The sequence below is a fragment of the Curcuma longa genome, chromosome 17, assembly GCF_044706935.1.
Source record: "Curcuma longa cultivar G26 ecotype Majalengka, Jawa Barat chromosome 17, ITB_CL_G26_1.1, whole genome shotgun sequence".
In the NCBI taxonomy this organism is placed as follows: Eukaryota; Viridiplantae; Streptophyta; class Magnoliopsida; order Zingiberales; family Zingiberaceae; genus Curcuma; species Curcuma longa.
In genome coordinates, this window is record NC_133877.1 from 2,181,179 (window position 1) to 2,320,609 (window position 139,431).

General features: G+C 38.3%; 17 protein-coding genes and 2 long non-coding RNA genes across 26 annotated transcripts; 9 read left to right on the forward strand and 10 right to left on the reverse strand.

Annotated features, from left to right (window-relative positions):
* Positions 1–19,103: 19,103 nt before the first annotated feature.
* LOC141811816 (E3 ubiquitin protein ligase DRIP2-like) lies at positions 19,104–24,756 on the reverse strand. The gene is made up of 7 exons (XM_074699872.1): positions 24,600–24,756; positions 23,660–23,759; positions 20,620–20,944; positions 20,086–20,507; positions 19,934–19,984; positions 19,641–19,713; positions 19,104–19,277 (listed from the first exon to the last, which is right to left on the reverse strand). The coding sequence occupies exons 1-7, from the start codon at positions 24,754–24,756 to the stop codon at positions 19,104–19,106; spliced, it is 1,302 nt and encodes a 433-aa protein (XP_074555973.1).
* Positions 24,757–26,903: 2,147 nt separating this feature from the next.
* LOC141848650 (glycine-rich RNA-binding protein RZ1C-like) lies at positions 26,904–31,576 on the reverse strand. Of its 2 annotated transcripts, none has more exons than XM_074736700.1 (2): positions 31,332–31,576; positions 26,904–27,934 (listed from the first exon to the last, which is right to left on the reverse strand). In XM_074736700.1, exons 1-2 carry the CDS (start codon positions 31,440–31,442, stop codon positions 27,140–27,142), a joined length of 906 nt encoding a protein of 301 aa, XP_074592801.1. In that variant the 5' UTR covers positions 31,443–31,576; the 3' UTR covers positions 26,904–27,139. The 2 variants fall into 2 exon arrangements, with proteins under 2 accessions (XP_074592801.1, XP_074592802.1); XM_074736701.1 differs by lacking the exon at positions 31,332–31,576 and adding an exon at positions 28,675–31,313.
* Positions 31,577–37,281: 5,705 nt separating this feature from the next.
* LOC141848442 (putative 1-deoxy-D-xylulose-5-phosphate synthase 2, chloroplastic) lies at positions 37,282–40,013 on the forward strand. Its single transcript, XM_074736473.1, has 7 exons — positions 37,282–37,414; positions 37,503–37,649; positions 37,736–37,900; positions 37,986–38,136; positions 38,217–38,488; positions 38,569–39,687; positions 39,756–40,013. The coding sequence occupies exons 1-7, from the start codon at positions 37,319–37,321 to the stop codon at positions 39,900–39,902; spliced, it is 2,097 nt and encodes a 698-aa protein (XP_074592574.1). The 5' UTR covers positions 37,282–37,318; the 3' UTR covers positions 39,903–40,013.
* A 786-nt stretch (positions 40,014–40,799) lies between these two features.
* Positions 40,800–47,080, reverse strand: LOC141848443 (phosphoribosylaminoimidazole carboxylase, chloroplastic). 2 transcript variants are annotated; one of them, XM_074736474.1, is made up of 17 exons: positions 46,996–47,080; positions 46,371–46,666; positions 46,014–46,229; positions 45,798–45,909; positions 44,808–44,870; positions 44,593–44,731; positions 44,444–44,499; positions 43,576–43,649; positions 43,314–43,461; positions 42,961–43,134; positions 42,715–42,802; positions 42,527–42,643; positions 41,842–41,939; positions 41,642–41,759; positions 41,453–41,547; positions 41,228–41,334; positions 40,800–41,132 (listed from the first exon to the last, which is right to left on the reverse strand). In XM_074736474.1, the coding sequence occupies exons 2-17, from the start codon at positions 46,568–46,570 to the stop codon at positions 41,039–41,041; spliced, it is 1,899 nt and encodes a 632-aa protein (XP_074592575.1). In that variant the 5' UTR covers positions 46,571–46,666; positions 46,996–47,080; the 3' UTR covers positions 40,800–41,038. The 2 variants fall into 2 exon arrangements, 1 of the variants encoding a protein (XP_074592575.1); XR_012603523.1 differs by lacking the exon at positions 40,800–41,132 and having other exon boundaries at positions 41,296–41,334; positions 41,642–41,743.
* A 1,460-nt stretch (positions 47,081–48,540) lies between these two features.
* Positions 48,541–57,561, reverse strand: LOC141811618 (uncharacterized). Of its 2 annotated transcripts, XM_074699636.1 has the most exons (13): positions 57,289–57,561; positions 57,114–57,212; positions 56,261–56,362; positions 55,972–56,115; positions 52,692–52,786; positions 52,478–52,607; positions 52,296–52,400; positions 51,519–51,625; positions 51,387–51,438; positions 49,870–49,959; positions 49,701–49,785; positions 49,572–49,636; positions 48,541–48,814 (listed from the first exon to the last, which is right to left on the reverse strand). In XM_074699636.1, exons 1-13 carry the CDS (start codon positions 57,544–57,546, stop codon positions 48,728–48,730), a joined length of 1,419 nt encoding a protein of 472 aa, XP_074555737.1. In that variant the 5' UTR covers positions 57,547–57,561; the 3' UTR covers positions 48,541–48,727. The 2 variants fall into 2 exon arrangements, with proteins under 2 accessions (XP_074555737.1, XP_074555736.1); XM_074699635.1 differs by having other exon boundaries at positions 52,478–52,786.
* On the forward strand, positions 53,368–55,936 carry LOC141848233 (uncharacterized). 2 transcript variants are annotated; one of them, XR_012603508.1, is made up of 3 exons: positions 53,368–53,680; positions 53,769–53,860; positions 55,564–55,936. It is a non-coding gene; the product is annotated as an uncharacterized LOC141848233 (long non-coding RNA). The 2 variants fall into 2 exon arrangements; XR_012603507.1 differs by lacking the exon at positions 55,564–55,936 and adding an exon at positions 54,482–54,644.
* Positions 57,562–58,778: 1,217 nt separating the features above from the next.
* Positions 58,779–62,348, forward strand: LOC141811776 (protein SPIRAL1-like 3). The gene is made up of 3 exons (XM_074699828.1): positions 58,779–58,875; positions 59,376–59,653; positions 62,078–62,348. The coding sequence occupies exons 2-3, from the start codon at positions 59,390–59,392 to the stop codon at positions 62,159–62,161; spliced, it is 348 nt and encodes a 115-aa protein (XP_074555929.1). The 5' UTR covers positions 58,779–58,875; positions 59,376–59,389; the 3' UTR covers positions 62,162–62,348.
* Positions 62,349–63,138: 790 nt separating this feature from the next.
* Positions 63,139–67,587, forward strand: LOC141848515 (small ribosomal subunit protein mL104 (rPPR9)). Of its 2 annotated transcripts, none has more exons than XM_074736549.1 (2): positions 63,139–64,694; positions 67,231–67,587. In XM_074736549.1, the coding sequence occupies exon 1, from the start codon at positions 63,166–63,168 to the stop codon at positions 64,681–64,683; it is 1,518 nt and encodes a 505-aa protein (XP_074592650.1). In that variant the 5' UTR covers positions 63,139–63,165; the 3' UTR covers positions 64,684–64,694; positions 67,231–67,587. The 2 variants fall into 2 exon arrangements, with proteins under 2 accessions (XP_074592650.1, XP_074592649.1); XM_074736548.1 differs by having other exon boundaries at positions 67,234–67,587.
* Positions 67,588–67,815: 228 nt separating this feature from the next.
* On the forward strand, positions 67,816–72,225 carry LOC141848516 (COBRA-like protein 1). Of its 2 annotated transcripts, none has more exons than XM_074736551.1 (6): positions 67,816–68,017; positions 69,571–69,650; positions 69,880–70,336; positions 70,897–71,056; positions 71,141–71,418; positions 71,659–72,225. In XM_074736551.1, exons 2-6 carry the CDS (start codon positions 69,624–69,626, stop codon positions 71,949–71,951), a joined length of 1,215 nt encoding a protein of 404 aa, XP_074592652.1. In that variant the 5' UTR covers positions 67,816–68,017; positions 69,571–69,623; the 3' UTR covers positions 71,952–72,225. The 2 variants fall into 2 exon arrangements, with proteins under 2 accessions (XP_074592652.1, XP_074592651.1); XM_074736550.1 differs by lacking the exon at positions 67,816–68,017 and adding an exon at positions 68,033–68,889.
* A 184-nt stretch (positions 72,226–72,409) lies between these two features.
* On the forward strand, positions 72,410–75,437 carry LOC141811668 (protein PLASTID TRANSCRIPTIONALLY ACTIVE 7). The gene is made up of 4 exons (XM_074699696.1): positions 72,410–72,466; positions 72,575–72,631; positions 72,702–72,752; positions 74,855–75,437. The coding sequence occupies exons 1-4, from the start codon at positions 72,410–72,412 to the stop codon at positions 75,185–75,187; spliced, it is 498 nt and encodes a 165-aa protein (XP_074555797.1). The 3' UTR covers positions 75,188–75,437.
* Positions 75,438–77,444: 2,007 nt separating this feature from the next.
* Positions 77,445–80,751, reverse strand: LOC141848381 (uncharacterized). Of its 2 annotated transcripts, none has more exons than XR_012603517.1 (3): positions 79,991–80,751; positions 77,669–78,852; positions 77,445–77,570 (listed from the first exon to the last, which is right to left on the reverse strand). It is a non-coding gene; the product is annotated as an uncharacterized LOC141848381 (long non-coding RNA). The 2 variants fall into 2 exon arrangements; XR_012603518.1 differs by having other exon boundaries at positions 77,669–78,862.
* Positions 80,752–81,021: 270 nt separating this feature from the next.
* On the reverse strand, positions 81,022–102,625 carry LOC141848379 (transcription initiation factor TFIID subunit 1). Its single transcript, XM_074736401.1, has 21 exons — positions 102,052–102,625; positions 100,105–100,217; positions 99,778–99,840; positions 99,599–99,641; positions 98,239–98,496; positions 96,136–96,215; positions 95,624–95,789; positions 93,345–94,380; positions 92,075–92,277; positions 91,302–91,539; positions 90,780–91,116; positions 88,310–88,519; positions 88,107–88,199; positions 87,735–87,941; positions 86,860–87,066; positions 86,080–86,560; positions 84,625–84,773; positions 84,361–84,489; positions 83,129–83,197; positions 82,073–83,053; positions 81,022–81,651 (listed from the first exon to the last, which is right to left on the reverse strand). The coding sequence occupies exons 1-21, from the start codon at positions 102,359–102,361 to the stop codon at positions 81,304–81,306; spliced, it is 5,721 nt and encodes a 1,906-aa protein (XP_074592502.1). The 5' UTR covers positions 102,362–102,625; the 3' UTR covers positions 81,022–81,303.
* A 1,936-nt stretch (positions 102,626–104,561) lies between these two features.
* LOC141848380 (UDP-glycosyltransferase 88F3-like) lies at positions 104,562–106,130 on the reverse strand. Its single transcript, XM_074736402.1, has one exon. The coding sequence runs from the start codon at positions 106,124–106,126 to the stop codon at positions 104,666–104,668; it is 1,461 nt and encodes a 486-aa protein (XP_074592503.1). The 5' UTR covers positions 106,127–106,130; the 3' UTR covers positions 104,562–104,665.
* A 7,915-nt stretch (positions 106,131–114,045) lies between these two features.
* LOC141848673 (UDP-glycosyltransferase 88F3-like) lies at positions 114,046–115,616 on the reverse strand. Its single transcript, XM_074736720.1, has one exon. The coding sequence runs from the start codon at positions 115,601–115,603 to the stop codon at positions 114,143–114,145; it is 1,461 nt and encodes a 486-aa protein (XP_074592821.1). The 5' UTR covers positions 115,604–115,616; the 3' UTR covers positions 114,046–114,142.
* A 5,539-nt stretch (positions 115,617–121,155) lies between these two features.
* Positions 121,156–122,497, forward strand: LOC141812011 (uncharacterized). Its single transcript, XM_074700102.1, has 2 exons — positions 121,156–121,511; positions 122,243–122,497. The coding sequence occupies exons 1-2, from the start codon at positions 121,174–121,176 to the stop codon at positions 122,466–122,468; spliced, it is 564 nt and encodes a 187-aa protein (XP_074556203.1). The 5' UTR covers positions 121,156–121,173; the 3' UTR covers positions 122,469–122,497.
* A 356-nt stretch (positions 122,498–122,853) lies between these two features.
* Positions 122,854–123,210, forward strand: LOC141811500 (uncharacterized). The gene has a single exon (XM_074699527.1). The coding sequence runs from the start codon at positions 122,854–122,856 to the stop codon at positions 123,208–123,210; it is 357 nt and encodes a 118-aa protein (XP_074555628.1).
* A 4,631-nt stretch (positions 123,211–127,841) lies between these two features.
* Positions 127,842–129,420, reverse strand: LOC141848620 (UDP-glycosyltransferase 88F3-like). Its single transcript, XM_074736667.1, is given in 2 exon segments — positions 127,842–129,188; positions 129,190–129,420. Coding segments are annotated over 2 exon segments (1,458 nt in total). The 5' UTR covers positions 129,408–129,420; the 3' UTR covers positions 127,842–127,948.
* A 3,279-nt stretch (positions 129,421–132,699) lies between these two features.
* LOC141848619 (calcium-transporting ATPase 7, plasma membrane-type-like) lies at positions 132,700–135,958 on the forward strand. The gene is given in 2 exon segments (XM_074736666.1): positions 132,700–133,345; positions 133,347–135,958. Coding segments are annotated over 2 exon segments (3,054 nt in total). The 5' UTR covers positions 132,700–132,754; the 3' UTR covers positions 135,810–135,958.
* Positions 135,959–137,463: 1,505 nt separating this feature from the next.
* Positions 137,464–139,080, reverse strand: LOC141848623 (calcineurin B-like protein 4). Its single transcript, XM_074736670.1, has 8 exons — positions 138,999–139,080; positions 138,497–138,579; positions 138,363–138,422; positions 138,185–138,293; positions 138,023–138,075; positions 137,859–137,939; positions 137,636–137,748; positions 137,464–137,530 (listed from the first exon to the last, which is right to left on the reverse strand). Exons 1-8 carry the CDS (start codon positions 139,078–139,080, stop codon positions 137,464–137,466), a joined length of 648 nt encoding a protein of 215 aa, XP_074592771.1.
* Positions 139,081–139,431: the final 351 nt, after the last annotated feature.

Genomic DNA, 139,431 nt, shown 5'->3' on the forward strand with positions numbered 1-139,431 from the left:
AAAGAGATAAATCGAGAAATTATAGTTGGTCACGACGCAGGAGGGTGTTGCCTGACTTCACCAGGATTCAAATTTTTATCCTCTTCTGCAACTTTGTTACGTCGGTTATATTTCGGAGGCTACCAATTCGATTACGCCGTCGGGCGCTTGACAGCTGTCATTAACGTCAATCAATACTCATGTTATAATTACGAAAGGCCAGTGGGGGCCCACCAATAATTAAGCCCGTGGCGACATGACGTTACGTGAATTGGACGGCTGAAATCGAGCATGTTTTGGCGCTCAATGTTGATAAATTCCCACTCGTACGTGTACAAGTTTGACCCGTGTCTCACGCCATTCATTTCCCCACGTGTGCGATGTCGTCGCCGCTCTGCCAGCGCACGCTTGGCTAGCGAGAGCTGGACCCACCGCTGTCGGTAGGAGTGGGGCCCAGCGGGACCGGTGAAATTTAAAATCGTCCAAGATTGTTTAGAAATCACCAAAATTGTTATTATTATAGATGCTTTATTTTTTTTTCTAGTTGAAAATTGAAATTTTGTTTATAAAGTAACTATTATAATATTATAACAATTATAATTCATAATTATTATAATATATTATTGGTTAACTTAAATCGAAAAAGGATTTCATCTGTTGCATTAGTTATAATTAATTATTTCTACAATATATTGTTGATCGAATCGACTTGAGCTAATTAGATACTTTGATCTGTTTAGTCTATTTGTTTGTTTGTTTATGTTTTGTCTGTTTTTTGTTTAATCTGGCGGATGGTCTATTCTAAATTTAATTTTTTATTTTGCGTTGAGTTCTGATTTCTATTTTTATGGTTTTTTATTTTTGGATTTTGGTTTTTGAATTTTTTTTTTCTCTTCTAGTTCTAAGTTCTCGTTTCATGATTCTGATTTTTTATTTTTTGTTTTTTGTTTTGATTTCTTGATTTTAGTTTCTATGTCTTAGATTCTGGGTTCTGATTTCTGTTTTGGGTTTTATTTTTGTCTCTAGGTTCTAGCTCTGTTCTAGGTTTTGAATTTTGTATTATAGTTTTTGTTTCTTTGAGTTTCTTCTTTTTTGATCTTTCGGTTCTGATTCTGAGTCATTATGTTTTACTTATCATTGGAGTTCCTGTAAATGCAAAATGATCTTTTATATATAGGAATCGAACAATAATCGTAGTTTTCATCGCAATGAAGAAGATAAGCGAGGAAGAAGACGTTCTTATCAAGATCACAAAATGTGATGCTCAAATGGATCAAGACTTTTCCCTTGTATAAAAAAAAAAGATTTTGTAATTCAAAGATTTAATATACTCATTAAATTGAAATCCTCTTCTGTTTTCCTTGTATAAGAGAATTTTCGCCCATTATTATTCTTTGTGCTAGAAAAGATTTAATATGCTCATTAAAAAAATTAAATGAAAGTTTTTAAGTCATGGAAAGACAACAATACGTCGTTTCCCAATTTGGCGTATTGAGTTTTGTTGATTGCTCGATTATTTCTGCCAAACTACGAGATTATTGATCGACTTATATATGCCCATCTAACTGTTAGAGCTGTTAATTTGAATTAGATCCGTATCTCGTCGAATAATTTAAATGAATTAGGTTGAAATTTTATTAATTCATTTTAAGGTGAGTTCAGGTGGATCGACCTGTCTAGACCCATGATCCGCATGGGTTAACCCATGGATTGAAAAAATTTATTTATTTTTCTAAAATTTAAAATTAAAAGAGAAAATTCAATAAATTAGTGAGTTAACCCATTTAAATCACAATATAAATTTAAAATTTTCAACTTGACCTATTTAAACTATAATCTAAATTTAAAATTTTTTATATTTTGACAGGCCGTCTTAAGTTGGATTGGGTTAGAAATTTTTCAACCTGTCAAATTGGTGGACCGGTCGTCCAACCTCACCATATGATGGATTTCTAGTGGGTTAGTTCATTCCGTCATGTATTGACCCGTTTAACAACTCTAATAACTGTACAAATATAAAGCGAAAGTGAAAGAAAAAAAACAAAAACCACAATTCAAATATTATTTTTTGCAGATCGATCGGTGGCTGACAATTTCAACATATATTTACGGATCCAAAGTGACGTTCGATGTAGTTGATATCAGGGATAGAAGAGAAAGCAAATTCTGAAGATCAGATACAAATCTGCTAATTCTCCAACTTAATTAAGTGAAACATATTAAGGGCATGCAATTAACTGAAACATATTGATTATCTAGGATCAGAGTCGATAATTATTTTATATCAGGGACGAAAGATGTGTGTTTACGTTGAAGAAGAACAGAAAGCGTCGTTGCCTAGCTAGCTCCCCGTTCGCCTTCTATTGTTATGCCCCTTTTCTAATTATATAAAAAAAAATTAAGGAGGGTCCGTCGTCCCTGTCTACGGGTGCGTGCATGAATATGGACGTCCATTAGAGGTGCTGCAGAAAGGTTGATCTGCAGGCTTGATGAGACCCTCCTTATAATAGTTCGCTGCGGATGGTGCTTTTGGAGAAGACACTCGAGGCGTGGGATGGCACTTCAAAGGTGGGATGCCGCAGCCTCCAGGAGTCGCGCTCCCCGTCGGCTTGACTGGCGGCGGCGGCGCTTGCGACTCAGCTGGCGAGAAGAATAAGAGCAGCAAGCAAAAGAGAAAGGAGGCGATCTGAAACAAGGAATTACAACGGCACAAGTAGTAGTACTGTAGTCTCACCATAGAAGAGCTTAATTTGCTTCTTCGTGATATATCTGAGTTGCCGGTTGAGGAGGAGGAGGATGCAGACGTATATATATAGCGGCCGCCGAGGCTTAATTATTGCACGCCGTGCCCCGTGGGGCAGGGAAAGAAATCTAATACCTGTTGACCTGTATGTTGACTTGGAGTCACCGCCTAAGGTTGTTATTTCTATTACGTTGACTTGGAGTCAATATTATTAGGGCAAGCTAGGTCGCGGTAAGACATCCAGGTTGTCACCCAGCACCTGCGCTTTGATCCCTAGCTACGGCGTATTTATAGAAATTTTTCTCCAAATGGGGATCGCAATCAAAGGATGCTGGACAATTGGGTTGGCTGCTACGTGCGCTTCCCGATTTACCCTGGTGGCCGGTGGAAAATTTCCGTGAAACCGGGTCGGTCATCCTCAGGGATTGAGTCAATGCAACTAACTGGGATTTATTATTTGTCTCCGGGGCCATGGTGCCGCGGTAAAACATCCAGGTTGTCACTCAGGTACCCATGGTTCGATCTCCAGCTACGGCGTATTTGTAGAAATTTTCCTCCAAATGGGGATTACAATCAAAGGATGTTGGACATCTGGGTTGACCGCTGTGTGCGCTTCCCGATTTACCCTGGTGGCCGGTGGAAAACTTCCGTGGGATCGGATCGATCACCTCAGGGATTGAGTCAATGCGATTGACTGAGATTTATTTATTTTTTTTTTTTTATTAGGGCAAGGCCTGTCGACTTTTCCTGTGGATCTGGATTGCTAGGTGGAAATTAAACTAGTGGACTTACAAGTCACTTAATTTCTGGTTTAGGAGTTAAATTTCTCCTAATATTATGGATTTAAACCTTTTAGTTCGTGGTCGAAACTCTTTAGAACCTAATTTTAAAATTAAAAATGCCCTTAATTATTTTAATATATTTAAAATGTTGAAAATATTTTCGATACTTATCCTTCTCGATTGGTTCAGACTAATTGAGTTGAGTATTGCACGATCGACTTGGCATAAACCAAGTTATATATACTTAGCCAGCTCAAACCCCTTAACATTTCATGTTAATATATATTAATATTATTTGTGAATACTATTTTTTTTAAATTTAGATTTAAAATTTTATTGCACTAAAAAATAGTTAATTTCTTTTAGTTGTATTTACTAAAAGCATTAATTAAAATTAGATTCGAAAGGGAAAAAAAGGAATTTTGAATTCCATCGTATACATTTTTTAAATAAAAATAATGTTGAAAAAATAGAAATATTTGACCAAACTAATTAATTTTTTAGTTGACATCAAATATATAACTTTTCGGATCGATTAATCATAAAGATGATTGATCCAATTTCATGAAAATTTTGTATAAATCATGTAAATCAAAAAACGAAGATCAATGATGATTCATGTAACAGTTAACAGTCATTTTTAAGTTTGTTGTCCATTTAAGAGAAAATTTATATAAATTCATCGTAGTTGAATTTCGAATTTCAAATGTTTAGTTTATTGTTAACAGATCATGATCATTTCATTATTGTCTTAGGGCAACTAATCGCCTAATTAATGACCAATACGGTCACACTCTATTATATACATTAAAATTTAAAATCTTAAAATCTTAATTATCAACATTAAATTGAGTTTAATCGAATATTACCGATCAAATCTAATTTTATTAATACAAAATTAAATATTATCTATCAAATTAAATTTGACTAATGAAAAATTAAAATTACTCGATAAAATAAATTCATCAAGGCTTATAGAGTGGCCGCCGAGGCTTAAATGGACGCCGTGGTCCGTCCACTACGGAAAGGAATACATTAATACCTGTCGACCTCTGGTTGACTTTACTAAAAAAAAAATCCACAAATAATGATAGATACCTGTCGATTAAAATTTAATCTCTGCTTGACTTTGGAGTCAGCGCTTGATGTTGTTATTTGATAAATGGTTGACTTGAAGTCAACGTTACTACTGCTCTATTGCACGCCGTGCCCGTCCGCTACGTGCCTGTTGACCTGGGCTGCTCGATGGAAGTACCCAAGCTCTTGGATTTATGGATCCAAAGTGATGCTTGATGTAGTTGATGTTGGAGATGGGAGAAAAGAGAAAGGAAATTCGACAATATTCAAATCTGTTTCATTAACTTTTGATCCTTTTTATTATACCCAATACAGATATATAGTATGTTTCTATTTGAGATCGCGGTCAGATGAATCGATTAGAGATGACAGCTGAAGTGACGATGCAAAAAGTTCGAGAGAGGTCAAAGGCATCAAATTAAAAAAAATTGCAATACTTCAATGAAAGTTAGGATGGCACCGAGGAGATTCGATATAACTACTCCTACACTCAAGTTAGTATAAAGGCTAAAGGAGATGAAAGTAGTATAAATATAGAAGAAGAAAATGATGAATACTGTTGGAAATTTGAATGGAAAAATAAAAAATGGTGGAAGGAGGAAGCTCCTTTGTGAATGGGAATTTAGTCCCACATTGGAAGTTTCAAGGCATAGTTGTTGGTTTATATTGTGTCACAAGAATTGATGTTGTGAACAAATGCTTAGGGTGCAAATCCAGGGCCCGGATTGCACTACCTGCAAGGCAACTTGTGTGCGAGCGCGACCTGCGCACGTCGAATGTCGGACCGGTCAGGACAAAATTTGTCCAAGCGAATAAACCAACATTTTGCCACTTGAAAATATTTTTATGCAATTTAATATTGCATGAACGTTGATGCAATTTTATGCATAAACGTATAAAATGCATTAATGGCATAAAAGTAACGTCTAGCATGAATGTAACGTCTAGATGAGAGAACCTATATAAGACTCCTAGTCTTAAGCAAAGAAACTCAACTTGAAGTGAATCCACCTCTAGTCCCCTCTTTCTTTCTCTCTGGTGATAGCATTCGGGTACTATCTCAGTTCGCCGCGATCTGCCTGTGCTTGGTGGTTAGCGCGGTTCTGTCGTTGTATCCTGGGAAACAGACGTCCGTCGTGACCTCTAAGCACCGCCGGAGGGGACGAATCTGTTTTAAGGAAACTGCGTTGAACGCAGGCCTCGACTCGACTCTCGGCACTCGGCCTCTTGTCTCGGCTCTCGGCGACTTAGTCGACTCGGCTCTCGGCGACTTGGTCGACTCGACGTCTCGACCGACTCGACACTCGGTGACTTGGCCGTCTCGGCTCTCGGCACTCGGCATCTCGCCCGATTCGGCACTCGGCGACTCAACCATTCGGTTGATTTAGCACCGGTGATCGGGACACACCAACCCCTGTTGGCAGCTTGAAATTATCAGTTCAAGTCATCTCTACAGATAAGTTGAATTGTATTGTAATTCAATAAAATATAAATCTCTCCGGCAAAGATTGTCCAACAATCTTAAAACAGATTCGGTTCTATTGAGATGGCCACAGACAACGTTGAGGTGCAACAGACTCAACCTGTGACGGCCCCCTCCGCCCCGATTGGTAATGTTCCAATCGCTCATGGGGAAAGACCAGAGAAGTTCACTGGGTTGAACTTCAAGCGTTGGCAGCAGAAGATGCTCTTCTATCTGACCACGCTAAATCTGGCTCGATTCTTGACTGAGGAACCTCCCAAGCATGTTGAGGATGCAACTGTAGTGGAAGCTTGGAATCATTCTGAGTTTCTATGCAGAAACTACATCCTCAATGGCCTTGCCGACTCGCTATACGCTGTGTATAGCATGAAGAGAACGGCTAAGGAGCTGTGGGAGTCCCTAGACAAGAAGTATAAGACGGAGGATGCAGGGGCTAAGAAATTCATTGTGGGCCGATTCCTGGACTACAAGATGGTTGACTCTAAGACTGTAATCAGCCAAGTCCAGGAGCTTCAGGTGATCCTGCATGAGATCCACTCGGAAGACATGGTGCTAAGTGAGACCTTCCAAGTGGCAGCGATCATAGAGAAACTCCCTCCCAGCTGGAAGGACTTCAAGAATTACCTGAAGCATAAGCGAAAGGAGATGAATGTGGAGGACCTTATTGTCCGACTCCGAATCGAGGAAGACAATAAAAGTTCTGAGAGAAAGATGTTCTCTCAGGCTACTGAAAAAGCCAACGTGGTCGAGCACGGTCAAAGCTCGAAACGGAAGAATTCTAAGTCTTCCAAAATTGGACCCAGAGGAGGCGTATCCAAGAAGAAGTTCTCTGGGAAATGCTTCAACTGTGACCGAGTCGGTCACAAATCTTCGGAATGCAGAAAGCCGAAGAAGAAGCAGGAGGCCAACTTGAACGAGGGACTAGAGGTGGACGACCTCTGTGCGGTGATCACTGAGCTGAACTTGGTATGTTCAAACCCTCGACAATGGTGGATGGACACTGGTGCTACCAGACATGTCTGCTGCAACAAGGAGCTGCTCCACAACTTTGAAGAAGTCAAAGGGGAGAAGCTGTACATGGGGAACTCAGCAACCTCGGACGTAATGGGCCAAGGAAAGGTGGTGCTGAAGATGACCTCGGGCAAGGAGCTCACTCTGAACAATGTGTTGTATGTTCCGGAGGTTCGGAAGAATCTGGTCTCCGGATCACTTTTAAGCAAGCATGGTTTTCGCATTGTATGTGAGTCGGATAGAGTTGTTCTATCCAAGAATGGAGTGTTTGTAGGAAAGGGCTATGTAACTGATGGGCTGTTTAAGCTCAGTGTAATGGCTATTCGGCCAAAAATTAATAAGAATGAAAGCTCTTCCACCTATATGCTTGAGTCTTCATGTTTGTGGCATGGTAGACTAGGACATGTTAACTACGATGTACTGCGTAGATTAATTAACATGCAAAGCATACCTACATTCCACCTTGACCCGAAACACAAATGTGAGATTTGTGTTGAAGCAAAAATGATAAGGTCATCCTTTCAACATGTTGAAAGAAGCAGTGAACCACTCGGCCTAATCCACACCGATGTATGCGACCTTAAAGGTACGCCAACACGTGGTGGCAATAAATACTTCATCACTTTTGTAGACGATAACACAAAGTATTGCTATGTGTATCTTCTCAAAAGTAAAGATGAAGCTATAGAGAAATTTGTTCTCTATAAGAATGAGGTTGAAAACCAACTTAATAAGAAGATTAAGGTGGTTCGAAGTGATCGAGGTGGTGAATATGTATCACCATTCGCTGAGTTGTGTGCTGAACATGGAATCAGACACGAAACAACAGCTCCTTATACTCCTCAGCAAAATGGTGTTGCTGAGAGAAAGAATCGTACTCTGAAAGAGATGATGAATGCTCTTCTATTGAGCTCTGGATTACCAGAGTACATGTGGGGGGAAGCTGTGTTAACGGCTAACTACCTTTTAAATAAGGTTCCCCGAAAGAAAATTGAGAAGAGCCCTTATGAGTTATGGAAAGGAAGACAACCATCCTATAAATATTTACGAGTGTGGGGGTGTCTTGCCAAAGTAATGGTGCCTGATCCGAAGAGGATCAAGATAGGACCAAAAACTGTGGATTGCATATTTATAGGATATGCACATAACAGTTGTGCCTATCGATTCCTTGTGTATGAATCTCAAGTACCGGAGATACACAAGAACTCGATTATTGAATCAAGAAATGCTTCATTCTTCGAGCATGTGTTTCCTTATAAGACCCGAGAGGAAGAAAGTTCCTCAAAACGGATATATGAATCACAAGAGGAAGAAGAAGTAGATGAACCAATTGAGGTTGAGCCTAGACGGAGTAAACGAGCTCGGGTAGAAAAATCCTTCGGAACGGATTTTATCACTTTCATGTTGGAAAGTGATCCCCAAACTTACTCAGAAGCAGTGAACTCTTCTGAGGGTCCTCAATGGAAAGAGGCAATTGCATCTGAGATTGATTCTATCTTGCAAAATCATACTTGGGAACTTGTGGATCTTCCCCCGGGGAGTAAACCACTAGGTTGCAAGTGGATTTTCAAGAAGAAAATAAAATCAGATGGCACGATTGATAAGTATAAGGCTCGATTGGTAATTAAAGGTTACCGACAACGTGAAGGCCTTGATTACTTTGATACATATTCTCCGGTGTCGAGAATAACTTCCATCAGAGTATTGTTGGCTATTGCCGCTCTATGGAATCTGGAAATACATCAAATGGATGTAAAGACCGCCTTTCTAAACGGTGATTTAGAAGAGGAAATCTACATGGAACAACCTGAAGGATTTTCTGCACCAGGACAGAAAAATAAGGTTTGTAGATTGGTAAAGTCGTTATACGGCTTGAAACAGGCACCAAAGCAGTGGCATGAAAAATTTGATAATGTCATGAAGGAATGTGGATTCACAATCAATGAATGTGATAAATGTGTTTACATGAAAGACACAGGAAATGAATATATCATTTTATGTCTTTATGTAGATGATATACTTATTATTGGGAGTAATGATAAGATAATCAAATCCACTAAAGATATGTTGAATTCAAGATTTGACATGAAAGACATGGGCCTAGCTGATGTGATTCTAGGAATTAAAATTCTTAGAACAGCTGAAGGACTTGTTCTTAGTCAGTCCCACTATGTGGATAAAATACTTGAAAAATTCAACAAGAATGATACTGCGTTAGCACGGACTCCGATAGATATGAGTCAACATCTATCGAAAAATCGAGGAAAGAGTAGCTCTCAGATAGAGTACTCTAGAGTGATTGGAAGTCTGATGTACCTAATGAGTTGTACACGACCAGACTTAGCATACGCAGTAAGTAAACTGAGTAGATACACGAGTAATCCCGGTGTTGAGCACTGGAAAGGGATAACAAGAGTACTGAGGTACTTGAGATATACTCGTGATTATGGACTGCAATATACTAGATATCCGGCCGTAATCGAAGGATATAGCGATGCAAATTGGATATCGGACATGAAAGACTCTAAGTCTACAAGTGGATATATATTCACTTTGGGAAGTGCAGCCATATCTTGGAAATCTTCAAAGCAAACCATAATAACCAGATCCACGATGGAATCTGAGTTTGTAGCTCTTGACAAATGTGGTGAAGAGGCTGAATGGTTACGACAATTTCTAGAAGATGTTCCTAGATGGCCGAAACCTGTGCCGGCAATCTGCATACATTGCGATAGCCAATCAGCAATTGGTCGAGCACAGAGCCATCTGTATAATGGTAAGTCTAGACATATACGTCGTAGACATAATACTATTAGACAACTACTCTCAACGGGAGTTATCACTGTTGACTATGTAAAGTCAAAGGATAACCTAGCGGATCCGCTAACCAAAGGGTTAAACAGAGAGTTAGTTGCTAGCTCATCGCGAGGGATGGGTTTGATGCCGATAAGAAATGTTGGTGCAAAGGAAACCCAACCTATGCAGACTGGAGATCCCAAGAACTAGGTTCAAAGGGACAACCTAACTGCACCGACTAAGGAACATCACTGTGGGGGGAAATGCCCCAGTGAAACAGTGATAAGATGGAGGGTAAGCACACGACTTTTAATGATCCAGTAGAGTAGTGTGGAATACTCTTGAGTGATCACCTATGTGAGAAAGAAGTGGGGCCGCTTCGAAGAGAATTGAAGGCACAATTCTTAGATCTTCTCACAGAACCAGGCGTGTTCATGGCCAAGAACGAACACACTCATGAGAATTGAGGTGTATCAGGGAGAGTCCTGGGTGAGATGTGTCAATGTTTACACAAACGGCAGAACAGTTCAAGGACATCGTGTCTACTGTCAGCTAGTAAACAAACAGATCTTCACAAGGGAAGGTTCAAAGGGTAAAACCTACCTATCCTATACTGGACTCAACTGCTGAATGTTATCACATACCCTGTTTCCATTCATGTGGGGGATTGTTGGAAATTTGAATGGAAAAATAAAAAATGGTGGAAGGAGGAAGCTCCTTTGTGAATGGGAATATAGTCCCACATTGGAAGTTTCAAGGCATAGTTGTTGGTTTATATTGTGTCACAAACATTGATGTTGTGAACAAATGCTTAGGGGGGGTGCAAATCCAGGGCCCGGATTGCACTACCCGCAAGGCAACTTGTGTGCGAGCGCGACCTGCGCACGTCGAATGTCGGACCGGTCAGGACAAAATTTGTCCAAGCGAATAAACCAACATTTTGCCACTTGAAAATATTTTTATGCAATTTAATATTGCATGAACGTTGATGCAATTTTATGCATAAACGTATAAAATGCATTAATGGCATAAAAGTAACGTCTAGCATGAATGTAACGTCTAGATGAGAGAACCTATATAAGACTCCTAGTCTTAAGCAAAGGAACTCAACTTCAAAGTGAAATCCACCTCTAGTCCCCTCTTTCTTTCTCTCTCGTGATAGCATTCGGGTACTATCTCAGTTCGCCGCGATCTGCCTGTGCTTGGTGGTTAGCGCGGTTCTGTCGTTGTATCCTGGGAAACAGACGTCCGTCGTGACCTCTAAGCACCGCCGGAGGGGACGAATCTGTTTTAAGGAAACTGCGTTGAACGCAGGCCTCGACTCGACTCTCGGCTTAGCCTCTTGTCTCGGCTCTCTGGTCGACTCGGCTCTCGGCTCTCGGCGTCTCGACCGACTCGACACTCGGTGACTTGGCCGTCTCGGCTCTCGGCACTCGGCATCTCGCCCGATTCGACACTCGGCGACTCAACCATTCGGTTGATTTAGCACCGGTGATCGGGACACACCAACCCCTGTTGGCAGCTTGAAATTATCAGTTCAAGTCATCTCTACAGATAAGTTGAATTGTATTGTAATTCAATAAAATATTAATCTCTCCGGCAAAGATTGTCCAACAGATGGGACAGGACGGGCCGACCTACCAACTTGGCAAGTTGAAAAATCTTCAACCCAACTTAAGGTGGATTGTAGATTAGACGGGCCAACCCACGGGCCTATCAAAAAATAAAAAAATATTAAAAATATTAAGTTTGAATTACAATTTAAATTAATTAAGTTGAAAATTTTAAACTTGAATTATAATTTAGACGGATCAAACCAACTAATTTATTGAAATTTAAAATAAATAAATAATTTCTTAACCCGTGGACCAACCCTTGCAGATCACAGGCCAACCCATGCGGGTCGCGGGCCTAGGCAGGTCAACTCATCTTAAAATTTCAACCGAACCCATCTTAAAATGGGTTGATAAAATTTCGATCGAACTCGTCTAAATTACTTAACGAGACGGGCCAACTCGACAGACCCAACCCAACTTGACGCCTATACTACTCGACCTTCCTTTAGTTTCTTGGAGTTCAGATAAAATTCTGAGTTCCCATAAGGGATGTAAGACCTGTTATATCTTTATCGAGTCTCCCATATTGTATCTGTGTCCCCTATAATGAACACCAGAGTTACCACACCCTCTGAGTCTAAGGCAGTATAAACTGGAGTCGGATTATATCACTGTTGTGGAGGCTTTATCTGGCTTGTAGTTCGATGTGAAGCATCTGCTCAAGGAGGGTCTGTTCAACCTCTTCGGACTGAGTCCGATTGATGTCGAACTTCACTCTTCATTTGGTAAAAATTATGTTATCTTAATCTCATATAAGAACTAATTGAACTTTTTCTTCCATTTTACAGCATAAACCATGTTGAGGGTCACTATTAACAAGGGTGTTAAGATGTCTATGGTCGCATTAGAGGAACAAGGCACCCAACTCGCTATTTAACGGGTTGAAGAGCGCAATGCTCCTTTTACCGATTGGTCGGGGAACCAATTGCATCTGCCGATGGGTTACCAGCTTTGCCTATGGCGATGGTTGTGCTCGACTCCTTTGAGGAGTTAGAGGGACCTTTAAGAATAAGGAGAAAGAGACCTCATCTCAAGGACATGTTGCAGAGGCGAGTTTATCCTCGACAACCCAATTCTTCCTACAGCCATGACAAGGTGCTAGGATTCGATTCTAGTTCTAGGTCCTCTAGTATTGAATTTATGTTACTCCCGGGACATAATTGAGTTGATTACGACGCGGAGTAGAATTACTGAAGTGGGCAAGTGGCAATACTTCGTCATGGTAAACTGCAGTTTCCTGATTTACCTCCTTATAAATGATCATAGGCCGACCGTGTTGGACCACTAGAATGGTGGATTCCACTTTTTATTGAAGTAGGATTGGATTTATGTTTGGGTTTTGTTTTTTTTACAAGGTAGTTGAATTTAGTGGCGAGCATTGCAAAACTTTGGAGATGACATTGGATACGTAGAGAATATTGTAGAGTTAAGATATATAAGAGAATTACTTTGTTGTTTCCGCATCAATCATTCAAAAAGTTACTCCTGTTTCCGCATCAATCAGCTAGTTTATCTTTTCAGATAAGAGAATTAAAGTTAAGGCAAAGACAAACTTTTTTTTTTCTCGAAACAATATTGCCTCACTTAGATAATTACGATTTATTAATAATCACTTCTTAAAGTAAAACAACAACTTAAAGATTCTATTATTGCTTAAGCATGTCGATAACAATATTTTTTAACTAATAGAATTCTACAATTAATTTATTCTGGTAATAATGTGTTAGAAAATTATTCTAACGTCTACAATGTCCATAATTGTTAAAATTAATGTGTTGACCATCATTATAAGGAAATTATTGGACCATCACTCTTCCATCATGCATGCAATTGTTGTACGAGTCAACCAAAGAGTCATCTTGATAAGTAAAACGATTACTTAACATTTAAGCTTACTTACCCTCTAAGTTTCTTTTAGGCCTATATAATGGCTTTGTAATCGTAAATTTAGATATATGAGAAAAAGTATTTCTTTCTCTCAAGAATTATACCAAAATACTTCAACAATTATATTTGGCATTGCAGCCACGATAGCTGACTAGATTAGGATTGAGGGTCCCATACGATTTTGCTAATGGTGGTTTTGGAGAAGACACTGGAGACGTGGGATCGCACTTCGAAGGTGGGATGCCGCAGCGTGAAGGATTCCCCGTCGGCTTGTCTGGCGGCGGCGGCGGCGGCGGCGGCGGCAGCGCTTGCGACGACTCAGCTGGCGAGAAGAGTAAGAGCAGCAAGCAAAAGAGAAAGAAGGCGATCTGAAACAAGGAATTACAACGGCACAAGTAGTAGTACTGTAATCTCACCATAGAAGAGCTTGCGTGTTCGTGATCTGAGTTGCCGGTCGAGGAGGAGGAGGATGCATGCAGATATATATATAAATTGCACGGCGTGCCCCGTGGACTACGGAAAGGAATCTAATACCCGTTGACCTGTGGTTGACTCAAAGTCAGCGCCTAATGTTGTTATTTCTATTGTGTTGTTGACTTGGAATCGATAGTCCTGTGGATCTGGACTGCTAGGTGGAAACTAGTGGACTTACAAGTCACTTTCTTGTTTAGGAGTTAAATTTCTTTTAGAGCCGATTAATTAATTTTTTTAGTTGCATCAAATATCCAACTTTTTAAACGGATTGATCTAATCACCTAACAATTAACATTTTCGAATCTGTATTCATTTGAGAGAAAATCTTTATAAATTCATCACAATTGAATTTTGAATTTTAGATGTCTAATCTACTATTAGTGGATTTGATCATCTCTTTATTATCCCGGGAGCAACTAATCGCTTAATTAATGACCAGTACACGTAAAGGAATATTATACCCTGTTAGATATATTAAAATTTAAATACATAAAATCTTAAGTAATCAATATTAATTGAGTTTGATTGAATATTACCGATAAATCTAATTTTATTAATAAAAAATTAAATATTATCTACCAAATTAAATTTGATTAATGAAAATTTTAAATTACTCGATAAAATAAATTCATCAAGGCTCATAGAGTCATGGAGTGGCCACCGAGTCCCCGGGGCCATGGTGCCGCGGTAGGACATCCAGGTTGTCATTCAAGCACCCGCGGTTCGATCCCTAACTACGGCGTATTTGTAGGAATTTTTCTTCAAATGGGGATCACAATCAAAGGATGCTGAGCATCTGGAGTTGGCCGTTGCGTGCGCTTCTCGATTTATCCTGGTGGTCGGTGGAAAACTTCCGTAGGATCAAATCGATCACCCTCAGAGATTGAGTCAATGCGACTAATGTAATTATCATATAGCTACTGAGGCTTAAAAGGACGCTGTGGCCCGTCCACGACGGCAAGGAATACATTAATACTTGTCGATGACTAATGCTCTTATTTGATATATGGTTGAATTTAAGTCAACGTCTAATGCTGTTATTTGATATACGGTCGACTTGAGCTTCTGATTTCAAATTTTAATTTAATTTTTTTATTTTGTATTGAGTTCTGATTTCTATTTTTTTATTATTGTGGTTTTTTATTTTTGGATTTTGGTTTTTGAATTTATTTCTCTCTTCTAGTTCTAAGTTCTCGTTTCATGATTCTGATTTTTTATTTTTATTTTTTGTTTTGATTTCTTGGTTTTAGTTTCTATGTCTTAGATTCTGGGTTCTGATTTCTGATTTTTGATTTATGTTTTGGGTTTTATTTTTGTCTCTGGGTTCTTTTGAATTTTGTGCTCTAGTTTTTGTTTCTTTTTTTTTCTATCTTTCGGTTCTGATTCCGAGTCCAAATAGCCATAGTCATTACGTTTTACTTGTCATCGGAGTTCCTGTAAGTGCAGAATGATCTTTTTTATATAGGAATCGAACAACAATCGAAGTTTTCGTCTCAATGGAGAAGATAAGCGAGGAAGAAGAAGTTCTTATCAAGATCGCAAGATGTATGCTCAAATGGATCAAGACTTTTCCCTTGTATAAAAAAAAAGATTTTGTAATTCAAAGATTTAACATACTCATTAAATTGAGATCCTCTTCTGTTTTCCTTGTATAAGAGAATTATATTTTCGCCCATTATTATTCTTTGTGCTAGAAAATATTTAATATACTCATCAAAAAAATTAAATGAAAGTTTTTAAGTCATGGAAAGACAGCTAGCAATACGATCGTTTCCCAATTTGGCGTATTGATTTTTGTTGATTTCTCGATTATTTCTGCCAAACTAAGAGATTATGGATCGACTTATATGTGCCCATTTAACTCTACAAAGATAAAGAGAAAGGAATTAAATTCTGAAGATGAATACAAATCTGCTAATTCTCTAACTTAGTTTATAGCTAGAGAAATGCAATTCAGAAATAAAAAAAAACACAATTAATATATATTCCATGTTAATGATCAATTACAAATTACTATAAAGCAGTCGAAAAGTCTAGTGATAAAAGATATAGCAAAAGTAAGGTAGAAATCATTTTCATCGCCTGCCTGTCCTCTCTGGAATCTACTCCTTGCAGTAACCAGCAGGAAATATATATACAGATGGGAAATTATATTGTTAAGGAGAAATTAAAGAGATCTAAATATTTAGATTATATATTTATGGTAGTTAAGGCTATGTTTGGTAGGGCATAATGTAATCACGCTTGTAATGTAATCAAGTTTATAATGTAATATAATGTAATCAAGATTACATTACTATGTTTTGGTGTCCATTATTTTCAGTAAAGAATATAATTTTTATTATTATAAAATATCAATAATATCTTTCCTCCCTAACACATATCGTCTACCAAATTAGTCAATGAATACCTCCACAGGTGTAGTAATACAGTATTTAAAAGAATAAATTAAAAAATTAATTTTAATTTTAATAGAAACTAATATTTTAAAGATAAATCAGAGAAAAAAATCATTAATAAGGCTGAACTAGAGGACGAATTCTTTAGGATTTGCATAATTGGAGAAAAACAAGGGACCAACTCGCCTTCAATTCAAGCCAAAGGTAGAGCTTGAGTTACAGGACTGCAACATACACAATCACACTAGGAAAAAGCAACATCTTTCTTTGTCTAATCGATGATGCTGTAGTTTTCCTAAAGTAAAGATTTTCTTTCATTCAGATTTAAACTATATTTTTTGATCGAGAATCGAGGGAATGGTAGCAAAAATACCGATCGGTGAAGACTAAATGATCGGAGATGAAGGTGTCTCCCAAACGTCGAACACATTCTCCTCGTTGTGCAGGGCGAAGAGTCGGTCGTCGCCGATTGAAAAGTCACAGATTGAGCCGCCGAAGCTCCGCCTGAGCGTGGACGTCAGCACCCATTTGGGCCCGTAGAAAACCGAGATGCCATCATTCATAGAGGAGAAGAGCTGGCCGTCGTGCATCGCGAGTTTGGGGTAGCAGCTCTCTTCGTTAGGAGCTTTTTGGCTGTGAGGAGCGAAAGAGTATATTTGGTATATGATAAAAACAGATTCTACACTATTTCCTTTGTAATCAAAATTACAGATCTTGACTCTTTTTTTATAATGCAATTACATTACATTACATATCTAAAATGTTACCAAACAAAGTAAATCATCTTGTAATGTAATCTTGATTACATTACAAGCCTGATTATCCTTTACTAAATATGCCCTAAGTGAAACATATTGATTATCTAAGATAAGAGGAAAGATGTATGTTTAAGTTGAAAAAAGTAACTACTGTATCCATGCCTCTCCATTCATTTATTTTTAATTTTTATACTCTTATTCTTTTTACACTAAATAATTAAGGAGGGACGGTCCTCCTCGTCGGACTGCATGGACGTCCCGCAGAGCTGCTGCAGACGGGTCGATCAGAATAGAGGGCCCTATAGGTCACTGCGGATGGTGCTTTTGGAGAAGACACTGGAGACTGAGGATCGCAATGAGCACCTGGGCGGCAGCCTGCAGGAGTCCCCGTCGGCTTGTCGCCTGGCGGCGCTTGCGACTCAGCTGGCGAGAAGATTAATAAGAGCAGCAAGCAAAAGAGAAAGGAGGCGATCTGAAACGAGGAATTACAACGGCAGAAGAAGTAGTACTGTAATCTCGCCATAGAAGAGCTTGCGTGTTCGTGATCTGAGTTGCCGGTTGAGGAGGAGCGAGGAGGATGCAGACGACCTATATATCGCGCGCGGCCGCCGAGGCTTAATTGCACGCCGTGCCCCGTGGGCTAGGGAAAGGAATCTAATACTTGTTGACCTATCGTTGACTTGGAGTCAGTCAGCGCCTGATTTGTTATTTCTATTACGTTGACTCGGAGTCAACAAGTTATTAAGACAAGTTAGGCCTGTCTGTAGACTATTCCTGTGGGTCTGGACTGCTTGGTGGAAACAAGTGGACTTACAAATCTTGTTTAGTTGGCATTAAAAATTTAATTTTTCACACCGACTAATTTTAAGATATCCAACCTCACAAAATTTTTATAAATCACATAAATCGAAAAGTTAAAGATGAGACTCAGCTTAACAGTTAGCGTTCTCAAATCCATTATCCATTTGAAAAAAAAATCTCTTTAAATTCATCATAATTGAATTTCAAACTCCAGATGCTTAATCTATTTTTAACGGACTTGATCATCTCATTATTGCTCTGGGATAATTAAAAGATCGTACCCTATTAGATACATTAAAATTTAAATATTTAAAATTTTAATTGATCAGCATTAATACCAAATTTAATTAATTTGGATCGATAAAAATTAAATATTATCAGTAAATTAAATTTGATCAATAAAAAATTAAAAGTATTCGCTAAAATAAATTCATCAAGGCTTATCGAGTGGCCGCCGAGGCTTAATCGGACGCCGTGGCCCTTCCACTACGGAAAGGAATACAAATACAACTATATCTGTCGACCTCTAGTTGACTTCGAAGTCAACGCCTAATGCTGTTATTTGATATATGGTTGACTTGAAGTCAATGTTCATACTGCTGGATTGCACGCCGTGCCCGTCGGCTACGTGTCTGGGCTGACTGGGAAACTAGTGGATTTGAAGTCAGTCATCGATCCACTGTAGTCCTTTAATAGGAATAATATATATATTAATATTAATTGTGAATACTATTTTTTTAAAAAAATAAATTTAAATTTCTTTTCCACTCTAAAATAATTTATTTTAGTTCTATTTACTAAAAGTATTAGTTAAAATTCGAGTTGAAAGGAAAAAAGATTATTTTTGAATACAATTCCATTGTATACATTTTTAAAATAAAAAATGAAAAAAATGGAAAAATAATGAATTTTTCTATCATGTTATGTATACGATGTGTTTCTATATTGGATCAAATTAACTAATTCACCTAATTAATGACCAATACACAGATAGAAAATGATCAACATTTTCTCATAAATCACAAGATAAAAATCTAATCAATAAACCAAGTGATTCATAAAAACTATGATTGCATCATTTTTCTACTCTATTTAGAAACACAACACCACTTTTATGCTACTTTATGAATAAGAATGCCTCATGAACAGCTGAATTTTGCTTGCAACACAAACTATGAACTGAAGAGGATGAAACAAGAAACAATCAGATGCAAGAACAAGCCTCATTTTTCTTTTACCATCTCTGAATGCTGAAAGGTTCAGCTCAGTGTGGATGGCTCGATCAGTCTTACATTCATCAGGCTACAACTTGGCGCCGTCTGTAGCCTAGCATCACCACAAACTCTTTGGCTGAGCCGCCGATAACTGCAGGTAGCCTCTGCGAGGGTGGTGTCCCTTGCAGCCACTGTTCGACTACATTGTGCAGGGACATTGTGGGCAGCACTGATTCCTTGTGACATGTTATTTCTACCTGGAGACAGAAATTAATCACAAAGAAGTGATTTGTTAAGAGGAGCAACTGATGGTTTTATGTAGTGAGCACATGGAAACAAAGTTTCAAACAAAACCTCAAAATTGCATTAAAGGAAGTTCATATGCATTTGAAGGATGATTTTCAAGGAACCATTTAAAGACTGCATGACACACATGCAAGCTTCAGATTCATAGTCATTTGATACATAATTTGTTTGCAATTCTACATAAATAAGTTTAAAGACTATCTATGTTTTGCGAGTGCATAAATAAGTTTCTAGATTAACACATCCTTAAATCATGAATACATAAATTTGGAATGTAGAAAGCAATATCTATACAATTCGGAGAGAAGACTCACCTCATCTTCGCTGACAAGATTGAGCTTCTTGACAAGGTACTTTTGAATGTAAGAAACCGGTATATTACCATCTCTATGATCAAGAATAAAAAGAACAATCAGTAATTAGTAATGCAGCTAAACAATGTTTTTGCAACTAACATTCACCGCAAACCTTGTTAGACATTTTACATCAATTAGTAATACAGCTAAACCACAACGCATAATTTAGGAAACTTGAAAGAAAAGAAACAGAAACAATAACATATTTCAATTTTACAGTCGCTCGAGCATGATAAGAAAATTCAACTCACTTTATCCTCAAATAATTAGTTGATATTTGGGGCAACGAGAAATCTCCAGTCCTGAAACCATTGCACATGAGATAAGTAAAAGGACTACAGAAAAACAAAATGTGTCCTAAAGATTCTGAAACAAAAGTCATCCAGTTCTCAAGCTCCTTAACTGGTCAGGAGAGGCAACCAAGGAAAACCACAGTGGAGCTATCTTTTTATCACTTCGAGCATCAGATAATGTTTGGGTGGAGTTGACAAGAGTACCCTCTTTCTCATTCACTGCCTTCAAACTTCTGGCTTTTACTTTCATACGAGCTGTTTGAAAATTGTCATTTTTCTCATCCTGAGCTTTGGACTCGTGAAGATGCTCAATTATGGTTTTGTTACTATTTATATCACCATCAGGAAGCTTTTTTTTCTCAGCCTTCATGATAGGATTCTGTGAGCTTGATCTAGAAGATTTGGTTCTACTTGCAGCTTCAACTAAGCAATTCAAAGGTTTCCAGAGCTCTCTCCTATCCTCGATAGTCGTTTCACCATTCTCTGTATTTTTATTAGCATTACTGTAGGAACTGTTGGAATTTGAACAAGCCTGAAATTGTTTTAACAATTAAACATATGTTAACTTTCAAAACTATAAGAATTCAATAAAAATTATTTGTAACCAGAGTAGCAAACTTAAGCCCCAACAGACCAGAGTTTACCTGTCTGCTGCTTAGAGACTGCTTGATTGAGTTCTCATTTGAGCTTGATTTTTTCACAAACTTATCGGTTGTATCATCCTCATTTTTACAGACTGCTGATTCACAACCATGAAATGCAGCAGACTTATTGCCAACTGCTTTTTTTCGCCTTCCTGTTGGACCTGTCTGTGCAGTTACTCTTGGAGTGTTCACCACCAATGAAGAAAGAGAAATTTCTTTTCTTCTAACAGGCATAGTAATGGAAGGGACACTATCACATGCTCCATTTTTCGGTTTCTTTAGAGGAAATATCTTTGCTCTCAAATCTTGCAGATTATGATCAGCTCTGCAAATGATAGTGGTGCATTCAAACACACATTAATCCACCTATACACTTGTAATTTTGAGTTTGAGCAATTAACTTTAGCATATTGTCCATGTATTATAAATGAAAAGGAATCAATCATGCCTCTTGCTTAATATGTCTGGACGCAGTATGCGTGTAAATCTAAAGCGAATAAACTTTTATTTTTCTACATTAGCACGAGATAAAGTCATCAATGCTACTTAGGACAAACGTCCCTGATGCATGTTATTAACCAATGATTTTTCTAATTAATCAAAGTTCAAAAGGAATAAATTAAAAGCCTGAATTGGGGAAAGAAACCTTAGAAATTCAAAATTCTAAGTTGAGCAGAAATATATGAAATGTAATTTCATTATTAAAAGCATAAGCGAGACAATAATTACTGTGTAAGAAGAAAATCCTGCAATATTTCAAATATGTTAGATATATTATTCAATGAGAAAAAGTGTTGATAAAGAATTGTTAATAGAATAAAAAGTGGCAGCTGAAATATATTATTGCATTGTGCTCCTTAGCCTAAAAGGAAAGTTTTATAATACAGGCAAAAAGATTTGGCGATTTCAAAATAAATTGTAGAAAAGTTACCTGAATTAGAGATGAAAAATGCTAAAATGAATGGGTGAGATATAAGAAAAATAATAAAATGTTACTACTCTGGAGCAATTAGGTATGGTTCTAAAGATGATAGCATGAGAGAAATATGTTAAGATGGTGAGTACTTGCTCCAAAATAGCCACTAATTCTATAATTTGACAAGAATTGATTAGTGTTCAAAATGTAGGTGGCAGGTGACAAGGGTTTAAGTATCGGTGCCATCTCACCTCTATTGGGAAAGACATCCCTTTCTTCTTGCACCAAGTCACAACAGAACATGGCACCGGGTTCTCAAGTCACAGTAACTCTTTGATGTCTTCTCCAATTTACAAACCATAACTACGTTTGCAACAAATATGGTGCATCCTCCTTCCCACCTTTTCTTACGGGGCACTGAAAAGCCAAACCTAAAACCAAACCAAACTGAAGAAAACCAAACAGAAAATTTTTTATTTATCCATTTAGTTTGATTAATAAACATGTTCCATATGATGCAAGGTTTTGCAATTTCTGAGAGTAAATAATGCCTGATTAAGATAGGAATTTCTGGATATCCCATAGGCAGGATTCAAATGTAATATATGAGCAAACAACACCAATATCAAATCAGGTATGGTATTATACTTCCAGTCTTTGCATTGAAGAGGGCTGAGTTTTTTGGATGAATTATACTCAAAATTGACTCCATACAAGGTGTTGCTCCTGTAGACATTGGTGCCTGCACGCATTCGTTTGAATCCAAATTCACATTTCTCAGCTGAGCCATGATTAATAACTGATCGTGCAGCTTGCCTAGTTCCATTTAACAGGTTCTCAACAACTCATCTTCCCACGCTAGAGCTAAAGACAACCAACGGCAAGTGTGAAGTCTGGCCTCTTTCTTAATTCTTCAAAACAAAACTGAACATCTGTTGTTGAGTATCAAGAGAATAGATATCTCATAAGATCTATTGTGCTGTTGATGAAAAAAAATATCAAACTTTCAATTGTTAATATGTGCCTATAGCATTCACACTTGATGATGTTCACTTTATTTTCACAAATCCAAGAGTCATAGATAAACCATCTAACTCCTAACCTATATTCCTCAAATCAAACTGTTTATATGGATGCCCTGAATTGCTCGCGCTAATTAGTTACCTTGCTTTGCATATCAGGAACTTATAGTTATCTGCATAGCTTTTCCCAATTATCAGCGTAGCTTTTCCTTAGAAAGATATTTCTTTGCATCTGATGTGGCATTTACTGTGAGGTCACAAAAATTTACAACTCCATACTGTAAACATCCTATGATAAGCATCACTCGACAGCATTATGCATTAGCTTTCTTCCAACTCTCCATAGTTCAAAGACTCCAAACTTGCAGAGTTTGGATGACTTACTTGAGCATAACTTCAAAAACCCTCATCTTCACTTTCTCAATCTTACAAGATAAAATTTTACGCATTTGTTTCCTTTGTTTGTGAAAAAAATCCTAAATATAATTAAAATAAATTGAAACCGGAGAAGAAAGGGGAAAGGGGAGAAAAAGGACCGATCTTAAGATTTTTTAAAATCTACATTAAAAATTCATTGAACTCAATCTTTTCTTCATATATTAAGGTTCAAACCGCAAATCCCATATGCCAATGTCATTTCTAAAAGGAATTTGCCTCCTCATTATCTCATTCATCACTAAGGAAGCATAATAATTTTTCTTGCTAAACTTCTTTTATTCAGGCCAGAAATTCAAACTACATGTTGATTAATTTTCACCCCACTGCGACAACTATGAAATCAGCTATGAAACAAATAGCACATGAATCCATGATATTGTTGATGAATATTAGCTAATAATCTATATCACTCCTTTTCCTCATATCTAGAATTAGTCTTGCATTCACCTAGTCTATTTTACAGAGGTAGTAGTGGTATGCTAGAAAATTGAAATTACAGCTTAAACTACAAGAATATCCACCATGTTTCAAAACTTAAATAGTGAGTTATAGAGGTTCTTGGCTCAAACAATTGTATTAAATGGAGCAAATGTGATTGGGATCGATGATGCGTGAGAAATCCATACAAAATACAGTATGTAATCTAGAAGAACATCAAATTTACCTGAGCTTTTCTACAGGAAGGCAACCTAGATGAATATTGCAGACAGGACAGCAATCTGTCTCTTCTTCGTCAAGCTTCTCATATATGCACTTTCTGCAAACTGGACGAGGTGGTAATAGATCAACCCATGATACAAGAGACGAAGATTTAGGAGATAAATGCATTAACCTATGTAACTGAAGTGTGAAGAAATGATTCGCCAAGAAATATAATTTTCAGTTAGTTGCAAAACTCAAAATCATAATCTTTCCGGAAGAAATACAACCATTTTTTATATAAACTAATGATATTCGACCAAAAAATCAGAACACTGTAGTAGTTTTTCGAAGTTGAATAATAAATATAAAGGCGAGTGCAACATATATGCAATTAAACCAAATAAGTACATATACAAACGACTCGTGAGGATATATCAACACTCAGTATGTACTTCCCTAAATAAAATTTCGGAAATATTAATGAATCATATATGCAGCTACGTAAAGGCGAAGATGAACTCTATCATTTCCCTGCATGCATTGATGTCCTTCCTCGGTTCATAAAGTGCCACATCAATCTGATAAAGATACAGATCTGGATAACAAGGAATCGAAGCAGAGACGATACCGAGCCAACATAAACGCGGGAATATTAAAAACCAATGCATGCGACCATGACGCATCATGGCGTAAGGGCAGGAATTCGAAAGCTAAAGTCATACCAAAAATCCAACCTTTAAGGACGTCCATCGGTTTCTAATCTCAGAAACTAAATGGCAGGTAATTTGTTACCACAAAGAGTATCGTGACGCCGAGATATTACATAAAACGAAGACCGGAGCAACCAGACACACGATGAATCCTCGTAAACACGGTAAAAAGCCATAGGTCACGACCACGAAACTTCTGAAAGACGAGAACCAAATAGGAGGAAGGAGCGAAAGGGAGACGGGTGTGCTCACAGGTATGAAGGCACTCGGAGATGGTTGTAGCATCCCGCAGGAGCTTATTGCAGATAGGGCACGTCAAGCACGAGGCCACGAGCTTCCGCTTCACCTTGACCACCTGCGTAGGTCCCGCCGCCGACGCCTCCTCCTCCTCCATCCCCGAGGCCTCCATCTCCGCGTCCATCGCCAGCCAGAGGGGCTTCGTCACTCCGACGCGCTCCTAAAGTGCATGCTTGCTCTCCTCTCCCAGGCGCAGCGTCAAGGGCCGCTTCTACAGCTCAAGGCGTGGCATTGATGGATCAATCACGTGCGGCGAGGCGGGATCCGACGAGAAAAGACGAACAAGATCGGATCTTTCTAAGGAACAAGGACACCAAGTAGCAAAGCAGCGGCCGCGGGGTCGAGAGGGGCGCAGAGAGATCGAGCGAAGAGGAGGAGAACGCGAAGGGAAGGGGGAGAATGAGACAGTGTGCATATAAAAGGTCGTATGTAAGAGAGGAGGTCTCCTGGCCTGGGGCGTCGTTTTTTGGGAACCCGCAAAAACACCCTGATACACAGAGAGTGGGACCCGCGAAGTTCTCCCAGTAAAACCGTGGGTAAGCCGCTACGAGATCGTCGGTATGGATTTATAGCGAAAAGAACGTGGTTCGGAAGATTGCCCTCTTCTTTTGTTCGGATCGGCCAGGGCTAACGTGCGCCGAGAGGGTATATTTTTAGTTGGAACGCCTATTTTTAATTCATTATATAAAGTTTGTTTTAACACACAAAGATATACAAAATTGGAATTTGCAAATAAAAAAAGTATTAGAATTTGAAGTGTTTCAAAAAAAATTTTCTAAAACATCGTCATTGATATTAATATAAAAATATAATAATACTATTTATAATCAATATGAATAGGTATTATAACTCTTACTCTACACATTAATAATATTTAATTCTTTAAACACAGTTATTATTATAAAATAAAAATAAAAATGAATATTAATATTAAAATAAATATATTTTTTAAAGAGCTAATATATATTAACGTTCAAATTTTAATATATATATATATATATATATTTATTTTAAAAAATTATGTTTAGATGTATGTCCTGGTCGTTTTTAAAGAATGGGACAAAGTAGGCAACCATCGTCTAGTTTGGGTGGAAAGGCCTCGAAGGTCTAGTTGTCGCATTTGCATAACTTGAGTCACTTAGATGGCATACAACCCAAGAACATCATCTATGGAAGTCACTCGCAAAGTCATTGCTAAAAGAAAGCCATTCTCAATCACAAAAGTTGCTCACTAAATGGAAGGGGAAAAAAACACTAACTTCCACCCATGCTAACTAGTAAGGAATCATTTTCAAACTTTGAAGCATGCAACTTTGAGTAGGATCTAACAGTGAAGTGGTGGAGAAAGCTACAAAGGGTGAGGAACTTACAAGTAAGAATCCTCTAATTTTCTTTTAGGAGTTTAATTTTTGCAATTAACAAAAGTACATTACATGATCTTCATCTTTCCATACACAACGAAGGTAAAGACATAAATAATGAGTCTAACATAAAAGTAAAAACATACATTACCTAAACTTTAGGTAATCATCTTAAGAATAACTAACCATGGTCGTTGTGCTGCCACCACCCGTCGAGGGAATGTTGCTTGTTATAACTTCGTTCGAATGATAATCATATTGCATAATGAAGAGTTAGATGGAAAAGGAATGAAAGAAATCAAATCAATATAATGAGTTAGGAATGATAGTAAAACCAATTATGCGAATTGTATCCCTCTATATGGCTACTAAACTCTGTCGAACTTGCTGAACAAACAACTGATGATTGAAATATGCCAAGTCTCTTCTGAGCATTTCCTCATATGAGCATCAGAATTCAAGGTGGCATAATAATCAAGTAACCAAGGATCTCATTTTGCAATTGAAACTTCTTCACTTCTTTAGCCTGAAGAAGTTTCAGGTATCTATTGTTGCTTTTGTGTAGCTCTTCTGCACTGAATAGCTGTGGTTTCAGGTATCAACTGAATCAATAACCAAAATCACTATCTACTCAGGCTCTTTCCAGGGAAATTAGTATTTTAACTGAGAGCCTGTCAATTAGCACCTTATTTGACTGTACATCACTTCAAGAAAACATGAGCTGACCAAAACTGAGGAGCAACAAAAAAAAATCAAGGCAATTATTTCCAACACTGAATCATTGGAACAGAATTGCAACAGCATTTCAGACGGATGATGATAATATGCATCACTGATTTTTATCAACTCAGCCTCGATCACAGTTAGCATGGCACTGAAGAAACTGAAACATGAGAAGTTTCGGAAGCAGCCTGCACTGAAACTAGTAAGATCCAGATAGAAATCATATTACAAGCAACTGCTGGCTACAACGAGTGCAGATGAAGCACAATCATCCATAAGCTACAGTTTGCAAAGAAAAATTCCAAGGGTTCTAGAGAGAGTTAACAAGTCTCAGTCATCAACAAAACAACTGCATTGTTTCACATGCTAGGGAAGAGGATCAGAGATTTAACTAGTAAACCACCAGGAGCATTAATAGCGAACATCATAGGATGATGGGCGTCCACCCCTACCAGGACGTTCATAAGGCCCAGGCCTTTCCCTGAAACTTCCACCGCCATTGTAACGAGCAGGTCCACCGGTTCCATATCTATCACTTCCACCACCGCGTGATCCATCCTTATCATAGCCACCACCACCTCTTGGCCCCACATCTCTTTCATAACCGCCAATGCGAGGGCCATCCCTCTCATAGCTTCTCTCCCTGTTGTATCCATTGTGCAGGTAATTGTCTGGTCCCCCTCTATATCTATCGCCTGAAAAGTGATCCCCAGGAGGCCCATATCGATCGCGACCACCACCATAACGGCTGTCCCTGCTGTCTATGCGGTCTCGGTCACCATAATGGCCACCATCATAGCGATCATCAATGTAACGATCATTGTAGCGATCTTGTCCCCCTCGTCCACCACCTCCCCCAAATTTGGAGCGAGAGGAAAATCGACCATCACTGCCTCCTCCAGCAGAAGGGCACTCACGCGCCCAGTGTCCATGACGACCACACTTGAAGCATTCATCTGACTGCCCTGCAAGTGGTGGCCCATCAACACCACGATAGCCTCCTCCTCTAGCACTGGACTTGTATCCACCACCATCATAGCGAGTGTTATCAGTACTCATCTTAGGTTCAGCCTTGTTCACTGAAATGACTCGTCCATCCAGCTCACGTTCATGCATCTGGCTAATAGCAATCTCTGTTGCACGTGCATCAGAAAATGTCACAAATCCAAAACCACGAGAGCGGCCAGTATCTCTCTCCAACATGACCTACAAATGAGAAGACTACTAAGCAATGCATAAACATGTTTAGTCCAACTAGTTACCCTGCATATGGTAAGACATAGCAATGTAATATGTTTGCTTAAGTTCGACAAACATCAACAAAAACCTCAACATGTTAAATATTAGTGTATATAATACTAAGCAAATGATTGCACAAACTAGCAATGCACAGAGACACTTAAATGAACATAATAAAATGTGATAATCGTATAACTAAAAAATTTCTTATATCTAATTCTAATGCAAAAAAAATTAATGCAATTGCAGAGCCACCAAAAGAACCATATAAGCAGGACAATGATAATGGACCGTCCAGGAGTTTTCATTGGGCTATTGCTAATGTTGCCTGAAATGATAGTTCTATAACTTTATTAGTGATAGTAACTGTATTAATACCTAACCCGTGGTATGGATAAGAGTATTAATGTAGTTAACAGTGATGGTGCAGGTAATGATAATGTAGGTTATGGTTTGACTTCTGGGTAGAATCATAAAGGAAAAATGCTAGTAGGTTTATAAAGAAACATTTCCATCTTTCTCCTAAAAATATATCATGCATGCAAAGCATCTACACAAATATATCATGTATTACCAACGAGAACTGCATAAGTTGATGATGATGAAGCTTATACCACTTGCAGATATGGTATGCATGACAGAAAAAAAGTTGATTGAAACAAAGATTATCCTTGTTTAAATTTGATGTATTTAGAAACACAGCTTACCTGATAATAATGTGATACTAATGAAAATCAACCGCCACATATGTCACGAACACAATCTGAGACATTCAAGCATTTCACTGTTTTTTTCTTTGGGGTGTCTGTGTGTGTGTGTGAAAAGAACCTGCAGCCTATTGCCCATGCAAGTAGTTTTATACATCTGGTTATACAACCTTGTATTGCTGAATCTTCATCTCACAACCAGTGAAATTTTGCCTTTTCAGGACAGTACAACCCAATGAAAGCATATTCAACCAAGAACATCAAAAAGAATTTTTAGATTACTTTGGTGAATCTGATGTGCAAACAATGAGTTTATTCTTTCATCCTTACACTGTTTCAATCTTAAGTAGGCATTTCCTAACAACAACATATGCAACTCTTTGAACACCTTCACATCAGTCAGATCTTCCTACATGGTCAAATAAACAAAACACTGGGACAGCTACCAAAATAAAATTGGCATTCACAGAACACATGACAATTGAAGTCTTAAGCTCAAAGGCAATAGCAGAGTGACAGCAGTTGACAAGAATCAATCTAGCTAGTGCATGAAAAGTTGAGCAGTCCTGGAACCACATTTAGACCTCTGCCAAGACTAGGAAGAACTTTGAATTGGGATTATTCCAGTCACAATCAGTCCAAAAAGCAACTTCTGCATCCAAGGATCACCAAGACACCATGGTAATCAAGGAAACAGCAAGCTACATGGTAATACTATGCTAGTGCTAATCACTCTGTTATTCTGTATCAATTATACATGCATCTGGTGAAAATCCTGAACTATATTAATCACATATTACACTTGGAAAGAGAATAACAACGGCTACAAGGCCAACGGTTTAAGGAAAACGTACAGAGAAATTTTATAAAGTCCAGTTGATTCAAAAGATAAAAGGGAATAGATATAAGGATAGCACTGAGCAATAATACTTCCTGCTTTGGTAATAATGATATAATAGTCCTGAGATTCACAAAGCAAAATCTACAACAAAAATGACAACAGATTCTTTTTCTGGCAAATTGTATGATTCAACAACTGTCAATTGTAACCTTCCACTGATTTTGTTGTTGTTTTTGGTCACTTGGTCCTTTTAAAGCCAAATTACAGGCAATGATCCAATTCATTAAGAAAGTGATCGATCAATATCTAAAAGCACTTCCCATTTACTCTTATCCAGCTTCAATGGCATTTCCATCATTTTCCTATTGAATGGTTTGGAGCTGTCACCAAGTAGAATCTTACTTGCAAATTGCCCTCCCTTTTAATTTCCATCCTCACTTGCTGATATTTAATCTAGATGAGAACATCAAACTAAAATTAGATAGAGGCTCAAGTTAACGCACATCTAGAGGAAAGCCTTTTGGAGAAGCTCCTGCTAACTGAAGGGTCACAAATATTCAAAAATCTGACTGAACACAGAGCTCAATGAGCCAGAAGCCTGGGATTGTGAATTGGATTAATGGATCAGTCAAGACCTTTAGAGCATCCCTTAGAGAAGCCAAATCATTCAGCCAATTCAGACATTGCAAAATCAACAATAAAACACACTTCAGTGGACTTCACAGCAGAAGGAATGAAGAGCAGAAAAATGAACTTTACCCTAAGCTAACAAGGTAACAAGTCAAATCAAGGATTAAACACTTGAGTCAAGTCAACATTCTCTTATGGTGCATGCCATCGGAGGATAATAACTCAATGATCAATATGGTATCCTTCTCTTTTGATCTCAAAGTGTTTGCTTAGGTGAACATGAAACTAAAAATCAAGCCTTTGGAAGCCTTTTGTTGTCAGCCAGGCAATCAACTGGATAGAAATTTAAAAGCGCTATGATCTGCAACAGTGTACTGAATATTATTCAAGCATCTCAAACTTGATTCGTCCCTGAAAACTGGTTCATAATATTGAGACCCATAATCAGTAGTCAAAAAATAGAGCCCAAGATGTATCCTTGAGGTGACTGAAGAGTCGAATGTGCTAGTTAAGTTTTCACAGGCCAACTGTGACAGCGCCACATCAGCCAAAATTAGCAAAAGCAAGCTCCCACTGAGATTTACACCAGGAGGTCATATACATATAGTCAAACCATTCACCCAGACAAAAACAAACAAACTTATCCTCATGCAAGCAAGCACAAGAAAGTAAGATAATTGGCTATCTTGCAAACGCAGCTAAGAAGATCAAGGCAGAACAGAATTCATGTCGAGCCCAGCAGCCAAGTCATCTCATCATATCAGATAGATTATGATGAAAGATACATAGAAAACATAAGAGTCAATGCACAGCCACAAAAAAAAAACTAAAGTAACTAAACGTAGAGCATCAGTGTGTCACTAAAAAATAGTTGCTGACAAAGTACAAGATAAGCAGTCTGTTGCTTGTGTAAAACTGATGCAACCATAGATGATGAATCTTGCTTTTCTAAACTTGCAGATACAGTTGAGAATGAACACGACCATCCTTTCATTTCATTTGCTAATTGCTCTTATCGACTTTACTTGTTAAATGCAACTGGAAATTTCTAATATGATTATAAACCTGGCCAAAACATGATCCCAAAGGAAGAATAAAAAAGACTCCATAGATGCCTAATCATTTATGCTTTTTCGAGGTAAAACCAGACGAAAATGAAACAAAAAACGAGGAGACGAATTCATACCTGGGCCTCGATGACCTTCCCGAACCGGCTGAACTCCGCCTCCAGCCGCCGCTCCGTGGTATCCCTCGACAAGCCCCCAACAAAGATCCGGTTGTCTTCCTTCGCCGACATCACAGCTGCAGATCCCGCTTCTAGAGAATCTACGAAGAAATAGCAAATCCCAGACGATGGGCGGTAGTAATCCTTTGGCGGATTGCCCCTCTCGACCAGAAATTCAAGAAGCGAGCGCAAAGGGCTGACACCCTGCCAGGATCCGGATCGACGAGAATGCAAACCCTAGGCGGATCGAGATGAACCACACGGCTTGCCTTTTAAAGGACTTGCTTATCGAGGAAATTGTGGTAGGATGCCTCGCGGTGCACGTCGACAATTAAGATGGTCCATCAAGCCCTCTCCCTCTAAGTATAAAGTTGATTATAAATGTTATTATATTAGAAATAAAAAATAAAAAAATCTCTTTTTATTAGAACCATAAAAAAGAATAATTTTTTATTAATTAATTATGTTTTTATACTCATCCTTACAATATAGTGGTGTATAAATGTTGAGCAATAACTAATTGTTTTTTTTTATTTTTAAATTTAGTGAAGATTGTTGGGTGGTTTTTTATTTAAAAACTCAAAATTAAAATGGACTTTAGCAATTAATTTTTATTTAATATTATGTATCAATCTAAGAAACATTATTGCAAATGACTTTTAACATACATTAAAATTGAATCATTTAGTAAATTTATCAAAATCGAAGATAATAAAAATTCAAAAGGATGTAGACAAGAAGGTGACAAGGAATCCAAAGGTTATTCTTTGTCTATACAAAGTTGTTATTAACTTAGTCAAGACTTGAATCATTTCAAACCGAATTGCATACCGGCTCGAGTGAGTTCAACTAAGACCCAAACCAATGCATTCGAATCCTAGACTATCTCAAACTGAACCACCTCTAACTCAAACAAGCTCAATTAACCTTCCATTAACATTGCCTCATAGGAACATGTAGATCTTCAACAAGTCTTTATAGTCATATACATTCTTGAGTAGTGAGTATAGTAGCTTTGTATTCTATCTCAGTAGTTAATTAACGACGTAGAATTTTATTTCTTGCCACACTAAGAGACACTTGTATCACCATATAAAAAAAACATAATTTGATGTCGATCTTCTATCATTCAAATCTCCACCAAGATCGGCATATGTGAAGCCAACTAAGGGATTACTGACCTTCTTTATGTGAATTCACTTAGTTCAAAATTTTCTTTGCTACTTCTAAGTGAGGCTTTCTTGAAGATTGCATAAATTTGCTACTTCTAAGTGAGGTGTAGGAACAAGACTCCAAGTATAATTAATCTTAAGAGCATTCTTCCATGGAAGTTCACGTTCCTTATTTCCTTTTCTTATTCAAATGCATAAGGTTCTTCAGTCTTGAGAAAAAAAATAAGAATACGTGCTAATGAAATTTTCATCTCTATAACAAGCTAGTTTGCCAATGATTATGACCTTTGTGAGTTGGGTTAGATCGATGAATACGTATCTTCATAATAATATGATATTGTCTACTTTGGATCTAAGCGCTCATTGTTTTATTTTTGAACTTTCTTCATACCATGGCTTTGATATAGTTGTTAAATCGATGAAATTCATATATCTTTATAATGATATGATATTGTTCGAGCCTAAGTCCTCATGGTTTTTATTTTTGTACTTTCTTCAAAAGATCTTATACCAATGAAGATATCTTTTCATTTTATAAATTCATGATATTTTTTATGTATTTTTAATTAGAACTTTGATTATAATCCCAATAAGTTGAGCACATGATGTGAATCATTATTTCGGTAAATTATTCTATTGAGCTCTCCTTCGATCATCTCTTCATATTCTACACACCAATTGAAAAGTTTTGATTTTTTTACTTCTACCCTTTATGCCAAAAACCTTTAAATGCTTCTACCATAATCATAAGGTCAATAAGAAGTCAACATATATGAATACTCTATTAATCACATAAAGAATGAAGCTTTTGTTTTGGCATGTAACCAGCTTTTGGTCCATTAAATCACTATGAATGAGTTCAATAAACTCATCATCCGTAGTCGTTTTATTTTGAAATTAGTTCGACCATCTCTTTAAATTCTACAAACCATGAAAATTGACTTATTGAATGAAAGTCAATGTGCCTTTCCAAATTGACATCCTTCACATACTTCTCCTTCACAAAAATTAGTGAAGCTATACAATCCTTTTACTAGATTTAATTCACCATAGCTTTTAAAATTTTCACGATAAGATGTCCCAATCTAGCATTATATTTTCGATGTTACTTATCTTCTTGACAAATGAACTAAGCAAATAAAACAAATAAATCATTAACTCTCTCACCAGTCTAAATGACATCTACCTTGAGCTCCTTGACGTTGAGTGTAATGGAATCTTCTTGCTTTTAGTCGATGACAATAATGTACAATTATTCTTCACATGATCAATTTTATAATCCTTGTCCACTGTAGTAAATTTGTCCTACAGTAACCAACTGAATCATACCTCAAGGCATGATTCAGCAACACTGCCTTTGTTTAACTTAGTTTGGTAAGTAGGATTTCTTAATATGCCCTATTTTGCAGCATTTGTGGCGTTTGAAAATCTTCTTCTACGTGTTGTTAGAAGAGCAGAAGAGGGCTTCGAATCCTTCTCGCAATCTTTCCCCTTAAAATCGTCCATCTTCTATGATAGAAATATCAGTCATTTGCTTAGATTTCCAACATCGATATAGTTACACTTCAAGCAATCAGCTTCTTGATTTCCAACAAAAAATAACTTCAAATAAATAATATAGTTCCAAGGATCACTTCAATTTCAAACAATTAATAATGTCACTATACGATTTAAACACTTGATCAAATCGATAAGATGGAAAAAAAATTTATAAAGATTTTATTTATTAAATTATCAATTAGTTGTGGCAAGTGCGAGATCTAATTACTCAAAGCCCCTTGAAAACACATGCAATTGTAAGGCACCACGTGTTTCACAACTTATAATAATAAAATATGTGAAATATAATTCACCCATTTTTTCTATTTATAGTCATATAACACATGTTTTTCTCTATTTATATATTATTATTGGACAACTAATTAGTTTCAGGTATAGATTTCATATTTTTTTATAAATAATATCTAGCACCTCTAATAATAATTCATGGAGAAATTTTTGTTAATATTTTGAAATTATGCAAAAATTAAAAAGACGTCCCTTATATTCTTAATCGTTACAAGAGTTTTATATTTTAAAAATATCAAAAGTCTTTACTTATATTTTTCAATTAGGATTTTTAATTAGGGAGGAATCCCAAATTTTACAATTTATTTCACAATTATACATAATAATTTTAAAAAATATATATTTTATAATTATAATATATTAATATTTTTTAAAATCAAATTATTCAACTTTAAAAATTTAAAAATATTTTAAAAATATTGGAATAGTTTTAATATAATATTTAAAATTTTAAATATACAAAGTATCATTTTGATATTTTTATTTAAAAAGTTATTTTTAATAATAATAACATAAAGATTTTTTATCATGTTGAAATAAGAATATTTTATTGTTTTTTTTTAATATGATACTTAAATATTTAAGAACACAATATAACTCAATTAATCAACTAATCAAGACTCGAATCGCTTCAAACCGAATTTCATCCTGTTAACTCGAGTGAGTTCAACTGAGACCCAAATTCAAACCGAACCACCTCTAACTCGAACAAGCTCAATTAACCTTATCGTTAACTATAAAATCTCAAATTACAGTGCAGATAAGTTAATATAATTAACAAAATTATATTTGGTTTGACCTTATAAAAATTGCCTTTGACCAGAATAAGTCAACTCATTCTGTACGTGTTGAACCGGTGCTACAGTATCTTCCTTGCCAGCGACTGGCATGGACCGGCATCGTCCGATGCTTTGAATCGTAATTAAGGCAAGAAAAATAAATATTTACCACACCATAAATTAAGGCTTAATCAAATAAAAAATAATTTAGATTATGATTTTCTGGATCAAAAAAGCTTAAACGCCAGCTGGACGAACCGGTATAAACAAGTGTTATAACCGAGATTATGTCGGTTCAAATCAACTTGGATAATTATTAAAAGTCTATGTTTATACTCCGGGCTATGGTGTGCAGTTTTCAGGACTACGGTATAATGGTAATATCACTATAAAAATATATGAATTTTATGATGAACAGAGGATTCATCGTAATTTGTAATTTAATGTATTGCAAATTAAATTTCTTCAACTTAGCAAGATAACTTTAAAATGCTGGCTATGGAATGTTGTGTCGTTTTGTTTAAATATTTTTTGTAAAATTTCATTGTTAATAGTCTGTATTTTTGTATTGTATGCTTTCGCAATTAATTAGATATCACATTGCGAATTAATTTTTTTAGTAGGAAGACAATATTTAAACATTGGTTATGGAACAATACGTCATTTGTACTTCTCGATTTATCCTGATTATTAGTTTTTCATTTGGATCGGATCGATCATCTTCAAGATTAATCAATTTGAAAAGTTATATATCTAAATTATATGAAAAAGAATAGTTAAAGATGGAACAAGCTTCATGAGCAATGAGAATTTAAATATTATAACTGAGTGGTTACGACGTATAGTATAATTGTAGAAACCGATAAGAATTTGAATGATGACGAAACTAAAAATTTCACCTTTTTATAATAGAAAATTCAAATATCACTCGTACTATATTATATTTGAGGAGTTTAAAAAATTTATACGCTGTCATCCGGTAAATGAATATTTATTAGGTTGAATTAGTCATATTTAAAATTAATTAAATTGTAAAAGTTGGATAATATTTATAAAAAAAGTTTATATATATATATATATATATATATATATATATATAAATTGATGTATCTGATGTGAGATATTGAATAGGTTCGTTGTACATGCCATGAGATACATTCTGTTCAAAACATTTGACTAAACAATCGTTCATGAATCGAATCGGTTGTCGTGTACAATATTCATTGTCAAGTACATTCCTTTTCACATTTGTTGCGGAAAATATAAATAAATTAGAAGACTTTTTTTTTCTTATACATACGGATTTAATTAAACGCTCGATCAAATTGATAAAATGGAAGAAAAAAACTATAAAGATTTATTTATTTATTTATTAAATCATCAACTACTCGTGGCATGTGCAAGAACTAATCGGCATCATATTTTTCCTAAATAATTAGAATTTAAAATTTAAACAGCAACGTATACATGCAAGAATTTAATTAAATAATTAGTGATACGTCAAAAATCATTTCATTAAAAAAATTGCAAGAACTAGTCTTAAAATACATGTGAAACATACCTCAATATAATAATAAATCTGTGAAATATACATGGTGAATTAAAATTGTCCTTTTTTTCTATTTATAGTCATATAACACGTCTTCTCTTTATTCTTTATTATTATTATTATTATTTATTTTAGTTATTGCTTTAAGTTAAAGTCCATCTAGATTTGGTAATAAAAGATATATTTTTTTTAATTTTTCCCTTTAAAAATTATCACGACTAAACAAATTAAAATAATTCACTCGAAGAACACATTAATTCTAATTAATCTGGATACACCAATTAATAATACTATCACAGATAATTAATAATAATTAATAATTAATCGGGCGAGTAGATGAAATGGACCGGCGTAATGGTCCCTCCTGATGGGTTTCTTCCCACCTTCGAATAATAATAATGATACAAATGGAATTATTTGACTATTTTTATTTAAATAATAATAAATTAATAGAAATTCGCGGAGACGTCGAATTCGCCATGGCGAAGCGAGGTCAACAATTTCTTCGTCTTCGACTCGACGCCTATTTAAACCCGGCGTCGCCTTGCTCGCTCCACCGCCGGACCTTCCTCTCCCTCTCCTCTTTCTCGGTCTCTCTCGATGGTGGCTTCCGGTTCTCTCATGGCGGCCTGTCACTGCCAGGCTCCGTTCCTCAAGTCTTGGACCTCGGCTGCGAACCAGTGCGGGAAGAGACAGGTATGCGGCTCGCGGAAGTTCGAGTTTTGTCGACGGCGTCGTTTCTAGGGATTCCGATGTGCTGATTTTTTTTCCCTCCGATTTTTAGTTTTCTGTGAGAGCGAGCGGCGACGGGAAGACGGTGATGAGTAAGGAAATGGGCGGGTGGAGGATTAATTGCTCGGGGGAGAAGCCGGCGACCCCTCTTCTCGATACCATCAACTTTCCTATTCACATGAAGAACCTCTCCCCAAAGGTGAATTTTTTTCCCCTCTTCTCTGTTCATCGCTGAAATAGGTCGAAGGAAACTGCAGATCGGGACTGATGTTGTATTCGCTGTAGGATTTGGAGCAGTTGTCGGCTGAGCTTAGAGCAGAAATCGTGTACTCCATGTCGAAAACTGGAGGGCACATGAGCGGCAGCTTGGGGGCGGTAGAGCTGGCGGTGGCTCTTCATCATGTGTTCGATGCTCCCGAAGACAAGATCATTTGGGATATCGGCCATCAGGTCAGCGAATTCATAGTTTCAGCTTTTGTACGATCACGGCCATAGAAATTGTTTGTTTCAAGGTTGTGAAATCGAATGATTCCAGGCCTACCCTCACAAGATATTGACCGGAAGAAGGTCGAGGATGCACACCATCAGGCAGACCTCAGGGCTTGCTGGATTCCCAAAGAGGGACGAGAGCGTTTACGACGCCTTCGGCGTCGGCCACTGCTCCACAAGCATCTCAGCAGGACTCGGTAAACCTAACTCACTCATCTGATCTTGAAATCCGAACTGTTCTTTGTTTCTGAGCTGCTTTTTTTTGGTTCTATTTCAGGAATGGCTGTTGCAAGAGATTTGCTAGGGAAGAAGAACCATGTCATTTCGGTAATTGGGAATGGTGCTGTGACTGCTGGCCAGGCCTACGAAGCCATGAACAATGCTGGTTACTTGGATTCCAACCTCATCGTCGTGTTGAACGATACTAGACCAGTTTCACTTCCAACTGCAGCCCTCGATGCACCTGAAGCTCCTGTTGGAACACTCAGCAAAGCCCTCACCACTCTTCAATCCAGCCCGAAGCTGCGAATGCTCCGCGAAGCTGCTAAGGTAGTGTGTCTATCCTCGATCTAGATGAACTGTCTGTCAATTTTGGCCATATTTCTGATACAATCGAGTTGTTCGTTTAGTGTCTCACAAAGCAAATCGGTGGGCAAACGCATGAGATCGCTTCGAAGGTGGATGAATATGCTCGGGGAATGATCAGTGCCTCTGGCTCTACATTGTTCGAGGAGCTCGGTCTGTACTATATCGGACCAGTCGACGGCCACAATGTCGAAGATTTGATCACCATCTTCGAGAAGGTGAAGTCTGTTCCAGCTCCTGGTCCTGTCATCGTCCATATCGTGACAGAGAAAGGCAAGGAGCATCCCCCTGCTGAGGCTGTCGCCGGTAAGAACCACGGTGAGCCCGCCCCTTCATACACACACTGCTTCGCACAGTCGCTCATCAGAGAAGCCGAGGCCGATGACAAGATCGTGGCGGTGCACGCGGCCATGGCGACTGGCACCGGGCTTAATTACTTCCAAGAGAAGTTCCCGGAGAAATGCTTCGACGTGGGAATCGCCGAGCAGCACGCGGTCACCTTCGCAGCTGGCATGGCCGCCGAGGGCCTGAAGCCTTTCTGCGCCATACATTCCTCGTTCCTGCAACGGGGATACGATCAGGTGGTTCACGACGTGGACTTGCAGAAGCTTCCCGTCCGGTTCGCGCTGGATCGGGCTGGCCTCGCCGGCGGCGACGGACCTACTCACTGCGGAGCTTTCGACATTGCATACATGGCGTGCTTGCCCAACATGGTCGTGATGGCGCCTTCCGACGAAGCTGAGCTAGTGCATATGGTAGCGACGGCGGTGGCGATCGACGATCGACCGAGCTGTTTCAGGTTCCCGAGGGGCACCGGAGTCGGCGTACCCCTGCCACCAGGCTACAAAGGAACCCCTCTTAAAACTGTGTTCATCGAGGTCGGGAAGGGTAGGATTCTGATGGAAGGAACTGGAGTCGCCATCCTCGGATACGGCTCCATAGTACAGACATGCTTGAAGGCCGCGGACTCGCTCCGATCAGCCGGAATCTTCGCCACAGTGGCGGACGCCCGGTTCTGCAAACCTCTGGACGTGGATCTAGTAAGAAGGCTGGCGAAGGAGCATGAGATCCTGATCACCGTCGAGGAAGGCTCCATCGGAGGTTTCGGCTCGCACGTCATGCAGTTCTTGAGCGCGAAGGGCTTCCTGGATGGACGAATCAAGGTACGTCCTCCATTAATGATTCCTTTCGACAAATTCGACAGCTAACCGAACAACAAAAACACATGCAGATGAGGTCGATGGTGCTGCCTGATCGCTACATCGACCATGGATCGCCTCAGGACCAGTTCGAATCCGCCGGTCTCACTTCCAAACACATCGCAGGGACTGTGCTCAATCTTCTGGGCAGGCACAAGGAAGCACTTCGACTGCACTGAACTCGAAAATTCGAAACCATTTTTTCAAATGTTGTAAAAATATGATTCGTGTATATATGTATACACACACAGATACAGAGTTCAAAGTAGGAATCTGAAATTTCTTCTTCAGATTTGGAGACTTTATTCTCTCCTATCAATTCATGAGTTGGACCAAATGGGCAGAGCTCGAGTTGTCAAAGTCAGCGCGAGCACACCTTGCTGGAAGGCTTCGTGGTTGAGTTGACTGTTCCACTTTTGCTTGGAAGAGAAGAAGAAAAAGTCAGTCAATCATGGCGCACTGGCCTCTAGTTAAAAGCTAATTGGTCAAATACCGTGGTAAGATCCCTCTCTTCATAGTTGTTTCTTGGTGGAGTAGCTTCGATGGACCGGCATTGTGCCTCTAATTCTACTTTGTTGGATCTCTAGAATTTTCAAATCATTGATTAATGTGGAAAAAGACTGAGATAAGGAAAACTTTTAATGTAAGATAGTAAATTATTCATTTCAGCAAAAGATAAAATCTGTCATCCAAACGGTTCTACATTATCGATCTTACAATCATTTATAAAGAGGTAAGTTAGAAAGCTACATTTAACCACTATAGAGGAGGACATTAATCGATTCGAGATTCGACTTTTGTCCATTTCAATAAACCTATTTCATACTAACCAATTCAACCATATCTCGGGGACGATAGTAAATTGTTCATAAACAATATCCATGAACAATAATCAAACTTGTAATATCAAACTCAATAATCAATAAAATAAAATTAAAAATATAAATAATTTAAACAATCAAATAAATTTGAAATAAAAACTTGATAAAAACATCTAAATGAACCAAACTTATATAAATGGAACTAAACCAAACTTGAATGACCATTTCAACAACTTGATTAATTTGAAGCTCGACTTGACTTTACTCAGATAGTTTATCAAATAAGCTTGAACAATACGAAATTTGACTCAACTTGAGTCATTTACAACTCTAATGAAAATCCAAATATATATAGAATGATTGTGGCAAATGGACCATTTAATGGATGCTTAATGATAATCATTCTATCACAATCTCTTTCACTCAAAAATCCTCAACAAGCTCATAACATTAAGCAGATTAGCCGAACTAACCATTGGAACGGCGGGCGCGGATCATTCATTTAGGTATCTCTCCCAACCTTCTGCTTCAAGTTTAGTTGCTTTTGCTAAAACAGTGTCCCTCAACTCATTTTGATATTTGATGACCCTAGAGAACTCATGAAATTCATGAAATGAGAATTGAGAACAGAGGGGAAAATAAATCACAAATGTACCAATCCGATCGAAATCAAAATAACAAACCTGTCTGACAAATTGGAATCACTGGTAGCAAGAATCCTGACTGCTAGCAATGCTGCATTTGCTGCATTTCCAATAGCAACAGTTGCAACTGGAATTCCTTTTGGCATCTTTACAGCAATTGTAGAAATGCAATCAGTAATTTAATTTTAAGCATATGATAATTAAATACTAAAAACAGGAAATAAATTCCAAGAAAAAAGTTCAAACTCCAGAGAATATATATACTTGGACAATGGATAACAAGGAATCGATTCCATCCAGTGATGATGTTTTTATCGGAACTCCGATGACTGGTAACGAGGTCAGTGAAGCAACCATCCCTGCAGCACACATTTGATGTTTGAAATTAATTTCACTATATTCTCAAAATAAATAGCATAAAGTTATCTAATTCCTAGTAAATTCACAACCAACCTGGTAGATGTGCTGCACCACCAGCGCCGGCTATTAGGATCTGGATTCCTCTTTCTTTTGCGGATGATGCATAAGTAAACATCCTATCAGGCGTGCGATGAGCTGAAACAATTGTTACCTGAAGTAAAATTGTTACATTGAAAATCATTTGAAATGCAATTTTCCATGAAAACTATGCCGATAATGCCATTAGAACTTACCTCGTATGGCACTCCAAAACTTTTCAAGACCACTGCAGCATCCTTCATCGTAGGAAGATCAGAATCAGACCCCATGATTATCCCAACACGTGGAGTAACTGTACCCAACAAGCATATCTAATAATATCAGAAGTTGTTGAGAATTTTGATGATTAAACATTTTGGAACAGAAAAATAATATCTGGTGTTGTATTTCTTATCTCCATCGAGACTACTTGACATATGCAACTACAAGTTCTTATTCTAACAATTGAGCAATCTTGCATCAAAAACAAAATTGTGCTATTGATAAAGTAGTTCAGTTCCTCATAGCAAAATTAGACAATTTCTGCAAAATGATCTATAACTTACAAAAACTACTATTGTATCAAGATTTGAAAACATGAAAATGGATATAGAACAAGTTTATCATATATGGATGCTATCGAGGTATTAGTAAAGAACAAGCAAAACAGAAAAAAAACAAATAAAAAAAAAGAATGAAAATAGCATGTGTAAATGATCAAAACCAGAGCAAAATTACAATTTTTTTAGTTGGAAGAGAAAGATGTGAAAACTTATGTATGTTTTGTTAGTTAACCATCAAACAACATTTAAAAATTTAGAATAAAAAAATACAAAGAAACAAAAAACATTATCAAGAGAAGAAACTTCTCATCAAATTAAACGAAAGAAACCTACTGACCAAAATCATGACTTCGTGATGTTTCTCTTTCAAGAAGGGAATCAAGTCGTGCTTTGACACTGCTCTTGGAAGGGCCCACAATTGTGATATGACCCATCTTTCGTTGCTTTCGGATTTCTGACAATAGAATTTATACATGAAACAGTGACTAGAAATAGAAGGTTGCATTCAACACAAGACAATCATACCTGGTTTGTCGTACCAGTGGACACTAACGCCAGGTAAGTTTAGTGCCTTTGCAATCAGCTGGTGCGCTAAGTGAAACCCTGAATTTCCCTAGCAATGTATAGTTTCCATCAATTTTTTATGTTTTTAAAAAATAATTAGCTAAAAGGAAGTGAAACAAGTGTGAGAAAAGAATTAATTCATGCAAATCATAAATTGGTCAGAAAGAGTAACACAATCGCATACAAACATTTCTCCAAGATAATTACCTCATCTTCACCTAGAATGTTGTACATTATTGCCGCTGGGGTTTTCATTGATGGATCACCTAGAGGAAGACCAAGAATAGCCCGCAGATGTTGTTCATACTGTGAAGTATAGCATGACTCAATTGTGTGATGTCCACTATTATGGGGTCTAGGCGCAACTTCATTCAGTAAAACCTGTTCAAAGAAAAAAGGCTCGAATAACATGACCAGAAATCAACCAAATGATGAATAATAGACTAGTTAACTAGAATTATAATCCAATATTCAGATGGACAAGTTTTATTTAGCACTAGATCATGATGTAAAAGCATCCAAACTGTTATCTAAGCAAAAAAGCTATTGGCAAACTTAACCTGTTCGTCTTTTGTTAAAAATAGTTCTACCGCAAATACACCTGCCCCTTCTAGTGATCCAATAGCCTTTTGAGCAATTTCAACTGCAAGTTTCTTTATCTTGTCAGGCACATCAGCAGGAGCTTCAACAATGTGACAGATGTTGTCCCTTCAAATAGTAAAGATAGAGTAGATCTTAGAGCAGAAGAAAGTTCAAGCCTTAAAAAGACTAAGATCCTCAATGCAGCTGAAGTAAATAAGAACTGTAATTCCTTATTCTTACCTGTGAATAGTCTCAACTACAGGAAAACATCGGATTGAGTGGTCTCTAGCCCGGGCTACAATGACAGCAAGTTCCTGGATCAAATAAGTATTCAGACATAGTTACAAATCAAGCTAACAACAACAACTAATTTTAACCTAAGAAATTTTCAAACTCAAAACTCCTGAAAAAAGAAATACTGGCAAAATTTTAAAAGGAAAATAGGTTACAATATAAGATAAGATCACAAATGTCAGGCAAACATCTACAAAGACATGAACAACCACAAGAGACATCAAAATATGTTGATTTTCTCTAGAAACAAATGATATTAGAAGCAAATCCAAAAGTGCTAATATAAGTCGGCAAGGTGGCCCCTAAGTCCCTACCGTCTTAAGCATTTGGATAAGCTGTTGCAATCCAATTGTGATGCGTAATCATAGTATAGTCATAAGTCCAAATCATAGCTTCCCCTACTATCATTTTTCTTTATTATGTTTTCTCATCATCCATCTTGCACCAGTTTGTGCAAACTCATGTGTCTGTCTTGCATTTTGTGCTATTGGTCAATCAGTTCGAAATCAGTCCAACTTAATTAAGACAGCATATTAGCTCTAAATCCACAAGCTCAGTCTTTCCTAACAGCCAAAGCTTATGGATAAGTGGTTCCTAGTTATCCAATCAAATCTTTAACCAGACAAAAGAGTATCAAAAGGTTCTTTCCTACCAGCTTAAGATTATGGAGAAGCAGTCTGTAATTTCCTAATAAATCCTTAACAAAAGAAGAGAATATAAACATACAAAGTAAAGCAATTCAATATAAATACAGAAGACACGTTTAATTAAATAAATAATAATGATAAATAACTTCAAAATGGTAAAGTTTAACCTTCACAAATGGGGTCCATCTTTCAACATATAAACCATGCTCAAATCCTCCCAATGCTGTGAGAAAGCATGAATTAATTGTTAGGCATTAAGATTTAAGAATAATTCAATCCATCAAATAGTTGCATAGAATTAAGAAATCTGTCTTGCCAGTTACAAGGGCAGGAACATCCTCTTTGCTGTAAGCAACAGCATTTCCACGCCCATCATAGGCCAACCTCTTGCTCTTAATCATTAAAGGATAACCAAATAACTCTCCAGCTTTCTCGACATCAGCAAGGTTATGTATCTGCATAGAATAATTTTATTGAATAAAAAATTCAGCTTCAAATTTATCCAGAAAATCAACAGAAGAGTAAGTCAACCTCCAAAAAATCAGGAAGTGGGATCCCATACTGAGAAAAATGAACCTTCTGAAGATATTTGTCCTGAGATAATGTAACAAAGAAGTTAACAGATGAAATATCTTGATAGCAAATCAATGTTGTTGAGAATGCTGAATGACCAGAAAGCGACAAAATTTCCTACAGCTGCATTAAGATTCTAGCAAAGATTTAGACTAAGAAGAGTAGATTTTCAACAGATTGGAAGTTTAGCACATGGAAGATTGACCAAAATAATTGAGATAATATGGGAAACTAGCCAGATAAAATAAACCAAAATATCAAATTAAACAGCAATAGAAGAACTTTAAAATAGTGCCAGTCACCCGAGAGAAAAAAAATTGCATATCTTGGTACGATGCCTCCTAAAGAGCATTATATCCCCCAAAATCCATGTTACTTCCAGATATTAACAGGCACAGCACTTTGATTATATAATTTCACCTACTAGAAAAATGCACTCTATCTCAAAACCGACTTTTGGAAAATTATACAAGTTAATTAAGATCAATACTAGGAAAAGTTCAGTAATTAAACAGTTTCAATAACTTTTTCCTTTTGACCATTGTGGTAAATGAAAACATCACATCTTAAATCTGATTTAAACAAGAGTTATATTGACTTGAGTTTTGATACTTCTTGAAGCAAAAGAATCATTTGAATAAGAGACCATAATAAAACATGATCAATGTGTTGTTCAGACACAGTATTTCTCTCTCCCTCTTACTTGGATAATATATATGAACCCTGACCCAATCAAAACTACTCTAATCTTTTCATAAACACCAGATCTAATTAGATGGGTAGGATGTTCGAAAAGTAGGAAGAGCTGGTTCCAACATATGCTTAAAATACTTTCAGGAAAGAAGACCAACATGCAGCAAAAGCATTTGCCTGAACCTCAATTCTTGCATTCTATGAAAATTGTAAGACCTTTGGAAATATGGCAACGAATAATTTTTTAGGACTTACTTGGATAATCCTTATTGTAGAGGCTTTAGGTTGACAATCTACTCCTTGCAATTCAAGTTTCTCAAGAGTAACAGCATCAACATGTTCAATCTCAACTGTCAGCACCCCACACCTAATTTCCAACCAAAAACAATTTTAAAATGTTTATCACTCAATTAAGAAAGAAATATTTTATTAGACACAAAACCTCAAATAGGAAAAATAATAGCAACCAACCTTTTTGCAAATTCACAAACAGTCTCACCATCATCAAATTTCCCCACTACGTGTTCATAAGCTATGCTACTCGCAGGACAAGATTCAAGAGGATCCAAAGTCACTACTTTAACTGCCATTTGGCTTGCTGCTTGGCATAGCATTCTACCTAGCTGGCCACCACCTAATACACCAACAACTGTATCTGATACCCCATGGACGGGCATCTCATCATTCCTGCAAAAACCAAAAAAAGCAATGCTTTATCAAACACTAAATCAGAGTTAATGAAACACGGAGAACCTTAGCAAGCAAGACAATTTATCTACGTTTATTGATTAATTGAAATAAACTAAAGAATACAAATTTTGTACTTACTTATCCAAAGAAGATTCACATATGTGATCAGGGCTAGACATGCTAAAATGAGTCGATTGAATTGATGGATGCCGTGAAGAAGATCCCTTCAATCCGGATTGGAAAGAGAACAGTAAGGTTGTTTTCCTCCCAGCACTGGAAGGAAAGGGGTATGTGTTGCAGAATGGACGGGCGACTGTAGGCACAAGATGAAGAATCATAATGCAGCAAAGGACACAAAATCAAATCCACCACTCAACCAATGATCCAAATGGTTCGGATAGACGAGCTAAGCCTGCTTGTTTCGTCCCAAAACCCTAAGGAAGCAAAAGGCATAGTGAATGTCACAATCCTGATCATATATAACAATATCTAAGCAAAGGCATATATTTTAAAAGGCGAAGTAGAAAAAGTTTCTGATCATGAATGTTTCAACCACGGTTTCTAGTGCCGAGCCGTGCCCGCCCGCCCGCCGACCGGCACGCGAGAGACGGCGGCACAGGGGCACGGCGTCACTGCGGCAAGAAGACATGACTGAACAACGAAAACAGAGGCGGGAAGATACAAGAGGGATGTGGCAGCCGCGACAATCAAGAGAGAAGGGACGAAAAATCGAGAGATAAGGGAGAAAAGGGAGGAGGAATACCGTAGATGGGATGCGAGCGGGAGGAGGAGTACCGGAGATGGTATGCGGGCGGCTGGAGGACGCTGGCAATCGGCGGCGATCTGGGCGGCGGCAATCGTCGGCGACGAGGCGGCGGGCGTGCGGTAGCAGCAACGAATTACTACTACCTTTTATAAATATGAGAAAAAATAGATTAAATCCAATAAATCAAATGAACCACCCACTTTAAAAAATCGATTTAATTATTTTAAAATTTTAATTATTTTTTTAAAAATAATTAATTTAATTCGATTTCAATTTTATAATTTTTATTCGATTAAATCGAATAAATTGAATAAATTAAATTAATCAAAATAAAAATAATTTCTAAATAACTAAATTTGTAAATTAATAAATAAATAATTTTATTTTAATTAATTTGATAAAAATTAAATTAATTGATATTTTATCAATTCAATATGTTTAATTTTTATTTAAAAATTTGATCGATTAATTAGTTTAAAAAAATTTGATTTGATTTAATTTTAATTAATTTGATTTAATTCAATTTTTAATATTTAATTTTAAATATAGCAAGAGTGAGAGAGAGAGGAATTACTATTTTTTAATTCAAAATTTTATCTCAGAATGTAAAAGGAAAGGCTTTATTTATTTATTTTCCGTTGCTTTTTCGAATATATTAATTGTAAATAAATTTAATAGTTGCCAACATGATTAAAGTAATCAATAAATATAAATTAAAAAGTAATTATTAAATAAAAACTAATTACAATAAATTTTTAATAATAATTATTAATTTTATTAAATAAGTACTAAAATAATACTAGACATCCTCATTTATTTACTAAACAATATTGTTATATCCATTTCTTCTCATTAATCATAATTACTCCCAAATTGATGAATTTATAAATAATTAAAATTTATTTAAAAAAAAAAGTAAATACTAATTAATTACACCATCCAATCCAATATCTAATAATTATAAAAAAGGAGTAAACATAAACCCCGTCTTCTAATATATTTTTAAAGCCCTTCATTTAATCTTTTAATAATTACATCATCCAACTTTTATTTTTTTTCATTTAATATTACGTTCTTAAATTCTATCTCCCTAATGATTATTTTTCATTTACATGTAAAATAAAAAAATACGGCAGAAATATGCTTTGTATTTAATTCTTGCATTTTTAACACTTTTAAAAATCTTTTACATGTATAAATTAATGGCATGCATTTCTTTTATTAATTGCATACCAAGTGCAATATATTGACAATTATACCTTTTAGATTTATCCCTTTAGATGATTGATGACCGATTACTTGAAACCGTACTAAGATAGCATATTCCACCTTTTACTAGAATGAAATGCAAATTATACCTTTTGCAACTGACAGAAATGAAGTGCAATACATCTCCTATTTATTAAATCAATAACAAGAAGATTTTAATTTTTTTTTATTGGAAAATTTTCTTTGGCTTTGATTCTGCTTGATATTATCCTGATACACTTGAAAACGCAGTATGAAAACGCAACATGATACACTACACTATATGGATGTTTGATATTATCACAGGGAAGTGGCTGTTCTCACATGAACATCACCAATCTTCCCACTTGGTATCTTTTAGCAAGAACAAGGTAATAGAAGTCTTTGTATTTGAGTGAAGGAATAACAGTTAACATTCAGCCCTTCTCTGAGAGTTACAACATACTTCAGCATCATAAGTCATAGTCTAACAGTTCGCAACTTACCTGAAATAGGCAGCTTCCAAAGCCTTGGCCTTTTCGGCTGCGAAAAACTCATCGGGCATTCGTTCGATCGAATATGCCTTCTCCTGGATAAAACACACATGAAGTACATATTATCAAGTGTATTATTAAGGTGTTCTATGAAGCACAAAGCTAGCTTAGGAACATGTAGCTTTCATTCATCTGAAAGAGTTGCATTTCATCGAATAAGTAGCGGTCGTAGTAACCAGTGTTGGTTTTTCTCAGGCACGAGACAGGAAAAAGAAAAACACAAAAAATGTGTCTCTATCAGCTACATTTTGAGCAAGCTCGTTGGAATTTTTCAACAATAAACAGAATTTTTAGAGAAGTTTCCAAAATATGGAAAAGGAGAATAAGAGAGCTCCATAAGAGCATTAAGGCCTTCAAATTTGGAGAGAAGTATGACATTCAGATGTTCCTACATATATAAAAGTGTATCTGTGGAAAATGTGAAGTTAGTAGAGACATCAAATATGCAAAGCATGCTCTAGTCATGTGCAGAGAGGATGACAAATCGATATCGTGTGCAATAATTGCTGTAATTGCCAATTCAATTACAGATTGCGACAATCTTATTTCCAAGTCAGGTGGACTGGGAAATCCTCCTCAGCAATGCAAAGTGGTAAAAGAAACAAATGATCTCATATCATTTAGTGGAGGTGAACTTTGCCTAAGGTAACTGGTTACCAGTTTCATTATCATTAATTGTTACAAGTCAATAAACTATAATTCTGATCCACTGGCAACCAAAATTTCAACAGTTATATGATTAAAGATTGCATATTCTGAAAAAGGAGAGACATCTTCATTAATAGAACATACCAGCAACCGCCACAAAAAAGGTGCTCCTGGTCTTTTGCTAACTTGCTTTTTCAGGGCTTCAATAGCTGTAAACAGTGCAAGCTTTGGAACCAATAGAAAATATAAAAGAACTTGAAATAGACTCGGTACCTTTGGGAACTTGTCCACTATTCAGCAAGACTATGTACCAAACTTCATTGAGGACATCAAGCTGTTCATCAGATGCTCCGATCATCTGTGAAATAATTTAAATAAAAAATTGTTTTAACAATCATAAAGGAAGATGACAAAAGAAGCTATGTTGTCGAATGTGCCTTACTTTGAAGTTAATGGCATCAAAATTTGGACCAAGCAAATCAAAGACTTTGAAGAAGTTACTCCTTCCATATTCATAAATAGCTTCTGCAAGCTGAATCAACCTTGCAGTTAGATGATTGTATTCACATATAGTGCAAACTATCGTCACATGTAGAAACATAGTGTACTCAGAAGGAAGCACTCAGTATGAATCCAAGGTGACTTTTAACTAGCAGTTTTAGCATATTGAACAAGAAATCTGTGGTACAATTGGACAATCCTAATTGTTATGGAAATGATGTAATTTTGTATATTATAGGGGTACCTGTGTAGTGTGTTAATAATACCACATCCCTAAGCTACCATTTTTCCACAGTTTTTTCTCCGTGCCAATCATCCGTGCGATATCTCCTTCCATGCAAGTTTGGCACCTCTCTTTGTTCTTTTTCTTCCTCTATCAACTTTCTTCCTCACAACACCCCATGCCGCAACTCTTCCACAGGCTCCACACATCAATATCATGATTTGACCATCCGTGTAGCCGCCTCATGCGCCCATTGCCGCCCCATCCTTCTCATCATGACGCATGAAGTCTCAAAGTCAGTGCCTCCTGCTCTCATTTTCTCTTTCTCTATCCAAGAAACTCATACATGTCCTCACACTAGCATCCAGATGTAAGTTTATAAAAGTGAAATGTTTCAAGTTAAAATTATTGTTTCACCTTGATAGACCTCAGTAAGTAAAAAAATGCAAATATGAGGTTACCAATGTGATCCTAGAGATCCAGGAACTTATACATGCCATCACTCTTACATTTTGAACAATGTAGGTCTATTAAGGTGAAATGAACATTTTACCTTAATAAACATCTACATGTTAATGTGCTTCTGGAGGTCCCAGGAAACCATTCATGCTTTCATATTTGCATTTTGAGAAGTGAAGATTCAAAGCAAAATAACTGTTTCACTTAAATAGATATTCAGGTGACAAAATGCAAATGTGAAATCATCAATGTGCTCTTTGAGGTCCCAAGAACACATATATGCCCTCAAACTTTCAGTTTGAGCAATGTAGGTCCATTGAGATGAAGTAGAAATTTCACCTTAATAAACCTCCACATGTAGAGAAATGTAAATCTAAGGCCCCAGTGCACTTCTAGGACTCCCACAAAGACATTCATGTCACCATTTTTGAATGTGAATATGTGTAGGTCCATTTAGGTGAAAATCATTATTTTAGCTTATAAAAATTTGTGTCAAACTTGTATAGTCACTGAATAATTCATTAATTGACTAGACTCTACTTAACATGCGTTAAGAAAACCAATGAAATTAGAGAGATTATTTTAGGATGTTTACTTTTGGGAGGCGCACATGCTGGGTGTTTACAAAACTAGATGCGCCTAATGAGTGATATGAGAATTTTGTCTAAGCATAATCTATCAAGTAGAGGCCATATTTTTCATCTAGCATCTAGGAAATGCCTAGAGATTTGACAAATAGATACCAACATGATGGAAATCAAATAAACATTGCAAACCTGTACTGCAGCTTGCATTGAATTTTGCTTCTGGCTGCTCAATGTAGAAAATCTAAGGAAAGTAGGCCATTGTCAAAGTAACAACAAATGTTATCATTTCTTCCTCTATGATATCAAATGACTAGTTCAGACCTTGATTTAATTGAGTGAAGTAAATCCTCTGCTCTATTTGTCTCTTTTGTGCAACCCAATGCCCACAATGCCAGTATATCTAGCAACCATTCAACATGCCATATGGACTGCAAGAAATAAGATGCATGAAAAATCTGCTGATTATCCAAGTGATATTGCAACCAAAAACACTACAAAAAGTAGTACAGAATTGGATTAGTAGTGAAATAAAAATCAATCTGGAGAGAATCACTAGACTGAGAATTGAATGATTCAAAAAGATTGATCTAGTGGATGAAGCGTACAACAACAACAACCACCACCACCAAGCTTTTATCCTACTTAGTGGGGTCGGCTTATGGATTCTCCTATATCATTGAGTTTAATCCCCTACTATATCCTCATCTATATTTAAATGAATTTTAACTTGTATTATCGTTGTTAACCAAGTCTTCTTTGGTCACCTTCTTTCGCGATTAATGTGCATATTTATTATGATCTCACATTACTTAACTGTGACATTTATTGGTCGTATAAGTACATATTTATACACTATTTTAAACGTGACTTTCAATAGGTGCCACTTTGACTTTCTCCCTAATGTTTGCATTTCTTTTCTATCCATTCTTTGATTTAGTAAAATTTTGCATCTCTATATGAGATCGTCCTAGTGCAACATCATATACTTTCTCATTAACTAAATTAAATGCACTCCGGTCAAGCCATCTTTAGGACATAACAAATTAAAGGCATACTCTTTTCCCTTCAAAATTTAATATTCTTGAACAAAAGACATACCTGATCCTTTAAAGCAGTTGTTAGCAACTTCAACCGATCAACAATATCATGGGTATGGCCGCGCAGGTAGATTCTAAGCAGCAACCCTAGAGCATTGATATACACCTGAATGCATAAGAGAATATTCAGTATTGTAAACTGGAATGCAAGACTGAAATATATCAATTGGCGACTGGGCATACTACTACTGGCTCAGCATCAATTCTCAGTAATTCCTTCCAAATATTTTCATCATAAACTTCGAGAACCCTATTTAAAGGAGAATCGCCTTCCAAATAACAGACAGCAACATGCCACCAGTTGTGTGTATACCTAAGGAATATTTTCATCAAGAGAATCACAAACAATACTAGAAAGGCATGTACATCTATAGAATTAAAATCAAGAATTACATACATGAAAGATGAACAGGAATCCCATGAGGAAGAACAAGCTTCCATGAAACTTGTGGCTTCTTTGAAGCGACACTCATTTTGAAGAACATGGCACAACTTTGAGGGGGTAAAAAATAACACATTTAGATAAGACTTGCATCAAGAACATGTAATATAAAATGCAAAATATCATCCCCAACACTTTGATGAAAACAATAAAGGTAAATGAAAACATTATGCAAAACAAATTAAAAAAAAAAGATATTGAGACCGGAAGGTTTACCTACAAGTTATTAGGTATTATACTCAATTGAATCATCCTCACAAAGATTAGGAAAAAATAAAGAAAAGTAAAAGAGAGAGTAAGAGAGAGAAATTCATTATTCCAAGTTATTACTTCATTAGAGTTCCACTAACATAGAAGTCGCAATTTTTTAGTAGTCACAGAATATATATTCTCTCTAGAATTAATTATTTTTATGGTGATGCTCAGTGGAAAATACAGATTTGTATTTTCTTTTCTTTAGCTTCAGACAACTGCAAACATTTTGGACTCCAGTTCATGTGAGGACCAATGTAAAATACGGTAAAAAAAAAAAAAGAGGTTAATGGATTTCGGGTTTAAAAACCCGAAACCCATTAGGAATACATAACTCTACGGCGTTTCTTCTTCCGCCCGGAAACGCACGAGCGTTTTACCCTTCTCCGCCGCAACGAAACCGACGCTGCCTCCTCCATTTCTTCTTCTGCTTCTCCTCCTCTTTCCTTCTTTCCACCGCCGCGACCTCTCTTTGCTCCGTCGCCTGCAACCAGGGAAGCCGACCGCCTCTTTTACGTCCTCTTCCTTCTTCTTGAGCGACGGCCACGGCGATCCTCCGTCGCCGTGCTTCCGGAAATAGAGCCGCCGGCTGCCGCCTTCTGTGCTCTAGCCGAACCCTCTGCCGATCTCCTTCCCTAGCCGCAACCCTCTGCCGTTTCCTTCCCTAGTCGTCGTTGAGCAACGGGACGGAGGTGAGGTCCGGTTTCATTTTTGGGTATTTGCTGTTGGGTTGGATTTTTTTTTTTTCGGTTTGCTGAGGGTTTCTTTTGGATTCGGCAGATTGAAGAGAGATCTCGGTGGATTGTTCTTGGGTTTTCGGCAGCAAGAAGGAACTGAGGAATCGGAGTGGATCTAGGGTTTTTCGATTTGAGGTAAGCTTTGCTATGACTTGTTGGATCTATTAGGGTTTAATGGCTGATTTGTGTTGCTGATTATGTGAAGAGAGATTTTATCAATTTAGCTATTCATCAGGAGCCGGTGTTAATTTCATTTTAATATCAAATTTGTTTGTTTAGGCATTTGAGTGAGTAGCAAAGGAAACTTTCTCTTTTGTGCTATCCCTGAATCATTTGCTTGGGTTATTTGGTACCAGTAATAGGTTCAGATTGCACTGTATGATAACAAGTTAATTTAGACAAATTTCAGATTTGAGCCAGCAACCTAATTGCACCAATGATTGTGAAACATCTTGCTATCTGCATAGAATATGCTCACCTAACTACAAGCAGTAACATGTTCTCAATGGGAGTGTATGAATATGAATCAGAGGTTGCAAACCATTCTGAAACATATCGAGTCTTGTCACTATATCCTAATTAGAGGTTGGTTTAGAATCTAATTTGATTTTTGAGCAAACTATGGTTGGATCAGTTTAACTCTAGGTTAGATAACTTAGAGGGGGTTCAACAAATCTTGTTATCGGCTAAGGTTTTATTTGATAGGAAAATTTGTATATGGATGGTATTTAGGAAAACTATTTACTTTAATTATAGGATATTGATTTGCTATCGGACTTCTGGACGGGGATTCTTTTCGGATACGGACCACTTTCGAAAGGCGGGTATCTTGTCTTATTTTTTTAGATAAGTTGTTTTGACATATATAGTTTTGTTATAGCTGGTAGTATTCTTGTTATGCTTTTATATGTGCCTGGTATGTCACTACTTGCTTACATATATTGTATACCATTTATACCTAATACATGTTTAGTTCCTTAGTATCTTGATACTAGTCATGAGTATATAGGTTTATCAGAGTAGTGATATACCGTTCTTTACTGGGCATTGATTATCTACTAGATGTATCTTGCATACATTAGTGTCATGCACCATTTTGCATGATTGCATGCTGGCGATCATCGGTTCCTTTGTAGTCTGAGCCCGTCGCCAGTTACATGATCTGCACACACTGCCACTCATGGGTTAATGGTACATCAGGAGGATGTGTGCAGTTGCTCCGTCAAGGCTCTGCTCGGCCGCTCAGGGGTAGTGGTTCCGCAGCATAGTAGCATGACAGGGATCCCTCCTTCACATTATGAGACGAGGAGATGAGAGCATTGCTCTCCCATATGACTTGGGGTAGGAGGATAGGTGTACTCCGACAGCATCCTGTCCATTCGGTCACTCAGGAGCAGTGATGACAGAGTGCACAGTTGTCATAGCCCTACCCACTCGACCTCACCATCGTGGTGACGGTGGCTGACTGGCATCAGGGGTGACCATGTCATTGCATCATGTGCATACTGCATGGATTGCATTTTATTACTGCTTGCTGCATTTGGTTGCTGCCTATGTTTGACATGCACATATAGGAGGCCTTTTTCCTTTGGTTTGGTGACCCTGCATTCACTTGTATGATTTATACACTTGAATCGAAATAGGTGATTCTGGTATGTACAGCTCTTCCATTATTTCAGGCTTGCCTTCCTCACATTCCTTTCAGGAGACTGTACTAGTATTGTTATTACTGCTAGATATAGTTTACTATACATGTCTGCTAGATATAGTTTACTATACATGTCTGCTAGATATCCGCTGAGTTCGTTGAGCTCACCCATTGATTTCATTCTTTTCAGGTTGATGTCAGTCTGGAGAGCCGCCCTGCTAGTCCCATGTCGAGATGACCTCGACACTTTTGATTTTGTTATTATTATCAATACTTATGTTTCAGAGTATGCTTTATATCATGTAGATTTTCGAATACATCTTGTGGTTTTGGTGTGCATGTGATATGTTACTAGTTGTGGATCTTATTTCAGTTTTAGTACTTGTGATGTAGTTTTGTTATGTTTATGGATTGTAGCCGTGTAGGTTTATTTGTGGTCTTGTAGGTCTTTTTGTCATATATGTATACAAGGAATTGAAATTGTTACAGGGGAGATGCTTCCGAAATTTTCGGTCAGCCATCTCCCGGGGCGTGACAACCAAACCGCTAAAAAAATCAAAGAAATAAAATGGCAAATTGATGAGTGGCATTGACTTACATTATGTTGTGACCAGAAATCGCAACTGTTGATTCTCAATCCTTTTCTTGCAGCTTCCTCAGCTTCAGTCATTCTCCCAAGCTCCAACAATGGAAAAGAAAGCATACCGTAGATATAGCTAACGCCTTCGTTGTGTACTAGCACCTGCTAAATATAACTATCTGTTCATTACTAAGCAAGAAGAACTTCCACCACAATAAACCAAAGTATATCAAAAAGCAAACACTAGTTGACAAGCAAAATTGACAACTAATAATACAAATTCTAGATTCATCATGCAAGAAATAACCTGTTGAACGATGTTAAGAGACACAACAGGCCGACCCAAGTAGAAACATAAGATTTGTGCTCTCTTGAGTGATAAAAGATCCTTAGGAAACTCCTTCAATAGCTGAAAAATAAAATTACAACAAAAACATTAATAAGTGGATTTATCATCAAATAATTACCATTCTAAAATTTGTGTCCATAACATATCCATTTATAGATAAATGTCACTCATAAGGTAAGCTAAAGCAAGAAGCATAAGAAGCCAGTATAGCAAATAAAAAAATTTAGTGATTCAGACAATTTGCTATACACTCATTCATTCCTCGTTAATAAGAAAGACATCACAAGAAAATGCAAGGAAGACCAAACAGGAAAATCACAACAAACCATAGGAACAAAAAGCAGAGATTCTATGTCAATCTCTGAGTGATACTCATTGAAATTTGTTTAAGCATTCTATTGATAGAAGTACTCCCAGTCAATTTTGCAAATTGATTCCACATATGAATAGACCACTTACTAGTCAAAGTATCAGGTAGATAAAATTTGATTGGAGAAGTCGAGATCCTGGTAGTCGAAATTCCGCTTTGGGCCATATTTCATCAGACCGTACCTTTATTAAACTGTCCAATCAAATTGCAAATAGAAAATAATTCTATGTAGTCACTACGAAGAACTTTTTTTTGACAATGGAGATCATTGTTTTATCCCACAAATCCGAAGTCTCAAAAACTCTACAGGTTACCATCTCCAATATATAAAACCATTGCCACCGGACAAAAACTGAGGAAGTATCAGAAAAACAAGAAAAAATTCCCCACAATAAAAAACAATGAAACAACACAACGACAGAAGTACTATATACCACGAACCTCGATGTGCCGATTGAGCGCCAAGTCCTCGTCCTTTTTATCGCCCACCAAGCATGAGATCGCTGCGACCACTGCTCTCTCGTACGGTGTAGCATTGCCCTAAAACCGAACATTTCTCTTTTGACAAAAGCAGGCGACTAAATCCAGTAACAAAAGACTAACAATTCGGTCGAACCAAAGAAGCGTTGGCAGCTTGCAGCAGACGGGAGGCCTCCTGGGGCTTCTTGGTGGCGACGAAGTGTGCTGCGAGGGCGTTAGCCAGGGTGCACGAGCGATCGTGGGCGGCCGCGCGGAGGATGACAGCCCGATTGCGACCGTAGGCGAGGACCTGCTCGTAGTAGGCATCGATGGAGTCGATGCAGGCGCCGGAGGCGGTCCTCACCGGGTACCCCCATCGGTCCCTTCGCGTCGTCGCCTCCTCACTGCCGCCCATCTCTCTCTCTCTCTCTCTCTCTCTCTGAGTCGAGCTCGATCTCGCTTTCGTTTGCTTCTTCGTCTCGATCTCGCTTTTGAGTGCGGCCGAGTGGGGGCCACTATGACCGAAGCGACCGTCTGTCTCCTCGTGACACCCCCAGGATTTATCATACCGTGTGACTAAGCAACGTGGACCTTTTTTATTGGTCGAAAGATGCGGGTCCTTGTCCTTCATCGCCACGTATGCAGACGTCGAGAACGAAGCGAGTAAGGTTTTGAGTACGCATACTAAATGTAATTTTGATACTTGTAGATTAAGTACCCAGGCGCCACCTGGTTTGTGACTGGAAGAAGACAAAAGGGGGCCGAGCAATTGGCGATGCAGTTGTTGGGGTTGACGACAAAAAGGGCGTCGTTTTCATGGCCGACCGAGATCCGGGAAAGGACGCGATGAGGTGTCGGCGAGATGGAGGTGTCGGCGCGTGAATGGCGTGATCGATATTTGTTGGAAATTACATTTAAATGAATTATTGGAGGGAAATAAAAGCTCAATAATTATTGAATTAATTATTATAAAATAGATTTATTAAAATAGTCAAATAGATAAGGATGTTGAAATTAAAATAATATTTTTAAATAATCAATTATAATTTTTAATTTATCTTTCTATATATAATCATGAGATTGAATGAAAATAAACGTTCAACTATAGATTGGGACGGGAGACACTGTAGTTTCTTGATTTACCTTCTCACAAATGATCGTGGAGGCGATCGTATGAGACCGCTAATGAGACTGGAGACATGCAAAAAGATTTTCTATAATCTTATTGGAGGGAAATAAACTTTGATTTTTGAATAAAATTGCAAGCCTAGCCATTTTGATTATCGTTTTTTTTTTTGCTTTGAGTAAATAATGTTTGAAAATTTTGAACCTTTTCTACACTTTTAACTATTTGATAAATTTTACTCCATTTTCGTTGATATTTTTTATGTTCCAGTTATACATTAAATTATATATATATTATTAATCAACGATAAAAAGAAGGGGGAAAAAACGTTTGGCGAAACGGCGTCGCCGTCTGTTGACCGATCCGTAAAATAGAAAGGCTGTTTTATCCCAACTCTATTTTTTCCCTCTCCCGAACATTTTCAAGGCAGCGGAGGGACCCAGCGGAGGGCCCGCGGTTCTCGTGGGTAACTTAACCGGGTTTTTAGGAATTCCATTAACGAACTAAATTGCGAAGGAAGCAGCTCGAGAGCCCTTCTCCATTTTGAATCCTCCTCCTCTTTCCACCGTCATCCGTCGAGCGTCCAAGCGTCTCGCTGATCGGAGAAGAAGAGGGGAGGTAACAAGCCCTAATTGGATTTTCGTGCTTGCATTCTTTCTTTTATTCGTGTTATCATTTTTTTTTATCGTATGATCGCTTATCGAATCAGGCAAGATGGAGGTGTGGAACCCTAGGTCTAGATCTGTAATCCCGCCGTTCAGATCTCTCTCCTCGCTGAGATTTTTGTTGGATTTTGGTTTTGATTTCCCTTCGACTCCGTCGGAGCGGAGGCAATGCATTTTGATTTTTCTTTGTCCTTTTCGTGTTTTTTTTTGGGTCCACATTGTTTGAATTCCCAGATCGACCTTAATGGCAGTGTTTGGGCATTTAGAAAGAAAATTTATACTTAATATAATTCTGTTTTTATTTTTTTGGTCATTTTCTTAAACACAGTAGATTCCATGAAGTTGCAGTAGAATTGGCATTATCGTGATTCTTATGTGGTTATTCGGTTTGTACATTTCTGAGAGTTCTATTAAATCAGCGAATCTAGCATTTACCACAATTTTCATCTGCAGATCGATAAGTAAAAATGGGTCGTGGAGTTAGCTGTGGAGGGGGGCAAAGTTCTCTGGGTTACCTATTTGGTAGTGGGGACGCTCCTAAATCTGCTGGAGAGCCTGCTGAATCTGTTCAGAAACCAGCTCCTATATCTGCTGAGAAGCCTGCTGAACCTGTTCAGCAATCAGCTCCAGCAACACAAGTTGATAACAAGCAAATTCCTGCTGGTATCCAAGGGAACCTAGCAAACAACTACCAGCGAGCTGATGGGCAGAACTGTGGAAACTTTATAACGGTAAGCAGTCCTTGGCTTTCCACCCTGTAGTTTTCAGAAGAAGCTTACATTTTTGCCCGGAATATAAATTTGGAGAACTTAAAGTAGTGAATTTCTTATTGATGATTAACTGTATAACTGGCCGCAGGTACCTCTGTGATTTGCGCATCTTGTGTTTTATGAGGTTTTTCCGTTATATCTACCTTGTTGATTTTACTGTATTCCTAAAACATATTCTAGTTGTTACTTGTTGTCTCTTTTTATATCATTTTTTATAGAAAAACTTTTAACTCTTCATTTATATTGTTTCATTTGATGAAACTGGAAAATAGAGTTATCTGAAACAAGTTCTTCTGTGATTGTCCACAGCTGAACATGTGTAATTCAATCTGAGTAAGCTCTGTTCTCTTTTGAGATTACACTAAATAATATATTCACCACAAGCATTCCTTGACTTTTCATGCAGTGATATCTTGGCTTTAATATTACATGCCAAAGATTCCCTTATTAGATATCAAGTTTAATGTATTATGATATTTTTATCGTACACATCTTTCATTCTTTCCAGCCTCTTCATTTCTATTGTATAACACAAAATTCATGTTACTTTTGATAGTGGGTTTTGTTTATTTTTGGATAGATTGGGCTCAACCTGAGGGTTTAGGTTTATTTGATATGCTGAGTTTAATTTTAACTGGTTGATTTATTTTTAGATCACACACACACAAATCATGAATAGTATCGTTCTAACAGCAAGCTGTCAAGGTTGCCACATGCACAGAAGATGTGTCTGCTTAGGTGTTTTAGACAAGGGGTCACATTGCATGTGCGATATAAAGTACTTTGTGGCAGTTCAAGTGCATAGGCGGCTAGGCAAGTGCATATGCAGGCTAGGTTACCATGTATACAGTGAAAAGGAAACAAATATTGTTTGTTTAATGCTTATTTTATGATCTATAACTTGATGAGGACCTTTGAGTTGTTTTTTATCCACTAAAAAAGACTAATTCTTTTATTGTGAAATACTTAATCAAGTCTCTAACTTGGGAGCACATTACTTATAAGTAAATTGTGGAATGGATTGCCTAGCTGCCACTTGGAAACATCTTTTAAAACCTTGGTAAAGGAGTAACAACTATCAGATTGGCCACGAGGATGGAAAGATTAATGTGGTTGAAGATGGTATGGTATGGAGTTAAGGTCGCCATGAGATTAGCATTGGTGGGGGTAACAAGGGAGGAATCCTTAAAGGTTGCTGGCTAGTCAACACAAGAAGGTACTTGGAGAAGGTTGTTAACTTTGCGGTTCATATCAATGAGATGCATGTAGCCTTATTGTGGTCAATATTAATTAGCTAGTTGATGCACATAGTACAAGTGTGAGATGAACTTAAGTACATATTTATTAATGAACAATAAAGTAAGCACGGACTTCATGAACTTAGGCATTGGTTACTTTTGGCGCTACATAATGATGTTACTAGAGAGTGGCAAGGCATATCCAAGGTACAGAGCCCTTTCTACTGTATACATTGAAATGAACACGCTATGGAAGTCCAAATCCCAACAAATGAGTTTGGCTTTAAAGTTTCAAGATTGCTTGTCTAAATGTGGCTTGAGATCCTTTTCAGCCTCATGTAAACAATCCTAACTTTTCCCTTTACCTCCCCCTTCCCTTTCCAATCTTCCCTCCACCTCCCTCAATTTCCCTCTGGTAGGAAATGTGCAAGGGTCGCTGGTCGCACTTGTTGCTAAACTTTAGATTATGATTGTTAAAGTTTAAAGCTCCAACTTTATTTGATTGCAGTTTGTCCAAACCAATCTATGAACTAGGATCATAGATTACAGATTAAGCAGGGCAAATTGTAGCATATTACACTACACTAATATTGAGGATTAATTTTGAGGGATACTCCTTGTGTTTCATGCATTGTTTAAACAATGATTATTGTGTCTGTAGATATATGCATATCATTTCAGAGTATGACATATGCCTTGGCTGCAAATACATGTGCGTGGTTGCACATGGTTGTTAGTTTGCTATTTTACTTACTGAAATAAGAATGCTTTATCAGATAATGTAATATTATTTACTTGAAAGAGAATGAGAAAAAAACATAGCCCTTCCAGTTTATGTTAGTTTGTTTCAAATAAGTAGAGTCGACCTAATGAAAAAGGGAAGAAAATTGATGTAGCAAATGCAAAAGAGTGATTATTCTATAATCTGAAAATCAAGATATTTTCATTGTTATACGTTCTGTTTCCAAAAATTTAAATTATAGTTTGCCTTTTGAAGATCGTTATATATATTTTCAACATAGCTCTTCGTATGTTTCCTACATTTGCTTTGTAAACCTTTGGTTTCAAATTGTGTGATCCATATTCACTCAGTGGATGTCGTTCCATCGACATTCTGGAACTAATTCTCTAATTCTTCACCATCCAGGATCGCCCATCGACGAAGGTGCAAGCTGCTCCGGGTGGAGATTCTTCCCTGGGCTTCCTGTTTGGCGATGGCGGCAGCAAGTGAGGAAAAGTGGAAAAGCAATTTATCTTCTCCGCTTACTTTCTGCGTCATTGGTAAAAAGACTCGATCGTGTATTATTAATAGTTTCATGTTGGCAATGCTTCGGTTGAAGTTTGACGGTCACTCTGCTGTTTTCTACCCTTTGACTAATGAGAAATGATCTATTTCTATGAGATGGATTGTGGTTTTATCTTTTCGTTGAAGCTAAATTTAGTTACAAAACAATAGTGAAGAAAAACAACCAACAAAAAAAACACACACACAGTAGTATTTCTCAGTGTTTAAGGTTTGTCTATATTATGGATTTGAGTGGGAAATCATTTTTATAATGAGAATTATATATTAATTACAGAATTTTATGTGTAATTTTATAACTCTTTTCTTTACTTATTTTTTATATTTTTCATCAAAGTGAAAGTATAATTGGATTAAAAAAATATGGAGAGGAGAAAAAAATTGTTGTATACAACAATTTTTAAAAATATTTCATATAGGCAGTTTGTGAGATTTTCTCTCTCTTTTTTCTTGTATTAAGAGGATTATTAGAGATAAATATTTTAAAAGTCGACATTATTTAGTACATAATCAAAACAATAACACATACATCAAGTTCACATGAATAACAAACACTAGAATATTTTCTCTACTTTGAATAAAAAAGGAAAACAATATAAGAGAAATATAAATAATTAAATCAATTTTCTTCCATGTGGATAAATTAAATAATTAAAGTAAAATTATTTTATCTTTAAAAATATATATAAAAAATTAGAGTTTGTTAGAGGAAACAACAACTATTGATGATAAATCCCTAATAAAAATAAAAAATATTACTTTTGTATATTAGTGAAAGTCTAGATTTCTAAGGGTCAAATTGAGATTCTTTATATGATTAAGGGCGGAATGGGCTTTCCGTTAAATTATATCTTCTTCCGCGCCCTAAAACCCTTAACGCTTACATCGCCGCCGTCCACGCTGCATTTCCATCACTGCAGACGCCGAACGAAATGTGGCGACAACCGCCCCTCCGCCACTTCCTCCACCGCCTCGTCCGTCAAGCCTCCGCCTTCCCTTCCTCCCCTCCTCCACCGCTTCTCCTCCGCCCGATCCTTCCTCCCATCTACCCCTCCTCCCCTTTCCGATCCTTCTCCTCTTCCTCCGCTCCCCCCTCCGACCTTGCTCTCTCCATCTCCGCCGAGCTAGTCAAGATCTCCTCCGCCGACTCCTCTTCCTCCGCCCCCGCCCTCGACCTCCCCAGCTACTTCTCCCTCCATTTCTCAGACGTTCGCTTCAACACCTCGTTACTCGCTGAGATCCTCAATCTGTCCCATGCTGCTGGCCGATCCGCCGTGGACCTCTACCGCTGGATCGTCCGCGACCGCTCCTTCACCCCATCCGACGCGTCCCTCTCCCTAGTCGTCCACTTCCTCGGCCGGCGCAAGGACTTCAAGGCCGTCGACGGCCTGCTTGCCGAGTTCCGCCACATCGTCGGGCCCCTTTCCTTCCAGGCCTCCCTCGAACGCCTCGCCCGCGCCGGTCGTCACACCCACGCCCTCCGCTTCTTTGATTCCGCGCCTACCGAACTTGGCATCCAAAGGGACGCCGCCGCTCTGTCGTCCCTGGTCACCGCCCTCGCTGAACACGGATTCCCTGGCCATGCTGAGGGTGCGGTGAAGCAGTATGCGGCCGAGGTCTTCCCTGACGAGGGGATTTGTACCGCTCTGATCCGGGGCTGGTGCAACGCTGGCAAGCTCGAGGAGGCCCGTCGGTTGATGGGTGAGATCATTCGGGGAGGATTTGATCTTGGAACCCCTGCGTACAATGCCATCTTGGATTGTGTTTGCCGGCTTAGCCGGAAAAAGGATCCACTTCGTCTGCAGCATGAGGCTGATAAGATCCTCTTTGAGATGGAATCTGCTGGTATACCTCGTGATGCCGAGACATTCCGCGTGCTCATCTATAATCTATGTAAGATCCGGATGACTGAGGATGCCATGAAAACATTTAGGAGAATGAGCGAATGGGGGTGCTCACCTGATGCCGAGACCTATCTTGCCTTAATCCGTAGCTTGTATCAGGCTGCTCGAGTATCTGAGGGGGATGAGATGATTGGGTGGATGCGATCAGCTGGGTTTGGGGATAAACTCGATAGAAAGGCCTACTACGGCTTTGTTAAGATTTTGTGTGGAATTGAAAGGGTGGAACATGCAATGAAGGTGTTCCGGATGATGAAAGGGTATGGGCACGCTCCCGGAGTCAAGACTTATAGTTTGTTGATTGAAAAGTTAGCTACACACAACCAAGGTGACAGAGCAAATGCACTGTTCAACGAGGCAGTTGCTCGGCGTGTGCCTGTCACACCACAGGTGTATAAGATTGACAAGAGGTATGCGAAGGTGAAGAAGGAGAAGAAGGTGAAAAAGAGGTTGACATTCTCAGAGAAGATGGCGAAGAAAAGGAGACGGCTTAAGATGCTGAGATTAAGCTTTGTGAAGAAGCCAAGAAAAAATCGCAGGGCTGTTTAATTGCTTATGTGGTACAAAGTTTCATTTCCCTTGGTCATAAATTCATAAGTTGTTTAGTTTAACACATTTTAATATGCAGCAGACGAGAATTTTCAGTTTAACCGAGCATGAGAATATTGAACTCTAATAAAATAGATAAAGGGTCTCCATTATGCCCCTGCCTGTATTATTCTCTTGATTGAGGATCCATGTTCTTTTGTATCTTTAATTGACAAGGATTTGTTCAGTAGGAACTCCTTGTCTTTTGTGGCTTTAGATATTCACTTGAATCAGAATATTACTTGCAGACCAGAACAAATTAATGAGGAATATAATATGTTTATTTATCAAAGTACTTTTCATCCTAGAACCTATAATACTTTTATAGACACTTGGATACCATTGGACTAACAAGCCGTAGAATGAACATGTCAATTGCCATAACACCCATAAGTAAAATGTTCAGTCATGATAGAAGGCTTCATGCCCTATTTTATTATGCTAGCGACAATTTGTTTGATTCTTGTTCATGAGCTTCCCTCTCAATGTATCTTCATACTGTTTGGTAATTTTCCATGTCCTTCCTGAGATGAAGTAGATTTCACTTATCAACCTTCAAGAAGGCTTCTGACTTCTCTTCTTTCTTTTCTTGTACATATCATAATGTTATATTTGTATATTGATTTGTTCAAATCAAATTAACTGCCTTGATGCCTTTTCTTGTTGTTCAGTCAAAAATCATATACCTATATGAAAATTAGGCCTCTACTATAAACTATACTAGTACTCTGTTCCTTAAGCTCCCATGTAAAGCATCAACTAGATCTCATTGCAAAACGAAGTACCTTGTCAACCATTAACAGGATCCTTCATTTATTTTTCATTATCAAATGTTTTTTTTTTTGCATTGTTTTCCTTCCACTTTAACATTGGTTTTTTTGGATTATTGACACTTCCTTTGATGGCTACGCAATAAGCTACTTTCTCTGAGTCAGTAGTGATTACTTCTTCAACTTTATTCCTTGATATATTGTTTCAAGAGGGTTGGTGAATAAAAGATGCAAAATCATAAAGTTGCTCTAATTTTTATTATCATCAAAGAGGTGCCCCTTTCTTAAGAACTATCAAAAGGAGCATCCCACTTGCTGTTACCTATCAAACATGCCCTTCTTGAATTAGTTTAGACTTCTTCACGTTCACAGGAAAAGACCACCCTTAATCCTTCTTAGCACCCTTAATATCATATCCTTATCGGTTCTCCTCCTCTCAGTCATCCCTATCACTGCCACATAGAAGTTGTCTCCTCCTTAGTATCCCTATCACTGCCGCATGGAAGTTGTCTCCTCCTCAGCATGCTCACCTCCTCCTTAGTATCTTTGTGATTGAGTCGCATCAAAGTGCTTTCTTCCTTAAGGCCCTCTTTGCCACCCAACCTTCTCCTCAAGGTAATCTCCCTTACAATTTGATTTTCCTTCTCAAGGCCACCATTTCCAAGTCTCCTTATGCGTGCCAATGTGAATTTGTAGCCAAAATGAGCAATTTTGTTGAAATTGTTCACTATTCCCTGGTTGTCATTGTGAGATTAAAGTTTTAGGATGATTTTTCTTCTGAATATGTTATTTATAAAAGGGATAGTTATTTTTAATGTGAGATGGGCGGCATTGGTCCTCAAATGGAGAAAATGAACAATTTCATCAAACTGTTATCCATTATTTGATGACAAATACATATCTTCTAGATATTTTTTTAAGAAAGATTTATTGTAATAGTGTTGTTTGTGATCGTTGGATCAGTGAGATCTACCCTCATGAGAAAAAAGAAATTGTTCATTTTTGTGAACAAATGCATATGTTTTATATCTCTCTCTTCTGTATGTGCTTTTGTATTTGTATGATTTGTGATTAACGAATTAGCAATTTTGACCTTTAATTTGAAAAGAATGAACAAATTTCATATGAAATTGTTTATTTATTTATTTATGGTTTGATCATTTTAGAGGGTCAGGAAGAGAGGTCTTTGAGAGGGCTTCATGGTGAATTGATAGCTGGGAAGTGCTTGAGGAAAGGATGTGGAGCAACAATTGAAGAGATGGCCGGATGAGGAGATTGGTGGTGACAGAGGAGATGGGTATATGCTCCTGGCCCAATAGAGGAGAGCAAGTGAAAAATTTTGGGTATTTTGAACCAGAAATCAGTTCAAACTGGTTTAATAGGGGTAGAAAAGGGCAGGGTGATTAAAAAGGAAAGGGTACAATTTTTATGATGTTGGCCCTTAAAAGTTACTTTGTTACTCATTTTATTATTGTTTTTTATAAGATTCTCAAAGTTTTTCTGGTTCTTTATCTGTAGTATTTTTGAGGTTTTATTGTGTCATTTCTTTATTTCTAGGAACACTCATGCATCTGGTAAATGTTCCAGTAAATCTTGTTTCAATTAGAAATCATCTTTCAAATTTGCAGATTCCATGTTCTCGTTCTGCATTCTGAAAACACCTCCATTAGAGTTTCTTTGGAACAATTAATGCTCCAAAGATTCTTAATACTCCTACTAATTGATCTCATTTTATTAGCAGGCTGGGCCAGGATCGCCAAAGAAAGTAAAGAACTCTCCAGTCTCCACCTTTCAGAAACTGCGATGCCTATTAAGAAAAGGAAATCTCTTATTTTGACATTCTCATTAAAGTTGGAAGCAAAAAAAAAAAAATCAAGTTCTGTTGTGGTGGTGGTGGTGGTTGTCATTTCTTTCTCTAATAAATGAACGGCAATTAAAAACTTGGACTACCTTTTTGTTCAAGTATATATATTCATAACTGATGCAAGAGCATATTCACTGTGGTTTCTTCTGTAGCCTATTGCTTCATCAAGCTTATTCTAGCTCCACTACAAAACTGCACATATATATATATGTATATATAATTGGGCTTTTAGTGTTCATCCTTATATTTGTTTTATCTATTTAAATAACTTTTATGGTGTAAAGTATCAAACTTGTATACTACCATCATTTTCATTTGCAGTCCTACTAATTTTTTGGCAGGATAACCCTTCAAGGCCTAAGCTTCTCCTGGTGATGACTCTCCCCAGGGTTACCTGTCCGAGGATGGTGGTAACTGAGGGGCCATTGCTAAGTCAATCATTTAGCCTTTTGATTTTCTAAACAATGGTTGATCTCCATTTGCTAATCTACCATTCAACGCAGTTGGCTTTGCATTCATTATTTGCAAATCCCATAAACGTGTTAATCCCAAGCTTCCTTGTAGGTATTAATGAATGCATGCTATCTGTTCCTTTTGACCTGAACTAATGCAAGCTGGTGGAATGCCTGCTTCCTTTCTGGCCTATGAATTAATTATCATCGTGAGTATATTTTGAAGTCTTTGAAAATAAGTTAAGTTCAGAAAATATGAATATTATTTGCAATATATGTTCTTGTTCATGTTTTAATCACCTTCCCTATGTGTAACATAAGTCAGATTTAGCCTTAGTGGCCTGCCTCTAAGGCTCTAGTAGCAAGGAACATGCCAAAATTAATAAATGAGTCATTGATTTAGGTGACCATTAAACTAATTTAATTATTCATGCCTAATTGATATTTTAAACTAGGTGTCTATGTTCGACCTAAGCTCCACCATGAACTATCTAAATTACGGCAATGATTGTAATTTTTTTCTAATATATTTACTGTCACATGATTAATTCCACAAATGAAGGCAAGATAACGTTGAAGAAGTGATTAAGAAAGAGTGAATAGGATAGAACTTTGTTTTCTATGCCCTTCTTTACCAAGTCACTGACATTCACCATGGGTTGCTGAGTCACCCCTGCAAAATGTCATGGTGGGGCTGGTCCTCAGGACTGTGAGGCGTCACGTCACCCATGACAAGTCTCTGGTGCGATTCAATCTGTTTGCTTGATTTTTTTTCCTTCGTAAATTAAAAAGGGAAAAAAAGAAAAAGAAATAGAAGGTGGAGAGCCCGTGGACAATGGCTTATGGGAGTTTTCCTCCATGCTATAAGAAGACTTCAGTTTCCACGTTTGGCTTTGGTCTCTCTCTCTCTCTCGCCATTGATGCTGTGTTGAGGTGCAGGGCTCGGGGAGCTTGTTCGCAACTGGCGACTTTACTTCCGGCGCTGCCTCTTCCGCCGTTAGGAGGCGCACATCAAAGATGTCGCCTTTGGCCTTTTCCCTAGTCGCCTTTTTGGCCTTCGCTTCTCTGGCTTCCACCTCAGGTGAGCCCTCGTTGGGTCGCTTCCATTTCTTACTGACTTAGTTCTTTTTGGGTTCAAAATCCCAATGTCTTGGTTTCTGTTATTGGAGAAGTGATGATGCTGACAATATCACATCTTTCAAATTTTGAAACTTTTTCTGTAAAAGATCTCGTTGAACTTTGGTACTTAAGTAATCGGTATAAAGAGATTCATGCATCCTTTGGTTCATAGAGCTGTTTTTCTTGTATTTGTAAATTAGAAGATTATTTGATCGCGGAGTAAGTTTGGAACTAGGGCGAAGGCCCCTGGGTTACGGTGCAACAGTAAGACACTTCCACAGTTAATCTACATGTCAATTCCACTGTGGATTAATTTTCTCTAGTGAGAAAACAACCCTGGAATGTTGACTGCAAAGCAACGTGCCATTTGCGTTTTCCGATTTACCCTGATGACCAGTGAAAACTTTTGTGGGATTGGGCCGGTCACCATTAGAATTAGTCGGTTAAAAAAAACTAGGGCGAAGAACCCAATTTAGATGTTCAGTATGATGTTCATCCCAATGAGTGCATCATTTGCGCTGTCGAAAACTTCATCTTGAATTATGAATTTACTGAAGTAACCATTTGTTAAACATAGTCTTTTCCTTTCTTTTCTTGTTTGTGATGCTATTATCAGATGCATACATGAAGTTTTGTTTTGCAGAAGCTTATGATCCCCTAGATCCGAATGGGAATATAACAATTAAATGGGATATCATGCAGTGGACACCGGATGGCTATGTTGTAAGTACTTTCCAAACAAATATCAGATAACTTTATCACAAGTCTAAGAATTGCCACCTTGTTACACTATCCTCTGAATTTTTTACACATTTACTTCCATCTGTTGTGTGTAAAAAACTTCCGCGATTGTCTTTTGTTAATGTGTTGAGATTAATTTTAAACGGTAAGTTGTGTGTAACTTCTACAGAACATTTGAGCTTGAACTTTGATCATGGTGTTCATTTTTCAGGCTGTCGTAACAATGTACAATTACCAGCAATATCGTCACATCCAAGCACCTGGATGGAATCTTGGATGGACATGGGCAAAAAAGGAGATAATTTGGTCTATGGTAGGAGCTCAAGCAACTGAGCAGGGTGATTGCTCTAAATTTAAAGGAAACATTCCACATTGCTGTAAGAAGTCTCCAACAGTCGTCGATCTGGTTCCTGGTACTCCGTACAACATGCAAATTGCTAACTGCTGCAAGGGAGGTGTTATTAGTTCGTGGGTTCAGGATCCAGCCAATGCTGTGAGTTCATTCCAGATCAGTGCTGGTCTAGCAGGCACATCTAAAAAGACTGTCCGTGCACCAAAGAACTTCACCCTGAGAGCTCCAGGCCCAGGATATACATGTGGAGCAGCGAAGGATGTGTCACCGAGCACATTTTTAACACCAGATGGAAGAAGAAAAACTCATGCCCTCAGTAAGTTTTGATCATTATCTCTCATATCCTTCAAGATGGCACAGCTACTCTAACAAGTTCTGATCCTTAGTGTCCCAGACAGGCTTTTATCTTCATGTTATGTAGTATTTGTTTCCCCTTTCTTGCTATTACTAGATTGATCTTTCGATAAATTTTAGTAGAATAAAAATAGTATCCTTATTATTCTCTCTCCGTATCTGTTTTTGTATTTTCTTTTCTTTGATTCGCATGTATCACTCTGTTGCTACCCAAATCATGGGTACCTATGATACCTGGTCTGTGTTTTGTCTTGATAAGTTACTTCTAGATCAAATTAAACCTGCTAATCCTGAAAAATATTCATATGTTAGTGTTGCTCAGTTAGAAATGGGCCTTAGAATTCACATTTAGATCAAGCATCTTTAAATCTTTTGAGAACTAACTGGAAATTTTTGTCAGCGTGATTTACAGGTCAGTTCCTTCGATAACTATTAGAATATGAGAATTTTGGATTTTTGTAATTTGCTTGGACTGATTTCGATTTTACTCACACAGTAACATGTTTCATTGTTTGATTGCAGAGACATGGAACATTAGTTGTACATACTCCCAGTTTCTTGCTCAGAAGACACCCGCATGCTGTGTATCACTTTCATCTTTTTATAACGATACAATTGTTAACTGCCTGACATGCTCCTGCGGTTGCCAAAATAACCTGACCCAGCCTGGTAGCTGCGTGGAGTGAGTTTAACGATGACGCTCTTGTGCTGCAGTAACTATACTTTAGTCGATTGTGTAATGATATTCTTTTGCTCATTGCCACAGACCGGACTCGCCTTATTTAGCTTCTGCTGTGAATGATCCTAGCAGAAGTAGCTATGCACCATTAGTCCAGTGTACATCACATATGTGCCCAATAAGAGTGCATTGGCACGTGAAACTTAACTACAAAGAATATTGGCGAGTAAAGATCGCAATAACAAATTTCAATTACCACATGAACTACACACAGTGGAACCTTGTTATACAGCATCCAAACTTCGACAACCTTACTCAGCTTTTCAGTTTCAATTACAAGTCCATCGCACCGTATGGAGACATAAGTAAGCAACTCTTCGTTTCTTGTTCTTATGTCATTTTCCTAACCTTAAGTTGTCAAACTGTAATGTTCATGCCTTCGAAAGTGCCATCTTTGCGTTATCTTTCGGCGACAATTCTGTGCCAGAATTTTGGTAATTGCTAATTGCAGGAATGTTGTAGTATGCTACAAATATGCATAATGCATCAAACTGCTTTTCTCCCGGTTTGTCTTTCCAATCATAATTTGTGGTTTTGCGACACAGATGACACTGCTATGCTCTGGGGTATCAAGTACTACAATGACTTACTTACGGAAGCTGGATCCTATGGAAATGTACAGTCAGAGATTCTATTCCAAAAGGATCCAAGCTTCTTCACTTTCGCGAAAGGGTGGGCCTTTCCTAGGCGTGTATACTTCAACGGCGACAACTGCGTCATGCCGCCTCCAGATGCATATCCATGGCTGCCAAATAGTAGCCCAAGGTCAAGATTCCCTTCAGCTATTCCAGTTGCGCTTCTTTTGGCAGCTTTGACATTGCTGTCGATTCATGTCTAAGGGATCCTTGGGGTGTATTTGAATTTTTGAGCTGTCCATACTTTGGACATAAAACTAGTCAAAACTATGAACCACTCAGTATCAGTTTTGTTGGTTCTAGACATGAAGAGAGCCCAGCAGCCACTCCAAAGTTCATCAAGACTTGAATCATGTTCTACATAATCGAGTCTTTTTCAACTTCGGTGAATTTTTCATTAACATTACTGCAAGAGAATGATAGCCATGAACAATGTATTGTAAGAATCATATACAATGTATTCTGTTAGTAGTTTAAGCCTTAAAATAAGATATTTCGTTGTTGATAATTTAAAACTATAAGGTGTTTCGAGCAAAAGGGCAAACTTTAAAGGGGGAAATGAAATTGTAAGAAAAGCCCAAAGGCCCAGGCCCAGGCCCAGGAGCAAGATATTAACTTGTGCTTGACTTCCTGCTGTCGAACACTTGATCAGCACGGCGCCATGGCACTCTCCGCGCGCCACCTTATCCGATGCCCTCCGCCGCCGGCGACCTCTCTCGTAAGCTTCAGCCTCCTTCCGCTCTTCCTCTTACCGCCGATTGAGGCTCCTCTTACTTGCTTCCCTCTTGAGTCTCTCTCTCTCTCTCTTGCTTGACTTCCCTCGCAGAGAACGGAGCGGGCTCCTCTTGTTCGCTCGATCCGCTGCGTCGCCTCGAGATCTCAGGTTTGATCTTCCCCTTGCGCTTCGCTTCTTTCGAGCATGCCGAGCGAAACTGATTTTGTCCTTGTTTCAGGACTCTGGAGAAGGTGGGAATCGAAGGCGGGTTTGGCGGCGCCGGCGATTGGTACGGTTCCGTGTTAACTTTCTTTTCTGGTTTTACCTCACCGTTCAAGAAGCAGCAATTTTTCTCTTTACCATATCTTCCTTTTACTGATCTGATGGTAAGCAGCTAGTTAGATCCATAGATCTTTACTGGATTCGAATTCATATAATGATTTAACCTTGTTCGGACAGAAATTGTCTCACATCCATCCTCTCAGTCAGATAAAAAAGTGGGAAAAAAGTGTGTTCTTCCACTCATAGGACAAGAACAGGCATGGTTGTTCTTCCACTCATATCCTTGTAGGCAAGCCTTTGAGGCTCCTCACTTGCCTGTGTGAGACTTAAGTCTCACCATCATATCAGCCCTCAAGGGGGAGTCGAACCCTATTTTGGATCCACAAATGGTATCATTATGGTGTCAATTTGTGTTGTTCCTACAAACTACACCCCCTCCAATGTGGTGTTTTGTGAACATTGTCTTGGACCATTTGCATCGTGAGTCTGTTGTCCACTTTGCTACCTTTAGGGTTGTAGCTAGCTTCCACTCCTTGTCGACGAGGAACCAAAATCCTCTCATCAATTTACATGTCTTTTGCAGTTTTGTTAGTGATTTTCAGACTATAATTCATTACCATGCTATGATATCCAAAGCAATGTAGTGTATAAAACAGTGATTAAGCTTGAGATATATAAGTGATAGCTGTAGTCATGTCGATACCGACAAGTGGTGCTAGAGTATTTGTTGACAGTGTTGATACTAATAAGCAGTGCTAGATAGGCTTGATAGTGCTACCTTTAGGGTTGTAGCTAGCTTCCACTTCTTGTCGACTCGGAACCAAAATCCTCTCATCAATTTACATGTCTTTTGCAGTTTTGTTAGTGGTTTTCAGACTATAATACATTACCATGCTATGAATATCCAAAGCAATGTAGTCTATAAAACTGTGAATAAGCTTGAGATATATACACGAGTGGTGCTAGAGTATCTGTTGATAGTGTTGATACTAATAAGCAGTGCTAGATAGGGTTGATAGTGTATATCGCTGCCTAGGTGATTACTTCCCACTCTACCTCAAGGTCCTCCTCGACCATTCTTGTTAGTTGAGCTATGATATCCAACGCAATGTAGTGTATAAAACTGTGAATAAGCTTGAGATATACAAGTGATAGCTGTAGTCATGTCAATACCAACGAGTGGTGCTAGAGTATCTGTTGATAGTGTTGATACTAATAAGCAGTGCTAGATAGGCTTGATAGTGTATATCGCTGCCTAGGTGATTACTTCCCTCTCTACCTCAAGGTCCTCCTGACAACTCTTGTTAGTTGAGCTATGATATCCAACGCAATGTAGTGTATAAAACTGTGAATAAGCTTGAGATGTATAAGTGATAGCTGTAGTCATGTCGATACTGACAAGTGGTGCTAGAGTATCTGTTGATACTAATAAGCAGTGCTAGATAGGCTTGAGAGTGTATATCGCTGCCTAGGTGATTACTTCCCTCTCGACCTCAAGGTCCTCCTCAACCACTCTTGTTAGTTGAGCTATGATATCCAATGCAATGTAGTGTATAAAACTGTGAATAAGCTTGAGATATATAAGTGATAGCTGTAGTCATGTCGATACCGACGAGTGGTGCTAGAGTATCTGTTGATAGTGTTGATACTAATAAGCAGTGCTAGATAGGCTTGATAGTGTATATTGCTGCCTAGGTGATTACTTCCCTCTCTACCTCAAGGTCCTCCTCGACTACTCTTGTTAGTTGAGCTATGATATCCAACGCAATGTAGTGTATAAAACTGTGAATAAGCTTGAGATATACAAGTGATAGCTGTAGTCATGTCGATACCGACGAGTGGTGCTAGAGTATCTGTTGATAGTGTTGATACTAATAAGCAGTGCCAGATAGGCTTGATAGTGTATATCGCTGCCTAGGTGATTACTTCCCTCCCTACCTCAAGGTCCTCCTCGATCACTCTTGTTAGTTGAGCTATGCCATAGTTGTCACTGAAATGTTTTCAACTTCTATTGATGGACTGCTGCTTTGGCCCTTGGGGTTGTTTGCTTCTAATCTGCAAGATTTTATGACTGCCCTGGTAATCTAAGCCACCAAACGCTTGTTTCAGACGAAGAATGACGACAAGTTGCATTATCAGATGGATCGCGTCCCCTTCCTTGAAGAACAAGTGAGGAAGATAAGAGAAAATGGGAAGATAATATCTATGGACATTGAGAAGCTTTTGCTCAGAGAAGACAATAAGTTCGATTTTGTGAACGAGGTGGCGGCAGAGGCAACATCTTACATTGAGGCTAACAGAGATGAGTATGGATTCAAGAAACCGATATTACATGTGCTCAGTAACCGCATGAAGGAAGCAGGATTCGACCGCCCAGAAGCCTACATGGAAACCGACCCCTACAAGCCTGACCCCTCGTATTTGAAAGACCTGGAAATTTAGTATGTTTGTCGAAGTAGCAGGTATTGCTTCCATTTAGATGGTTGAATATTTTGCTCGACTGGTGTTCCATGTTGACATCTCGTAACTCGATTGTTTTAGCAATGCGTCGTAGTCAATTAGTTCGTCTATGAGTTTTACAGTTCCCTCAAACTTTTAGAACCTTGCGATCTTTGGCAGTAGGAGTGTAATTGAATTGAGTGGAGCCGAATAGTAAGAGGTTTGGGATTGGCTCGGTTGATTTTTTCTCTTAGTTTGAGTTTTGTTCGAGTTCGATTTGAATTATAATTCTTAAGTTTGAGCTTGATTTGTAATAAAATTAAATAATTTGTGAATGGTTTGAGTTCGATTCGAAAATAATTTATTTAAAAATTAAATTTGTATAATTTATGTGATATTTAATTTTATATAGTCTTTTAACAAATATATTTATGAGATGAATATATTCATAAGTGAATGAATATGTTTGTGAGTTTATAAATTAAATATTATTAAGTTTGAGTTCTATTTGATAATATTTTTTGAGTTTGAAATATAACTTGAGCTAGACTCATTAATTAATTGAATTGAATATTTGAATGATTTTTTTTTCAAATCAAATTTGAATAATTTGCCAGCGACTTATTTACTCCCAAATTGAGAATATTGATTAAAGAGTGGACTTTCTACCTTGTTTTGCATAACTAATGCTTTTCACTCGGATCTAAAATGAGATATGGATATGGAATCACATACTCTGTTTCTGAAATTTCTGGTTCCTCAAATTCGAAATAAATGAAAAAATAATTCTAAAACGAACCGTTGTATTTGAATTTAGAAAAATAAAATATCGATCTCAAAACTGAATTTAGAATTTGGAAAAATGTCCCCGCCAAGATGCAGGTTTCAAAATTATGCATTTCAAAAAAAAAAACAGATTTAAATTGTATACAAAATGGACATTTCAAAAATATGAGTTTGATTTTTTTTTAAAAAAAAAACTCGACCGGATCGGATCTCCGAATCTGATCGAATGTAATAAAAAAATAAGCAAAAGTGAAAAAAAGATGATTTTTTTTATTTCTAAATATTGTAATTCATTTTAATTTTTTATCAAAAAAATATTCCATTTTACTGTTTAATAATATATAATTACTCAAATGCCTTCTAATCTATTCAATATTTATCTTTCATTTAAATTTTAAATGGATAAAAAAATATTATAGTTATTGCAATTTTATAATTATTATAATATAAATTTATATTCACATGTAATAACTATAATTTTATAATTATTACAATATAAATTTTTATCATTTTTTTACATTATAATAATTATAATTTCATTATTATTACTATATGAATTTTTATCATTTATTTATTATAACAATTACGATTTCATAACTACTACAATACATATTCAAAAATTAAATAAGAGATAACAATATCAAAAATATTAAAACAGTTGAATAATTAGTAATTAGTAAGATGAGATGTTGATAAAAAAAATCAAAATGTATTTAAAAAAAGAAAGAACCGCTTTCATGATTTTTGTCCATAAAAAATTACTTTAAGAATCAAAAACGTCAACAAAATTTAAAAATAATAATTAAAACTACTGTTCAGTAAAATATTTTAAAACAATTTCAATTAACATTTTATTTTATTCTCCACTTGAATCGAACAGATGTGAAGTGGACAAAAAATACTATAGAATTAAAACTACTTGAACAAACGATATTATGAGTTTTAAGTTTATATTCATGGACAAGATGGAGTAAATAATAATCATGTTTCTTCTAATTAAAAATTACTTCCTCAGAGTAAAGATTTCTTAGTGGGATAAGGCTTGATTGTTGTTGTTGTATTCATGAAAAAGATGGAGTCCATCTCAATTCAAATTACTTTCTTGTTCTTACTTCCTACAGTGTGTCATGTTGATTTCATGTAAAGGAATAATTCTCCTATTCTTGTAAAAACTAAAACGAAAAGGAAAATTGGCCAAAATGGAGCTAAATACACACATTCCTATAAAAGAATGAGCAAGTGACAAGGTTCTTGGTGATTTTGATAAGGAAGAATGCGCAAATGAATGCTTCTTGATTTCTTGACATAGGATATAATTTAGGTTTAGAGTGAATCAAATGCTGGTTTTCAAATGTATGATCAAGTCTATTCATGTTAACATAGACAATTGAATCAATAGTGATCCTAGGAAATATAAGGGAAAGGGGGAAAAAAAAGGGAAATCTCTTCTCAAAGCAAGAAAGAAAAAGTCTTATATCTCTATATAAATAAATGGCATGTAGCGAAGATATACCTTGAATATATCATCGTTTGCAGTGGGAAAGAATGACCTCAAAATATCATTAGTGTTCATTTTCTCTATGTCGCCATCTTTATTCATCTGAAACAGAATCAACCATAAGTTACACACTACCAGCGCCAAAACCAACTAAGATCATGTTTCTATTTTCTTATCAGTACGCAAGTAGTAATCTATACCTGGAAGCATCCATAAGCAATCAAACTGCAGGCGTCTTTAATATCCAATATTCCCATTTGGGATGAGCACCTCTCTTACATTTCCAAACCCGCAAGATCAAATGAGATATCAATCCTGGAAAGGTAATTGACAGCATAGTTCACTTTCTTATCCTCTGATGCAAAAGAAACAATATGAGGAGCTTCCGTATCATTCTTAGAAGTGGCTGAATCACTTGATGGCTTTTCGTCAATGCTTTCAGTTGGCAAACGTTTTAACTGGACCACTTCATCAGTCGGGGAATGTGTTGAAGATACTGGTTCTTTCTTCACTGCCAGAGTTTCCATATTTTTAATGTTTTGACCCTTCCACATTTCAGAAATTTCCCAACCTCTACTGCCTGTTAGCTTACCATTCTCATCCCATTCTTGCCTCCCATAAATAAGTGTATCACTTCCTAACAGACCACTGCTTCTGTCCCACATTTGTATTTGAGGTTGGATTAATTGATCAACCGAATTATGCTAACTGAATGGCCGGTTGTGACCAGAAATCTGTCAGCCATCTCATGCATATTATAAGAAATGCCACCGTGGGCTAAATCCATAGATCTAACTCCAAACAAAGGTAGGAGTGGAAATTGGGACATTGCTGGATGAAATCCAGTAGGAGGTGGTCCATGCTGCAAGGGCAGAAAACCATTTGTAGCTGGTGAAGGCCAGTTTGGGGCACCTTTCCTTGCAATTTCATGTGCAAAATCACTTGTCCATTTGCTGTAACGATTACAAGGCCTGTGTTCACTACTATGAGCTCTGTTATCATCTTGATACAGGCCCAAGACTGAAGGGTTGTCAATCTCAACCCTTGAAGGTGGTGGAGGATGTGTGTGACTAGGTGAACAGTCAGGAATATAACTTCTGTAAGTAGATGATGAGCCAATAGGTGTCAACTCCCTAGCACAAACAGAAGCCTGGGGTATAACATCTGTAATTGGCTTTGCTGAAGCAAACTCTCCTCTGCCTTGATCTCTGCAGCTGGCAGTCCTTTGTACCATTTCAGCATCAAGTAATAGATTGTTATGAAGTTCGAGAATGGAATATTCCTTCCTTTCCATGGTCTTCCTTTCCTTTCCATGGCCTTAGCTTGATTCTCATCCTTATTTTGCTTGGCCGCAACTTGGAATCCATCACAATCCAACTAATTTCTGTATGCAACTAATATCTGATTTTGTCAGGCACAAACTAAAAAATATGTACTGCTATTGTCTAAGTCAGTTAACAGAGAATTTACTAGAAGTTGCCTATCATTTGTATGTTATGCAGTGTGAACTTCTGGAAATAAAAGACCAAGCATGGTGAAAATAAGTACTCTATCAAGTTCTCTTTAGTTTGCAAAGATATTGAAATACAGTTAACCATTACACAAACTATAACAGTATATTTTTTTTCTCCAACACTTTTTCAGTTCTGTGGAATCCATGTAACTTGAGGCCAAATCTATCTCACTGGATGCTATTGATTCTATCTCACTGGATATCCACTAAATAGTAATAGTTAAGTCTTTAATCCCTTGCTATTATACCCAGTTATACAAGCATGCCTATTTTAGCCAAATCTACTTCTCTCAGAAAACCCTTTCCCGAAATACACCTTAGAATTAAATCATTTTCACAAAGTTGGTAAGGGCATACAATTGCAAATTCATGAAACAAAACTACTTCGACGATAACTACACACTATTTTAATTCCATAGTGTTTGCAAGAAACCAACCAACAGGACCAGTAAGACCTAGATAAAGAGTGCTGACAAGCTGCTGGCCAAGATAAGTTATGATTATTTACTCAAATTGAATGTTTGTCTTCCAAAGTAAACAAGAATTGAAAAAAAAAACAAATTATAGCAGTGTAGCTAAATTTCAGCACTTTTGGTATTTTCAATAGTTTGATTCTTTTTGTCTCATCTGAATGCATGGACTGGATGCCTTCCATTCCAACGAGTCATCAAATACTAGTAAACTCATCTCATACCTTAAAGTGGTTGCAATCATAAGAACGTTTGCACATTTGGCAAGGACCACAATACTTAGAGTATCAAGAAACATGCTTTATCACTCCACCTACTTCTACGTCTGATACAGTTTTTCCAAATAAATATGATAATAGAATTTTCTTCTTGCTTAATTAGTCACACGAAAGACAAAGAATATGCTTGATACATGTGAATTTCATTGTTGCAGGAACTATCACACGACATGCATCTTGCTAATAAAATAATTCTCACATATGTCAAAAGAGTTCGTTCAATATGCCATTGAATAAGGATAAGGGTGTGGTCACGCTTACCAATGAATTTCGCATTCCTCTTTGATGCAAATTCTTCAGTGCTCGACGGAGCTCTAGAACCATGTTTCCGACTATGTAAATTGTTGTCCCTCTCCTTTCCGTCCTTAGAATGATAGGTGACCTCTCTCTGGCTTGAAACTTTCTCAGACTTCCCCTTCTCGAATCGTTCGTTCTTCCACGATCCTCCTCCCTTTCATTTGCACAATCGTACTTTCTGCTGGATCTACTCTTGGAATCAGTAGCCATTGCCGCTGAACTTTTATCCAACTCCAGCAAACCAAAATCCTCACCTTTTGACCACTTTTCATCATTCTCATTGCCACCGTTCCGCCGATCAACAACGACCACCTCCTCGTCCTCTCTGGCTTTACGCTTCTTCTCGCTCGAGGCATCTCCGTTGCTACTGTACAGAATCTCTTTCCCGGAATGCTCATGCACGGATCTCCGTTTCCCGAACTCCCCACAGCCGCCTCCTCTCTGGTTTTCCTCTCCAGGAGGCTGTGCCCCTCCTCGGATTCGGACCGGTCGCTCGAGTGCTTATGCGATCGGCGCTGCGAACACCTCGGCATCTTTAAGAAACTCCAAAAACCCTAATTTCCAAGTACTGCCGGATCGATCGACAGGTCGGAATCCTCCGACAATAAAAAGAAATCCCGCATTTGATCCCTTGGTCCGAAATCTCCCAGATCTCCACCCTGAAGAGGATCAATCAAGCGGAGAGATCGAAGATGCAAAGAACACGAATTCGCTCATCGGAAGGAAGGAGAGAGAAATGAGAAAGCCGCGGGGTGTCGGCGGCTCCCATTTCCATTTTTCTTGCATTTAAAGTATTTATAGTGCACAATATCCAAAAATTTCAAGTTTTTTTTTTCAATTTCATTCAAAAATTTCAGGTATTTGCAATTGAAGTATGTTTGTCGTGCATAAAAACACAGCAAACAAAATAAAATCTCAGAAAACAATGGAAGCCAAGAACAGAAACACTTCGAGTGCACTTAACACCAGTGCCTACAATTAAATTGATACAGTTTTGTTCAATGTCTTACATCAACTTTGCTGGCAATCGATCAATTGTGTGTTTTTAGTAAATAATGGAGATCTATTCAACATTTCTAATGTTACAACTACTCTCTTTTCATGGGTTACAATCATGACTTGGAAGACTTTGTACACCAAATAAACAAAACAATGCCTCCATCATCTGATCAAGGAGCAACTTATAATTAAAGGACTAGCTAAATTACATGCGACTAAACTACACTAAACTTTTGGTTATTCAAATTACAGAACGAATCTTGTTGTGCCTTCCTGATCTACAGTGCCTCTTCGGCCTCACTTAATTCCTCGTGCCTTTGAAGCAATAAGTCGTCGCACAACTCCAGAAGGTCATCGGCCAGTGGAGGAATGGTTGGATTTCGTCCCTCATTGTAAAGGTGTGCATTGAAAGTTATTTGCCACACATCATGCCTGAAATCCTCCCTGGATTTGTACTCCAAGTTTCTGACCTTGCCTCTTATTGTGGATAGGTCCATAGGATGATCAATGATGTCCAGATAGTCAGGAGCTTCTTTCTTTGTCACAGGTTTGAGGAATAGGTACGATATTTCAATCTTATCTTTCAGATTTTCAACAATGCTCTCCAATATATTTGCAAGTTCCACCTGCAAGAAAAAAGGAGTTAAATTTTTGTGCATACAAAGGATGATAATTCAAATAGTACAGTTGCATCCAATTGTTTATTGTTATAAAAAAATTGATTTAGACAAGAATAAAATGGACTGTAGGTGTCCCTGGATTGGTTAACAAGGTCAACATGGACATGCACAATTCCATTAAATTGCAAGTCTCTAAGATTCTAACAGAAATGCTTACTGAGAAATAAATATTTATATATTATATCTATAAAAATTCTATTGATATGATTTCGCAATACCATTTTAGCAGGTAGATAGAAATGAATTGAACAAGGAATGGCATTTTCTCAAATCTTGACAAACAAACACGAATAATAAAATTCCATGTTGTCAAAAGTATGCAGGTGATGAGACTATGCATCTTAATGCCAGTTAATTGCTTGATTACCTCGCCTCCTCTACGGCGTTTAGCTATTGGTGCATACTCCATCTGTCCTGATTCTACAATAGCCCTCCTCTTTGCTGCTCGATCCCTTTCAGGCAACCTTCTATCATTTTTGTATGGCCGAGACTCCAATAAATATTCATCTCTGAAATCTGGTTTTGCCTTTTTCTTCTTCTTCTTCTTTGCCTTCCTTAATTCTTCCATTCTAATTTCCTCTTCATACCTTCTAGACTCCAGCCGTCGCTGCCGCTCTTCATGTGCTATTTCCTCCTCTATTCGCCTCCTAGATTTCTCTTCTATCATGCTCTCTTTACTTCTCCTTTTATCTGCCTCTTCCAATGATCTCTTGCCAAAACTTTGATATCTCTTACTTGTCTCTTCAGCAAACCATTGATTCTCTGGCCTTCTTTGTCTATCAAAACTTGCTAATTCAGCAATTTTTTTGGTCTTTCTATAGTCATAATCCATTTCAGTATCAAATTCATGTTTGGAGGGCTCTGCAATTGTGACTTTTGGCTGTTTAATAATTATTTTCTTTCGAGGTGGATCTTTCTCTGTGTCAACAGGCGGCCGTATTACTACAGAAGGCCTCAGCTTTTCCTGATGAGCATCCTCAACCTTTACTTTATTAGATATTATTATCTTATTGATCTTCAATGATGATTTAGTTTCAGCATGCACTTCTGTGCTTTGTTTCTTAAAAGAATTAGCCTCGGCTAAGTTTTTCCCTGATGGCTTGTCGCCAGGGCCGCACTTGAACTTTACTGGGATAACTTTTCCTTGCATCTTTAGTGCACCTTTCTCTATGGTTTCTGGTGCATCTCCCTCGCTGACTTTGAAAGTCATCTTTTTGCCTGCTGTTTTTGCTTGAAACCGAGTTGCGATGTCTGAATGACTAGGTTTAGCAGAATTACTTTCTAGTTCTGAAGTTTCTGGTTCTTCTCCATATTTCGGGCAGTTCTTGTTGGTACGCATGTGCCCAAGCTGCTTACACAGAACCATCAGTGATTAAAATGATAGCTATATCACACAAATCACAATTATCAATCATGCACACACCTGACCACAGGCACCACAAACAAAACTCTCTCTCACTGGTTTATCACTTGGTTTCTTTTCCTTGAGAACCTGATTCAGCAATGCATAGCAGGAAATATGTCAGTTATGATGTTTGAATAAAGTCACAATATGCAACTAAGATTTGCTAGGGTGCCTTAGATAAATTATCCATGAATTTATTAGGAACTAGCATCTACCTTGGGGTAGTATAAGAACTGACTTTTAGCATTGTCATGCAATTTGTTCAAGTGTCAGGAATATATAAGCTAAGAGAAAATACATGGATAAAAATCCATAAAGCTAAAGAATAGGTCTGCGATTTGTTAAGAATGAGAACATGCAGACATGGAAAATCTTCTTTTGCCTAATAAAATCATTAAGGATTGGAATAAATGGTTAGTTCTAGAAAATTCAGTGTGCACTAAGCAACTACTTCAGGCTACTATTAATGCCATATAAAATTGCCCAGTAATCATCATTTGTGTACTCTCATATTAATATACATGAATATTTCCTTTATCATATTGGCGGTAAACAAGAAAGCATTTTGCTTCAGTATGCAAAGTACAAAAGTAAGTCTAAATACAGGCATACTTGAATGTGATATGTAATAAGGTTGCAAACAGAAGTTGCTTTGGCTCATACAGTGCAGATGGAAATTAATTTAAAAAATGGATAAGCAAAGAAAGGAAGAAACAAAAAGTTCAACGGACAACCAATTTGGCGATTGAGATTGTTTTTTGAGCTCTTAAAAGTAGACTTTACTTTTAAAAAGGTCATGAGTAGTTTTTAGAGGAATTGATTTTAGAGGAATTGGAAGGAATTTCTAAAAACTCAATTTTAGTTTAATGATTAATTTGATGAGAAACCCCTTTTTCTTCTCATTTCTAATTCTAGCAAAATGAAACCAAAATTAAAAAAAAAAAAGATTCCCCAATCGCTATTGTGTCTCAAGCTTAAAAATATACAAAGGAATATCATCTAACAACGATGGCAAGAAGCCATCAGTCCCAACTATTTGACCCTGACAACTTAGATCTTATTCCACCATTGAAAGAAAGCATCATCTAACATGGCTTATGAAAGTGCTTGATAGGATTTCTTAACCAAAATAATTGAAACATGTAGATGAGATCTTTATGCTAAGTTAAGATATTATGAAAGCTAAAAATGGAACTTAAACAATCAATATACCCAAGAGATACCCTGCATGCCAAGTTAATGCTTACTACCTTCATCCCATCTTTTGCTGCAGGACCTTTTCTTTTTACTAGTCCAGTTGATACATCCTCGCTAACCTCATTACCCTTTTTGGGTTTTAATTTGGCAGAAATCTTTTTTTTACTATGAAGTTTCTCAACCTGCATTATGCCAATTTATATCCCAGTGGATTAGTAATACAGCCAAAATTACACTAAATCACAGTATCCCATGAATATTTGTCCAGTCCAATGTGGTAATAAGTATGCAATGAGATTGTGTCATCCAATAAGTACCTCTTTAGATTCTTTTAATGTGTCTTTGGAAATAAACAAGCTGTCAGCAGTGCTTGTTTTCTTGGAATCAGCATGCTCCAGAACTAAATCTGAACCACCATCCATTCCAATAAATTTCTTTTTTTTCCTTTTTATTTCATCTCCATCATCTGCACATAAGTGACATAACTACATCAGGTATTAGAAAAACACTCGCACTTGTGTGTCGAGCTTTAGTCATCAATGCCTGAGAGTATTTCAATCCCATCAATCAAAAAATAAAGATTAGATATGCGGTTCAATGTAAGAATTGGTCAGATATACAGCACAAATGCCTATAATTGTTCATCACGGGAATATAACATTGTAGCAAAAACATAGCATTTAGTGTTCCATAAATCCTTTTATGCATGTTCAATTGTTGGTTTAAACCACACATACATTGGGATGCATTTTAGCTGCCACTAAAAATATAAATGTAAATGACAGCATCTTCAGGCTTCTATAAACTGGCGTGTGCTGTTCAAGTTACCACCATCAGTCCTCCAACAGACAATACTTATCCTCATGTCAATTTTGTTTTATCCTCCTCAGTAATCATCTCAAGCAACACTCAAATATAGTGATCAAAATAGAACTTCAACTCATATTTGAAATGTTGGCGACATTCTGCAAAAGGGGAAACTAGGAAATATTGTGATCAAAATTCTGAGGAAGACTCTATAGAAAGAGTTAAAGAAGAAGCTGAAGTGCCCTGTCAGTTCTGAGGAAAGTTTGTTAGACTGTATATTGAATGGGTTCTTCTTCTGGTAAGAATAGATTCCATTTGCTTTGCTCCAATATAATACAAGGTTAGCATGACTTTCTAAGCACCTCAGTTTCCAATGATCTACTAAGGTCACTTTAGGATTAATATGTGGTGTGGGAGTCTACCTTCCTAAGGAGAAAAAAAATCTACATTGTACATTACAAAAAGGGATTGAAAAAGTCAACATTGATCCACCTTAAGCTACTAATTCATCACATGTAGTATACGGCAACAAATAACCTCCTCCTCTGGTGGTTCCAGCATGATGAAACTAATTGTACCAACAAAGAATGGCCAAACAATAATGTTAAACACCATGGACCCAAGCTCCCTACCGATTGCATCTTGCAATAAATAGCCACCCACAACCATGGGAAACTAGATTAGAAAGTGACCTAGTACATGTCCAGTCCTTAAATTACATCCTATTATTATCACGAGTACATTCCACTTCAGTGATCATTCCATAGATTTCAAGTTAACTAAAAAGAACTATCTATCTTCATGTTAAACAAGACTAGTCATAAGCCAGGTTTAGCACAAGAAACAATATGTCAACTTATATTGACTGAACAAGAAGTAGAAGGCTGTCATGCAAGGACTGCGGTCAAATGGTCAGCACTGTTATGAGCAACATTTTACTTCCCAGCCAATCATCTTGTTCTTACCTTCAAGCAGTCTGTGTATCATAGCTGCTTCAGCTTTGTCATCTTCAATTTCTTCTTCTGTTTGGCTTTGAGGTTGACACTTTCGCATTTTGAGACCCTTAACCCCATCTGCTTTTTCTCTCATGTCGGTGTTACCATCATCCTCTTCCTCACATTCCTCGGCATCCAGCAAATTCTCAAGGTCCCCAGCAAATGAATCTAGATCACTATTTGCTTCAGAATCACTGTCATTTTCATCGCCATCAGCAGCAGATAGGCTTTGAACTTGTCGGTCCCAAATTTCCTGACATTTTTCTCTAGTTTGCTGCTGTAGCTGAAGAAAAGACATTCTCTGTCCACGGGCAAATTTATTCAGTGTTGTAGCATCTACTTTGACTCCTGCAGCTGCTTGCTCGCTAGATAGTTTCCGTACCATAGCAATTCGATGCCACCTAGTTAGCTTATCAATTTGCTCTTCAGGGACATTGAATTTTAAGAGGATCTACAAATGGAATAAAAAATTAGAAAGAGGTCTAAAACAATAAGATGAATGGCAGATAACTAAGTAACAATAAGATGAATGGCAGATAACTAAGTAGCAGCAAATTTCTTTAAGAACAGAACAACCAATATTCCCATTAAAAAACAAAGTTGTATTTTAACAATCATCCTTTGGTGATTAGCAACTACCAGAAGTTGCACGTCTTATAACAACCAAAGATCCTGTTGTGCAAGGACTCACATAGTCATAACTAGTAAGAAAAAACAATGCTACAGAATTCAGATATATGGGGAAAATACCTCACGTGCTGCATCCATGCTCAGTCTACGAAGATCAGCATCAGTCCCAGTCACTGTTGAACTTCCTCGAGCAGCAGCAGCCTTTTTCTTAGAGATTGCAGAAGAAATAGGAGCCTTTGGTGTCACACGCACATAGCTAAATCCAAGCCCCCGGCCAGAAGGATCCCCAACACCAGTAATTTCCAACCGCTCGATATTTTCTCGGTCCTAATAAGAAATCAACAAAATTAAGAAAATGTGATTCCAGAATATAACATAGTAAAGAATAATCCAAACAGTGAATATTCTTGTTTAGAGGTAAAATTTGGGATCAGTCATCCAGAATATTTGGATCAAAGCAGACTCTTCAGTATAGCAATCATGACTACCTACAATAATCACATTTAGCAAAGTTTTTAAAGATATAGATTAGTCCAAACTTGGTGAAAAAATAGTCAGTGTAGCTGGCACCAAAAGACAGCAAAAACCATACTACAATATTTTGATATCAAACTCACTTTAAAAAGATGCACATCAGGAAGCCAACAGACATTACCAGTTAGCTTATATGGACAGAAACAAGTGCTAATTGTGTCTGTACAGTTTCTGTATCATAATTAGAAAAAAATCAAAAAGGGCCTAGATAGTATGATATTGGTGATACAGAGCTACACAAAATGGATTATGGTTGTTCCAATCAAGACTATGTATTTGTCATATAAGATATTTGAAGGAAACAAATTGTGAGATAAATCTATTTGCCTCGGTAATCCCAGTAATCAATATATGGAGTAGAACAACAATATTATTACCTATTTCCCAATTATTTGAGGTAGAGCAAATGTGTCATCTTATTTTATGTTCACAGCATGGATCCATGTTAAAGAAAGGCAAACCTGATTTGTGCATGCAACAAAGTTGCTTGTAAGATTCCATGAGGTTATCTGCAATTCCCTCTCAATGTGTGATGCGGCAGCTAGAGCAATAGCTTCATCAGGAAGTTGATTCATTGCCGAAGAAAGGCCAACAGGGTGAGTGAGCCTACTAATACCCAATTGCTTAAGGCGACAAAGACCAGCTTGCATACTTTCATACGAGCAAACCTGGAAGTTATGCAGTAAAATAGTATCATATAAATACAAAGGTCAGCTAACATGTGAATAAACCTACCATCACAATGGGAAAAGGTTAAAGACAAAGACATACTAAACCAAGTGATCTTTGACAAAGATATAGTACTAAATAGAGAAGCATGCAAGCAAACTCACATTCTCAGGTGACACCATCCTCCTCAGCTCTTCCTCTGATGGAATGCGAAAATCACTCTTCTTCACCCAAAGCAACTCCCCATTAAATCCTTTCTGGAAAAGGTGATCGTGAAATTTAGCAACGTCACAACTTTGGTAAAACCAATATTGAACACGACTAGATAGAAACAACTCCAGATTCAGTTTCTGACATTGCTACTAACCTTTAAATCAGCACAATGTTTCAACCTTTTTCGCACAAACGCATCTGTCAGGCCTGGGAACTGACCTGACAATTCATCAGCTCGAATATAAGGGGGGATGCCAGGCCTCTCTTTTGCATGAAATTCCCTGTATATGTGTACTAGCATCCTATTAACAAGATATGTCTGAACATTTTTTGTTCCTGGGGACATCACTTCCATATGAGGTTCCTGAAGAGAAACAAATGTTGGACTTTGTGAATCCAGTTGAAACAAACCAGAAGAAATGAAGGATTCAAAAAAAAATAATTCATTTTCTTGTCCTAATATCTTGGGCACACTATTTGATAGCTAATATGAAATTTTAACAGAGAAAACATCGTGACAGAAAAATAGCAATAAACAAAGAGAACTGCAGAAATACATAAACCCTGATTTCAAATATTTGTCAATGCTCATTTCACATTGATCCCATCTTTTTCCCAAATACAAGCCATCATACAATTTGCATCATAATTTTCCATACATCTGGAGTTGAAGAAAATCTTTGTGATATAACTTGCAACGATTATGGGAGATAATTTAGAACCTCTCATAATTTGTAAAACACCCAACAATATAATAACGTATTACAAATTCATTTCATAGATGTATCAGTAAACAAGCCCATAAGCTCGTAGAGAAATGTGTTAATGAGTTGAGCTCATAAATTCTTATCTCATTAAGTTTAAAATATGTTCAAGCTTGTTTATTTTTTATACTTATACGTATTTGAATAAACAAACAATCTTTTACCAAGCTATCAAGTTTTCTCACAAACTTAGGTTCAATTACAGGTCTATATATAATCTCAAATTTTCTAGTACTAGTCATTACCCTACCTTCCTTCATGCAAAAAGTGAAACTGACACCGACCACAAGATTGTTGAGAACCGTTGCTAGTCCATTCCACTTCAAAGCCAATTTAAGTAAGGAACAAGGGAGGTGAGATGATGATGTCTGCTCAAGAAGCAACCACAACGTCCTATTATGTGAAACAATAATATGCTCGAGTTTGACATTCAAACTGAGAAAAATGATGCATCAAAAGCTTGGTACCATGCCAGATGGGACAATGGCTTTTGACTTGGTGATGGTAATTATTGGGCAAAGTTCAAGTGGTGGCCAAATGTAGGAATTCTAAAGTGAGGCTTTCAAGATGTCATGGTAGTGCAACTCTCCTTAGATCGCAAAGCATGGCCCATCTTGTGTTGCCAACTTGCTATAAAAATGGCAAATTGCATGGATGCCTATAGAAAAGATTGATCAAATGGAATCCGTGGAAACAATTAGAGAGAGTCATCAATTGGGAAACCGACGGTCTCAAGACTGCTAGCTATGTCTAGGTCTATACATGTGCAGATTTATGTGACTTATTTACATAACAAATTGTAGATTTGTTGTTCAAGAAATATATTTTTGTATTGCATAAATTTCATTTTTAATTTTAGGTGCCTACAAAAAAAATGGAATCAATTTCTTATATTTACAAAATGTTGAATTGTCACATCAAAATGACAACGTGGTCGATAGACTCAATCTCGGCACACCTGTAACAAGGCGGATGATATAATAACTCTGCAATAGTCCTCAGGGTGAAAAAGAAGCAAAGTAATTTATGTGTGATAAAATTCACTACGATTAATTTAATTTACCACCGACTCCACCTAATGGGATAAGGCTTGGTTGGTGTTGGTGTTGGTGTTGGTGGTGTTGTTGTTGTTGATTAATTTAATTCACCATTCAATTGAATTTAAAGACCATTAAAGCTCAAGTGTTCTAATTGAGTTAAACAAATGCATCAGATTGCAATAAAGGTTTGATCATTGTAGTGAAAATGCTTTATATAGCAAAAAAAATGAAGTGCTAGTCTTTGAGATTTTTTGTGGCCAATAAACATTTTTGGCATAACAGCCTGAACCAGGAGATAGTAGTTTCTGTTTTTAAGTCCTAATATAATGATATACACGCAAATGAAATTCTTAAAGCATGAGCACAATTAAATGGGAACCCCTTTAAACCAAAATAAATAAATATATGTATACATTATTGAAGGTAACTCAAACCACAGAATTAATTTAATTGGAACATAATTCATGCCAAATAATCTCAATCAGATTTATGAAAAAATAAAGTTTGGTTGAGGCCTGCACTACCAAGAAATTTTAAATAGAGAAATCATTTTTCTATTAAAAAAATGGAGATGACATTATTTTCTTCGTACATGAACATCTTTACTACCTTTAATATCCTCTAAACTTTATTTTTTGCTCAAGTTCTATCTACTGACAGTAATTTGGTTTTGGCTTCAGCCTACCAAGGTTTAATATTTGACACTTTATGAGTAATCATCAAAATAATATGACGAGATAGAACAAAATTGAACAGTTTCATTAAAAAGTAAACAAAACCAGAAACCTACTGTTGGAAAAGAAAAAACAAAAAAACATACTTGCTGTCCAACTACATATAATTTGTCTATCCGTCTAAGAGAAAGCATTCCCTTTGCCGAGCGAACCAAAAGAAAGTCTGTCGATGACAATTTATGAGGAAATATAGGAGCACGGTACATATTTGTTTCCAGGCATGACTGACTGTATCCCTGACCAATATCGCCAAGAAAGGGAGATTTGTCAGCAGGATCAAGAGTGAGGAGAGTTCCCAGGCCATTGTTACCATTTCGCAATGATGAGGCAGTTTGATCACCAGGTGATGTTTTCTGATAATATGTGCAGAACCTAGCACCCATCCCAACATTGCCCAAAAGCAACGGTCTTTCTTCACAGTATCTGTATAAGGATGAATGCCAAGCAAACCATCACAAATACTGATTTAAGTGGCAAGAGATGGATAAATGGGATTATAGCCAGTTCCGCTATCAGTAAAACAAATGCTGCATAGGAATAACAGAGTACAAAAACTACAGACTAGAAGTGAATTGCATAAATTAGTCATAGATTGAAGGAGCACTTACTCCAAAAGAAAGATATGTCCATCCTTTACAGAGAGCTCAGATTTTTTCTTGAATGCCCCAGGAGGCCTCAGAGGTCTATTCTCTCCAGGCATCTTTTGCGCCTTTGACCACAAGTGTATCCTAGTGCACACAAGATGAAGCATAGAATTCGGACATATACCTTGGGCAGCAAGAGTCATATCATCTTCTAGCTCTCTTCCAGAATAAAGTATCTTAAATTTTTCTGTTGGTTTGATATCTGGAAGGGGAAAAACTTTAGTTAATTTCAGAACCAATTACATATCCAATGTAGCATCAAGAAAAAATAATAATGAGATTTTTGGTCAAATAGAGACTTTGAGAAAAATAGTTGAAAATAACAGAGTAAGAGAAATCAAAAAGGGAAATGAACAGCATCAGGACAACAGATTAAAATATGTTATGGCTTGCACATGCCAGGTTCCCAGCAGGTTGTTATGAGAAATCTGTGGCAAGTACTAATGTACAATTTTAATAATGTCCTTTATATGCAAACTTCGCTTGGGCACTCTTCAAAACAAAATATCTTTTCTAGTGCCAACATATCAGGCACCTTTACAAAATATGCCATCAAACAAATCAGCGGTCACTTTCCTTTTCCAGTTTCCATCACCTTTCCACTAGTTCTTTCATTTCTCTTAATCTAATTCCTGTTGGCTGGTTTTATCCCGAATATCTCTAGGAAGCATTACTGGAATGCAAAGGTCACTTAAATATGCTACAAATTTATCAAGCCTACACAGAGATTAACTAACCAAATTTCTTTGATGCTCGCAATTTGACAGATAGCAGCATTTCCTCTGCATTTACATTAAGTTTGATTGCTTTCCCTCCAAGGCTCATCAAAACCACCTTCATTGGCCCCTGAGAACAAGGTGCTCCTTGTGCTTTAGCAGCAGCTTCATTGTAATGTGGATACCATAAGGCTTTAGGCCTATGAAAATTTGTGATATCCTTACTGCAGAACTGTAAAATCTCAGTGTATAGAAGAATGAAGCTACAGTTTAGCATAAAAAAACATGTCTAAAGCATTATTTACTAAGAACCATAAAGCCAGTTGGATGCACAAACTGTCATATTTTAAATAAGACATCCCTGTTGTACAGAAATTTTCAGCAGGAAAAACACAGCTAATAACAAGAAAGGTCAATTGTATTGGTAAGAAAAATTACGTCACGCTTGAAACAATAATATATTCAATTGAAAATAAAAGCCATTTGGGAGACAAGTTAGAACTGCATGAGTGTAAATAATATCAAAATCAGTCCATATGGAACATCCAATTGTTTTCTAGTTCCTACATTGAAAGCAAGTAAATTCCCAATGAAACTATCTATGATGTCAAATTAACATCTAAGAACATGCATCATTTGTGGATGAGTGACTATGTTAGAAATCTCTAGCCTGAGATTTTTAGTGTCCTTAACCTCATTTACATATACAAGAATTAGTTTAAGAAATCGACAATTTAACTAGAAAGTAGGCTAAAAGATGTGTAGGATTGACATTCTTAACTTCATTACCCTGTCTAAGGATGGAAATCTGCAAAAAAAATATCAATCTAAAATGCAACAAAGTGATCACTAATGAATTTGATAGATTACTACAATTTAGTAGCTCAATTTATTGGTACGCATTGGTGCTTCAAATTTCAGAGCTATAACCACCTCCAATAAATAAAATAATATAGTACTTTATATAAAGCATCAAGCAAGCAGCTATAAACATATAAACTGTATATAAATCATTGATGCAATCATATTTATTAGATTGATCAAATCACATGCTCCAAAATAAAAAATAAATCAGTGGTATTTAATCAATTATCCTACATTGTTTATCATTAATAAAACATACAAAGGAAACCACCGCATAAGAACTGCCATATTTATCCTCCGTTAGTAATTCAGATATACCATCAGAAAATAACAACATCAAACACCTATCTAAACAACTTCAAGAAATAACATATGTCTAGGTAAAATCATGAAACAGTGCAAACAAAAGGAAGAAGCATCTTCTTACTTGCTCAACTTGGGCTTCATGGTTTGCAACTTCAATGCAGGCAAAGAATGCATGACTTTCATACTTGTTACAGAACGCTTTTTAGCATGTGATTTTGTTTGCTGAGATGTTTTCCGATTTGAGTAGTATTTGTCATTAGAGATGTTAAATCGACCAGCAGTAGTAATTGCTTGAATATGAAGATCGAGAGAGTCTTCCATGGAAGACTGAGGACGGCTGATGATCATGGCACCTGCATGAGATAACTGATCACTTACAGTGTAATCCAAAATCTCAAAAAGCATTTGATCATCCTGAAGATCAAGGATAAGCTTGGGCTTCGGAATATTTTCATCAGAATCCCAGATGATATGGTCTACCCAAGAACTCTCTAGGAATTCTTTATTGAGTGAAGATAGTCTGTTCAGCCATCCCAAAACACCATCTTTGCTAGCATCCTCAGACCTTTTATCAGTCACAGATTCTGTAGAACTCAAGAGAACCCTTTTAGAATTCAATTTTGAACCGTTTGATTGCGGCAGGCAGGTCACATCACAAGTTTGATTATATCTTGAGATTGAAAAACTTCTGGAACCAAATGACTCTACTAAAAGAGGATCCTTCAGCAAATCAGTATCCTTCTCAGCAGCTTCAGCATTTCTCTGCCAAAATCCTTCTGATTCAGCGGTGACATAGTTTGTCTCAACTTCAGGTTCAGATGCTATACAGTTATTTGAACAGTCATGGCTAGCTTCAGGAGAATTTCCCCAGATAATGTTATTTTCCCAGTCATGTTGATCAAAAGGATAAAGATCTGTAAGTACTGGAGTTTGCCCAACCAACATATTCGTTGTAATATCCTTCATTGGCTGAGCACAAAGATATGTGTCATCAAGTTTCTCATGAGCTATGTCAGACACTTCTTCCACAATATCATCAAAGGCAACAAGAGTAGAATCAGTATTCTTGGCAATAATTAAATCTTTAGAAGAGCTCCTCAAAAAGACTTCCTCATCTTCTTCAACAAAATCAGCAACATCCAACATTCTTACACGCTCTGCAAGTATTTAGTAGACAATAAAAATGATTTGGCATTCAAGATTGCAGGTTGAAACTACCAAGGAATAGTTATTGCAAAAGTAAAAATAGATGGCATCAAGAACAAGAATCATGTGTGTTGAGTCAAGCTGATCTCAACAACTTGTGCATCAAAGTAATGAAATATCAAATTCAAACCTGTACAAGTACCATCTATTGCCAGAGATGAATGTGTTAGGAAAACAAGTACATAGAACAAGTCATCTGAATTTTGCTTTCAGATAATAAAATTAATTTTGCTGCATAATAACAAGTCCATGGAGCAGTATAGAAATCCACAAGACTAATACAAATATTAGAAAGTTAACCAAAACTTCAAGACACTCACAGTGGCTTCCTTGAAATAGTATTCAAAACTATCAAAATACAAAAGAACATCATATCTTTCACTCGCCGAGGTTTGCTTGCTTTTTCAAAATACCCCTGAGTGTTTAAAATCATCAAATTGCCGTCCCAAAGCTTGAGAAGCAAATCATAGTACCCTCCAACTTCAAAACATTATTAAATTATTTGATATGGTAACCATGTGGTCTCATTTCATTAATGATGAAAACACTACCATAATTGCATTAAGTCAATTAACAGGTATCAGTAGCTAGGGATAGAATGACAAGACTTTTAAAACTCTAGGGGGTACTTGACAAGATTAAAACTCTGGTGAGCATTTTGAAAAAAAAAAACGAGTAAAACTTGGAGGGTGAAATGAAATTTTCCCTGTATTTAAAATGCAAGAAAAGAAACCATACCTACAGTCGGGCGAACTAAAATATTGTTTCCTTGAAAGTGAGAGAATTATCTTTTTCCACTGTTGTAGAAAAAGCTATAAGGTAATTCATTTAAGGTGTAGCCAATGTCATAACCAAGGTCTGACAATACCAGTTTGTATGGTTTTGGCCAAAACATACTGATACAACCATGTATTGACTGTGATTCCAACTTCTGCTCCTTGAGATGTATGTCCTTTCCACCCTTGTCAACTGTCATTCAACTACCTACTCTCTTAAGCCAATCCAAATTATGTCAGCATATGACATGGATATGCATTACTATAAAATCGACCATTTGAACTATGCTTGACAACATAACCATAAGAACCACAAAGGATGTGTAGAATTCCTTTTTAATTTCCCTTCATTTTCATAGGAAACAAACAGACAGCAGACAAGGGAAATATGGAAGATTACAAAATCAACATCTTTTACCTATCGGGCGTTTCTGATGACTTTTTCTTTCTGGTCTTCTTACAGCTTCATGCATACCAAAGATTTCAGAGAACCTCAAGATCACCATACCATCCTCAACACATAGCACTGGAAGGGATGTATCAACACGAGACCCTATCTTTTCTTGTTCATCGGCAGGTTGTTCCTATGAAATCATAAAAACAAGTAGAATAAAAAATAATGAGTACCACCATAAGAATGTGACCATGATTTTTGGTGACCTTATTAGAAAAACTGCAAGATTTTGTTTAATAAGAGTTTGAGAACTATATTTGACATGTAAATAACAACGTCAAGTTCAATACAAGTATAATAAGGGCTGTTCCATTACAGAATATGATATATTATTGGTATGCGATACCTAGATTTTTGTTTTGTTATTTTGATGAGTATAGACAATATTTGACATAGCTATCACTAAAGAAGCAAGCTGAGATAAGGAAACAAGAAAGATGCAATAATGATGTTAACTTAATTTGCAGACAAACTACCTCTAGATCATCCAATTCAAAAGTATCAGCATCTTCCTCTGAAGACATGGCAGAAGCCAAGTTGTTGTCCGGAGGAATTGCTGTCACAGAAATCAAACATGAATGCTAAGCTGAAATAACAAGTGAAATTTGATAAAAGAGAAAACTACAAATTAACATTATGAGTAGGTGCATTCAGAATCTAGTACAAAAAGTACCTGCTTATTTGTCTAAGCAGTGTAAAGAGGAAAGGGTTCACAAGTTAGGAGCAAGATCATCTTCGGAACATCGATATATCAGTAAGCACATGAACCAAACAAGTGTTCTAGCAAGAATTAGTCCAATTCTATTATAAGCTCAGTCCTAACAAGAAGGTGAGAGCCTCACCCTCCATTACTAATGAACCAGTCCATCATTAAGAATCTGAGTTCAAAAAATATGATATAGAAGCCATCATCAAATCCTACAACTACAAAAACAATAACAAGAAAAAAGGGAGGATGCTCCATGAACTAATCTCCAATTCAGTTGTCCAAAGAAATGATCTCAATACTCATCAAAGTGCTCCATAAGGCTTTAAAAACTACAAGTAGAATGAACTAAAATGATTTAGTTGCAATATAGATCAGTATTGACCAGATAATTGGCATCCACTTAAGAAATTTTCTAAAAAAATGTAAGCAGAAATGAAAAATAATAAAAACAAGAACCAAAGAAGATACATGAGAACAAGTCAGCTTGAAAGAGTGTACAGAGATATCACGGCTGCATCTAAAACAGAATAGCAATGGTTGAGAAATAGCACCAGGAGTTATTCCTCTTCCTAAGGAAACATCAGTCATCTTAAGATGGAGCAAAACTACATTGATGCTACCACCCCTGATTCATAACTGTTCTAACTTTCTTTGTTGCATAAAGAAAAAGAAAAAAAAAAAAGATATTATTCGTCTTCATCACTTCACATAGCCTTACTGCAGTACTATGCCAGCCAAAAGTTAGTATACCATCGTAATTCCAATTATGCCCATCTTCCACTAAGTTGTATTGTTTTGATCAGAACATGGTACGAACCAAAAACACAAATAGGTTAACATGGCTTCCAATTGACAATTGGTGTTGATGCAGATTTTGTGTGTTTAAGAAGTTAAAATAGTAGATCATACAACCAAAACAACAACAAAAAAGACGAAGGGCAACCACCATGGGTACCACTAAACTGTAGCAGATGAATTACTCCAACTGCAAATTTTATATGAATATTCTTCACTAGATTAACAAATACTAACATCAATTTTCAAAAAGCCAGTTTTTCCGTATTTGTGTTTGGATGGGAAGATTCATACAGATCAGGGTCCTCTCTGAAGTAAGTCAACTGAACCCATTTTTATGTCAACAATAATCGCTACCAACAAAAGAAGGTCCCCATAGATGAGATAAGGCAGAAAGATATTCATTTGAAAAAAAAATTCAGTAGCAGGTTCAATTCTTATCATCTCCTCATATAAAGATACAAATTCAAAGAGGGATGGAGATTTATATTTTCAATTTTGAGAGAAGGGGAGATTTTGTAGTCACGACTTAAGAGCTCACATTCTAGATCAAGCAGTTTCAAAACAAAATTGGCTATAAAATTTTAATTTGATAAACAAGTTTGAACTAATTGAATAAGAGAACAAATATGAAGCTGTGTATGTATATTATACTATATATATGCCTAAAATTTTAACTCTTTATGAAAACTTTTTAGTGGTGTTGTACAAGTGGTTTCCACTTCCTCCCTGTATATATTATCAATGTGTGTAAGACAGTTAGGGAATCAAATCAAGATATTCCCATGTCCTGAAAAAGAAATTCAATCCTAGAGGTCACTCAAAATATTGGTTATTATTTGAAACTTATCATTGCTAAACAATCATTTTACCTCACATTGACAAAATAACTGTGTGGCATTGACCTAACATATCTTGGTGTATTCTTCAATTAATATGCTCCACAAAGTAAGATGACAACACACAACAATCATAGTTATACAGCATAAATATAAGCAAAAGAATTTTTGTCCAGAAGGCTAATAGCTCTGCTAGAAATTAGGAAGAAGTAATATTACAATCAAAGAAGTATTACCTGATGAAGTGGATATTCCATTTTCAATGTTATCGTTAACTAACGCGTTATCTTTTTCTATTTCTTCATCCTCATCATAATTTTCCTCATCAAATACAGAGCTCTTTTGATCCAAAGAGACCAATAATGAACTCGAAGAGAGGAATTCTTTCTTTGGAAGCAAGAGGTCTTCTTCTGTGGTGGCTTCAACCTCTGGCCCATCATATTGTTCATCAATATCTTCATAATCAATTGCGTCTTCAGCCTTTTCATCATAATCTAAGAGCATTGCAAAACAATATACGGGTCAAATTGCTTGAAGGCGCCAGTTTCAGTTTGGTATTTTACAGTAAGAAGAAAAGTTGTCCTTTAATTATCTTCCTAGATAAACTTCCTCTGCCTAATGAGTAGCAAAGGGTGCAGATTTGATGGAACAAATAATTGAAACATAAAAGCAATAAGTTCATGTCAGTATGCATGCCTATATTGGACCTACAAACCATGTGTCTAAGTCACAATAAGATGGAAAATGCCTACATATTTGATCATAGTTAAGTAGAATTGAAATTTCAGTTTCAACAATAAGAAAAGAATCATGGAAATACGATGGATGGGCATAAATTCTTATAAGAGTTGAGATATCTTAGACCTATTACTCAACAAGGAGGCATGCATCATGATATTATTAACAAGACAGAGTCAATGGTTAAAATAGAGAGGAACTTCTAAAGTCTTAAGTGATTGTCATGTCTCAAGTATCCCTTGTGTTACAATAATAATTTTATAAGACCATGAAATCACCTTTCATACTTTTGGATTAGTGTGTTAGGATTTTGGGGATAAAAAATCTAAGATGGATATGCGAGAGTACTAGAAAGGATAAAGAAAGCAATTAGGTGTACCCAAACAGCTGATTAAAAGACTAAATGAGAGAAAATGTACTGAGGTATGGACATGTTCAAAGGCACCCAATATATCTTAATTTTATTGGAATAGTGAGTGTAAGGGATAGAGAGGAACCAAAAATTTAGGTAATTGAATAAAAATTAATTCCAGTTGACTTGAATATCACTAGTGTTTTAGTTTACATAGAGCTCAATGGAGTGGTACAATTCATATAGGTAAGCATGAATAATTGGGACAAACACATCTTCATGATGGTGGTGGTGGTGCTAGCGGTGACAACATGCAACTCTCTCACCATGCATTTCTGCTGAAGGAAAACTATAGGCACAACAACAAAAAATTATATCATGTAGTACTACAGAAAATCAACTCGAAATCAGAAACAATGTCAACAATAATACTTAAAATTATCATAGTGAAAATATTTGCATACAAAAAATGAATATACAGGCTAATTTTCTTCAGAAACACTGACCTTGCTCAGAAGAAACAGATGGTGCTGGTGATGATTTAATCAACTACAGAACATAAGACAAATTAATATTTAAAAGAACAAAATTAAATATATATATATATATATGACAAAGAACTATTATGCATGCAAAGGATCGCAATAAACAATCTCCAACTGGTAACATAGTATAGGGAACTCACATCAATGTCAGTAAGAGATGAGCCAAGCTTGTCAGCCAATGCAGAAAGATGCTCCTTTGCATCCTAAAGAAAGTAAAAAAAAAATGTTTTTCATATATGACATCTTTAAACCAACTATTATGCTTTTGGTAATAACTCCATCCAACAAAATTGTGCATATTAAAGTATGCCATAAAATCCATAGTGCTGAAAAAGTTCAATAGAAGAGGAAAAGCGCAATAGATAGACATTATGTGCCCAAGGATATGATAAAGCACATTTAAGTTACTAAAAGCTTCTCTAGATATTCAAACCCCAAAAACAAGGCTCAGAAGTGGATAGCATTACCTCATCTAGATAGTCAGCGTCTAGATCACCAAGATTATCAACATTTCCAAACATAAATCCCAGGAGTTGGTTCCGCTCACCAAGTTCCTCATATTCATCGTCGTCATCGTCATCTAAGAATCAGGAGAAAAAAATAGTGAAAGATTCCCATAATTAAATAGTATTACTAAGATGTCACAGCAATTTAAAGAAAGCTAAGTACACTTCACACCAGGACTTCCTTGTCAATGTTTAAGGACTTTGTTGTATTTTCCTTTGTTTTTTTAATTGGAAAACAAGAAGCCATAGTTGAGTGCAACAATCTAATGACAGACAAGTCATTTACATCACCAATTTATTATTGACCCTAGAACGAATAAATATATATATTTTTTAAAAAAATACTAAATTGGAAATCTCTCCAGATGAGATAATTAGCCATCAGGCACATCAACTATGGGACCAGTGCAGCAAAAAGTGCATGAGCATCCAAACCATTTCAGAGTGTTGTATAGAATTTACCCCAAAAAAATCAAGATAATGGAAGGTAAAGGGCACATTGAAAGAAACTTTGGAGTTGGTCATAACAAACAAGCTCTCCTAAGAGTTCATTCAAATCAGGTACCCGCCCAGATAGACAAAGGAATTCTCCTGGAGTTGGTCATAACTCAACCAAATAAGAACATAGTAATTCTCTGAAGAAAAAAACCCATAATACCAAAGGTTGCTCTTTCTATTGTACAAAGACTTAAGAGATACATTAACCATGCACATATGGGAATAACACGCCATAGAAAGGAGGAAAAAACTAAATGGAAACATATAGAAAAACAATTAAGTATATCATATTTGAGTGAAGCAATGTATTGGGGATGACAAAGGGAGCCAAAGAACCTCAAAGTGCCCACGCATGGAGAAGAAAGTGCAAGATAAGGCATGGTGGGAAAGGAGCAAGTTGGTGCTACCATGACAATGGAAACCTAAGCAAGCCCGCTTTCAGCTTTGAGACCTGATGGCATGGTTTTCTAGCGAACAATGGAAGAAGAGAATTCAACCAATTAAAAAAAAAACATGAACTAGGTTTTATTATCAAGTTATCAACAAAAAAGACTGGACTGACTATTATATTTCATTTGCTCACATCAGTTTGTCCAATTAAAGGAATAATTTAACAAGAAGGAACAAATTAAAGGATAAATATTTCAATTTAATGTTGATATTTTGTGCAAAAATTAAAAGGATGTCATTTGTTCTTGTTATCATCAAAAGAGTTCACCGTGTTGGAGAAATATCAAAAGTGCGTCTATCCTATTTTTTTAATTCCAAAATAGCCTTGTTCCAGCACTATTATAGTAGTTTTAACCATATATTATACAATGTGAAACAGTTTTGACCCAAAATTCATGAAAGAAAAACACTCCAACAATAACTACATGCTATTATAATTCCATAGGATGGCAAGAAACCAACAACCAACAGGACTAGTAAGACCTAGATAAAGAGTGCATACACAAGCTTCTGGCCAAGCTAAGTTAAGATTACTCAAATTGGGTATTTGTCTTCCAAAGTAAACAATTAAATGAAAAAAAAAATCTCTATAGCAGTGTAGCTAAATTTCAGCACTTTTGATCTTTTCAATAGTTTGATTCCTTGTCTCATCTGAATGTATGGACTGGATACCTTCCATTCCAATGAGTCATCAAATACTAGTAAACATCATCTCATATCCTATAGTACTTGCCATCATAAGAACGTTTGAAAATGTGGCAAGGACCACAATACTAGAGTGTCAAGAAACATGCTCTATCAATACACCTCTTCTACCACCTATACAGTTTGTCCAGATAAATATGATAATAGAATTTTGTTCTTGCTTAACTAGTTACACGGAAAACAACGAATATGTTTGATACATGTAAATTTAATTATTGCAGGAACTATCACACTGCAGCTGACCAAAATCCTCACCTTTTGACCACTTTTCATCATTCTCCTTGTCATCGTTCCACCGATCAGAAACGACCACCCCCTTGTCCTCTCTAGCTTTACGCTTCTTCTCACTCGAGGCGTCTCCATTGCTACTGTACAGAATCTCTTTCCCGGAATGCTCATGCACGGATCTCCGTTTCTCCGGCTCTGAATCCCAAGAAACCCTGGATGCCGAACTCCCCACGGTCTCCTCCTCTCTGGTTATCCTCTCCCGGAGGCTCTCCCCCTCCTCGGAGTCGGACCGGTCACTCGAGTGCTTACGCGACCGTTGCTGCGAGCACCTCGGCATCTTCAAGAAACACACAAAACCCTAATTTCCCAAGTCATGCCGGATCGATCGACAGACAGGTCGGAATCCTCCGACAATAAAACGAATCCCACATTTAATCCCTTGGTCCGAAATCTCCAAGACCTCCACCCTGAAGAGGATCAATCAATAGGGCTAGCTACCAAGGCGACCGACGCGTGGGAGCGACGACCCACGACGTCGAGGCGGATAGATCGAAGATGCAAAGAACGAATTCGCTCCTCGGAAGGAAGAAGATCGGGGTGGAGAAAGAGAGATGAGAAGGCCGGGCGGCGGCGTCGGCAGCGTCGGCGGCGGCCGTAGCTAAATGTAGGGAAGTGCAAAGCGCAGGCGGAAGGATGGGCGGCCGTTGATAAATGGAGGGTGAGCAAACATTTAGTAAATCGATTAAACTAAGTGAATTTAAAATTTTAATTTAGTCATTTTCAAATTTTAATTATTTTTTAAAAACAATTAATTAATTTGATTAATTTAATTAATTCAATTAACTCGATTTAGTTTCAATTTTAAAATTTTTTATTCAATTAAATCAAATTAATTAGAAATAAAAAATATATTTTTAAATTTTTAAATAATTAAACTTAAATCAATTTTTTATAATATTTAAAAACTTTAGTTATTTTGATTAATTTAGTCGAAAATTAAATTAACTAATATTTTATTTATTTCAATTTAATTATTTTTTTAAAAATTAATAATTAATTTAAAAAAATTCAATTTCGATTTGATTTTAATTAGTCCTGGATAAATGTGCTACTTCTTCTAATTAATTTGCTCCCTTTTCATTTTTCAACAATTTCTAGTTTTTTCAATTGTATTAAAAAATTTTTCCACTTATTTACAATTGAAACCCAAAAGCCTTCTCTTTTAATTTAGCAAACACGTCGAATTTTTATTCAAATTAAAGACCTCATTTTTCAACAATTTTTGGTTTTTTCAATTGTATTCAAAAATTTTCACTTTTTTACAATTGAAACCCAAAAGCCTTCTCTTTTAATTTAGCAAACACGTCGAATTTTTATTCAAAAACCTCGTATGTTGGTTTTGTAAAGGGTTGTAAGCGAGCCCAAATGAGTTAAATTTTATAGCGTTTAAGCTTATTCGATAAAGTCTAAAATGAATTAAATTATTAAAATAATTATTCGATCTTAATTTGATTTCTTTTTAATGAATTTAAAGTTGGTTTAAGTTTGACTTGAACTTACTTTACTTTGTTTAGATATTATTGAGTTCTTAATTTAAATTGCATTATTGTTTAAAATTTTTATATTTTAAATTTATTTGATTGATTATTAAATTTTAAAAAAAATTCGTTTAGTATGTCAATAAAAAATGTATCTATAAATATTATTCATAAATATTAATAAATTAAATACATATATATTTAAATTTATTTATTTAATTTAATAAATTATTTAAATTTATTTATCTAATTAATCTTGAATGTAAGAACATAAATAAATTTTTATTAAATCACACATTAAATTTTTTTATGAATATTCAATTTATTTACTCCTTTGTTTTCTTTAACGAGTCAATATCATTAATAAAATGTATATTTAGAACCTTAGTAAATAAAAAGTTATTTTCTTACGCTCTTTTTAATTAAATGATCCTGCTTAATAAATTTAATTATAAATCATTTTAATAATAATTATTTACTTTAATGGTTGTAAGAATTAGATGTTTACTTTAATTGTCTTTTTTTTTTCATTCCAATGGTTCTATACAATTAATCTCACGATTATTTATGAACAAATAAATTAAAAAGTTATAATTAATTGACGAGTACATTAATTAATTCAGTTTCATCAATATTCAATCATTGTTCATTTCAATAAATCTATCCCATAATAACTAATTCAATTATACTTCAAAATTAAAAATAATTTATCCACCTTTCTTTTCTATTATTTCATATAGATCTACGTATGGTCCACTTTTCTGTCCTAATTTAATGAATATCATCATAAAAAATAATGGATCTAATAAATATGATAATAATATAGACAGACAAATCCAAATACCAACATATATCTCCAAATGCGAAATTATTGGGGCGCAGGATTCGGGGACCACCTGTACGTCCAATGGCGACACCTCGTGATGTGGTCGGAAATAAAATTCAATAATGCAGTACGACAACTCAATTGCTTCACTAGAAAAGAAATAATCGACAACGTACAACAATTGCTTTTTTATTTAAGAAAATATATTTTATTTCATTTCATCAAAAAAAGGAAACGCAAAGAGCGCCGTGGACTACGGTCAACGCTCACCGGACAGTCAACTCTCGGTGTTTCCAACTCCCTCTCCGTTGTCCTTGCCTCCTTTCAACTGCGCCACCAGCTCCCCGAGCGCCGCCTGCGACGACCCCCCTTCTCCGACCGCCGCTGCTGCCATCTCCTTTATGTCCGCAGCACGCTCCCTCAACCTCCTCCCTCCCTCAGACTCCATTAACCACCGCACCTTCGTCTCGATCTCCTCCGCAGGCACCAGCCCCTCGTACCCCTCCACCGCCGCCGCCACCTGCATCTCCTCCACCAGGAACACCTTGTTCATCCGTTGCTCCGCGTACAGCGGCCAACCCAGCATGGGCACACCGGCTACCACCGCCTCCAGTATCGAGTTCCACCCGCAGTGGGTCACGAACCCTCCCACCGCCGCGTGGCGGAGCACCTCCGACTGCGGCGCCCACGCCTTCACCACCAGCCCCCGAGCGCGCGTCCGCTCCAGGAAACCCTCGGGAAGCAGCGCGTCCAGGTCCGGCTCGGGCGGCGCTTCGAACCGCTTGGACGGGTCATGGCTCGGCGGGCTCCGGACCACCCACAAGAACCGGTGCCCACTCCGGTCAAGTCCTGTCGCGATCTCCCTCAACTGCTCCTCCTCGAACTGCCCGATACTGCCGAAACAGAGGAAGACGACGCTGGCGTTCGGGAGGGCGTCGAGCCACGCTAAGCACTCGCCTCCGCCGTCCGTCTTCCTCTCGGTGATCAGAGGACCGATGGGGTACACCGGCGGCGTGGAGCGGCCGTCGGTGAGGCAAAGACCGGCGGCGACGGCCTCGAGCGCGCGCGGCTCGAGTTCCCGGAAGCTGTTGACGAAGATGCCTTTGACCTCAGGCGCGCGATTGGCGAGGTAGACGAAGCCTCTGTAGGCGTCGTCGTCGCGGTCGAGCAACGGGAGGCACATGTGGTCGGCGGGAAGCGGGGGGACGCCGGGGATGGAAAGCGGCGTGCCGGCGAGGTTGCGAAAGCTACTAGGGGCGCAGGCGACGTCGAGAGAGGGGAAATGGAGGAAGACGTTGAGGACGGCGGCGCCAGATATGAAGAACAGGAAGCAAGGGATGTGGAGGGGGACGGCGACGTCGAGAGCGAAGAGGCAGAACATGTCGAGGACAAGGGCTCTGGGGGCAGGGGAGAGGGAGCGGAGGAAGGCGAGGAGGTTGGAGTTGGAGCGGCGGAGGAGGTCGAAGGCGAGGGCCTCAGGGTGGTGGGAGGAGGGGTTGGGGGGCAGGTCGACGGGGGGGAGGCGGTGGAAGGCGATGCCGGGGTTTGCGGCGGAGGCGCGGGCGATGAAGGCGGCAGTGGAGCCAGTGTTGTAGGGTGGGTCGACGGTGACGATGGTAACGGCGAGGCCACGTTGGAGGAAGAGGCGGCCGAGCTCCACCATAGAGACCAGGTGGCCCATCCCCGGCGACGGGTACAGCACCACCATCTCCTTCTCGCCGTTCTCGGTCGTGGCCATAGATAAAATTCAAGATTCTCTATTCGGATCGTTTGCAATGTTCGATGGATCTAAAATTAGGCCAAGTTTATAGCGATGGTAAGGTAAAACAACCTGACGTGGCATTCTCTGGTTGGATCAATTGGTACCGTGTGTCGGGGAAAATGGTGCTGACTCAAAGCCTGGCAAGCAACTTTGCCTGTATAGTGATGAGAGAAGCGCTTAGCTAATGTGCCTGAATCTTGACGTGTAATTATGGAGGGAAATGTACTAAGTTAAAGGGATCATTAATTAATAAGATCTTTCATTGTCATGCTCAAATGTAAACAAGACAAGTTCATAATCCATATTTGAAACAAATTTAAGATTTTTAGATTAGTCAAATCTTTTTAACCAAAGGGGCTAAATCAAAAAAAAATTGATGAACCTTTAAGAGTTACAATCAAATCCGGAGTATATTTTATATATATTATTTTAGTTTGAGATCATCTACGAGTGAGTCATCGACTGAGGGGATGAAATCACACAAGACCCGCAGGCGGAAGAGAAAGGTTGGAGCTTCTATTATACTGCAAAGAGAAGGAGGGTGAGCATAGAGGTCAGGGGAGTGTCTTGGCTTAACCGCTTCGACGCTCATGTTAGACCATGAATCGGAGATGAAGAAGAAAAGTCTCAAATGTAAAGAACTGAGAATGTTAATTGTGCGTGTATGCGTACCTGCACCTCCGAGAAGTGGAGTCATTATATGGAGTCATTAGAAGGAATATCTCATCAGCGATCAGAGGGTGTCACATCAAAGTTAAGAAAAATAGCATGTCATTGCGGTAGTTAAGGGTACTACCACCCATGCCTATACGGTGTAACGCCCGTCCTTACTTACCATATATACCAGAGTCTTATGACGGACGTTACGGGGTTTCTTTTTTTTTTTTTTTTCATACATACTTATAAAATATATCACATACGAGAAATCTAATATTGCAGCGGAAACATTTTAACATATTAGAAATTCATATGCGATACTTAACACATCTTAAGAGCATGCAAATATTGTCTAAGTTATTTAAGTTCTATCATCGACCACATAGCATCATAATCTTAAACAATAGTAATTAACTTTAACATTTAGCATGCAGTGTTTAAACTTCATATTCGTCGTTATGGCACCACCACACACATCTTTATTGGCCTTGTCCAGCTGCTTCCCGTTCCCTAACGACCTTGATTAGGTTCTGCAACATGAGAAAGAAAAGACTGTAAGCACAAGGCTTAGTAAGCTCCTTTCCTACTCACCAAAACCAAGTCGTTAATCCGAGCATATACATATCATATGGTAAAAGCAAGCATAAACATTGAGCATACCATTTCATAAACATTGAGCACAATTAATTTCCTTTAACTTACCTTGTCATAATATGCATAAGTGTAATGCACATGCTTTTGAAAACTTATTACATAATAAGTGAAATTAATCATCTTTCATTCTTTAGGGATCCCTGGCTTGTACCCATTCATCTTTTGCGCGCCATTCCAAATAGTACGAGGTTGCAAGTCTCGACTATTCGGTTACTAGGTCTTTTGTCTTTCGACCTAGAGCCGTTCTTTAGGTGGCCATCCCTTGGATCCCTTTCGGGTTCCGGTACAAGCCCTTCATTAAAATAAATTTAATGCATATACCTTTCTTTTATCATTTCATTATGAATGTCCCCTTTTTATCATTTCATCGTACATCATCATTTATACATGATGAACATTGGGACATCATTTCATGTGGTATGTTATAACATATCATGATTATCATCTTATGTCATTAACATGAGATAACTCACGTCATGAACCTTTTATCATAGTTATCCACATGAATGTCTTTGTTCAATCAGGACCTTACATTTTTTCTTAGGGTTAAGCGATCCCCTTATGGGTTACCTTTTTCCTTAGGTCCTGTCATTTCTTATTACTGAGAACGTAATAAGTTTGACTAAGGTTACCCATTTAGTAGTTGATCGCATAAGAACTCTAGACCCGACCAAGTCCCTAATTTCTTAAGGTTGGTCGAATCGTCTCGGAGTCCCCTTTGGTTTCTTTACTTTCCCTAAGTACCCTTACCTATTTTAACTTCTTACGAGAGCCTCAAGTCGTGTTGAAGACCTATTAGCATAGGTTCAAACCATCACTTGAGTCTCCTACCTAGGTTGGCCGAACCTCACAAGGTTGGACCTTGAGTTAGGTTTAGCCATTGGTGTCCTAGGCTCTTGTTTAAGGTTTCCTTATCTATTAGAGTCATTAGTTAGGATTAGAACTACCATTAACCTTGTTGATCTATGTAGTGGCCGAACCTTACATCACTTTAAAATCCCTTAATAAACCTTAACTTGGTTACACATTCTCTTACATCATGTTAGGCATTCCTTTTATAGCATTCCGACACCTTTCCTAATTTGAACTTCGATCCAAACCATGGTTACATGGTTTGGCCGAATATTCAACTTCCTAAAACATGGATTCAAATTTTCTAAAAACACATATGGAAGCATGGATCATATTCTCTAGCCATTGTTAGGTTTTAGCATTGCATAAACATACCATAAAAGTCATCGCATGTAAAAACTTTCCATATATGTCATGTCTTGTAATTCCTTCTAATTATGGCATGTAATCGAACTCTTAAAATTTCTAACATGTATAATCAAAAACCTAAGGATTCTATAGCATGAACCTTCCATTTTTATCACATGGAAAAACAAGTTCTTCAACATACATATTTCCATAAATGGCCTAAAGAATAGTTTATGCAACATGCCTTTAGATCCTATTCTTTTCTTCGTGATTGAACATTATAATTAGGACTTCTTATATTTTTATCATGAACACTACAAAACATAGGAAATTACATAGCAACCGTAGCTATCATGTTGCAGGGTGAGGGAGTCTTACACTGTCCTCTTGATTTTTATTATACCGATGACCTTGCGTTATTTTCTTCGCGTCCTTTTCTTCCTTTCTCCGAGCCCTTCTTGCCTCTTGGTGTTGTCTCCTTGTTTTGACAACAAAACCATGAGATTTTCTTCCTTTACATGTTCGGCCAGAGATGAAGAAGGAAAGGAAACGACGACCAACGAAAATAAAACTCAAACCATCCCTTACCAACGACTTTCCTAGAGCCCTTGTCTTGTTGTTTTTCCTTTGCTTGGTTGGGGCCGCCGGCCACTTGTCCTTCCTTGGAGACTTTCGGCCACAAGAAGAGGAGAAGGAGGAGAGGCTTCGGTCACAAGGTGAAGGAGAAGAGATGGAGAGAAATCAAAGAGACTAACCCTTACCAATCTCTTGCCTTGATCCTCTTCTCTTTTTCTCTTCCTCTTGCTTGTATGGGCGCCGGCCACTTGGGAGAGCTTGGGGGTTTCGGTCACAAAGGGAGAGGAGAGGAGAAGTTGGCGTGTAAAGGATGAGAGGAGAGGGAGAGGGTTTAGTTATATAAGTGGAGGGAGCCATGAGGTGGAAAATTTCCTTGTATTCCCCTCCTTATTTGGTATAGAATTCCCTCCTAAACTCCTTCCTAATCCTCCCTCCTTCCTTGGCCGACCACCCCTTCCTTTTCCTCCTCTTGTTCGAATTTTAAACCCCCCCCTTTCCCTCCAATAGTTTCGGCCATGTCCCCATAAGGAAAGGAAAATAAAAATCTGAGGGGGAAAGGAAAATCGATTAAGCAAATATCTAAACTTACCATTCGGGGAGAGATTAATTCCTTATCCTTCGAAATTTAAATTTCGAATTTGCTTTCCTTTCTTAAGAGTTTCGGCCACTTCTATCAATCAAGAAAAATCTTGATTGATTGGTTGAGAATATCGTAGAGAGAAGTAATTATATACTGCCTTTTATAACCTCTCTTCCTTTATCTTCTCATTTAAATTTATTTCTTTATGTGTCTCTAACAAGATAAACTTGCTAGCACATTTGGTTAACTCATGCTTCTACTAGGCTTGCCATCCATGAGGTCCAGGGATCAATCCCCGGCTCCTCCATTAATTTTCTTTTATTTTACCTTTTTGCAAGCCCACATGAAATTAACCCATTAAATCATCAAGACACATATAGAAATTAAATTCCTTTGGAGCAATCATTCATTATCTTATTATCCAAGAATTATTTAAGGAAAATTGCGGGTATTACATCTTCCTCAGCTTACCAAACCACCATCAAACTGACATGTAGGACAGTAAAATATATAACGGTAGATCACCTGCTTTACTAAAACAGCATGGTCTTGGACCGTACAAGGATGGGTAGTAGTATCCTTAACTACTGTAGTGACATGATATTCTTCTTACCTTCAATGTGATACCCTTTGATTGCTGATGAGATGTTCACTCTGATGACTCTATATGATGACTCCATATAATGACCCCGCTTCTCGCGGGTGCAAGTACGCACACACGCACAATCAACATTCTCAGTTCTTTATATTTGGGAGTTTTCTTCTCCATCTCCGGTTCACGGCCTGACTTGAGCGTCAGAGCCAATGGCGGAGCCAGCTCGGGTGATTTACCCGGGCTGATCCAAACTCTTTGGCTACGCCGACGGCATACCCCCGGGCTATCTCTTAAAAATTTTTCTCTCATCCTTAAATCCATTTTTTTTCTTCTTGTTGCCGTCGGACTCCCCGAGCTATAGCCCGGGTAATGACAAACCTGCCTCCGCCCTTTGTCGGAGCAATTAAGCTAGGGCACCCCTGCCCTCCGTGCTTTCTCTTCCATTTGTGGGTCTTGTGTGACTTCACCACCCTCAGTCGGTGACTTATCCATAGGTGATCTCAAGTAGAAACATATATATTATAAAGATGTACAATCAAATTTATTTCTCAATTCAACAAAAGACCTCTAAAGAAAAAAAGTGAATATGATATATAGTATCTATTTACATACACTCAAATGACTCATTCTCATAATAAGAATATATATAACCCTATTTTGGTCTAGTTCAGTGTGGAATGAACTTATAACCTGATGATCGAGTTGAATTCCATGATTATAAGTTCATAACCTCAGCCCATTCTCATTTTAGGCGAAACAAATCTACTAATTCTTTTATTTTTGTTAATAAAAGGAATTTTGAACTAAGAAACAAACCTATAAGCTAAAAGAGAGTATCTTGAGCAATTACAAGAATTGAGTTCATTGATATTCCTGGTATAGTAGATGTTATTATACATACAATAATATTCAATTCGATGAAATTGTTTGATCTTAAAGGAGATCTTTTATAATTTCGCATGTAAAGGGTTATTTTTTAATTTCGTCCAGTCATTAGTAACTTGATTATTTTTAGATAATAATATATGGAAACTGTTGGATCTAGTGCACGTGAGAGGGGGGTGAATCACGTGACTTTTAGAAATTTTAAGTACGTCGAAAATCGTGCACACAACACAAGCCAACACGAAGGTTTTACTACGTTCGGAGCCTCCGGCAACTCCTACTCGAAGGCCCAGGTCCCATGGACCTTTTCTGTCGGCAATCCATTAAATCTCTCTACCAGAAGAATGGGCGGAAGGATGGGCGGCCGTTGATAAATGGAGGGTGAGCAAACATTTTGTAAATCCATTAAACTAAGTGAATTTTAAATTTTAATTTAGTTATTTTCAAATTTTAATTATTTTTTTCAAAAAAATTAATTAATTTGATTAATTTAATTAATTCAATTAATTCAGTTTAATTTTAATTTTAAAATTTTTTATTTGATTAAATCGAATTGATTGAAATAAAAAATATATTTTTTAAATTTTTAAATAAGTAAACTTGAATCAATTTTTTATAATATTTAAAAATTTTAGTTATTTTGATTAATTTAGTCGAAAACTAAATTAACTAATATTTTATTTGTTCGATTTAATTAATTTTTTAAAAAATTTAATTAATTTGATTAATTCAAAAAATTCAATTTCGATTTGATTTTAATCAGTCCTGGATAAATGTGCTACTTCTTCTAATTAATTTGCTCCCTTTTCATTTTTCAACAATTTCTAGTTTTTTCAATTGTATTCAAAAATTTTCACTTATTTACAATTGAAACCCAAAAGCCTTCTCTTTTAATTTAGCAAACACGTCGAATTTTTATTCAAAGACCTCGTATGTTGGTTTTGTAGAGGGTTGTAAGCGAGCCCAAATGAGTTAAATTTTATAGCGTTTAAGCTTATTCGATAAAGTCTAAAATGAATTAAATTATTAAAATAATTATTCAATCTTTGATTTCTTTTTTAATGAATTTAAAGTTGGTTTAAGTTTGACTTGAACTTACTTTATTTAGATATTATTGAGTTCTTAATTCAAATATATATTATTGTTTAAAATTTTTATATTTTAATTTTATTTAATTGATTATTAGTATGTCAATAAAAAATGTATCTATAAATAAATATTAATAAATTATATATATATATTTATTTAAATTTATTTATTTTATTTAATAAATTATTTAAATTTATTTATCTAATTAATCTTGAATGTAAGAACATAAATAAATTTTTATTAAATCGCACATTAAATTTTTTTATGAATATTTAATTTATTTACTCCTTTGTTTTCTTTAACGAGTCAATATCATTAATAAAATGTATATTTAGAACCTTAGTAAATAAAAAGTTATTTTCTTAGGCTCTTTTTAATTAAATGATCCTGATTAATAAATTTAATTATAAATCATTTTAATAATAATTATTTACTTTAATGGTTGTAAGAATTAGTTGTTTACTTTAATTATCTTTTTTTTTCATCCAATAGTTTGGCACAATTGATTTCATGATTATTTATGAACAGATAAATTAAAAAATTATAATTGATTATTAAGACCAAAGCATTAACTTAGCTTTATCAAAATTTAATCATTATTCATTTAAATAAATCTATCACATAATAACTAATTCAAACACAAGATTAAATATAATTTATCTTTTTTTTTCTCCACCCTTTCTTTTCTATTATTTCATATAGATCATATGGCCCACTTTTGGCTGTCCTAATTTAATGAATATCATCATAAAAAATAATGGATCTAATAAATATGATAATAATATTGACAGACAAATCCAAATACCAAAATATATCTCCATATGCGAAATTATTGGGCGCTGGATTCGGGGACCACCTGTACGTCCAATGGCGACACCTCGTGATGTGGTCGGAAATAAAATTCAATAATGCAGTACGACAACCCAATTGCTTCACTAGAAAAGAAATAAACCATAATGTGCAACAATTATTTTTTTATTTAAAAAATTATATTTTATTTCATTTCATCGAAGAAAGGAAATGCAAACAGCGTGGTGGACTACCGTCAACGCTCACCGGACAGTCAACTCTCGGTGTTTCCAATTCCCTCTCCGGTGTCCTTGCCTCGTTTCAACTGCGTCACCAGCTCCTACACAATTAGTTGTTTACTTTAATTGTTTTTTTTTCATCCTAATTGTCCTACACAATTAACCCCATAATTATTTATGAGCAAATAAATCAAAAAATTATAATTAATTATTACAACGAAAATATTAACTTAACTTTATCAAAATTCAATCATTGTCCATTCCAATAAATTTATCCCAAAATAACTAACTTAATCATATTTTAAAATTAAAAATAATTTATCTTTTTTTCCCACCCTTTCTTTTCTATTATTTCATATAGATCTACATATGGTCCACTTTTGGCTGTCCTAATTTAATGAATATCATCATAAAAAAAATAATGGATCGAATAAATATGATAATAATATAGACAGACAAATCCAACTACCAAAATATATCTCCATATGCGAAATTATTGGGGCGCAGGATTCGGGGACCACCTCGACGTCCAATAAAGACACCTCGTGATGTGGTCGGAAATAAAATTCAATAATGCAGTACGACAACTCAATTGCTTCACTAGAAAAGAAATAATCGACAACGTGCAACAATTATTTTTTTATTTAAAAAAATATATTTTATTTCATTTCATCGAAGAAAGGAAATGCAAAGAGCGTGGTGGACTACGGTCAACGCTCACCGGACAGTCAACTCTCGGTGTTTCCAACTCCCTCTCCGTTGTCCTTGCCTCCTTTCAACTGCGCCACCAGCTCCTCGAGCGCCGCCTGCGACGACCCCGCTTCTCCGACCGCCGCTGCCGCCATCTCCTTCATGTCCGCCGCACGCTCCCTCAGCCTCCTCCCTCCCTCAGACTCCATTAACCAGCGCACCTTCGTCTCGATCTCCTCCGCAGGCACCAGCCCCTCGTACCCCTCCACCGCCGCCGCCACCTGCATCTCCTCCACCAGGAACACCTTGTTCATCCGTTGCTCCGCGTACAGCGGCCAACCCAGCATGGGCACACCGGCTACCACCGCCTCCAGCACCGAGTTCCACCCGCAGTGGGTCACGAACCCTCCCACCGCCGCGTGGCGGAGCACCTCCGACTGCGGCGCCCACGCCTTCACCACCAGCCCCCGAGCGCGCGTCCGCTCCAGGAAACCATCGGGAAGCAGCGCGTCCAGGTCCGGTTCGGGTGGCGCTTCGAACCGCTTGGACGGGTCATGGCTCGGCGGGCTCCGGACCACCCACAAGAACCGGTGCCCACTCCGGTCAAGTCCTGTCGCGATCTCCCTCAACTGCTCCTCCTCGAACTGCCCGATACTGCCGAAACAGAGGAAGACGACGCTGGCGTTCGGGAGGGCGTCGAGCCACGCTAAGCACTCGCCTCCGCCGTCCGTCTTCCTCTCGGTGATCAGAGGGCCGATGGGGTACACCGGCGGCGTGGAGCGGCCGTCGGTGAGGCAGAGACCGGCGGTGACGGCCTCGAGCGCGCGCGGCTCGAGTTCCCGGAAGGTGTTGATGAAGATGCCTTTGACATCAGGCATGCGATTGGAGAGGTAGACGAGGCCTCTGTAGGCGTCGTCGTCGCGGTCGAGCAACGCGAGGCACATGTGGTCGGCGGGAAGCGGGGGGACGCCGGGGATGGAAAGCGGCGTGCCGGCGAGGTCGCGAAAGCTACTAGGGGCGCAGGCGACGTCGAGAGAGGGGAGATGGAGGAAGACGGCGAGGGCGGCGGCGCCAGATGTGTAGAACAGGAAGCAAGGGAGGTGGAGGGGGACGGCGACGTCGAGAGCGAAGAGGCAGAACATGTCGAGGACAAGGGCTCTGGGGGCAGGGGAGAGGGAGCGGAGGAAGGCGAGGAGGTTGGAGTTGGAGCGGCGGAGGAGGGCGCAGGCGAGGGCCTCAAGGTGGTGGGAGGAGGGGTTGGGGGGCAGGTCGACGGGGGGGAGGCGGTGGAAGGCGATGCCGGGGTGTGCGGCGGAGGCGCGGGCGATGAAGGCGGCAATGGAGCCAGTGTTGAGGGGTGGGTCGACGGTGACGATGGTAACGGCGAGGCCACGGTGGAGGAAGAGGCGGCCGAGCTCCACCATAGAGACCAGGTGGCCCATCGCCGGCGGCGGGTACAGCACCACCATCTCCTTCTCGCCGTTCTCGGTCGTCGCCATAGATAATTCAAGATTCTCTCTTCGGATCTTTTGCAATGATCGATGGATCTAAATTAGGCCAAGTTTATAGCGATGGTAAAACAACCTGACGTGGCATTCTCTGGTTGGATGAATTAGTACGGTGTGTCGGGGGAAATGGTGGAGAGTCGAAGTATGGCAAGCAACTTTGACTAGATTGTGATGAGAGAAGCGCTTAGCTAATGTTCCTGACTGCTGACGTATAATGAAGTGTAGGGAAATGTACTAAATTAGAGGGTTCATTAATTAATAAGATCTTTCATTGTCATGCTCAAATTTAAATAAGACAAGTTAGTAATCCATATTTGAAACAAATTTAAGAATTTTAGATTAGTAAGTTTTTTTAACCAAAGGGGCTAAATCAAAAAAAAATTATGAACCTTTAAGAGTTATAATCAAATCCAGAGTACAACTTATATATATTATTTTGATTTGAGATCATCTACGGATGAGCCACCAACTAAGAGTGGTGAAGTCACGTAAGACCCTCACACGGAAGAGAGACGGTGGAGCTTTTATCAGACTGCAAAGAGAAGGAGGGTGAGCACGGATTGCAGGGGAGAGCTTAACCGCTTCGACTCTCAAATCAGGTTGTAACTTAGAGATGGAGAAGAAAACTCCCAAATGTAAAGAACTGAGGATGTTGATTGTGCGTGTGTGCGTATCTACGCCCGTGAAAAGCGGGGTCGTTATATAGAGTCATTAGAAGGAATATCTCATCAGCGATCAAAGGGTATCATATCGAAGGTAAAGAGAATATCATGTCACTGCGGTAGTTAAGGGTACTACCACCCATGCCTATATGGGCCTAGGACCATGCTGTTTTAGTGGAGCAGGTGATCTATCGTTGCATATTTTACTATCCTGCATGCACGGGCGGAGACAGGTATTGATCTACCTAGGCTCTAGCCCGGGGGCCCAAAAAAATTAAAGGGGAAATATAGTTTGAATTTACTATAGAGAAAATAAAAATTATATGTAAAAGAGGGATATAGCCCGGGGGCTTTAGATCCGTTCGGAATTAGCTCGGAGGCTACGAAATTTCTGGCTCCGCCATTGTCTGCATGTCAGTCCGATGGCGGTTCGATAAGCCGAGGGAGGTAGTAATGCCGGAACAAAGCTACTTGGGCGGAAGATCATGGATTCACTCGGGGGTAAAGCCAGTTGAGCACCGAGTGGGGCACCGAGTAGGCCACGGAGTCGGTTGAGTCGGAGATCAGCCACTGAGCTAGGGCAGTTAACCAACTGAGTTGGAACCGAAGATCAGCCACTTAGCTAGGACAGAATACGGGACTGGCCCATAGTGGCTCGAGTGAGTGAGGGGGTCATGAGTGGCATCTACTGCAAGCATCTAATAGGCAGTGTGAGTGATGAACCTAGGAATAGGAAAGTCGGCTTAGAGCTCAAGCATGTAGCTTAGGCTTAAAGTTCAAGGCATTGAGCCGAGCTAGGTGATGAAGCTAGTTGGGGGGTTGGGCATCGAATTTAGCTAGTCAGCCATGAGATCGGCCTTGCACCTATCGTGTCGTTGCCAATTGGATCAAATCTTGACTTTCATGATTTAGGCGTACTAACCATCCTCTAGTCAGGAAAGTCAAGATCTAGTTAGTACATCTAGGTCAAGAAAGGCAAGATTTGGTCTAATTGGCAGCGACATGACAGGTGCAAGGCCCGATCTCGTAGCCGACTAGTTCAGTTCAGTGCCCAACCCCCCAACTAGCTCGGCTCATCACCTAGCTCGGCTTGATGCCCCGAACTCTAAGCCGAAGCTACATGCCCAAGCTCTAAGCCGACTCTGGTTCAACACCCTATTCCTAGACCCACCGACCCTCCTCACTCACTCGCCTGATCCACTATCTTAGCTTAGTAGCTGATCTCGACCCTCTGATCAACCAACTTCGTGACCTACTCGGTGCCCCACTCGGTGCTCAACTGGCTCTACCCCCTGAGTGAATCTGTGATCTCCCACCAAAGTAGCTCTGTTTTGGTATTACTATCTCCCTCGGCTTATCGAACCGGCATCAGACTGATATGCAAGGCAGTAAAATATATAACGGTAGATCACCTGCTCTATTAAAAATAACATGATCCTAGATCATATAGACATGCGTGGTAGTACCCTTAACTACCGCAGTGACATGATATTCTCCTTATCTTCGATATGACACCCTCTAATCGCCGATGAGATGTTCTTTCTGATGTCTCCATATAATGACCCTGCTTCTCGCGGGCACAGGTACGCACACACACACAATCAATATTCTTAGTTCTTTACATTTGTAAGTTTTCTTATTCATCTCTAGTTTATGGTCTGACTTGAACGTCGGAGCAGTTAATCAGGATACCCTTTGACCTTTGTGCTCACCCTCCTTCTCCTTGCAGTCTAACAGGAGGTCCACCATTTCTCTTGCATTGCGGGTCTTGCATTATTTTATTACCCTCAATCGGTGACTCACGTAGATGATCTCAAGCAGGAACACATATATTAAAAAGATGTAAAATCAAATTTATTTCTTGATTCAACAGAAGCTCTCAAAAGAAAGAAGTGAATATAATATATAGTATCTATTTACATACACTCAAATGACTCATCCTCATAATAAAAATGTATATAACTCTATTTCGATCTAATCCGGTATGGAATGAACTTATAATCTGATGATCGAGTTGATCCCATGATTATAAGTTTATAACCCTAGCCTATTCTCATTTTAGGCGAAACAGATCTACTAATTCTTTTATTTCTGTTAGTAAAAGGGATCTTGAACTAAGAAATAGACCTATAAGCTAAAAGAGGGTATATTGAGCAATTATAAAAATTAGAGTTTATTGATATTCCTGATATAGTAGATGCTATCACACATACAATAATATTCAATTCAATGAAATTGTTTGATCTTAAAGGAAATCTTTTATAATTTCGCACGTAAGAGGTTATTTCTTAATTTCATCCTGTCATTAGTAACTTGATTACTTTTAGATAATAATATATGGAAACTGTTGGATCGAGTGCACGTGAGAGGGGGATAAATCATGTGACTTTTAGAAATTTTAAGTACATCAAAAATCGTGCACACAACACAAGCCAACACAAAGGTTTTACTACGTTTGGAGCCTCCGACGACTCCTACTCGAAGGCCCATGTCCCTTGGACCTTTCCTGTGGGCAATCCACTAAATCTCTCTACCAGAAAAAAACATCTGGTAGAGTAGGTGAATACAATGAATTGAAAGTGTGACAACCCCACACTTTCAAATTTTAAATAAGTGTAAAAAAAATAAAAATTAAAAAGTATTTCGTTACCCAACACGTAGAAATTTCTGGACGAGCTTGGATGTTGAGGATGATCTTCCAACAGAAGTTGGACATGATCGTGTTAAAGCTCGGGCTACCGCAAAAGGAGGACGTTGGTTGAAGTTATCTAATTCATGCACCGATTGAAGCTTTATATAAGCGCTATTGAGTTTATCTAGATCCGTAAATGTTAATCACACTTCTCATCCTAAAAATGCAAACTTGATTCATGCCTTGCTTGTGATCTTATTCAGGAACAAAGAATAATTTAAATAAAATTTTATTATTGGTAGAAATAATTTTATAGTCGAGGAGTAATGTGGCTTTAATTAGTAAACAAAGAATAATTCAAATAAAACTTTATTATAAGTAGGAATAATTTTATCCTCTTTAAAACTTTATTATAGGTGGGAATAATTTTATCCTCCAATAAAATTTCAGATTAGCAAAATGAATAATAATGAGGAGTAATTTTGTAGAATTCACTTGCAAAATTAATTAGTCCATATACAAAATAAACCCTGCAAAACAGAGTTAGTATAATAATAAAATGGGCTAAAATACAAAATATTCAAAGTTAATTAAATCTTGTTAATCCAGACCAGAATCTAACCAGATCTCAATTTAGATTACCCAAATGGGTTTAAGTTGGACCGCGCCTAAAGTTTCAAAATGGAACTCGTCCTCACTGGTTCGCTCCTTTAGTGACTTACTTTACTTACCTTAACATAGGTTTATTAGAGTTCTCTAACCCACCAGGTCTTTTGTCAAGGCTCAACCACCCTGGTCTTCCTGTCAAGTCTCTGCCAACTTGATTTTCAACCAGTTGTCAGGCCCCGCGGACCCAACTGAACTTCTTACCAAGACTCAATCATCTTGAACTTTAGCCTAGTGTCTAGTTCTAAGTCTTTCAACCTGCACACTTAGTAAGAAGGTTAAATCCATAACAAACTTAACTTTAACTTATTTGTTATTCATCAAAACTTGAGTTTGACTGTTATGCAAACTGCACGAACAGAAATAATACTCGTAAGGAGTCATATTGAAACCAAGAAATATAGTCATGCTTGTCATCAATTAATAGATCTCTTTACATGTACAACTTAGATATCTCATATTTCTCAAAAAAGCAATTCGATTGATGGAATTTTGTATGATACTTCTAAGGTCGATGAGATTGATATTCAAATATTTATTTTTAGAATGCATTGATTTGACCCTACAAGCATAACTATCAACCAATAACATGTTGTCATCAAAAGCATCAACTCATATTTCTTCCAAAAAAATCTCCTATTTTTTTTCAAGAAACTAGAAAGAGATTCTTTAACAAGAAAGAATTCAGTTCAAATTCAAATATAGGATACCTATCCAAAAGTTTTCGCAACTCAATCATGTATGATGGAGCCCATCCCCAGGTTTTATGGGGTTAGCTTATAGCCGATTGCTAAATGGCTAGGGGTGGGATGAGTTTTTTTTCATGAGTGCATGTATCCGTGGAGAATTGATCTCTTGCCCTATTTTAACAAGCATATCACCCTCTAACCAATTAAACTCACATTCAATTATAGTAAAAGATAGAATCTGTCGCTCTAGCAGTTTCACATGATCGATCATGATTATCTATGAAGAGATAAATCAAAAAACTATAATTGATCACTTAAAAAAAGATTTTTTTTTAATGTCAGATACCATTAAAGTGTTCCATAACTTTATATATATTAAATTATAATATAAATAAATAAATATATATATATATATATATTATGAGACTCTTTTAATATTTTTATAATATAGAGTATCTCATAATAAAAATAAAGATGGGTCATTTTTAATTTCTGTTAGGGTTCTCCGTCTAGAGTTTTGTTCCTATCTTTTCTGGGCCCTACCGCTTCGTTACTTGCCGGCCTTCCTAAGAATCCGATAGCGACGCCTACCCAATAACACACCCACAAGACTCCGGAGCCATCAATCCTTGTGGACCCCGAGCTTCTTCGCTTCGCTTAGCGAGTCGCCGTACGTGAGATTTGCTCGAGGGAGCCAAAAGTGGGGATCGATTTCGGTATCTCAACTTTTAAACTTGTGATAATTCCAACTACCGCTACGCATCATCCGCCTTTTCGAATTATTCCTCATTTAAATCGACTGAGAGCAGATTTATAGCTGTCGAAATTGGTTCTTGATCTCCGCTCGCTTGTCTTGCAGCTCCGGCGATTCCGAATTCTTCAATGCGAGAAGCAACCTCGATTTCTCCACGAATGACGGGGAACGAGCGGCGAAATGGAGCAGAATCGAGTTCGGCGGCAGCGGCGCCGGAGGCCTCAGAGACGGCGGGGGAGGCGGCCGTCGCACCGGCGGCAGAGAACGGCGCCTGTGTGGTCATCGGCGTGGGGCGATGCAGCGGCGGCGAGGCAGACGGCGATAGCGGCGACCGGGAGCGGAAGGGGGATAGGATGTGCCGGATCTGCCACTTGAGTTCTCGTTCCGGGGAGGAGGGGGGTTCGGAGCTGATCCTGCTCGGGTGCCGTTGCAAGGGCGAACTCGGCGTCGCGCACCGCCACTGCGCTGAGGCCTGGTTTGTGGTAAAGGGCAACAGGTTCGTCTTGACTTTTGGATTTTGCTTGATCTGCGTTCATCTCCTTGAGTTCCTCTTCCCTCATCTCGTTTGTGGTGTCTGGAATCTGGTAACACCAACAAAGTTGATTCTAGATCTAGTTCGACAAGTTCTTAGGCCATGAATCGTTTCCCTCACTGCTAGTTCAAGCTTTCTATTGATTAAAGTGGCAGAAAATTCCGGAGTTGTGCTTATTTCTATTGATTATGACATCAAACATTGAAGTTTCCCCTTTATTTACTGCCAGAAATAATTGTTCTTGACAAACAATCACATTAAGTTTCCCCATCATGTAGTCATGTAGATAAATGTGATTTTTTCCCCCCAGATGCTAAGCATTTATACTGAAATATGACCATATAACTCTTGTCCAAAATGAAGATAACAGAAATCTGTGATCATATAGGTTAATTTGTTGGAAAGCTTTGAGAAAATGGAGGAAAAGATAACAGAAAAGATTATACAGGGACATAGAGCTAAATGCATGCTAGTTCATATCCACAAACTTATTGATTTGCTAATGTTTCATAAAATGCATGTACTGGAGATCCATTGCCATACATTATTGTGTTACTGCTTCTACTGCATCAGCAAGTTCTTGCTTCTTTGACACATTAGAGAAATAGGAAATCAAATTTCCAGCTTCTTCTCAGAATTCTACCTTTGCATTTTATCGAATTATCATCATATCTGTTATACAAATGTGGATGCAGATGCTGTGAGATCTGTGGCACCAATGCGAAAAACATCACAATTGTCATAGACAGCAGGGTGGTTCTGGAGGAAGGCCATGCCAGGAGAGAGTTGAACACCCAAAATCCAAGTGACAGCGGCGAGAGGATCGTTTGTTGGAGGCGTCTTCCAGTCTGCAACTCGCTAATGGCTTTCCTCATAATGGCGTTCCTTCTCCTATGGTTCTTCCGCGTAAGTACGTTCTGAGACTTTCTCATCACTACTTCACAAGTAAAAGGTGGAATTTATCACTTTAACGACTTCATCGATCAATTTCATGACTATTTGTGAAGAGTTAAATCGTAAAATTATGATTGACCATTATAAAGAAAGATATTACTTTGATTTTATCGAGATTCGACTTTTCTCCGCTTCAACCATTATCTTCATTATCGGCCATTGACTTGGAAAGTTTAAGCAGCTAATGAAGTCTAGAGTAGATTTGGAGATGTCTAAGTATGCCGACATTTTTGCTTCACTTCATCGATAAATTTCACACAAGAAATTCGAATTTCGTCACCGTGACATCACACTCCTGCCTTCGCCCTATAAGTCAAGCTGACTTAACCCTGCCCTGCCCCCGCTGGATGACATGGAGGAAGAAGAAGAGTTCGCCGAAGCTGACGTGTTGTGGCCCGAGGCCGAGCCAGAGCCCGAGCCCGACCGCCCAGGCGCGGGCGACGACGACGGCGACGAGAAGCCGGCGCGACCATTCGACTGCCGGAAGCCCGCGTCTCGCCCCGTCAGGATCCCTGCTCCTAGGGCGGCGCCACCGGGAGGGAGAAGGGGCACCGTTAGCTGCGGCAACGGGGAGAGCGTGGAGTGCGGAGTGCCGCCGCACGTGATGGTGCAGCGGAGGGCGGCGGCGTTCGCCGGGAGGGAGAAGGGGCGGCGGGTTTGCGACTTCAGGGACGCCGTCCTCCGACTCACTGGATTCATTGAGGGATGAGAGGGAATTCTCTCACGCCATGAGAGATTCGTCCTTAACATTTTAATTGAATTTAGGGGGATGAGAGATGGCCTAAGAAATTCGAACAAATACACATATATTTTGGATTAGATACGATTTTGGATTAGTTTTTGTTTTTGATTGAAACCATTTAGATGAAGTCAATGATAGTGCCAGGAATGTGTTGGAGCCACGTTTGCAGTTGAAAGCTTTGTAGGACGCGCGACGCTTATATATATAAGCTAGATTTTCCGAAAGTGTTTCAACAGTCTCATGTTTATTATTTTAAGAGTTAGGTTATAATATTAAGATTTTTTAGAAAAAAAATAATAAAATTAGAAAAAAAAAATAATAATCATGGGTGTATTGATAAGAAATGCGGATAACAATCTTACACATCTTAATAATAAAAAAATAATTAAATTTTTTTATTTAATATTATAATTTAATCTTTAAATCTAAAGAGAACATTTTAAATAACTTAATCGTAAATAAAAAAAATAAAAAAATGACATTATTCATATTTCAGGTGTCCAAAAGTCATTTGGATGTTTAGATCACTTTTGTCATATACCGCACATAGGATATCAATTTATTATATAGTCCTAATATACTACATATCTGTATATGTGCGCAATGTCAGTGATAGAAGATTTCTGACGTTCGGATCACTTCCGAGTGTATGAAAGAGAAAAGTTTCATTTTATAATTTATTTATTTATTTTATTAATATTTAAGGATTTTGACTTTAAGTTAGGTTATAGTATTATATAAAAAAATTTAAAATGAAAAAAATAAGTTACTCACGGGGTGTACAGAATAAATAGTGCACTGCTTCTGTGCACAAACTATTTGGGTAATATCGCAAATGTGCGTGCACAAACTATTGGTAATGGAAATGTGGATAGTTATCAAAACTGCCCACTTGTCTTGTGATTTATCCCACTACCTTTCCCCTTTATAAAAGTGTGCGTCTAAGTTTCAGAGAGATGTGATAGAATGTTTTCAGTAGCTTATGTGAAATTACTTCGGAGGAAGAACATTCATTATCGATATGAATTTGGTCTATGAAAAATGAAGGATTGTCCGATCCATAATGTCTTTTCGATGACAAGTAAAAAAGAACAAGATCAACAAACAATCATTGTAAATGTTTATCATTTTTATTTAATAATTAATGTCAAATCGACAATGATATCAAAACAGTAGACTTTAAATGCATAATTTTATTTTTCCTATTATCTCATGACCAACGTGTTTAAGATCAAAAATCGCTATTTGATATATATGCTCGAATACATATTGCATATAAATCAGAATATATATACAGTAAAATATTGCTCGGTGTTAAACAGCAATATTTATTAGGGAATAATAGCGATAGCATGGTCATGGGTAAAGTACTACTGAGTAGCAATAAACACAGTGAACAATGAATTATCGATAACATGGTTTGAGTCTTCGGGGCAATGGTAGGACAGCCGGATTGTGATTTAGGGATCCGCGGTTCGATTCCCAACTACGGCGTATTTATAAAAATTTTCTTCCAAATGAGGAACGCAATCAAAGGATGCTGGGCATCTGGATTGACCGCCGTATGCGCTTCCCGATTTACTTTGGTGGTCGGTAGAAAACTTGAGTAGATCAGGCCGATCACTGAACAATGAATGAATCCTGAACAATGAATTATTCGATAGCATGATTTGAACAGCAATAAACACAATGAACATCCATATAGATTTGATATTTTAATAAATATCAATTGACTATTTTGAACAGTTATTATATTATTAATAAAAGAATGAATAGTAATATAAAAATAATATAGATACCGTTCATGTATTTTTTTTTTATTCACGTGTTTTTTTACCGTTCATCGTTTTAGAAATTTGTTTGAGAAAAAATAAAATTACCTTATGACTGTGACGATTCTAAAAGATGAATAGTAATTCTTAAAAAAAATTAAAAAATTATTTCAATTGGATTAAAATTGATGTAATATTTTTTTATTGTTTAAATTGGATTGAAATAGAATTGGATTAAAAAAAAAATCCATTTGAGTTTAAAAAAAATCTAATTAAATTAGTTCTAATAAGAGGACTAAATTTGCATTCAAAACTCGATAATATGTTTGGACTTGATTAGTCGAGTACACTACTCTGTTTTTGTATTCAAGAGCACAACTGCTGAATGGTTTAACGTGTACTATCAAATCATGCCGAGTGGCTTCGGCATGAGGATGTCAAATGAGACTCGGGATGATGTACCGACCTCACAGTTGGTTAAATCCCATTCGAAATCGGCATGAATAACTCAGACTCAAAATGTCAAGAAGGATATTCAACGTGTCGAGTGGTTGATCAAAAGAACAACATGGAATCAAACTTAAACAACCTAGATTCAATTGGCTTATGAGGCTTATGGAGTCGGCATTGTTTGCAAATCGAGCGACTCAGGTATGCCAAGTGGGCACTCGGACTCCGTTAACAACATGACTCAGGTTTGCCCAGTGGGGGCGCTAGTCGAGTCGTTCGAGATGTACCTATTCAAATTCGACTTCGACTTTTATAGTCTGTTTTTGATCGGACTCGGGCAAACGAAGTGCAGTAGCGCTCGGGATTCTTAGAAGGAGTCGATCACACTTGTACCATTTAGAATCTGGATACAGTAGTTGATCGAATAATCGACTAGAGCTCATAAAATCGAGAAAATTTATTATTCCTTGATTTTTTATATGTGTTCATAGTGTGTTAGTTATATGCTTATTTTGAATTGAAATGAACTAGTTTTATTATTGATTAGTCAGTTTTGTACTAACTATATTAATTTTAATTTCAAATGACACGTATAATATACACTATGAGTCGTCATGATGTGTTGTGAAATAAACTAAGGGAGGCTATCGAGAAGATAGTATATGATCCTGTTTATAGAGTCAGAGGACACATGAGAAGGCTTGATAATTTATTCTAGTGACTCGAGCAGCAGGATTTTCTTGTTTTGGATAATTATCGAATTTGAGCTCTGGTTCAATCGCTACCGAAACGCCTCAATGAAGTAGCACAACATATATGGGGACACTATGAAGGACGCATCACGTATGTGGAGATGACAAAAGAGCTACTTTATCATTTAGACGATGTGGATAGTAATGGAACACCTCCTTGAGAGGATCCTGAAGTAATTGAGGTGGATCTGAAATAGAATCTAAATATGGATTCAAAGAATCAAAAAGTCAGTCTGCTTGAGAATGCCCTAGTTAAGTCAAGAAAGATAGAGATTTTATTGATTAGTACTACGCTAGCGTCTGTCCTAATGAGAGTAGTAGTGACTTATCTAGTTTCTTAGAGTTGTTTAAGTTATAAGTTAGCAGAGTATGTTATGTATTAATAAACTTTTAATAATATTATTATGTGTTAATAATCTTAAATTTAAATGATGAGTTCATTTAATAATATGTTTATTTAATGATTTTAATAATATATTCATTTCATGATTAGTTAATTTAATAATTAGTTCATTTGATAGAATATATATAATATAATTGATCAATGTTGAGTACATTAGATAATAAAAATGATGAATAAAAACATAGTTATCATTTAATTTTTATACCAATTGAGCTAAGTCAAATCAAACTAAAACAAATCTAAAATGAAACAAACTATTGAAATGATTTTTCGAGTTTGATTTGATTTTTTTTTTATGAATTTAAGATTAGTTTAAACTTGACTTGAACTTAGTTTAATTCAAATATTATTTTATTATTTAAAATTTTTATATTTAAAACTTATTTGATTGTATGACAATAAAAAATTTATCGATAAATATTATCAATAAATATTAATAAATTAAATATATATATTTAAATTTATTTATCTAATTTAAAAAAATATTTAAATTTAGTTAATTAATTAATTAATGTATTGAACGAACATAGATAAACTTATTAAATTAAATATTAAAATTTTTTATGAATATTAAATTCATTTACTCCTTTTCTTTTGTAAAAAAAAAGGAATCCACCACCTTAACGGTCCTATGACCGTATGTGAAGAGGTAAATCGAGAAACTGCAGTTGATCACAACACAGAAGGGTATCAACTCAGCTATGCTCCGGGGACAATTCATTTACTCCCTTAGATTTTATTTAACAGAGTCCATATGATTAATAAACGGTGTATTTAGAGAACGACTTTAGAAAATAGAAAGTTATTTTCTTACTCTCTTTTTAATTAAATGATCCTGATTAATAAATTTAATTATAAAATATTTTAATAATAATTATTTACTTTAATTATTGTAAGAATTAGTTGTTTACTTTAATTGTCTTTTTTTTCCCTCCACATTTCCTCTTCTATTCTTTAATATAGATCTACAAATGGCCCACTCTCTGGCTGTCCTAATTTATTGAATATCATCACAAACAAAATAATGGATCTAATAAATATGATAATAATATAGACAGATAAATCAAAAAACCAAAATATATCTCCATATGCGAAATTATTGGGGCGCAGGATTCGGGGACCACCTCGACGTCCAATAAAGACACCTCGTGATGTGGTAGGAAAAAAAATTCAATGCAGTACGACAAGTCAATTGCTTCACTAGAAAAGAAATATTCCACAGTGAAATAATTATTATTTTTTATTTAAGAAAATATAATTTATTTCATTTCATAAAAGAAAGGAAACACAAAGGGCGTGGTGGACTACGGTCAACGCTCACCGGACAGTCAACTGTCGGTGTTTCCAACTCGCTCTCCGTCGTTCTTGCCTCCTTTCAACTGCGCCACCAGCTCCTGGAGCGCCGCCTGCGACGACCCCCCTTCTCCGACCGCCGCTGCCGCCATCTCCTTCATGTCCGCCGCACGCTCCCTCAGCCTCCTACCTCCCTCAGACTCCATTAACCAGCGCACCTTCGTCTCGATCTCCTCCGCAGGCACCAGCCCCTCGTACCCCTCCACCGCCGCCGCCACCTGGATCTCCTCCACCAGGAACACCTTGTTCATCCGTTGCTCCGCGTACAGCGGCCAACCCAGCATGGGCACACCGGCTACCACCGCCTCCAGCACCGAGTTCCACCCGCAGTGGGTCACGAACCCTCCCACCGCCGCGTGGCGGAGCACCTCCGACTGCGGCGCCCACGCCTTCACCACCAGCCCCCGAGCGCGCGTCCGCTCCAGGAAACCCTCGGGAAGCAGCGCGTCCAGGTCCGGCTCGGGCGGCGCTTCGAACCGCTTGGATGGGTCATGGCTCGGCGGGCTCCGGACCACCCACAAGAACCGGTGCCCACTCCGGTCAAGTCCTGTCGCGATCTCCCTCAACTGCTCCTCCTCGAACTGCCCGATACTGCCGAAACAGAGGAAGACGACGCTGGCGTTCGGGAGGGCGTCGAGCCACGCTAAGCACTCGCCTCCGCCGTCCGTCTTCCTCTCGGTGATCAGAGGGCCGATGGTGTACACCGGCGGCGTGGAGCGGCCGTCGGTGAGGCAGAGACCGGCGGCGACGGCCTCGAGCGCGCGCGGCTCGAGTTCCCGGAAGGTGTTGACGAAGATGCCTTTGACATCAGGCGTGCGATTGGTGAGGTAGACGAAGTCTCTGTAGGCGTCGTCGTCGCGGTCGAGCAACGGGACGACCATGTGGTCGGCGGGAAGCAAGGGGACGCCGGGGATGGAAAGCGGCGTGCCGGCGAGGTCGCGAAAGCTACTAGGGGCGCAGGCGACGTCGAGAGAGGGGAGATGGAGGAAGACGGCGAGGACGGCGGCGCCAGATGTGAAGAACAGGAAGCAAGGGAGGTGGAGGGGGACGGCGACGTCGAGAGCGAAGAGGCAGAACATGTCGAGGACAAGGGCTCTGGGGGCAGGGGAGAGGGAGCGGAGGAAGGCGAGGAGGTTGGAGTTGGAGCGGCGGAGGAGGGCGAAGGCGAGGGCCTCGCGGTGACGGGAGGAGGGGTTGGGGAGCAGGTCGACGGGGGAGGCGGTAGAAGGCGATGCCGGGGTTGGCGGCGGAGGCGCGGGCGATGAAGGCGGCAGTGGAGCCAGTGTTGTAGGGTGGGTCGACAGTGACGATGGTCACGGCGAGGCCACGGTGGAGGAAGAGGCGGCCGAGCTCCACCATAGAGACCAGGTGGCCCATCCCCGGCGACGGGTACAGCACCACCATCTCCTTCTCGCCGTTCTCGGTCGTCGCCATAGATAATTCAAGACTCTCTCTTCGGATCTTTTGCAATGATCGATGGATCTAAAATTAGGCCAACTTTATAGCGATGGTAAAACAACCTGACGTGGCATTCTCTGGTTGGATGAATTAGTGCGGTGTGTCGGGGAAATGGTGGAGAGTCAAAGCATGGCAAGCAACTTTGACTAGATTGTGATGAGAGAAGCGCTTAGCTAATGTGCCTGAATCCTGACGTATAATTAACTGTAGGGAAATGTACTAAGTTAAAGGGATCATAATTACTAAGATCTTTCATTGTCATGCTCAAATTTAAACAAGACAAGTTCGTGATCCATATTTGAAACAAATTTACGATTTTTAGATTAGTCAAGTTTTTGGCTAAATAAAAAAAATGATGAACCTTTAACAGTTACAATCAAATCCAGAGTATACCTTATATATATATTGTTCCGGTTTGAGATCATCTATGAGTGAGTTACCGACTGAGGATGGTAAAATCACGCAAGACTCACAGGCAGAAGAGAAACAGTGGAGCTCCTGTCAAACTGCAAAGAGAAGGAGGATGGATACGGAAGCCGGGGGAGTGTCCTGACTTAATCGATCTGATACTCAAGTCAGACCGTAATTGGAGATAAAGAAGAAAACTCGGAAATGTAAATAGCTGAGAACGTTGATTGTGCGTGTGTGCGTATCTGCGCTGGTAAAAAGCGGGGTCATTATATGGAATCATCAGAGGGAACATCTCATTTGCGATCAAAGGGTGTTATATCGAAGGTAAGGAGAATATCATGTCACTGCGGTAGTTAAGGGTACTACTACCCATGCCTGTACGGTCTAGGACCATGCTATTTTAGTAGAGTAGGCGATCTACCGTTGTATATTTTACTATCTTGCATGTCAGTCTGATGGCAGTTTGGTAAGTCGAGAGAGATAGTAATGCCGGAACGAAGCTACTTGAGCGGGAGATCACATATTCACTCGGGAGTAGAGCCAGTTGAGCACCAAGTGGGACACCGAATAGACTATGGAGTCTATTGACCAGGGGATTGAGTCGAAGATCAACCATTGAGCTAGGGCAGTTGACCAGGCGAGTGAGTGAGGGGGTCGGTGGGTCTAGGAATAGGGTGCTGAACCGGAGTTGGCTTAGAGCTCGGGCATGTAGCTCAAGTTTAGAGTTCGGGACGTCGAGCCGAGTTAGTTAAGGGGTTGGGCATCGAATTTAGCTAGTTGGGCATAAGATCGAACCTTACACCTATCATATCGTTGTCAATTGAATTAAACTTAGACGTACTAACCACCCTCGAGTAGGCACTGCCAGAACTGCCCATTAAATGCTCGACGCAAGTGGACGGCATCTGAAATCATTATGAGCAAATAGTGTTTATATATATTTATATGTATATATTTGTGTGCGTTTTTATTTAGAATTAAATCATTTAAGATTTTTGATCTCAATTTGAACACACTAGAACGATTGATTTGGATGATTTACTACTAAGATTTGATTCAAATAGTATATTTAAGAAAATCATACTCAAATATATATACATTTAGCCACGACGGAAGAGGAGGATATTATCTCAGCTTCGTCAAAATTTAAACCCTTATTCTCTTCTACAACTTTGGTCTATCATAACTAACTCAGCTATATCCCGACGGCCCTAATTTAAACACTTGCTATTACTAGAACGATTGATTTGGATGATTTACTACTAAGATTTGATCCAAATAATATATTTAAGAAAATCATGCCCAAATATATATACATTTATCTAACCTGATTAATTCTAAAAAAGTTCGATTCCAAATGTTAGATCACTTTATGCTTCTTGAATTTACTCTCTAGCTATAATCAGTAGAAAATACGAAAGGGAAAGAAAACAAGATAGATACGACATCAAACGTATATTCTAACATTGATGAGCAACACGAATCTCAAAGTCATAGTCAACCGCTTGATCATTAATATCTTTTGATCAAAATTACTTAATCGACTACTAGTTAACTAATAATAACATTTAATCGATTGATAATTATTAAATATCATCTTATTGCTTGATGGGTGAAAATAACATTTGTGAACAAATTTAATATATAAAAGTATCCAGAATTGATATTCTGTGCGCCGCTCTCATGCGCTCCTGTGCGCGTTAGGCTGATCACCGTCCATCACGCGTGATCGCGCAGATCTAACCGTCCAAAAGTGAGAATGCACAGTGCTCTCTACGCCTGACCCGTCGATCGACATGCCACTCGCCGACGCGTCGACCAGTGTCGGATTTCGGCCGGATTGTGGCCGGAATCCGGCGCAATTTGGCCGGAAACACGTCGGCAGTGGCACACGGCGTTCCCGGCCAAATCGCGATTGAATTCCGACCAAATCACGGTCGGAGACTGGCCGAGGAAGGACCGACGTGCGACGGCGGTCCTTCCCCGGCCGGTTTTCGGCCGCGATTTGGTCGGAATCCGGCCGCGATTTGGTCGGAATCCGGCCGCCATTTGGCCAAGAACGCCGTGTGCCATTGTCGGCGTGTTTCCGACCAAATTGTCCCGGATTCTGGTCACAATCCGATTGGATCCGACGTCGGACGACGCGTCAGCGAGTGGCGCGTCGAACGGGCCCGATCCAGGGACGAACGATGATCGGATGATGCGGCGACGACAGCCAGAAGCTGAGGGGGTCGACTGTATCGCGCATGGGGGTCGCGCAGCGGGATCGCGCAGAATATCACAGCTTTAAAAGTATGTATAGTTAATTTGTTAATATTCAAATTGTTCTCCAAACAATACCTATAAATAATATCCATGTATAAAATTTATAAACTGTACTAATTAACAAAATTTCAAATTTATAAATAAATAAAGAAAATTTTAAAATAAATAAATTTATAATATCAAATTCACTAACCAATTAAATAAATATCAAATTGAAAGCCCTTAACTTATCAAATAAGCTACAATGTATTTAAAAAAATCAATAAAAGCAATTGAATATTTAGCCGACTTACTTTTTTATTCGTCAATTCCATCGGAAAACTGCTGGATTGGCCGATTTGGTCAACCAAACACGGATCGATCAGACGCCGTATAATAAAAAAGCGGCGCGTGGCGTGGGCCATCGAGCTTCTACATGGAAATTTTGTTGCCAAGGCGAAGCAATCAATACCGACCAGCCACTTAATTGATGGGAAGGAGACACGAAACTGTCGTCTTTCCGCGTTTTCTTATCCGCTGGCATCACGTTCGATGGATTCGCAAACTATAAAAATCGAATGCAGTGGAGTTTTTCAAGATCATCGCAATTCAGTTCATTCGATTTCCTCTGTTTGATTCTGTCGAAGAGCCCCGTCCGGATCGATAGTATGGACATTAATGCTGTGGATTTCCTCATCGGCCCCGGCCGCCGGCGGTTAGGGGCCTCGTCGCCGCTCCGGCGCTGGCGCATCGCCTACCACACGATCTGTTCTTGCCGCGCCATGTGCTCCCTCGTCGCCAAGAAGTTCGCCGTCATTCACCGCAGCCGCTCGTACGTCGCCATCGATGTCGGCGGCGGCGGTGGCGGCGACTCGGCGCCGTTGGGTTTTTCCAAAGTCACGGATGATGGCAGTCTCAGGGAGCTCGTCAAGGAACGGAGACTCGAGGACCTCACCCGCCTCGGCGGGTCGGCCGGTCTCGTGCGTGCGCTCGGCTCCGACGTGGAGGCAGGGATTCAGGGCGGCGCCGCCGACCTCAGCTCTCGAAGGGAAGCGTTCGGTTCCAACACTTACCCCAGGCCGAAGCCCAAGGGCTTCTTCCACTTCGTGTTCGAGGCGATCAACGACTTGTTCATCATTATCCTCATGGCCTGCGCCGCTGTCTCCCTCGCCTTCGGTATCAAGGAGCACGGGGTCAAAGAAGGGTGGTACGACGGCGCCAGCATCTTCCTTGCTGTCTTCCTCGTCTCGGCCGTCTCCTGCCGTCAGCAACTTCCGCCAGATGAAGCGTTTCGACAAGCTGTCGGCGGAGTGCGATAACATCCGCGCCAGCGTCGTCCGCGATGGCCGCCGACAATCTGTTTCCATATTCGACATCGTGGTCGGCGACGTAGTCCTGCTAAACATCGGCGACCAGGTCCCGGCCGATGGGGTCTTCCTTCAGGGGCACTCTCTGCAGGTGGACGAGTCGAGCATGACAGGCGAGAGCCACCCGGTTGACGTCGACGCCGTGAAGAGCCCTTTCCTCACTTCCGGCGTGAAGGTCATCGATGGCTACGCCTCGATGCTCGTCACGGCCGTCGGCACCGACACGATGTGGGGCGAGATGATGGGATCCATCACCCGCGACACGGCGGAGCCGACGCCGCTTCAGGAGCGGCTTCAGAGGCTGACGTCGAGCATCGGGAAGATCGGCATCGTGGTCGCAGCTCTGGTCTTCGCCGTGCTCGTGGTCCGCTACTTCACCGGAAGCACCAAGGGCGACGACGGACGGCCCAAGTTTGACAAGCACAACGCCAGCGCCTCCGATGTCATCAGCGGCCTCGTCAACATTTTCCAGGACGCCGTCACCATAATCGTCGTCGCCATCCCCGAAGGCTTGCCGCTCGCCGTCACGCTGACGCTGGCCTTCTCCATGAAGAGAATGATGAAGGACAACGCCATGGTCCGGCGACTCTCGGCTTGCGAGACCATGGGCTCAGTGACCACCATCTGCACCGATAAAACAGGGACCTTGACGCTGAACCAGATGAAGGTCACCCAATTCTGGATCGGAAACGAGCAATGCCCGCCGGCGACCTCGATTGCGCCAGGAATTCTGACATTGCTACACCAAGCCGTCGGATTGAACACCACCGGCAGCGTCTACCGGCCTAACGCGGCGGCGGAGGCAGAGATCACTGGCAGCCCCACGGAGAAGGCTCTGCTTTCGTGGTCAATTTCGGATCTCGGAATGTGCGTCGACGAAATGAAGAAAAAGTGCGCCGTCATCCGTGTCGAGGCCTTCAATTCGGAGAAGAAGCGGAGTGGAATTTTGGTGGAAGAGAAAGCCGGCGGAGCGACGATCACGCACTGGAAAGGAGCTGCCGAGATGCTTCTGGTTCGATGCTCTCATTACGCCGACGGGAACGGGAGCGTTAAGCGTATAGATTCGGAGGCAAAATCCAAGCTCGAAGCGATCGTCCATGACATGGCCGCCTCCAGTCTCCGCTGCATCGCCTTCGCCTACAAGAACACCGCCGGAGCAGAGGACTCCGAGGTCAACCACGGCGAGGCGCCAAGGCTCGACGACACTGAGCTCACCTTGTTGGGGCTCGTCGGTCTAAAAGATCCGTGTCGCCCAGAGGTGGCGCGCGCCATCGATGCCTGCAGAAGTGCCGGAGTTGCAGTGAAGATGATCACCGGGGACAACGTGTTCACGGCCAGGGCCATCGCCGTCGAGTGCGGGATAATCAAACCGGAAGACTCCGACGCTTTGGTCGTGGAAGGGCAGGAGTTCAGGAACTACTCGCCGGAGGAGCGCATGAAGAAGGTGGACCGGATTCGGGTCATGGCGAGGTCGTCTCCTTTCGATAAGCTGCTGATGGTGCAGTGCCTGAAGCAGAAGGGGCAAGTGGTGGCGGTCACCGGCGACGGAACGAACGACGCGCCAGCGCTGAAGGAGGCCGACGTGGGGCTGGCGATGGGCATCCAGGGCACGGAAGTCGCCAAGGAGAGCTCCGACATCGTGATCATGGACGACAACTTCGATACGGTGGTGACGGTCATGCGATGGGGACGGTGCGTCTACAACAACATCCAGAAGTTCCTACAGTTCCAGCTCACGGTGAACGTCGCCGCCCTGGTGATCAACTTCGTGTCCGCGGTGGCCACCGGCGCCGTGCCGCTGACGACCGTGCAACTGTTGTGGGTGAACCTGATCATGGACACGATGGGGGCGCTGGCTCTGGCCACCGACACGCCCACCAAGGAGCTGATGGAAAAGCCTCCGGTGGGGCGGACGGCGCCGCTGATCACCGGAGTCATGTGGCGCAACCTGACGGCGCAGGCTCTGTTCCAGGTGACGGTGCTGCTGCTGTTCCGTTTCCGAGGGAAGTCGCTGCTGGGCCTAACCGAAGCGGAGAACAACACGATGATCTTCAACACCTTCGTGCTCTGCCAAGTCTTCAACGAGTTCAACGCGAGGAAGCTGGAGAAGAAGAACGTGTTCCAGGGGATGCACAGGAACAAGCTGTTCGTGGGGATCGTGGCGGCGACGGTGGTGCTGCAGGTGCTGATGGTGGAGTTCCTGAGGAAGTTCGCCGACACGGTGAGGTTGGGCTGGGGCCAGTGGGGGATCTGCGTCGGCATCGCGGCTGTCTCGTGGCCGATTGGGTGGATCGTGAAGTTTCTGCCGGCGCCGGAGAATCCATGGCGATCACTCTGGACCTTCGTCAAAGGTTGAGATGGCTGACAATCTCATCAGAATTCTTTTATTTAATAATTTAACATATTAATTTTTTCTTCTTTTCTTTTCATGAAAATTTCATGTAAACATAATGATACTGGATAGAATTCTTTTATTTAATAATTCAACATTTTAATTTTGTCTTCTTTTCTTTTCATGTACACAAATTCTAAGTTTCAACCAAACATTCTTCAGATAGTTTGTTCAATTTTTTTTTTTTAAAAATATAACAACTGAAATTATGTATGACTGCATAATCTAAGTACCTTAGTTGACTGTTTAAACGGAGTCGTCTGATGCATCTTACATGGCCTTCAATTCTTCTTGATGTTCGATCAAGAATTAACAATTCGTCCATTCATACAAATCTATAGTTTATAAAAGTTTCAAAGTATTCAAAAAGCTTTTTGATAATCTGCAGTTTTTGTAATTTTCCAAATAACCTGATTAAATTTTCTCGGACTGATGCTGAGGCGACATCCTCGCCCTCGGAAGCAAATGGGTTGGGCTCATCAAAGGTAGCCTTATTGCCGTCCCGCACGAAGACCTGCTGCGAGAAGTTCTGATTGATGTTGTTGGAAATATGAATGGAAATAAGGAAATGAAAGACGGAGAAGATCCTCATATAGAGGAATTTTAGTCTCACATTAGTAGTTGAGGGATAATTTAGTTGTTTATAATGTATCACAAACATTGATATTGTGAACAAATGCATTGGGAGAGATTTTTTTCACGCGTGGGAGCGTAGGGGGTGCAAATTCAAAGCTCGGATTGCACTACCCGCAAGACAATTCGTATGCGAGTGCGATCTGCGTGCATCGAATATACGATCGATTAGGGCATAATTTGCTCAAGCAGATCAAATAATATTTTATCATCTCGTTTCATTTTTTGTAACGGTGGCGGACGAAAGTTAATTACCAGGTGTTGAAACGGCGAGTATTATTACAAACGTTTCGAATTGAGCCATTAATCTCTAATTAATAGGAGATATGGGGTAAGGTTATAAAAGAGGCAGCGATGTGAGTAAAAGGATTATCGTTTTTCTTTTCTCAATCGCTGCTTCGCTTTCCTTTGCTTCCTCTCTCCGGTGGTGATAGCCTTTGGGTGTAATCAATTCACCAGGAACGACCTGTGCTTGATCGTTTCTGAGTAAGGGTTGGGCTCATCAAAGGTAGCCTTATTGCCGTCCCGCACGAGGACCTGCTGCGAGAAGTTCTGGTTGATGTAAGTGGCCTCAATGGCGAGGGAATGGATGGAGTTGATGTCCTCTTTGGCATCCGGGAGGAGCTCCTGCGAGCTCTCGTTGACAGAGAGGAGGTCAAGTTGAGATCCGTCACGTTTGTCGAAGAAGAGCTTGTTGCTGCGCACATGAGGGCGGAGAGAATGGCGTCCGTGGCGAAGACGGTGGCTTTGTCATCGGCCGCGAGGCGGCGTATGACGGGGTCGTCGGTGGTGGTGACCTTGAAAAAGTTGCGCGACTTGAAGTGCTATTTTTGAAAAGCAATTTTTTTTTTGAAAAAAAAAAGATTAATATTTGATTGTTTGTCTAGAATGTTATTTTATAATATTTACATCATTATGAATGAAAAGAAAAGATATATATATCTTTTTTATCATAATTTTTCATTAGACAATGGTCGATATAATATCATACGGTATCGGTGTCGCTAATGTCTGCTTGTACGACGAAACTAGGGAATGACATTGTTAAGTCCCTGCATGAACAGCACAAAATCACTACACTTTCTAGCAAAGGTTTCTTAAAAAAGAGAAATATATATGCAGAGTTTTGAGAGAATGAGATTCGGTTTAGGACTCACATTAAATAAGGAAGAGTCATATTCCTGAGTAGAGATGGATTTTTTTTCACAAAATCCTTCCATTCATCTGGGTCGATCTTCCCATCGCCTCTTGCATCTGCCTGATTGAAACTCTTCAAAAGACAACAATTTCTGTTTTGGAATTTAATCATTTACATTTAGGAAAAGATAGATAGATCCATTAAGCTAATTAAGGGGTATGTATTTATCTCACTCATTGCACCTCATCGACAATTTCTTCAACGAGTTCATCTGAAAGACACAATTCTGATTCACTCAGAAAAGCCAGCACCATCTCCTTCAACTGCAAATCATATATATATATATGATCAGCTAGCCAACCAACAGGAATGTTTAATTTTCAACAACAAGCATTAATATTATCACCTCCTCGGGTTCTATGAAGCCATTTTGCTTTAAATCATACAGTTTAAATGCAACTGCAAGCAAGCAAACATAATAAAATCAATTATTGGAATTAAGGCTTTTTTCAATTGTTAGCTAGCTAGATATATATAAAGCTAGTGGAATGAATGTTTAAGCATTTACATTCAATTTTGTCTGATTCTGGAGCTCTTGGGTGAAAGATGCTAAGCGACCGAACAAATTCTCCAAACTCGATAGCCCCATTTCTTTTGATATCAAACAAGTCGAATACCTGACAAAGATGTATCACACGAATAACTTTCACGTTTGAGAAGAAATTATAGTATATATGAACACTGACCCTGTCTGCAAAAAGATTTCTTCTGTTGCTGTTCCCGAACAAAGCAAGCTGGAATTCTTCCTGCTCAATTAAGATAAGAATAGTGAATACAAGTAGTTTAGTGATTAAATGCCCAAGGAAAGTACAGTACGTACCCGATGGATTAGCCCGTCCGGAATGATCAAACGACTCAACTTGTTAAATAGCTCATAAAGTGCTTCTACCTCATGGACAGTGACTGTCAAATAACATTTTTTTCAAGGTAATAAAAGATACAAACTTATCATATTCATACAATTATCCGATCGATTTAGGATTTATTACATGCATGTTATAGAAAAATTTAATGTCAAATAATATATATACCCATTACATCTTAGAGCATGCAGTTGAGTAATTTTACAAACGTCAAAGATTAAGTGTTTCTTATGACAGACAAAATTAAAAGGCAGCAACAGATCAAAGCATGACACCTAATTCAAGCACAAAGTTGCAGGATTAATTATAAAAGGAGAGATATATAGACAGATTAATAGCAAGCGGCAGCTAGCACAAGTATATATATAGATAGATAATTAATCCTGAGCATGAAAATTAATTTACAGGATCAATAAAATGAAGAAGCTAAGGAAGGAGAGGTAGCTAGAAAGAAGATACAATTTGTTTGAGAAGCAAGAACCACCGGGTCCTCGTATCCGACTGCGTGTTTATCAGTGAGCTTAGAAGAGAAACACCCCATCAGCTTAATTAATAACTTGCTTAGGGAGAGCAAAGTCTAAAGGCCTTTTTGCCAAGGTATTGATGATTAAACAATCAAACACAGAATATATATCATGATTAAACAATAAAAAAAAGAAAGGTATTTGTTCCTGCTTGAGATCGTCTTTCGGACGAGTCGTTGGCCACCTGGTTTATAGGTTGACGATCAAGGTGGTTCTCACGAGCAGCGAAGGAAGAGGATGATAGACTCTAGTGCGCCACCAAATGTTGATATGTAAAAAAGAAAAAGAGGGTGAGAATGGAGGCCAAGGGTGCCTTGACGCAACTGCTCAAAGGAGATGTCCCATCTAGGTAAAGAGAATATCCCATC

What these genes read in the sequence shown, in the direction of transcription:
- LOC141848673 (XM_074736720.1), bottom strand. Translation starts at nt 115,603, where the DNA reads ATGGCGACGACCGAGAACGGCGAGAAGGAGATGGTGGTGCTGTACCCG.
- LOC141848379 (XM_074736401.1), bottom strand. Translation starts at nt 102,361, where the DNA reads ATGCCGAGGTGCTCGCAGCAACGGTCGCGTAAGCACTCGAGTGACCGG. An exon ending in TGATGAAAAGTGGTCAAAAG is followed by an intron (nt 100,218 to 102,051) that starts GTGAGGATTTTG and finishes CCTGATTCTTAG; the next exon opens with ATGACGATGACGACGATGAA. An exon ending in GCGAGCATCAAAGAAATTTG is followed by an intron (nt 91,540 to 92,074) that starts GTTAGTTAATCT and finishes TTCCCCTTCCAG; the next exon opens with ATATCAAACCAACAGAAAAA.
- LOC141848623 (XM_074736670.1), bottom strand. Translation starts at nt 139,080, where the DNA reads ATGGGGTGTTTCTCTTCTAAGCTCACTGATAAACACGCAGTCGGATAC. An exon ending in AGAATCAGACAAAATTGAAT is followed by an intron (nt 138,076 to 138,184) that starts GTAAATGCTTAA and finishes GCTTGCTTGCAG; the next exon opens with TTGCATTTAAACTGTATGAT. An exon ending in GCTTCATAGAACCCGAGGAG is followed by an intron (nt 137,940 to 138,022) that starts GTGATAATATTA and finishes TATGATTTGCAG; the next exon opens with TTGAAGGAGATGGTGCTGGC.
- LOC141811618 (XM_074699635.1), bottom strand. Translation starts at nt 57,546, where the DNA reads ATGGGCGGCAGTGAGGAGGCGACGACGCGAAGGGACCGATGGGGGTAC. An exon ending in CGCTCAATCGGCACATCGAG is followed by an intron (nt 56,363 to 57,113) that starts GTTCGTGGTATA and finishes TTTATTTTTCAG; the next exon opens with CTATTGAAGGAGTTTCCTAA. An exon ending in CTTTTTTGTGGCGGTTGCTG is followed by an intron (nt 48,815 to 49,571) that starts GTATGTTCTATT and finishes TGTTTTATCCAG; the next exon opens with GAGAAGGCATATTCGATCGA.
- LOC141848650 (XM_074736700.1), bottom strand. Translation starts at nt 31,442, where the DNA reads ATGTCGGCGAAGGAAGACAACCGGATCTTTGTTGGGGGCTTGTCGAGG. An exon ending in GGAAGGTCATCGAGGCCCAG is followed by an intron (nt 27,935 to 31,331) that starts GTATGAATTCGT and finishes TCTCATTTGTAG; the next exon opens with GTCATGTTGGAGAGAGATAC.
- LOC141811816 (XM_074699872.1), bottom strand. Translation starts at nt 24,756, where the DNA reads ATGGAGGCCTCGGGGATGGAGGAGGAGGAGGCGTCGGCGGCGGGACCT. An exon ending in AGTCTCTAAGCAGCAGACAG is followed by an intron (nt 20,508 to 20,619) that starts GTAAACTCTGGT and finishes AAACAATTTCAG; the next exon opens with GCTTGTTCAAATTCCAACAG. An exon ending in TTGGTTGCCTCTCCTGACCA is followed by an intron (nt 19,985 to 20,085) that starts GTTAAGGAGCTT and finishes CAATGGTTTCAG; the next exon opens with GACTGGAGATTTCTCGTTGC.
- LOC141848516 (XM_074736550.1), top strand. Translation starts at nt 68,826, where the DNA reads ATGTCGCCTTTGGCCTTTTCCCTAGTCGCCTTTTTGGCCTTCGCTTCT. An exon ending in TTCTCTGGCTTCCACCTCAG is followed by an intron (nt 68,890 to 69,570) that starts GTGAGCCCTCGT and finishes TTTGTTTTGCAG; the next exon opens with AAGCTTATGATCCCCTAGAT. An exon ending in GGACACCGGATGGCTATGTT is followed by an intron (nt 69,651 to 69,879) that starts GTAAGTACTTTC and finishes TTCATTTTTCAG; the next exon opens with GCTGTCGTAACAATGTACAA.
- LOC141848442 (XM_074736473.1), top strand. Translation starts at nt 37,319, where the DNA reads ATGGTGGCTTCCGGTTCTCTCATGGCGGCCTGTCACTGCCAGGCTCCG. An exon ending in ACCAGTGCGGGAAGAGACAG is followed by an intron (nt 37,415 to 37,502) that starts GTATGCGGCTCG and finishes TCCGATTTTTAG; the next exon opens with TTTTCTGTGAGAGCGAGCGG. An exon ending in TCCTGGATGGACGAATCAAG is followed by an intron (nt 39,688 to 39,755) that starts GTACGTCCTCCA and finishes AAACACATGCAG; the next exon opens with ATGAGGTCGATGGTGCTGCC.
- LOC141848443 (XM_074736474.1), bottom strand. Translation starts at nt 46,570, where the DNA reads ATGATTCTTCATCTTGTGCCTACAGTCGCCCGTCCATTCTGCAACACA. An exon ending in GTTTGTGAATTTGCAAAAAG is followed by an intron (nt 45,910 to 46,013) that starts GTTGGTTGCTAT and finishes GTTGGAAATTAG; the next exon opens with GTGTGGGGTGCTGACAGTTG. An exon ending in CCACTGGTACGACAAACCAG is followed by an intron (nt 42,644 to 42,714) that starts GTATGATTGTCT and finishes TTCTATTGTCAG; the next exon opens with AAATCCGAAAGCAACGAAAG.
- LOC141812011 (XM_074700102.1), top strand. Translation starts at nt 121,174, where the DNA reads ATGACGGGGAACGAGCGGCGAAATGGAGCAGAATCGAGTTCGGCGGCA. An exon ending in TTTGTGGTAAAGGGCAACAG is followed by an intron (nt 121,512 to 122,242) that starts GTTCGTCTTGAC and finishes ATGTGGATGCAG; the next exon opens with ATGCTGTGAGATCTGTGGCA.
- LOC141811668 (XM_074699696.1), top strand. Translation starts at nt 72,410, where the DNA reads ATGGCACTCTCCGCGCGCCACCTTATCCGATGCCCTCCGCCGCCGGCG. An exon ending in GCGTCGCCTCGAGATCTCAG is followed by an intron (nt 72,632 to 72,701) that starts GTTTGATCTTCC and finishes TCCTTGTTTCAG; the next exon opens with GACTCTGGAGAAGGTGGGAA. An exon ending in TTTGGCGGCGCCGGCGATTG is followed by an intron (nt 72,753 to 74,854) that starts GTACGGTTCCGT and finishes CGCTTGTTTCAG; the next exon opens with ACGAAGAATGACGACAAGTT.
- LOC141848380 (XM_074736402.1), bottom strand. Translation starts at nt 106,126, where the DNA reads ATGGCCACGACCGAGAACGGCGAGAAGGAGATGGTGGTGCTGTACCCG.
- LOC141848515 (XM_074736549.1), top strand. Translation starts at nt 63,166, where the DNA reads ATGTGGCGACAACCGCCCCTCCGCCACTTCCTCCACCGCCTCGTCCGT.
- LOC141811776 (XM_074699828.1), top strand. Translation starts at nt 59,390, where the DNA reads ATGGGTCGTGGAGTTAGCTGTGGAGGGGGGCAAAGTTCTCTGGGTTAC. An exon ending in ACTGTGGAAACTTTATAACG is followed by an intron (nt 59,654 to 62,077) that starts GTAAGCAGTCCT and finishes TTCACCATCCAG; the next exon opens with GATCGCCCATCGACGAAGGT.
- LOC141811500 (XM_074699527.1), top strand. Translation starts at nt 122,854, where the DNA reads ATGGAGGAAGAAGAAGAGTTCGCCGAAGCTGACGTGTTGTGGCCCGAG.